Here is a 106389-nt window from a genome sequence, read left to right as displayed (position 1 = left end):
ATTCTATAGTGCTTGAATTACAGTCCTTGCCCATATTCAAGTGTGACCAGAGTAGTACTGATCTAGGATCATCCCAGATAAGCACTTTTAGTCAGACGCTTTATGAGATGCATTGGATTGCTACAGTAATCAGATTCTTCATGTGTTTGATCCAACCCCCCCCCCCCATCTTCCCCTTGGGGACACAAACCTAATTACATCTGAAGACAGGCCCTTAAAGAGATGTTTGGCTACCATGTAAGTATACTTTTTCTTAACACCAGAAGAAATCCACTTTTTTTCGAGCTGAAAGACGATATCCAGAGCTTACCCATGATGTTGCACAATGATTTGTCAATAAGTCATCGGTTTAGTCAAAGTACCAGGTATTTGGGCTTGAAGTGACAAATTCGAACTGCCCACTTCGTGCAAATCCATGTCAATGTTGTGTCTTTTCCTATGAGATGATGTGGAAATTATTTTTAGCCTACGTTTTCTTTCAGGGCTGGGTCTTATTTGAATGTCATCACCCACCAACATGGTATTGTTTATTTATCAGAAACACCTGCAAAGTTGTTGATCTTCGCGAGTCGCAAATGAGCCTAAGCCGATGGTCAAGTCATGCATCATCCAAAACATGAACCACCAAACCGCACTTCTTAACACCCGCCCACTTAACCCAGCTGCACCAATGTGAAGCCAGCTGCACCAATGTGTCAGAGGAAACAACTGGCTACTGAGGTCAGCCTGCAGGCGCCCGGCCCGCCACAAGGAGTCGATAGAGCTCAATGAGCCAAGTAAAGCCCCCCGGCCAAACCCTCCTCTAACCTGGACAACTCTGGGCCAATTGTGCCGCCGCCCTATGGGACTCCCGATCACGGCCGGTTGTGATAGAGCCAGGAATCAAACCCGGGTTTATAGTGACACCTCTAACACTGCAATGCAGTGCCTTAGACCGCTGCAACACTCGGGAGGCCCACACCTCCACTTTCTTTACCTAAAAATGAACAATCCATTTTAAAATGTGTAAATGTTCACAAAATGACAATTTTACAAAAGGTATAATTGCATGATATTATTGTATTTTGCAACCCTGCTCCCCCCGTCGCCCCAAGTGTCTATCATATAATGACCAGGCACACACTAAAGAAAATTCAAGGAACATGTTTATTTATTTTGTTGTACTATTGTTACATTTGCAATGGTGTTTTGTGTCCGATGTGCTCAAGATGTTGTCACATGTCATTTGCGACGTGCATCATAAGCAAAGTCACGAGTGGAGGACAGAGGAGCCTCTTAAAGAAGAAGTTACAGGTATGTGAGAGCCAGAAATCTTGCTTGTTTGTAGGTGACCAAATACTTATTTTCCATCATAATTTGCAAATAAATTAATTAAAAATCCTACAATGTGATTTTCTGGATTTTTTTCTAATTTTGTCTGTCATAGTTGACGTGTACCTATGATGAAAATTTACAGGCCTCTCTCATCTTTTTAAGTGGGAGAACTTGCACAATTGGTGGCTGACTAAATACTTTTTTGCCCCACTGTAGTACATACTCTCATGTTGTGTCGCGCCTGCAATGATGTCCAATAATGTCAGAGGAATTAAAATAGTTTTGTTGTTTGTAGTAACATCTTTGTTGTTGTCATGTCACAAAAACGGCAGTGGCAGGGGGGGTTGATGACTTTTAAACACCAGGCTCTAGGACAGCCAAAAACAGTGTTCCTCTAGGAATCTCCTCCACGCGCTCATAATTTGTTAGCACTGTAGAATGGAGGTTAAATCTAAGAGTAAGCTAGTTGAGGCATTTTGTTCAATTTATTCTACAGAGTCTTCTACTATAGGTTGATACAGTGTCTCTCAGGGGTGTAATTCACAGGTGTGTGTGTGTGTGTGTGTGTGTGTGTGTGTGTGTGTGTGTGTGTGTGTGTGTGTGTGTGTGTGTGTGTGTGTGTGTGTGTGTGTGTGTGTGTGTGTGTGTGTGTGTGTGTGTGTGTGTGTGTGTGTGTGTGTGTGTGCAGTACTAAACCTTTTTTGTCAACCAATATAATTTATATCAACCTTTTACATTTAATCACTCTCTTCCAGAGGCTGAGTGACCTTCCGGGCAAAGGTCAGATGAGCAGAACGATATTTATATGGCTAATAATGGAGGCCTGGAGGAAAAAAAACAAGACCAGAATATTAAAAATGCCTGTGCCAATTTCTGTCCCTGACCTCTTCTCTGAAAGAAACCACAACCAAAGACCCAGGGCTTCAATCTATATTCATTATGTTTGTTTTGTGGTGGGCACATAAACCGAGGACTGAAAACCAACAATTGAACAAGGCTTTTACATGCATATATTCTGCATAAATATGGATTTATGGTCTCTGTGGCCAAACTTTACAACTTAAAATGGAATAAGTATAGATATATTGGAATACTGTACTTTCAACCATGTAATATGGCAATAATACCACGATAAAAAGGTAAGTTAGTTAAAAAAAATATTCGCTAGTAATAACATTTCTTTTTACATTGAGCCATTTATTTAACTAGGCAAGTCAGTTAAGAACACATTTTTATTTTCAATGACAGCAAACCGGGAGTGGGTTAACTGCCTTGATCAGGGGCAGAATGACAGATTTTTTCCTTGTCAGCTCAGGGATTTGATCCAGCTACCTTTCAGCTACCTTTCAGTTACTGGCCCAAATCACTAACCACTAGGCTACCTGCCACCCCAACATTGTTGTTTACCTTTAAGACCTTAAAGAGGCAATCTGTGATTGGTACATGTATATATACATTTTTAATGAATGACATAGTCCTTATTGTTTTGTTGAACCAATTTTTTAAAAATAATTTGTGATTATCTCCAAAGGGTAAAGGACGGAATCAGCTCACATGCGGTAAATACTGACTTATGATTTGGTAATCCTTTAGTAAAACTATATGGAGCATGATATATCGTAACATACATAAAACCTGTCTTACAGAAATATTAATATTTATTACAAGCAAATGTAGATCATATTTGGAGTAAAGTCATTCAGAACTTTGAATATACACTACCGGTCAGAAGTTTTAGAACCCCTATTCATTAAAGGGTTTTTCTTTATTTTTACTATTTTCTAGTTTTAAACAAAATATAAATTTGAAGTCGGAAGTTTACATACACCTTAGCCAAATACATCTAAACTCCGTTTTTCACAATTCCTGACATTTAATCCTAGTAAAAAAATCCCTGTCTTAGGTCAGGATCAACACTTTATTTTAAGAATGTGAAATGTCAGAATAATAGTAGAGATAATTATTTATTTCAGCTTTTATTTCTTTCATCACATTCCCAGTGGGTCAGAAGTTTACATACACTCAATTAGTATTTGGTAGCAGTGCCTATAAATTGTTTAACTTGGGTCAAACATTTTGGATAGCCTTCCACAAGCTTCCCACAATAAGTTTGGTGAATTAAGGCCCAGTCCTCCTGTCAAAGCTGGTGTAACTGAATCAGGTTTGTAGGCTTCCTTGCTGGCACATGCTTTTTCAGTTCTGAGCACAACTGTTGTATAGGATCTATACCTTGACTTTGTTGTCCTTAAGCCATTTTGCCACAACAATTCTCTTGGGGTCATTGCCCATTTGGAAGACCCATTTGCGACCATGCTTTAACTTCCTTACTGATGTCTTAAGATGTTGCTTCAATATATCCACACAATTTTTCTTTCCTCATGATGCCATCTATTTTGTGAAGTGCACCAGTCCCTCCTGCAGCAAAGCACCCCCACAACATGATGCTGCCACCCCCGTGCTTCACGGTTGGGATGGTGTTCTTCGGCTTGCAAGCCTCCCCCTTTTTCCTTCAAACATAATGATGGTCATTATGGCCAAACAGTCCTATTTTTGTTTCATCAAACCAGAGGACATTTCTCCAAAAAGTATGATCTTTGTCCCCATGTGCAGTTGCAAACTGTAGTCTGGCTTTTTTATGGCGGTTTTGGAGCAGTGGCTTCTTCTTTGCTGAACGGCCTTTCAGGTTATGTCGATATAGGACTTATTTTACTGTGGATATAGATACTTTTGTACCCGTTTCCTCCAGCATCTTCACAAGGTCCTTTGCTGTTGTTCTGGGATTGATTTGCACATTTCACACCAAGTACGTCTCTAGGAGAGACGAGCGTGTCTCCTTCCTGAGTGGTATGATGGCTGCATGGTCCCGTGGTGTTTATACTTGCGTACTACTCCTTTGGGAGGTTGGACATTTCTCCAAAGGATGACATTTGGAGGTCTACATTTTTGTCTGAGGTCTTGGCTGTTTTCTTTTGATTTTCCCATGATGTCAAGCAAAGAGGCCCTGAGTTTGAAGGTAGGCCTTGAAATAAATCCACATGTACACCTCCAATTGACTCAAATTATGTAAATTAGCCTTTTTAGAGGTTTCTAAAGCCATGACAACATTTTATGGAATTTTCCAAGCTGTTTAAAAGCACAGTCAACTTCGTGTATGGAAAATGAGTTTTAATGACTCCAACCTAAGAGTATGTAAACTTCCGACTTCAACTGTATTTTATATTTGAGGTTCTTCAAACAGCCACCATTTGCCTTTATGACAGCTTTGCACACTCTTGGCATTCTCTCAACCATCTTCACCTGGAATGCTTTTCCAACAGTCTTGAAGGAGTTCCCACATATGCTGAGCACTTCGTTGGCTGCTTTTCTTTCACTCTGCGATCCGACTCATCCCAAACCATCTCAATTTGATTGAGGTCGAGGGATTGTGGAGGCCAGGTCATCTGATGCAGCACTCCATCACTCTCCTTCTTAGTAAAATAGCCCTAACACAGCCTGGAGGTGTGTTTGGTCATTCTCCATCCTAAATCAGATGAGAAGGCGTATCGTTGCAGAATGCTGTCTTAGCCATGCTGGTGAAGTGTGCCTTGAATTCAAAATAAATCAGTGTCACCAGCAAAGCATCACCACACCATAACACCTCCTCCTCTATGCTTTACGGTGGGAAATACACATGTGGAGATCATCCGTTCACCCACACCTCTCATAAAGATACGCCAGTTGGAACCAAAAACCTCAAATTTGGACTCTAGACCAAAGGACCTCCGGTCTAATGTCCATTGCTAGTGTTCCTTGGCCCAAGCAAGTCTCTTCTTATTATTGATGTTCTTTAGTAGTGGTTTGTTTGCGGCAATTTGACCATGAAGGCCTGATTCACGCAGTCTCCTCTGAACAGTTGATGTTGAGATGTGTCTGTTACATGAACTCTGTGAAGCATTTATTTAGGCTGCAATTTCTGAGGCTTGGAACTCTCCAGTTTCATCATAGCGCTTGATGGTTTTTGTGACTGGGCTTGAAAGTTCTTGACATTTTCCGGATTGACTGACAATTATGTCTTCATGTAATGATGGACTTTAATTTCTCTTTGCTTATTTGAGCCGTTCTTGCCAATATATGGACTTGGTCTTTTACCAAATAGGGCTATCTTCTGTATACCCCCCTACCTTGTCACAACACAGCTGATTGGCTCAAACACATTAAGGAAAGAAATTCCACAAATTAACTTTTAACACGGCACACCTTTTAATTGAAATGCATTCCAGGTGACTGCCTCATGAAGCTGGTTGAGAGAATGCCAAGAATGTGCAAAGATGTCATCAAGCCAAAGGGTGGCTATTTGAAGAATCTCAAATATAATATAATTTTATAACACCTTTTTAGTTACTACATGACTGCATTTGGGTTATTTAATAGTTTTGATGTCTTCACTATTATTCTACAATGTAGAAAATAGTACAAAAAAAGAAAAACCCTTGATTGAGTAGGTGTTCTAAAATGTTTGACCGGTAGTGTATGCAAATGTAGATGCAGTAGTAATGCATTATTCAGCAATTAATGGTAGTAGTAGGCCTCCTACTGTAGCTACACACATGTATCTTATCACATAGAGAGAGCGACAGAGAGAGAGACCGAGTAGGAGAAAGAAAAGACAAGACCAGGTTTCCATCCAACTTTATTCTGCGAGTAAAGTACATTACATTACATTTACATTTAAGTCATTTAGCAGACGCTCTTATCCAGAGCGACTTACAAATTGGTGCATACACCTTATGACATCCAGTGGAACAGCCACTTTACAATAGTGCATCTAAATCTTTTTAGGGGGGGGGGTGAGAAGGATTACTTACCCTATCCTAGGTATTCCTTGAAGAGGTGGGGTTTCAGGTGTCTCCGGAAGGTGGTGATTGACTCCGCTGTCCTGGCGTCGTGAGGGAGTTTGTTCCACCATTGGGGGGCCAGAGCAGCGAACAGTTTTGACTGGGCTGAGCGGGAACTGTACTTCCTCAGTGGTAGGGAGGCGAGCAGGCCAGAGGTGGATGAACGCAGTGCCCTTGTTTGGGTGTAGGGCCTGATCAGAGCCTGGAGGTACTGAGGTGCCGTTCCCCTCACAGCTCCGTAGGCAAGCACCATGGTCTTGTAGCGGATGCGAGCTTCAACTGGAAGCCAGTGGAGAGAGCGGAGGAGCGGGGTACGTCGGATAAAAAGGATGGAAACAGCTAATTAGTCAGTAAACTTTCCAAATGTCGACAAAACAAAATGCAATAGACAAGGTGTGATTTTTTAAAATTTAATTGAATTTTTCTGTAAAATGTATTTTGCGAAAAATGGCAGTGGAAACGCTTTTATGCACAAATGTTGATATAATAACCATCATATCGAAGTGAATTTGAAGTCCCGTGATGACATGCTGTGTGGTCCTCCCACTTCGACTCGGGGAAAGCATGCAGTTTATTAGGCTACAGATTAAATAAATGATGATGAACTTCACAGGGTGGCGAAAGTGCACAGTGATGAGCTTGACGCTTCTTTCCATTAAATATAGAGGGTCTTATTCTGGTGACATGATGATCGATCTCATCATGTAAGCTATATCTGCAGTGTATCTGCGAGCTGTTAGAGTGCACCTGCCAAGACCAGAGTGGGCACATTCGCTATATAACACATTTGTACCGACAAAACCATCAGTAGAGTTGAAAATGCGATGCAAAACCATTTTTTTACGTGCACTACGTCATCAATCACAGGCTTTTATCTGCAACAAGTCAGTTTGATGGAAACACCCCTCTGGTGGGAAAATGCGCATATTGCTTTTATGCAGATTTTAGAATATTCACAATCTGTCGCCTATTAGATGAAAATTTAACTAGTGAAGAGAAAGATAAGGAAAGAAAGATGGTGATAGAGAAAAATTGCGATATTTGAGCCACCCTGGTTTTAAGGTGCTGGGTTTGGTTTTCATCTAGTAAGGCTGTGTTTCCATGACAACTAACCCAGTGAACAATAAGGCCTCTTCCTCTCTGTGCCTCTTGTCCCTGACAGCCAGATGTGGAGGTGAGACTCCACTCCAACCCACACTGGTGTCCATCTTGTCAATACACAGTCCACAGATGCACCAGCTGCTTTCCACAGACTGCCTTTCTAACAGGACTGACAATAACGTCTATACCTGTAATAGTCAATTATGCTGTTCCCAGAAACATTTTTAAATTATATAACTACTAAGTAGACACCTTTTCACAGCCTGGTGAAAAGAGGTGTCTGCTCATATTGTCTCTTTTGTGAGAGAACGTTGGTTGTGATGATTCACAGTCGAGTTGAGAAGATCCTCTGTATGAACTGAGCCACTGATAGAGAATGATCGAATAGAATATGATGTTCGTTTTTTTCTTCCAGATTGGATACAAAGCTGGTTGGGGATGGTAACCATGGAAACTATGTATGCCTCATTCGCCATCACCACTTCAGCTTCAGGTAATGATTAAACTATACTGAAAAAATATATAAACATAACATGGAACAATTTCAATGATTTTCCTGAGTTACAGTTCACATAAGGAAATCAGTCAATTTAAATGAATTCATTAGGCCCTAATCTATGGCTTTCACATGACTGGGCAGAGGCATAGCCATGGCTGGGCATAGGCCCACCCACTGGGGAGCCAGTCACAGCCAATCAGAATGAGTTTTTCCCCACAAAAGGGCTTTACAACAGACAGAAATACTCCTCAGTTTCATAAGCTGTTTGGGTGGCTGGTCTCAGACAATCCTGCAGGTGAAGAAGCCGGATGTGGAGGTCCTGGGTTGGTGTGGTTACATGTGGTCTGCGGTTGTGAGGCCGGTTGGACGTACTGCCAAATGATCTAAAATGACATTGGAGGTGGCTTATGGGAGAGAAATGATCATTATATTCTCTGGCAACTGTTCTGATGGATATTCCTGCAGTCAGCATGCCAATTGAACTCTCTCTCAAAACTTGAGACATCTGTGACAAAACTGCAGTGTGGCCTTTTATTTTCCCCAGCACAAGGTGCACCTTTGTAATGATCGTGCTGTTTAATCGGCTTCTTGATATGCCACACCTGTCAGGTGGATGGATTATCTTCGCAAAGAGAAATGCTCACTAACAGGGATGTAAACAAATTTGTGCACAAAATTGGAGAAATAAGCTTTTTGTGCGTATGAACACCAAAGTCGTGCTGAAGGCACAGCCAAACCTATTCCCCCTCAGGAGACTGAAAATATTTGTCATGGGTCCTCAGATCCTCAAAAGGTTTTACAGCTGCACCATCGAGAGCATCCTGACAGGTTGCATTACTGCCTGGTATGGCAACTGCTCAGCCTCCAACCGCATGGCCAAGTACATCACCGGGGCCAAGCTTCCTGCCATCCAGAACCTCTATACCAGGCGGTGTCAGAGGAAGGCCCTAAAGATTGTCAAAGACTCCTGCCACCCTAGTCATAGACTGTTTTCTCTACCACAGTACTGCATGGCAAGATACCGGAGCGCCAAGTCTAGGTCCAAGAGGCTTCCAAAAAGCTTCTACCCCCAAGCCTAGTGGTTAGTGTTGGGCCAGTAACCAAAAGGTTGCTGGATCAAATCCCAGAGCTGACAAGGTAAAAATCTGTCATTCTGCCCCTGAGAAAGGCAGTTAACCCACTGTTCCCCAGGCTCTGAAGACATGGATGTTGATTATGACAGCCCCCTGCACCTCTCTGATTCATACGGGTTGGGTTAAATTAGTCTGGGTTAAATGACATTTCAGTTGAATGCATTCAGTTGTACAACTGACTAGGGATCCCCCATAAGACTACTGAACATCTAAACATCTAATACCCAGACTAATTGCATTGTCCCCCCCTTCTACAATGCTTCTACTCTGTTATTATTTATACGTAGTCACTTTAAAAACTCTACCTACATGTACATATTACCTCGACACCGGTGCCCCCGCACATTGACTCTGTACCAGTACCCCCTAGATATAGCCTCGCTATTGTTAATTTACTGCTGCTCTTTAATTATTTGTTACTTTTGTCTCTCTTTTTTGTATTTTCTTAACTGCATTGTTGGTTAAGGGCTTAAGCATTTCACTGTAACCTGTTGTATTCAGCGCCTGTGACAAATACAATTTGATTTGAACATTTCTGGAATCTTTTATTTCAGCTAATGAAATATGGGACTAACACTTTAAAATGTTGGGGATACATTTTTGTTCAGTATAGATTTGTGACCTTGGAGCTCGCCAAGGTCTCTGAAAAATTGTTCAATCATTATATGTGGATTAATCGCATTTCTCAATAGACCCTCTATATGTCAAGTGTTCCGGAACAGTCCAAGTAGGCCTATATATACATGCATCATTTACGTATTTTGTGATTGCGGTGATATTGAGTGGATAGTCTGTCATATTATTACAGAGATAACGGAGTTCCAGGGTTCAATCTGATTGTCAGGATATTGTACAGTAGGAAAACATGTTTGAATGTATGTAGCTGTATGTCACACAATAAGCATGATTTTGTTGCGTAGGCAACATGGATCCAAACAATCATTTTTGCAGCTCAAGAGGAATATTGGTGTTGACTTCTCCCTGTGAAACCCAGTACTGTAAATGTATTTATTGTAGATGGGTTTCAGAGTGTTTGATTGATGAATAGGGGCCTTATGAAATAACGTCCATAAGACATATGAATAATACCAATGTTCACATTGTATACTCTTGTTTCAGTGGCAGGCTGGGTCTGGCTGGTGCCTCTGGCCTTCCTGCTTTCCCAGAATCCTTTGCCAGGATACTGTTCTGCTCCGCAAGAACGTAGCCGAGTGCACATGAATGAGTAAAATAGACAGACTGTTTACAGGGTTAAAAAACCTAAATGTTCTCACATTTGGAATGGAAGCCACGATGCGCAAGAGTGGTCATATTTGGGCTTACAGTAGGTGAGACTGGACTTGTGGATGGTGTGTGTGTAGTTAGAATAAATAGTACAACATACATGCATTCAATGGCTTTGTTTTGAACAGGCCTAAAACACTCAGGCCTAGATTCAATCAGTTCAGCTTTAACCCGCGATAACCGTTACCTGCAGATAATGTATTTTATGTAGGCGAGATGACCGAGGTGTAACTACAGTTGGAGGAGGTGTAACTACAGTTGGAGCTGTCAAATCAGTGGGCGGCTGCTCTATGGTCATTGTCACGAAGCCACAGCCTCCACTTCGAGCTAGAAGTTCAGAACGAGAAAGTATGGGCTTCTACCAAATAATGACACTCACATTGAAAATGATTGAACTAAATAACAAGGTATTTCTATCAGCCTAGTAGAGGTTTAGATTACACCAGACATTCCAGTGTTTATGCGACTCCGTGCAGCCAATTGTCTGTAACGCGTGTAACGCCGGGAGTCGCGCGAATATGAATGAATCTAGACTTCACATATGTTATTTACTCAAATGTTGTTAGATATTTTAAACTTCTAGTAATGGTGCAATAATTGATATAATGAACACATTGGGAAGCATATATTGCAGTAATGAATCCAAATAAGTAATTCAATAAAATATCAGTGGACCTCTTTCAGTGTCAGAAAAATACTCGGGCAGGCAAAATAAATCCATAGAACTTCTGTTTTCAAATTTAATCAAATGGAGATGTATGAAGAAAACAGGAGGGTTTGGCCTCACGAATAGAAGCTGCGCTTTAATTAACCATACTGGCACAAAAATAGAAAAGGGAACGGTAACACTTCACTCATATGGCCCCTTTAATGTAGGCAGGTGTACTGCGTTATAATGCATTGTGAGACTTGTCATAAGCACCTATGACCCACCTTTGAGCCCATATACTGTCTTATCTATAAAAAAAAACATGTAAAAAGTTAAAGTGGAACTGACAGCGGCTTAACTACTTTGCAGATGTAACGGATGTGAAACGGCTAGCTTAGTTAGCGGTGTGCGCTAAATAGCGTTTCAATCGGTTACGTCACTTGCTCTGAGACCTTGAAGTACTAGTTCCCCTTGCTCTGCTCTGGCTTTTGTGGAGCGATGGGTAACGATGCTTCGAGGGTGACTGTTGTCGTTGTGTGCAGAAGGTCCCTGGTTCGCGCCCGGGTATGGGCGAGGGGACGGTTTAAAAAGTATACTGTTACACAGATATAAAACAAACACTTGTAATATCAGTCAAAAATATCAAATTCCCAGTTTATGCTACAAAACCAACTACAAAAGAGGTTTTAAAAATAAGTTCTATTTGACTCAACATTCCATGACGTACACCAAGGCATTGTTGGAAGAATAGATGGATGCAGTTCAATGCATGATTTAATATAATTCACCAATACATTTCTTGGTAGTCCAAAACATATTGCTATCAGGTTGTAAATCACAGCTGGCCTGGTACATTGTTTGCTGTCTCCATTCACACTCTTTCATTTTTAATGACTCAATATTTTGGACAAAAACGGACAAATGTAACTAAGACTGGGAATGTCAATATAATCAAACTTGTAAGGGCATTGATCACAAGTCAGTCACAATGTGGCTAATAGACTAGCGTATCTATTTATGTAGCAAGCTAAAAACACAGAGCCTAACGTTAGCTAGCTAGCTGCTCGGAGGATGTCATGTCATTGGAGGAGTGGGTGAGTGACTTATTTTCCTTCCAATATCTCTTTTTGGTGGATATACACAGCAAGAGATGCAGGTGTCATTTGGCTAATAACTAGCACAAACTTGAAAGACTGTTATCCAGTTAGCATATCTCCTGCATTCATAAATTCACTCTGGCTATCTACTCCGATTTCAGAGAACTCTTGTCTGAGTGTAGAATAACTGATCTTTTAAAATGTATTTTTATTTCATCTTTATTTAACTAGACAAGTGAGTTAAGAACACATTCTTATTTACAATGACGGCCTACCAAAAGGCCTCCTGCGGGGACGGGGGGGCTGGGATTAAAATAAAAATACTTTAAATAAAAATATAGAACAAAACACATCAAGACAAGAGAGAAAACACTACATAAAGAGAGACCTAAGACAACAACATAGCAAGGCAGCAACACAGCATGGTAGCAACACAGCATGGTAGCAACACAGCATGGTAGCAACACAGCATGGTAGCAGCACAACATGGCAGCAGCACATGGTAGCAGCACAAAACAGGATACAAACATTATTGGGCACAGACAACAGCACAAAGGGCAAGGAAGAGACAATGACAAACTGGAAACACTTATCTCCCTCACTAGCTTTAAGCACCAACTGTCAGAGCAGCTCACAGATTACTGCACCTGTACATAGCCCACCTATAATTTAGCCCAAACAACTACCTCTTTCCCTACTGTATATATTTTATTTATTTATTTATTATTTTGCTCCTTTGCACCCCATTATTTTTTATTTCTACTTTGTACATTCTTCCACTGCAAATCTACCATTCTAGTGTTTTACTTGCTATATTGTATTTACTTTGCCACCATGGCCTTTTTTTGCCTTCACCTCCCTTATCTCACCTCATTTGCTCACATCATATATAGACTTGTTTATACTGTATTATTGACTGTATGTTTGTTTTACTCCATGTGTAACTCTGTCGTTGTATCTGTCGAACTGCTTTGCTTTATCTTGGCCAGGTCGCAATTGTACATGAGAACTTGTTCTCAACTTGCCTACCTTGTTGAATAAAGGTGAAATAAAAAATAAAATAAAAATAACATGTAAACAGCCTAGCTAACCAGCTCTGCTAGGGTGAGTAAAATGTTCAGAGTGAGGTGTTCTCTCATTCGTCTGGCAGTAGCTAGCTAGCAAGCTAGACAATTTTAGCCAGTTAGCTTGGGTGCAGGCAAGCTGCAGAAGGAGGAGTAGGCTACACTTCCCCACTGTTAATCAGTGTAATTTTGATGGTCAACTTGCTGAAAAGGTTTGAGGGTTTATCTAATGTTCCTTCATTAGATTTTAGCTCATCTTGCTTTGACTGGCATTAGTTGTTGATCTTGTTGTGCGTTACTGAGGGAGAGAGAGCCTACCTTTTCATTGACTGTAAAGTTCCCAAATGTTATTGACATTTTTGCATAAATGTTACTGACATATTTACATAAATCCATTCAGGTGTATTTTGTGGCTTTTGACGAATGCGTTCTAATGATCTGAAGTCGCGCTGTTGCAACTGCCTGTAAACACACAGCCCAGTTCAGTTTCTATTAATTGTCCAAACGCACTGCCGCTTTCCCACTCTATATATTGCTGTAGAATTTTCACAAATGTCTTAGTATACATAATTCCCAAACATTAAGAATTTATGAAAATGACCATATTTAAGCGCTTACTTCCCAGATTTTTTAAAATAAAAAGTGTAATTCTTCCTGGGGGTGTAGTATATGAACAGATTTGAACAAGATTTCATGTTATTAAAATGCTGTCAGTTCTACTTTAAGGTGCATAAAATGTATCATATTAACCTTATTATAAGACATTATAAAGGCTGCTTATAACATGTAATATTGCAGTCCTTTCCCTCCATCCTCTCTGTCCTCCTGGTTTTATCAACACTGTGGTCCCAGGGACCTCAGCGTACCTCCACTTTTCAGCTATGCCCATAAAACTGAAAAGAGGGCATTTTTCCACCCCCTTCTTAATGTTAAAATCCGCTAAAACACTGCTGACATTGGGAAGAAAAGGGGTGATTTGGGGGTAGAAAAGTGTAGCATAACGGGTTGCAGCAGTGCTTCGGAGGGCTAAGATGATGTGGCATGGAACTGGCCCAGGCCTTTGCAGACCTTGCCAAGATGCTGACCCATCCCCACACTGGGAGAGAGAAAGCAAGGCACCGCCACTGCAGCTATACCACTGCTGTGGTTGCCAGGTATTGTGGGAGTCGACTGCGGGTTGCCAGTTAATGTGGGGTTTTGACATTGACGAAGGGGCCGCATCAAGCCACAGAGGTTGACCGGGTCAGGAAAGACTGAGGGGGGTCGTGGACGGGGTGAGGGGTGTGCACATTCAGCAGGAGCGTACAGTGGGGGGTAGGGAGGTGGAGGAGGAACGTAAATAACGATAAACTACTCCCCAAGAGGCAGACCATGACTCAGCAGCTTTGCCTGAATATCCCTTGGGATAGATACTGTAGGTAGGTGTACTGTACACAGCCTAATAAGGAGTATAATAGTGAAGTCCCCAGGTGGATTGTTCAATACCTAAATTGAAAAAGCAAATGATACGGCATCTTCTTTCCCAATTAGGGGGAGTTGTTGTCTCTGACAATGTTTACCTTGGTTACCGGTATTCATGTAGAATATGAAGAATAGTGGATAAAAATTCCTCCGGCATCAGTTTCGCTGGAGATTGACTGTGCAAAAAACATTCAGTTATTTAGCTAACTATTCCCTGTATAGTGCAATTGCTCTGGTCAAAAGTAGTGCACTATATATGGGATAGAGACTGTATATTTGAGACACAGACTGTATATCTTCTAGTATTTCTCGCCAAACTCCGCTACAGAAAGCATTGCCATGCTTTTAAGTACAGCTAGAGAGTATGTTATGCATTATAAACTGGGTGGTTCGGTCCCTGCTGATTGGCTGAAAGCCGTGGTATATCAGACCATGTACCATGTGACAAAACATTTATATTTACTACTCTAATTACGTTGGTAACCAGTTTATAATAGCAATAAGGCACCTTGGGGGTTTGTGATATATGGCCAATATTCCCTGGCTAAGGGCTGTGTCCTAGCACTCCGTGTTGCATCGTGCCTAAGAACAGCCCTTAGCTGTGATATATTGGCCATTTACCACACCCCCTCGGGCCTTATTGCTTAAATATAAGCCACTAAAATTGCAGCTAAAGATGAAAAGATTTAAATCTTACCAATTTAGCTTTGTTCAAATCTTACCTTTGACAGTACCTGCTCAATGTCATTTTGTGCAGCCTCCCTGTCTCTCATCATCTATATTAATCTACAAACACTGTCACATTCTGTCTGTCACATTCCTACCAGCTTTGTTGTATGGCCTTAATGGTAACACTTTACTTTGAGCATACAGTATTAATGCATTGAGCACGAGGCCTTATAACGCTTTATAAATAACTGTGTGGTATAATATGCTACGTCTTTCTATTTGGCGATATTCCAACTGGCTCAGAATTAATGATAAAAAAAAGGAATGTAGTTATTTGAAGGTTACCTGCATAGTTAGCCACCCCCCCCGCTCACACCAATTCTAGGCGTTATGAGCTGCTGTGAGTGTGAATTAACACTCTTGAGCTGCATGGGCTGTGTGTGAAGGCCGCGGGGACCACTTAAAAACCATAGAGAAGAGAAACATGCGTTAGGGGCGTTGTTTGGAGGACAAAGTCGTGTTGTTTAGATACATTGCAGTTATGGTGTCAGCTCACATTTCACTTTACATTATGGTCCTAAAGACAAGGTAAAGTGCCATCAGAAAATATTCACACAAGGGTTGAATGGAGGGAACCCGGTTTCCGAGATCCCCCGGGATATACAGCTCAAAAACAAACCCTTTTAGCCGGATAAATAACTGTGAAAAACTGGTTAATTATAATACATTATTTATATGAACAGCATTGCGTGAAATGTAACTGTTAAATTACATGCAATGTCTAAATCTGGCTTCTCTACGGCCTATGCATGATGAGTCAATGCGCAAGGGTGGAGACATCCAATCTCTGTATGGAGCACTGTTCACAATGCATGTAGACCTACAGTATCATCTCATCATGTTAACTTTTTTTTCTTGTGATAGCCTATGCTACAGTAATATAAAGACCACATTTGAGTGTAATTTATTTATCTCCATCTGGATTTCAGGGGTCACCTTGTTTTTTTAATTGCAAAGATTATATATATATTTTTTATAATAGCTGCAGAGTTTTAAAACAGCCTATCATTGCTTTAAATCAGTGTGCGCATGTTCACTCTCTCGCAGTCTCTGTCAACTCATTCAAATTGCATCCAATATAAATACTCCTGTTCAAGATTGATATATAGCCCTATATATAGATGTTTTAGCCTACCTCTTTCAGGTAATACATTCAATGCAGTATTAGCCTTATATTTGTCTAATTAATGATGGGTTATGCATAATAGGCTTCTAACCTATTGCCTTTGACTCTCCACTGGCCTAACCTTAAAAAATGCTCCTTAGCTCTTGGAGTTCCAGGCAGGAAAAGATAGACTAGAATAACTTGCTGGACATAATTGTTTTAAGCATGTCTTATACCAATAGAACAGTGGTTCCCTAACTTTGTATAGTCTGCGTACCCCCCTCTAGCACCAGGGTCAGTGCACTCTCAAATGTTGTTTTTTTGTCATCATTGTAAGCCTGCCAAACACACACTATACGATACATTTATTAAACTTAAGAATGAGCGGGAGTTTTTGTCACAACCCGGCTCGTGGGAAGTGACAAAGAGCTCTTATAGGACCAGGGCACAAATAATTATTTAACCATCTTACATATAACACGTTATTTGTTCATCTAAAATTGTGAATAACTCACCACAGGTTAATGAGAAGGGTGTTTTGGAAAGGATGCACATATCTCTGCAATGTTGGGTTGTATTGGAGTGAGTCTCGGTCTTAAATCATTTTCCACACACAGTCTGTGCCTGTATTTAGTTTTCATGCTAGTGAGGGCCGAGAATCCACTCTCACATAAACTCAGCAAAAAAATAAATGGACCTTTTTTCAGGACCCTGTCTTTCAAAGATCATTTGTAAAAACTTCACAGATCTTCAATTAATGAACATGCACCTGTGGAATGGTCATTAAGACACTAACAGCTTACAGACGGGTGGCAATTAAGGTCACAGTTATGAAAACGTAGGACACTAAAGAGGCCTTTCTACTGATTCTGATAAACACCCCCCAAAAATATGCCCATCTGGGTGAACGTGCCTTAGGCATGCTGCAAGGAGGCATGAGAACTGCAGACGTGGCCAGGGCAATAAATTGCAATGCCCGTACTGTAAAACGCCTAAGACAGTGCTACAGGGAGACAGGACAGACAGCTGATCATCCTCACAGTGGCAGACCACGTGTAACACCACCTGCACAGGATCGGTACATCCGAACCTCACACCTGCGTGACATCAGTGCTCATCAGTGCTCAGAATGTCCGCAATAGGCAGAGGGGCAGGACTGAGGGCCTTTAGGCCTGTTGTAAGGCAGGTCCTCACCAGACATCACCGGCAACAACGTCGCCTATGGGCACAAACTCACCGTCGCTGGGCCAGACAGGAATGGCAAAAAGTGCTCTTCACTGACGAGTCGCGGGTTTTGTCTCACCAGGGGTGATGGTTGGATTTGCATTTATTGTCGAAGAAATGAGCGTTACACCGAGGCCTGTACTCTGGAGCAGGATCGATTAGAGGTGGAGGGTCCGTCATGGTCTGGGGAAGTATGTCACAGCATCATTGGACTGAGCTTGCTGTCATTGCAGACAATCTCAACGCTGTGCATTAAAGGGAAGACATCCTCCTCCCTCATGTGGTATCCTTCCTGCAGGCTCATCCTGACATGACCCTCCAGCATGACAATGCCACCAGCCATAATGCTAGTTCTGTGTGTGATTTCCTGAAAGGCAGGAATGTCAGTATTCTGCCATGGCCAGCGAAGAGCCCGGATCTCAATCCCATTGAGCACGTCTGGGACATGTTGGATCGGCGAGTGAGGGCTAGGGCCATTCACCCCTGGAAATGTCCAATAACTTGCAGGTGCCTTGGTGGAAGAGTGGGGTAATATCTCACAGGAAGAACTGGCAAATCTGGTGCAGTCCATGAGGAGGAGATGCACTGCAGTACTTAATCCAGCTGATGGCCACACCAAATACTGACTTTTACTTTTGACCCCCCCCTTTGTTCAGGGACACATTATTCAATTTCTGTGAGTCACATGTTTGTGGAACTTGTTCAGTTTGTCTCAGTTGACACATCTTGTTATGTTCATACAAATGTTTACACATTTGTTTTCTGAAAATAAACGCAGTTGACAGTGAGAGGACGTTTCTTTTTTTGCTTAGTTTAGGTACGTGGTTGCAAAAGGCTTCAGTGTCTTAACACCCCGATTTGCCAAGGCAAGAAACTCTGAGCACAGCCCTGTCCAAAATCTGCAGTGGCTTCTGATTAAATACAATTTTTCACAGAACCGCAGGTTGCAATTTTGATGAGGCTCTCTTGTTCAGATATCGGTAAGTGGACTGAAGGCAGGGCATGAAACGGATAGCGAATCCAGTTGTTCGTGTCGTCCCTTTTTGGAAAGTACCTGTGTAATTGCGCACCCAGCTCACTCAGTTGCTTCGCTATATCACAATTGACATTGTCCATAAGCTTGAGTTCATTTGCGCACAAAAGAATCATGCAATGATGTAACGACCTGTGTATTGTCCTTGTTAATGCAGACAGAAAAGTGCTCCAACTTCTTAGTCATAGCCTCAATTGTGTCCCACACATTGGATATAGTTGCAGAGTCCCTGTAATCCTAGATTCAGATCATTCAGGCGAGAAAAAACATCACCCAGATAGGCCAGTCGTGTGAGAAACTTGTCATTATGCAAGCGGTCAGATAAGTGAAAATTATGGTCAGTAAAAAAAACTTTAAGCTTGTCTCTCATTTCAAAAAGCGTGTCAATACCTTGCCCCTTGATAACCAGCGCACTTCTGTATGTTGTAATAGCGATACGTGGTCACTGCCCATATCATTGCATAATGCAGAAAATACACAAGAGTTCAGGGGCCTTGGTTTAACAAAGTTAACCAATTTCACTGTCGTGACCAAAACATGTTTCAAGCTGTCAGGCATTCCCTTGGCAGCAAGAGCCTCTCGGTGGATGTTGCAGCGTGCCCAATTGGCGTCGGGAGCAACTTCTTGCACGCGCGTTACCACTCCACTACGTCTCCCTGTCATGGCTTTTGCGCCATCAGTACAGATACCAACACATCTTGACCACCAAAGTCCATTTTCCTGTTGTCCTGGTTTCCAGTGGTTTGCAGAAGAGGATGTCTTCCTCAATTGACCCCCCATAAATGTAACAGACATATACCAGGAGCTGTGCCAGGCCCGCCACGTCTGTTGACTCATCCAGCTGAAGCAGTAATTGTTTCAAAACATCTCCTGTCATGTCACTGATGCGTCGTGAAGTGTTTGATGAAGATATTGTCTGTGGAGTTTTTTTTTTGCCATTTCCCAGCCATATCTGCGGCAGCAGGAAGAATTAAGTCCTTCACAATGTATGGGGCTTGCCTGTCCTAGCCACTCGGTAGCTCACCATATAAGACGCTTCTAGCCCCTTCTTATTAATGGAATCTGTTGCTTTTATACATGTCTATTGAATAGACTTTTCAAATAACATTTTATTTGTCACATTGACCGAATACAACAGCCTGTAGCCAACAATGCAGATCAAGAAATGGAGTTAAGAAAATATTTTGTAAATAAACTAAAGTAAAAAATAATACAAAGTAAACAATAAAAAAACAAAAATTAGGCTTTATACAGGGGGTACTGGTACATGTGCGGGTGTACAGGTTAGTAAAGGTCATTTGTACATGTAGGTAGGGGTAAAGTGATAAACAGCGAGTAGTTGGGGGGCAATGTAAATGGTCCTGATGGCCATTTGATTAATTGTACGCATTACCCTCTGTAGCGCCTTACGGTCGGATGCCGGTGATGCAACCGGATGCTCTCGATGGTGCAGCAGTATAACTTTTTGAGGATCTGGGTGACCATTTAAAATATTTTCAGTCTCCTGAGGGGAAAAGAGGTTGTGGTGTCCTCTTCACGACTCTCTTGGTGTGTTTGGACCATGATAGTTTGTTGGTGATGTGGACACTAAGGAACTTGAAACTCTCAATGCAAGCTATTTTTTGTTGCCGAGTTTGCCCCGGGTGGCCAGCTCTAGGAAGAGTGTTGGTTGTTCCAAACTTCTTCCATTTAAGATTGATGGAGGCCACTGTGTTCTTGGGGACCTTCAATGCTGCAGATTTTTTTTGGAACCCTTCCCCAGATCTGTGCCTTGACACAATCCTGTCTCGGAGCTCGACAGACAATTCCTTCGACCTTATGGCTTAGTTTTTGTTCTGACATGTACTGTCAACTGTGGGACCTTATATAGACAGGTGTGTTTACCACAGGATGACTCCAATCAAGTTGTAGAACATCTGAAGGATAATCAATGGAAACAGGATACACCCTCATTGCAAAATGTCTGAATACTTATGTAAATAAGGTTTCTGTTTTGTATTTTCAATACATTTGCAAAAATGTCTAAAAACCTGTTTTCATTTTGTCATGATAGGGTAGTGTGTAGATTGATGAGGAAAAAACATAATTTAATCAATTTTAGAATAAGACTGCTCCTGAATGGCGTGGCGGTCTAAGGAACTGCCTCTCAGTGCTAGGCGTCACTACAGACCCTGGTTCGATTCCGGACTGTATCACAACCAGCTGTGATCGGAAGTCCCATAGGGCGGCGCACAATTGGCCCAGCGTCGTCCGGGTTAGGGGAAGGTTTGGCCGTCATTGTGAAAAAAACAATGTTCTTAACTGACTTGCCTAGTTAAACAAAGGTTAAATGAAAAATGTTTGAAGTAACAAACTGTTAGTCAAGGGGTCTGAATACTTTCAGAAAGCACTGTAGCCATGTTATTTTTACTCGTTTTTATTAACTGTGTATTTATTCCTCATCTCACTATTTCTAATTTGTATTTCTATCTTGAAGTGTTGTAAAAGGACCAAAAGTAAGCATTTCAATGTTGTTTACAAAGCATGACCAATACAACTTGATTCTCTGCTGCCCCCCATTGGCTCCAGTCACACAAAGATAGATTGTTGCCTAAGGGGTAACGTTTCCCCTAGGATCAGCTTTTCTCTAGCATTACTAACCTTAATCCTTAGTGGGAAAATGCAAAACTGACCCAGGATCAAGATCAGGACTCTCTCACCCTAGTTTTTGCATACGGGTTTATAATTCCTATCTTTATTTGGAATGGGAGATGAACATAAATTCCAACTGGCCTACGCTTTTATTGGACTATTCATATGAGAACATATAGCCCCATGTGACTATGTATAACAATTACTATAATTACATTTTTTATGGGCGTGACTACCACTAAGTCTGAATAGGGCAGTTCAGGTGAAACACAATTATTCGTTTTGGAAAGGTAAAAAATGTGTTTAAGCGTGGTCGGTCAACTCTCAGGCTGAGGCCACACAGAAAGGTATGAAATAACATGAGTTCATCATTGTCTGTTTTCTGCTCATCCCGTTCTGTTTATTTAAAGTTTGATCATACATAAAAAGTGATAGAAACAGACTATTCTAACTTCAACTGTGTAAGAAGAGAACCACACAGCATAAAAAGTTAATTAAAATCTTTATTCGTTACATTGTGTTACATTCAATATCCAATGTGTTTCTTATGGACACATAATAAAACGCCATAAATACAAACAAGCAGTTTTTGTGCCTTTCGTAATGGAGGGACAGACGACTGAAAAGTACTTCACGCGCTCAGTATGTACATATCTTCCAACTTTATTCAAGTTGATAACTTCAATATTTACAGAACAAATTAGACGTTTACGAAGAACGGGAAAAATCTAGTTCCGTTCCATGTGGCTCCATCGAGTTGGTAGAATTTTTGCAGAGCACAATAGCTGGCTAGAGTATCGATTAATTTGATAATTGATATTAATTGAAGCCATTTGATCAGCAATAGAGTGGACATTCCAGATTTTAAAAACTTGACACTAGGAAATTGACACCAGAATTTATGCCTTATGGGACATTTTACTAGCCTGGTCGCAGATCTGTTTGTGCTGGAAAGCACAAATTCTTATGTTGGAATTAATACAGCACAAACAGATCTGGGACTGGGCTAACATTTTACTGAATTTACATTCTTGTATTTTTTCCCCCTCTTGATCCTCATAAAAACACAGGACAAAAAGCAAATAACCTAAAAAAATGACTAATATTATTCTGGGGGAAAAACATAACTCAAATGAGCTTTTAGCTTCCCCAGATACAGTAAGTCTTTAAATTGGTCAGTCTGTAGTACGATCGAGCTTTTCCTTTAACAGTAAAGAACATGTAAATCTTTTCAAATTAAATGTAACACAATCAGTGATCTATGGAACGAAAGTGGAGGAAATCTTATTTTCAGAAGATCCAAATGTCACAGTGGATCACCACAAATATCATGCAAAAGATCTCGTTATTTTACATATAATAAAAAAAGATTTATACTGAACAAAAATCTAAACGCAACATGTAAAGTTGCAGGAATGTCAACCAGAGCTTTTACCAGAGAATTGAATGTTAATTTCTCTACCATAAGCCGCTTCCAACCTTGTTTTAGAGAATTATTACGTCCAACCGGCCTCACAACCACAGACCACGTGTAACCACACCAGACCAGGATCTGGGCTGCACAAACTCTCAGATACCATCTCAGGGAAGCTGAACTGCGTTGCGTGCTCGTTGTCCTCACCAGGGTCTTGACCCGACTTTAATTCGGCATCGTAAACGACTTCAGTGGGCAAATGCTCACCTTCGATGGCCACTGGCACGCTGGAGAAGTGTACTTTTCACAGATTAATCCCGGTTACTTTACCGGGCAGATGGCAGACAGCATATATGGCGTTGTGTGGGAGAGCGGTTTGCTGATGTCAACGTTGTGAACAGAGTGACCCCTGGCGGCGGTGGGGTCATGGTATGGGCAGGGATATGCTACAGACAATGAACACAATGCATTTTATCGATGGCAATTTGAATGCACAGAGGTACTGTGAAGAGATACTGAGGCCCATTGTTGTGCCATTCATATTTCAGAATGATGCACGGCCCCATGTCGCAAGGATCTGTACACAATCTAAAAACATTTCCAGTTCGTCCATGGCCTGCACTCACCCAACATATCACCCATTGAGCATGTTTGGGATGCACTGGATCAACGTGTATGACAGCGTGTTCCAGTTCCAACCTATATCCAGCAACTTCCATTGAAGAGTAGAACAACATTCCACAGGCCACAATCAACAGCCTGATCAAATCTAAGCAAAGGAGTTGTGTTGCACTGCATGATGCAAATGGTGGTCACACCAGATACTGACTGGTTTTCTGATCCATACCCTATTTACATAAGTATTCAGACCCTTTGCTATGAGACTCAATTGAGCTCCGGTTCATCCTGTTTCCATTGATCATCCTTGAGATGTTTCTACAATTTGATTGGAGTCCACATGTGGTAAATTCAATTGATTGACCTTGATTTGGAAAAGGCACACTCCTGTCTATATAAGGTCCTACAGTTGACAGTGCATGTCAGAGCAAAAACTAAGTCATGAGGTCGAAGGAATTGTCCGTAGAGCTCCAAGACAGGATTGTGTCGAGGCACAGATCTGGAGAAGTGTACCAAAACATTTCTGCTGCATTGAAGGTCCCCAAGAACACAGTGGCCTTCATCTTTCTTCAATGGAAGACGTTTGTTATCACCAAGACTCTTCCTAGAGCTGGCCGCACGGTCAAACTGAGCAATCGGGGGAGAAGGGCCTTGGTCAGGGAGGTGACCAATGGTCACTCTGACAGAGCTCCAGAGTTCCTCTGTGGAGATGGTAGAACCATCTCTGCAGCACTCCACCAATCAGGCCTTTACGGTGGAGTGGCCAGACGGAAGCCACTCCTCAGAAAAAGGAACATGACAGCCCGCTTGGAGTTTGCCAAAAGGTACCTAACAAGATTCTCTGGTCTGATAAAACCACGATTGCACTCTTTGGCCGGAATGAGGCCTGGCACCATCCCTACGGTGAAGCATGGTGGTGACAACATCATGCTGTGGGCTGTTTTTCAATGGCAGGGACTGGGAGACTAGTCTGGATTGAGGGAAGGATGAACGGAGCAAAGTACAGAGATCCTTGATGAAAACCTGCTCCAGAGCACTCAGGACCTCAAACTGGGGTGAACGTTCACCTTCAAACAGGACAAGAACCCTAAGCCCACAGCCAAGACAACACAGGAATGGTTTCGGGACAAGTCTCTGAATGTCCTTGAGTGGCCCAGCCAGAGCCCAGACTTGAACCCGATCTAACATCTCTGGAGAGACCTGAAAATAGCTGTGAAGCAATGCTCCCCAATCAACCTGAAAGAGCTTGAGAGGAGTTGCAGAGAAGAATGGGAGAAACTCCCCAAAAACAGGTGTGCCAAGCTTGTAGAGTCATACCCAAGAAGACTCATGGCTGCAAAAACACTTATTGCTTTGTCAATATGGGGTATTGTGTGTAGATTAATGAGGGAAAAACAATTTAATCCATTGTAGGAGAAGGCTGTAACGTAACAAAATGTGGAAAAAGTCAAGGGGTCTGAATGCACTGTATATGTGACCAACCGCTGCATATCTGTATTCACAGTCATGTGAAATCCATAGATTAGGGCCTAATGAATGTATTTAAATTAACTGATTTCCTTATATGAACTGTAACTAAGTAATATCTTATAATTGTTGCATGTTGAGTTTATATTTTTGTTCAATGTATAAAATCTGTGTCTAGGACAGATCCAGTGGCATACACAGTAGTGAACAGGGCGTCAGTTGCATCCGTCCAACCCTTAACAGAACATTGCAAAAATAACTTGATAAAACTGACGTTTCAGCCCTTAATAGCGATAAGTTATGTTGCCTCGAAGTCGAGCACAAATAAAGACACTAAAAAAGATGAGTACAACCTCTGCAGCTACACATTAGTGACTTAATGCTCTGAATTTGGTTCTAGGCTGGACATATTGGCATGGAAATATTATAGACATAAAATGGCGGTATGTAATCAGCTTCTGAAGTATCACATCTGGAATGGGATGTTATAAACACAGTGCTCGTGACAAATCATTTTTTTCAATCAACCAAGATCATATTTCCAACTGTGAATAACAAACAATCAACTGAAACTCACCTTTTATATCACCAATCAAAATGTATTTTATATGTATACATATTTTGCATTTTTATCTGACACGGGAAGAAACAAACCTATAAAGGATTTCATTTTCAAATCCATACCAAAAAAAAGTAGAATCCATCAGTGATTTTGACTTCCTGAAGTTCCCATATCGAGACGACCATCAGCTTCAGTGAATGTGAAATGCCACACGTTTTAGAGTGCACTAAAAGCCCAAAACAAGGTCAGTTTGTTAGTCTCCAAAACCCGACCCGTGGCGACACAGTGACTAGGGTCTGGTTTTAAATTCCGGAATATTTTGGGATAGAAGAACTACTGTACTTACGTCGATAAGTAAAATAAACCATATCTAGGGACTCCCAAAAAATGACGAGACAGACATGCCAGAATGTTGCAATTCAAAACCAGTTGGCAGGCAACACCTTTGGAGGGGTTTCAATTAAGGTAGTTGATGCAAACTAGCCATTTGCGAAATGCACTCATTAAAAATGACCTCTGTGATCTTCAACTTGCTAGCTACTATTTTGTATTTTATTCAAGCAGATAAAGTAGTGGCGTAGGATGTGGCGTATTTTCTCTATGCCAAAAAAGTCCATTATTGAAACCCGACCCTAGTCACAGTTGGTTGGGAGTGCATTGAGTACATTACCAAGGTCGCATTCATTAGGGAACAGTAGCAAAATGGTTTGCAATGGAAAAACATACAAGTTCCGCTAGTCTCTCCCTATTTTTTTCCCATATTTTTTCATTTTCGTGCCTAAAGAAAACAACCCAGATACCGATGAATATAAAAAGCTCAAACTACCTGAGATTTAAAGTAAAAGCAGAACTATACATTTTCGCTAACTGGTACAATTATGTATGTGGGAAGAGAGAACCAAAAGTAAAAAATGACAATTTACTGAAGTGAGATTTGAGTTTTGTCAATATTAGTTTTTGTAGTGTCGTTGTTTCGTCAATGAAAAAGTTGGATGTTTTGACCTCTCCTTTCCATTCCAGACCAACATAATAAACAAAAAAACTGTTAAATATGGGAAATGGACAGACTGATGCATTTCATAGAAAAGCAAACAGAAGAATCGGACTTGAAAAACCACAGTGAGACGGCTGTGGGAACTAGTCACAGCCACAGAGTGGAAGCCATTTTGAATTGAGCGCCGACAGCAATCACTTTGCCACATGCCGTGTCACAAGTTTATAGTCAGTTGTTTAAGCATATACCCTCTCCTCACAGCTAAAGGTGCTTCCTTTGCCCAAGCCTGACGCCTCGCAGCCAGGTGAGGTTAGTGCCACAACCAGACACCATCAAAGAGTCCTACAAGGCTTGGGTAGAACTAGAGTAAGTTGCAGATGAGCAGTGTTGCAGCGCGGGGTGGGGAGAAACTAAATTGTCGACTTGGAACGTGGCCACCAAGTGCTGATAATATAAATAACAAAGTAAAGAAGAAGAGAAACATTTTATAAATATAAAGAATCTTTGCAGTCCTTGTGGAGAGGGAGGTGAAAGTTCAAAGTTCATCGGGGGTGGGGTCACGGTCGAGGCTGCTCACGCCGACCTCCTGGAAGAGCGCGGTATAGAACTCGGGCTCCAGCTGCTTGTTGCGGTAGCGGTTCACCACCTCGGCGATCTTCTGTTTCCGACGCACGTGTGGAGGGTTGTACGAGTCACTCTCCAGCCGCTTCCGCCGGCAAGCGTTGATCACCGTCTGCCTTACCAGGAACCCTGAGACAGAGGTGGGAGGGAGGAAAAGAGTGAGAGGTGGGAGGGAGGGAGGGGCAGAGAGTGATGGGGGGGAGGGTGATGGGTGAGGGAGAGTTAGTGAGAGGGTTGAGGGAGAGAGTGAGTGAAGGGGAGGGAGAGAGTGAGTGAGGGGGGAGGGAGAGAGTGAGAGGGAAGGGAGAGAGTGAGAGGGAAGGGAGAGAGTGGGGGGAGTGGGAGGGAGAGAGTGGGAGAAAGATACACACACCGTTGATTGTGGTGCTTGCAGAGCCAGGATAGTGGGTTGGTTTCCCGGGACTACCCATATATATGCACACATGACTAAGTCGCTTTGGATAAAAGCATCTGCTAAACAGCATATATTATTACAGTCTGCCTCACCAGGAACTCAGAGCGAGAGAAAAGAGGTAATAGAAGAGAGGGAGAGAGGTGACCGATGGCTCAGCACCGACTTGGAGAGAGACGTGGTGGAGCTAGGCCTGATGCTAGGCATCTGGGATGACTCACACCCACATTTGGCATGTGTGAAGAAGAGAAGCGGGGACTGGGGTCTCTAAGATCACTGCCTGGTAGCAATCTCTCTGTCTCTGGCATAACTCTCATAATTCTTCAACAGTGATACTGTATGTCAGACATCACTGTTGAAGAGTGCAGCATCTCTTGCAGACACTGGCAATTTGTTCTCGCACGCACACACACACAGTTGTACTAGTCAAAAGTCACTGTGATAGCTCACACACACCTTTCACCCTTCCCCTACCTTTACACACACCTCCTGCCCCAAAACACCTCCTCACTCCTCACCTAGTGACCTCCTGCTGACTACCATGCCATCCACCAGGGGGACGACCATGCTGAACTTTCCCAGGGCCCCATGCAGGCGGATCCGGAACAGGCCCGTCTTCAGAGGGTGGATGAAGATCACCTGCACATCTTGACCGGACGTGTTGGGTCTGAGGAAGGGGGGGGTGAAGGAGGAAGAGGGTTGGACAGGCATAGAGAGGTAGAAATTAATTTGCCTCTCTTGCAACGGCTCTATGCACACTCAATGGACGCCACTTACACATATTACACTCCAAAACACACACTTTCACATACACTGCTACTACTCCGTTTATTATCGATCCTGATTGGCTAGTCACTTTTATACCAACATACATGTACATATCACCTCAATTTACCTCGTACCCCTTCACCATGACTCAATACCGGTAGGTACTCCGAGTATATAGTCTCGTTATTGTTATTTTATTGTGTTACTATTTCCATTTTTTGCTAAAGTGTCTTACTTTTTAACTCTGCATTGTTGGGAAAGTGCTCATAAGCAAGCGTTTCACAGTAAAGTCTACACCTGTTGTATTCGGCGCATATGACATAAAATTGATTTGAGAAATAGGGAGAGAGAGGCAGATAGGAAGACGAGGGAGAGAAGAAAGGTGGAGCAGAGCAGATATGAGACACTGTCCCCGCCGCAGAGGCGCTATATGAGCACCTCTTACCATCCTGCCTTCTGTGGTCAGCCACCATCCACATTAGCTAGGCTTTGGTTCTGTACGGCCTCTAGTTCGACACCTTGCGCATGTCTCCTGTTCTATATGCTGACCTGGCAAGGTCCCCTGACCTACACTGCCCTGTCTCTGCAACATAAACACTAGTACTCGTCTGACCCCGTTGGTCCCCCCGCCACCATGCTGAGCCCACATCACGACACCTTGCACTGACTGGTCTTGGTGGTGGTATATACTTGGCATCTACCTAGCATGTCAGAAGAGGATACGTATATTTCTAGGTGTTTTGTCCTTATCATTGTCACCCTCGCTTGCTAAAAATAAATTCAGAACTCTTTTTTTTGTTTGACTGATTGAGAATCCCTCAAATCTGCAATGTTCCATAATTGTTGTAGCAACTGCTTTCTCAGTTCAATTCTCTATCGACTCAACTCTTAAGTATGTCTCAAAAAGTTTCTAGCTGTCATATCCTTGACGATCCAATGGTCCCTCCCTTGACCTTTTTTCCCAATGAGATTTGAGAGGGAGGCGAGGAACAGAAGGAGGAGGAAGCAAGGACTTCACAGCTGGAAAAAATGTCAGACATCGTCTGTGTTGAGTAGTGATGGATGGGAGCCTGTAGTACCTTGTTGAGGTGCTACTGTTGGCCGTGGTTTCCACTCCAGTGCTTGTCTCTACCAGCAGGTCAGCCAGGGGAAAGTTCTCTACAATACAAGAATTCAACATACACTGCGGTTAAAACTTATTAGGTGCACAAAATCTATTAAGATGAACTGAAGTCAGTAATTACCAGAAATAATGACATTCTTTTATCAAATACTTCTCAATAAAATATATAAAATAGTTCTATAGAATAGACTCAACTGTATCCAATAATTTTGATAAAGAACCAAAATGGCTGCCAATAGAGGTCAGTTTCAGCGGGACGCAGGAGGAGGTTAGCCTACCGATATCATCGTAGCGCTCCACCCAGACCACCAGTACTTTGGTCTCTGGTCCCATTGGAGGGATGGTCCTGCCGGGAGGCATCTTCTTAGACTTCACCGTAGGACTCTGAGGGAAAAAAATTGCAAAACGCACACCCCTAATTAACTTTAAAAATTTGAGGGGGAAAAAAAATATCCCAAATATATTTAAGCAATAAGGGGGGTGTTATGTTCTTATGCACAACGCAATGCGGAGTGCCTGGATACAGCCCTTAGCCGTGGTATATTGGCCATATACCACAAGGTGCCTTATTGCTATTATAAATGAATTCGAATTGTAAAATTAAATGTTCTCACACACCTGTGGTATATGGTGTGATATACCACAGCTTTCAGCCAATCAGCATTCAGGGCTCGAAACACGCAGTTTATAATAACCGATCTATAACTGCGCTTTAATCAGCGATGCTTTAGGTTAGAAAGAAGCAATTAAAATCACATTTTATTGGTCACATACACATGGTTAGCAGATGTTATTGCGAGTGTAGCGAAATGCTTGTGCATGTAGTTACGACAGTGCAGCATTTTTTTTTTTTACATTTGATAAAAGTAGAAAGACTCAGAACTACAAAATGGTATATCATACACAGCATTTTTGAGGAACAATGGGAAAGTATACTTTGAAAGTTGATACACTTGTAAAGTCACTTTTGAGAAAATGACCTTTGAATGTTTTGGTACCTACAAGAGAGCTCTCCTTTGTCTACACCCATTGTTCACACCCTCTTAAGCCAGCCCCCCCATCTCTTTAAGGATTCACATGAGGTCATGTGCAAAACAGTGAGTAATGTAGTAAAAATGAAGACAGTGGTAGTAGCCTATAAAAATTCCAAGTAAACAGAAAGTGTCCAGATAAAAATATTTTATAAATATTAGATGACATTTACCCAGATACACTTGTCTAAATGGATGGGTCATCTGAAAGAAATGCTATAACCCCCAGCCAGATCCAGTGGTGGAAAAAGTACAAAATTGTCATACTTGAGTAAAAGTGAGTCATTTAAAATTCCTTAGATTAAAACAGACGGCACAATTGTATTTTTTTTTTACTATATATTTTTTTTATTGACGGATAGCCAGGAGCACAATGTACTTAAGTATCAAAAGTGAAAATATAAACCATTTCTAGTTCCTTATATTAAGCAAACCAGACGACACAATTATTTTTTATTTTTTTGATGGATAGCCAGGGGCACACTCCAACACTCAGACAAAATTTACAAGCAAAGCATTTGTGTTTAATGAGTCCGCCAGATCAGAGGCAGTAGTGATGATCAGGGATGTTCTCTTGATAAGTGTGAATTGGACCATTTTCCTGTCAAAATGCAACAAGTAGTTTTGGGAGTCAAGGAAAATGTATGGAGTAAAAAGTACATTTTTTCTTTACGAATATAGTAAATATAAATAAAGTATATAATATAGTAAATATAAAAGTATATAATAAAAGTATATAATATAGTAAATATAAATAATGTACAGATACCACAAATTACTTAAATAAAAATACTTCAAAGTACTACTTAAGTACTTTACACCACTGCCCAAATGCCTTCACACCAGAACATTTGCATATACTGTTACACGTGCACTTATCACAGTATTGCACATATGTTTATTTATTTTGCACATGTACAGTACATAAACATGCATGCGCCATGTATTTATGTGCTGGACACTTGATACGGTCACATGATATTGTTGTGGTATGTCACAAAATCATGTTACGACCACACATAAATATTAATTTTATATATATCAATATTTTGCTAAGTCTTGCTAAGTGGATGGTCTCTACTGCAGCTGTAAATGGTACAGCCAAATGGTTACTTGCATAGTAGCAATATCAGAAAGTGTCAATATATATCAAATATACAGGATGTGCAAGAACATTATCAATAATGATATCAATGATAGACGAGGTAGTTATACACACACACACACACACACACACACACACACACACACACACACACACACACACACACACACACACACACACACACACACACACACGGGGGTAAAGTGGCTGAGCAGCAGGATAAACCCCAACAATTGTAGCAGCAACGTATGCCGTGTGTGTTAGGAGAGAGTCATTTGAATAGAGGCACTGCAGATAGTGCTGATGACTGGTCCGTCGCAAGACACCCCGATCTTCTCAAAAATATAAGTTTGTCTCGCTGTGTCCAGTCTAGGTGGTGCTTGCATAGGCATGCCATCTATGGGATGTCAGAGTTGCTCAGCAGCTAAAACCTGGTCCCAACTGAGTGCGAACGCTCCTTGGCGTGAACAACACCAAGGCTCCAGAGCATCAAAGCTGTAACAACAACAAATCAAAGACATTACAACCTTGCACAACATCAATTCACCTCCCAAGTTTATATAAGAATAATAACCTCATACAATGCACTGAAAATATTTTCACCTGAAGTGCTGGTACTGCTTGATCTGTGGCAGTACAGAGTCAGCCATAGCTTTCCACCAGCACCATATTATCCTCCAGTCCAACCAGCTGTGGGATGTTGACCCCTGTCACAGTGCTGTCCTTCACAACAGCAGCAATCTCAGACAAAGTGTTCACTCTGGTCTTTCTGAATCACTGCTTGATGAGGCCGAAGCACCTGTCAGGAGCACACTTGGTGTGGCCTGTGATGAGGAAGTGAATGTCCAGATTGTGGTGGAGCTTGTGCATGGTCCACCAGGCACAATACCAGATCACAAACTTGTTCTTGTTTTGGCCACTGCAGTTATCACAATTCAGGTCCACATGAGTTTTTTCATCTCTGTAGTTAGTGAAGAAATGGTGCATGTAGTTGATGACTGCGCTGCAGTCTTTGCTTGCCTGGGCCAGCTCTCTTTTTGATGACTGGCTGGCGGATTAGTCAGGCCGGTTCTACTGATTGATGCTGAAAGACAAATTCCAGATACAAATATTTTAGCATAATTATACAATAGATGCGAAATGGCATTCTGCGATAACATCACTACACACAGTTCATACAGGTAATGTTAGCTACTGTAGCTAGCCTGCCATCTAACGTCAGCTGGCTAGCTAACAGCAAGCTTTAACTGGCAATACAAACCGATTGTCATAGTTAGCTAAAGTTAACCAATAGGTTCAATGTTAGATAGTTAGCTAGCTAACATTAGGCCATAACTAGCAATGCGAAATGGCATTCTGAGAAATCACTAACGTTACACACACCTCATACACATAAGCTAATGTTAGATAGCAATCCAGCCACCTAACCTCTGCTAACATTAGCTAGCTAACAACAAGCGGGGGTCTTCAAAATCAAATCAAATTTTGTTGGCCACATGCAGATGTTAATGCGAGTGTAGCGAAATGCTTGTGCTTCTAGCTCCGACTATGCAGTAAAATCTAACAAGTAATCTAACAAATACACACAAACAACTACCTTATACAAACAAATTGACGCAAATATAACAGGGATGAATAAGAATATGTACATATAAATATATGGATGAGCGATGGCGTTAGCAAGCAAAAAAATTAACTATAATACCAATCCATAGAGTAACGTTACAAGCAATACAAACGGATTGCAAGCCAAAGTTAACTAACATTGAACCTAACGTTGTTTGGTTAACAAGCCAGCCATCGAACTCCAGCTGGCTAGCTAACAGCAAGCTTTAGCTTGCAATGAAAACAACTTTCTGAAAAAATTAGAAATGTATAATCTCTGAAGCTATAGCTAGATTCTTACCTGTATACATGGATGAAAGGTTCAAGGCAGACTGTAACCCCTTTTAAAAGACACCCGGTGTTGTTCCCGTTTAGTTTGCACAGCTGGTTTGGCCCATTGTGTTCCGCTGATTTCAAAATATGTTATTTTCAGAGAGAGTCAGCATTGCATGGCACGATCATCATCCATAAATTAGTCCATCACAACTTTTTCCCACTGTTTTTCCTTTGTTGATAGCGCCTGATAAATTCAGGGCAGAAATGTTATTGAGAGCAGTAGCAAAATATTTGCAGTTCTCCACAGCGAAAGTTTATTTAAAAAAAAACTGCAGTAGAAAGGAGTATCTAATCATTACGAGCAGATCATTTTATCGACACAAGATGCAACACCGCAGACCAATCCAAACTCACCTCTCTGCATGTCCAGTCCACTCATTATCTCAGCCAATCAAGGCTAGCTGGAAGGTTGCAGTCTTTCTCTGTGGCTAAACCAACTAGGCTTGTAATTTAACAATTGTATTCGTATTTACAGATGACATACGTTTGATATTAAGTCACATGAAAGTTCACATGTTCGAGAAGGCATTTCTGCCAAAAAACGCATTTTCATAAAAATAAAAAAAGTATGTTCAAAAGGCTCTCCAGTGAAGTTGTGACTTGCGACATACGCCTAGTTCCCTGAATCGGGTCACATATACATATAAATATATGGATGAACAATGACTAAGCGGCATAGGCAAGATGCAATAGATGGTATAAAATAAAGTATATACACATATGAGATGAGCCATGCAGGATATGTAAACATTATTAAAGTGGCATTAATAAAGTGACTAGTGATCCATTTATTAAAGTGGCCAATGATTTCAAGTCGATGTAAGCAGCAGCCTCTCTGTGTTAGTGATGGCTGTTTAACAGTCTGACGGCCTTGAGACTGAAAAACAGATTCTGTCTCTCGGTCCCATCTTTGATGCACCTGTATTGACCTCACCTTCTGGATGGTAAGCGGGGTGAACAGGCAGTGGCTCGGGTGGTTGTTGTCCTTGATGATCTTTTTGACCTTCCTGTGAAGGCTGTTGGTGTCCTGGAGGGCAGGTAGTTTGCCCCCGGTGATGTGTTGTGCAGACCGCACCACTCTCTGTAGAGCCTTGCGGTTGTGGGCGGTGCAGTTGCCGTACCAGGCGGTGATGCAGCCCGACAGGATGCTCTCAATTGTGCATCTGTAAAAGTTTGTGAGGGTTTCAGGTGACAAGACATGTCTTCAGCCTCCTGAGGTTGAAGAGGCGCTGTTTTGCCTTCTTCACCACACTGTCTGTGTCGGTGGACCATTTCAGTTTGTCCGTGATATGTATGCCGAGGAACTTAAAATGTTCCACCTTCTCCACTGCTGTCCCGTCGATGTGGATAGGGGGTTGCTCCCTCTGCTGTTTCCTTAAGTACACGATCATCTCCTTTGTTTTGTTGACGTTGAGTGAGGTTGTTTTGCTGACACCACACTCCGACTGCCCTCACCTCCTCCCTGTAGGCGGTCTCGTCGTTGTTGGTAATCAAGCCTACTACTGTTGTGTCGACTGCAAACTTGATTGAGTTGGAGGCATGCATGGCCACGGAATCATGGGTGAACAGGGAGTACAGGAGGGGAATGAGCATGCACCCTTGTGGGGCCCCAGTGTTGAGGATCAGTGGGGTGGAGATGGTGTTTCCTACCTTCACCACCTGGGGGCGGCCTGCCAGGAAGTCCAGGACCCAATTGCACAGGGCGGGGTTGAGACCCAGGACCTCTAGCGTAATGATGAGTTTGAAGGGTACTATGGTGTTGAATGCTGAGCTATAGTCAACAGCACTCTTACATAGGTGTTCCTCTTGTCCAGATGGGATAGGGCAGTGTGCAGTGTTATGGCGATTGCATTGTCTGTGAACCTATTGGGGTGGTAAGCAAATTGAAGTGGGTCTAGGGTGATAGGTAAGGTGGAGGTGATATGATCCTTGACTAGTCTCTCAAAGCACTTCATGATACCAGAAGTGAGTGCTACGGGGCGATAGTCATTTAGTTTAATTACCTTTGCCTTCTTGGGTACAGGAACAATGGTGGCCATCTTGACGCATGTGGGGACAGCAGACTGGGATAGGGAGAGATTGAATATGTCCGTAAACACACCAGCCAGCTGGTCTGAGCTTGCTCTGTGGACGTGGCTAGGGATGCCGTCTGGGCCGGCAGCCTTGCGAGAGTTAACATGTTTAAATCTCTTACTCACGTCAATCATGGAGAAGGAGAGCCCACAGTCCTTGGTAGCAGGCTGTGTCGGTGGCACTGTATTATCCTCAAAGTGGGCAAATTTAGTTTGTCTGGAAGCAAGACGTCGTTGTCCGTGATGTGGCTGTTTTTTTGTTGTTGTCTGTGATTGTCTGTAGACCCTGCCACATACATCTTGTGTCTGAGTCGTTGAATTGTGATTCCACCTTGTCCCTGTACTGGCATTTCACTGGTTTGATTTCCTTGCGGAGGGAATAACTACACTGTTTGTATTCGGCCATAATCCCAGTTACCTTTCCATGGTTAAATGTGGTGGTTCGCGCGGTCACTTTTGCGCAAATGCCGCCATCTATCCACGGTTTCTGGTTAGGGTAGGTTTTAATAGTCATAGTGGGTACATCTCCTATGCACTTCTTTATAAACTAATTTACCGAATCAGTGTACAAGTCAATATTATTCTGAGTCTACCCGGAACATGTCCCAGTCCGCGTGATCAAAACAATCTTGAAGCGTGGATCCGATTGGTCAGACCAGCGTTGAATAGTTCTTAACACGGGTACATCCTGTTTGAGTTTCTGCCTATAGGAGGGGAGGAGAAAAATGGAGTCGTGGTCAGATTTGCCAAAAGGAGGGCGGGAGATGGCCTTGGATGATTCGCAAAAGTTAGAGTAGCAGTGGAGTTTTGCCAGCACGAGTACTACAGTCAATATGCTGATAGAATTTAGGTAGCCTTGTTCTCAAATTTGCTTTGTTAAAATCCCCAGCTACAATAAATGCAGCCTCAGGATATATGGTTTCCAGTTTGCATAAAGTCCAGTGAAGTTCCTTGAGGGCCATCGTGGTATTGGTTGAGGGGGGTTATACACGGCTGTGACAATAACTGAGAAGAATTCTCTTGGGAGATAATACGGTCGCATTTGATTGAGGAATTCTAGGTCAGGTGAACAAAAGGACTTGAGTTCCTTTATGTTGTTACAATTACACCATGAGACGTTAATCATGAAACATACACCCCCCCCCCTCCTTCTTCCTGGAGAGATGTTTATTCCTGTCGGTGCGACGTACAAAGAATCCATGTGGCTGTATCAAATCTGACAGCATATCCCGAGAGAGCCATGTTTCAATGAAACAGAGCATGTTTGTTGTTTACCATTCCTGCGAACTCATTTACATTTACATTTAAGTCATTTAGCAGACGCTCTTATCCAGAGCGACTTACAAATTGGTGCATTCACCTTATGACATCCAGTGGAACAGCCACTTTACAATAGTGCATCTAAATCTCATGGCTTGGTTTTTGCTCTGACATGCATAGTCAACTGTGGGACTTATATAGACAGGTGTTTGCCATTCCAAATCATGTCCAACCAATTGAATTTACCACAGGTGGATGCCAATCAAGTTGTAGAAACATCTCAAGGATGATCAATGGAAACAAAATGCACCTCAGCTCAATTTTGAGTCTCATAGCAAAGGTTCTGAATACTTACGTAAATAAGGTAAAAAATAATCAGTTTTTGCTTTTTAATTATGGGGTATTGTGTGTAGATTGATGAGGGAAAAAATGCATTTATTCCATTTAAGAATAAGGCTAACGTAACAAAATGTGTAAAAAGTCAAGGGCTCCGAATACACTGCATGTAGACACTGGTATGGTTGGAGATCATGATAATAATGTAAAAGAAAATGAACAAGTAAGTGTCCCTTATAATGGTTTGTAGTGCGTCTTACCCTCTGTGCGGGTGCCACGTTGTCAGAGTGGTTGGGGAAGAGCTCCAGTGTGAGGTTGGACTGTTTCAGCAGGTTGGGTAGCAGTTCCATCTGAGAGTCAGAATCCACTGTGGGGAAACTGCTTTCCGATGACTCAGCTATAGGAACAAAACAAGTGAGAAAACAGTCTGCGCCCCAAACGGCACCCTATTCCCTAGATAGTGCACTACTTTTAACCAGGGTTTTGGTCAAAAGTAGTGCACTATATAGGCAATAGGGTGACATTTGAGATACACACACATAGATGAACCCACGCAACTTCATCAGTCACGGCATAATGTGGCTAAATGTTTTACAACAGAAAAAAAGATGAGTCCATTTTCTTCTGTTTAGTGCCTAATGAATACACCCCTGCTCAATGACTTACTAATACAATTATAAAGCTCTAAAAGAACAATTTTTGATCAAATTAGAGAAAATCAAATTAATTTCAACTTATGTAAAATTCTCCCCACAAAAATAACACTCAAAACATGGGGGATTAAACAGTCAGCCCTGTGCAGACTCTGCAATGAAGAAACAGAATCAATAGATCATCTCTTTTGGTACTGTCCTTCAGTAGCTCGCTTTGGGAGTCAGGTCCAGAGTGGCTGTTGAGTCATAATGTCTGTGTTCAGATGGACCTACAAACAGTACTGTTAGGAGATCTGAAAAACCACAATCAATCAATGTGAAATATGATTATATTCATCGGTAAATTATTTATTTTTAGGGCAAACTCAATAGAAATAGTACAAATGAAGAGGTTCAAGACCCTCGTAAGACACCACAGTAATATAGAAGGATGTATTGCAAAAGGAAATAGTGAAATGGCAATACTGGGAAAGATGGGTTAGTCTGTGGACATCTGAGGGACGGAATTAAGATTAGAGGGATTGGTTGATTTGGCGATGCACTTGGGAGTTCAGTAGAAATAGAAGGCTTCATGTGTATATATATTGAATTGGAATGTTTTCCACCAGGTCCTCCAACCAGGGGATGGGGTGGTAGGAGTAAAAAAGAAAAAGAAAAAAGGGGATAAGAAATGATGCATGTTATTTTATAGACTAATCTGTCTGCTAGTTTCATAGCTGATCTCCCCCCCAAACAACAAAATCCAGATGAAGAGTGGAGGAGAGAAAATAAGATGTGATGATGGATGAGGAGTACAGGAGGGAAAGTAATAGAGGAAGATGGGAGAAAGGGATGAGGCCCACCGGAGGAGTCTGTGAGCGAGGGAACGACAAAGGCGATCTCGGTCAGGGCGTCGGCGTAGTACAGCACCCGCTTCTCTCCATTGAACACGCCCCCGCCCGTGTCTCCCAGGGTGATAGTATCATCTGTGGGGACAGAAAGGAACTCCCTTACTACTAGGTTTGGGCATTTAAAATTTTTATCACTATTCAAATAATCTCATTACATTTTTCCGGATATCCTGACAGTCGAAATACACGTGTGCGAAAAAGAAATATTGTTTGCTGCGCGACATGGTAGAGAGGGTGCTGCTCAGCTTGAGCAGCAGGGCGCCATACTTGCGCTAGTTAGGCAAACTGGTTGCGGCCATAACATCTGGTTGTGCCCGTCTTGACTGCATCAAGAATGTCATGAAGCTGGTTGAGAGAATGCCAAGAGTGTGCAAAGCTGTCATCAAGGCAAAGGGTGGCGACTTTGAAGAATCCCAAATATAAAATAGAATTTAGATTTGTTTACCACTTTTTTGATTATTACATGGATTCCATATGTGTTATTTCATAGTTTTGATGTCTTCACTATTATTCTACAATGTAGGGAAAGTGTCCAAACATTTGACCGGTACTGTATAAGGAGCCTGGAGGTGGAACCTAAACAAGTATTTATGCTCTAAGGCAGGAAATGCGTCAGAATAGGGGTGGCATTACTGCCTTACTTCATTCAATTAGCAACAAAATCCATAGTTTGCAAGCGACTGTTTACTGGAAGATGTGCAGCGCCATTTTGAGTACTGCAAGCTTGCCCCATAACAACTCGAGTTCCAGGCAAGGAGCTCCAGTCCTTTGCCATTTGAGTGAAAACTAGCATGATGCACATTGACGAGTTTGATTTTGATTTGTTTAACACTTTTTCAGTTACTACATGATTCCGTATGTGTTATTTCATAGTTTTGATGTCTCACTATTATATATATATATATTTTTGAAAATAGTAAATATAAAGAAAAACCCTTGAATGAGTAAGTGTCCAAACCTTTGACTGGTACTGTATATTCTCAGGTTGGCATGATAACGCTCCCTCCCTCACCTGGTTGGATGCTGTCTCCATTGTTGTTGTGGTTGTTGATGGACCAGCTAGTGTAGACGCTGCCTGTCCAGCCCGGGTGCTGCCCCACCTCCACGGGCCAGCCCAGCGACATCAGGAACTCCAGAAAGTGATGCTGCACGTTGGCGCTCGACTCCACATTTCTCAGGATCTGGCATTGGACCATAGAGTTAGTTAGAGGCCTCATCATGGATATAACCCATTTTTGCATGGACATTGCCATTGAGAGAATCAACAGGGCAGATTTTCCTATGGGTTGGGAGTGATCAGCCAATGATTAGAGCATTGTCTTATACAAATTGGTTGCTATGGTTTGTAAATGTGACCCGTTTCAGGAAACTAGGTGTAGGTCGCAAGTCACGACTTCACATGAGCGCCATTTGAAGGTTTCATTTTTTTTAAATCAAAATGCGTTTTTTTGGCAGAAATGCCTCTTAAACATGTGAACGTTCATGTCCCTTATCCTCTTAAGACTCTAGGGGCAGTATTGCATTTTTGGATAAAAAGACGTGCCCGTTTTAAGCGTGATATTTTGTCACGAAAAGATGCTCGACTATGCATGGAATTGATAGCTTTGGAAAGAAAACACTGACGTTTCCAGAACTGCAAAGATTTTCACTGTGAGTGCCCTAGAACACAAGCTTTAGGCAAAACCAAGATGTTACTGCAACCAGGAAATGAACAGGATATCTGCTATGTAACTGAGAGTCTCCTCATTGAAACATCTGAAGTTCTTCAAAGGTAAATTATTTTATTTGATTGCTTTGCTGGTTTTTGTGAATATGTTGCGTGCAACACTCTTACACAAATTATTGATTTTCTATGGTTCAAAAGCATATTTTGAAAATCTGAGATGACAGTGTTGTTAAGAAAAGGCTAAGCTTGAGAACAGGCATATTTATTTCATTTGCGATTTTCAGAAATCATTAACGTTGCGTTATGGTAATGAGCTTGAGCAGTAGTCACGATCCCGGATGAGGGGTTCTATGAGGTTAATAACAAAATTGTATGCTGTAAATATGAAAACAACTTAAATTACGAGCCTTGCTGGTAAACCACAGAAAATGTCACCAACCTTCCCATTAGCCATGATTGGCTGAGATAATGAGTGGGCTGGACATGCTGAGAGAGGAGTCTATTTGAGCTCAGTCTGTGTTGGTAATCCTGTCAAATGTGGATTTAAAAAAAAAATGTAGCTGTTGCTCTCCACTTTCTGGAGGATCGAGTTTTGGAATTAGAGTATGATAGCTAAAGAAAACACATGTTTCGGGATTACGTCTTCAAACAAAGGGCATTTTTGGCATGGATTCGTGACCATCATGCGTGATGATGTAAGATAGTCTAGCTAGCTACATTTTCTGATATAACACGTTTCTAATTTTTACAAAGTATTTTGTTTAATATGCTTATGTTGTTATTATTCACTGTTGTTTAACTAGCTAACGTTAGCTTGCCGGCTCGCGATGTGTGATATTCCACGTTGTTTACCTAGCTAGGTTAATTGTTTACCTAGCTACATGTCTTGAGCTAACGTGTACTGTTAGCTAGGGTTAGCTGGCTGGCTCCCTAGCTAACTTTAAGCGGCTGGCTCGTTAGCTAACGTGATGTAATGTGTGTGATCTTACATGTTGTTTACCTAGCTTGGTTAATATTTTACCTAGGTAGCTAGCTAGCTACATGTCTTAAGCTAAAGTGTACAACACCCGTTGAATACAGCCGGTGTCAGTAAAGTTGGCAGAAAAGCATAATGAAATTGTTGCCAACAGAGCTGGTTAGGCTGTTTTCATGTTATCCAGAGGTAAACAAATCATCGGCCAGAGCTTCAAGTGTGCGCTCTGAGCGCTTCGAAGAACAAAGCGAGATGGGTGGGGCAAAAGCTTAAGAGGGTGTGAATGATACTGAATGGGTGGAGACAAAGAAGAGCTCTCTCACCAAAACACTAAAATACAATTTTCTCAAAAGTGAGTTTACAAGTTTAGAAACTTTCAAAGCAGGATCACTTTCCCATTGTTCCTAAAATACAGTGTATGATATACCATTTTGTAGTTCTGAGTTTCGGCTTTTATCCAATGTAAAAAACAGAAATTCTAATTTTGCTACAAAAGACAGAATCCAGGTTGTGAGTCACAAATGGCTTGAAACTATATCACCGCCATCTAGTGGCCATAATGAATGAATTACAAGATTTTTGTTCAGGACTATTAGCACAAATATTAGCTTTACAACTTCTTTCAAACAAAAAAAGAATAAGAAAATGTACTACTTTAAAATGGAGATAAAACTCATGGCACGGCCTGTGCTCTCACAGAAGCCATAATGGGGCAGGTACAAAGATGAGTCCTCTAACTAATTCTATGCATGGGACACAGGGACAGACAGTCCATTAACAGAGACGTGAACATTAAATATTTCATTGTCTGTAAATGGTTTTAGATTGTAAAAGTTTTTGGTCAAAATTGCAGTTGTATTTAGCTAGTTTTATGAACAAATAGGTTCGAAATGAGAGAGGGAGTCTGCAGATCCACCAATAGACCAGACTCTGGCAACTGTTTTTTTCTTCAACCATTTTAGAATAGTTTAGCGTGACCGTCTAGAAGGATTTTCAGAGAAAGTAGACTAATATCAGGGCATGAAAATAGTTCAATCGAGGCTTTTGCACTGGTCCGTAACTCTTGGGCCGTGTTCATAAGGGCACACGGTAGCAAAAAGTTAAAACGTTTTAACAATGGAAAACCAGTTTGACCTTTTTCCTTCTGTTCGTTCCTACTGAACACAACCCTGTTGACACCCTCCTCTTTAACCTCTCACCTCCTGGCTGCTCTTCTGGCCGGCCTTCATGTAGAAGAGGAAGACTGTGTCGCAGGGCCGGCAGGGCAGCAGGTCCAGGTAGCTCATGTCGTCAAAGAAGCCCGGCAACCCAGAGTCCAGTGCAATCAGGTGTGGAGGTAGGCGACTGTTGCCGGGCTCCTGGAAGTCAGGAAACATCAAGTTAAATGTCATTGGCTGGTTCATCAAGCTATACAATAGGCTTTTCTTGGCTGCTTAATATTGCTGCTGTAACATTGCTGCCACCAGATATGTGTACCATTTTTGGCTAGCCCTCCACCTGTTTGGTGATAATCTGTAATTAATTTAGAAGTTTTTACAGAGGATGTTTCAGTTACGCAAATGTTCATCTAACTAAGGTGTTTTGTGCAGTATTGCGCGACGTGTTGTATTATGTAAACAGTTGGCGCTCCTAAGCAGGTCTGTCACACTGTCTATGCTATTGGATAGAGAGCAATCACCGCAGCTGTTCACCCCATGCTAGTGGGCAGATGGACATCGTCAAATCAAAACCCAACCTTCGTTTACCTGTTGTGGAGCATGGACTTTCCAAAATTAGTTTTAGATGAGACTGACTTTATGACCAGAATGATCCTATTTACACATTGCAATCAATTTTGCCACTAGAATAACTGTTTGACTCATATCGATGCCACATAGGCTGTTTTCAAACCTCTCCTGTCCCCCTCCTCCCATCGCTTTCCCCAGTACCTTGAGTGCCTCCAGTGACAGGAAGCCAAAGTGCGACAGGAAGAGGCGGGCCGTCTGGAACTCCTGCGAGGGAGTCGGGGGCTTGCAGTCCGTCAGCACGTCTGGGAAGCTCTTGCTGCTCCAGCGCTCCTCGCTCCCGTGCTCCAGCATCGTCTCGTACTCGATCTGCTTGGCCATCACACCTCGCAGCTTGTCGTGCTGCATCTCCAGCTGAGAGTGAGGAATGGATGATGGTATCGCCCCTTGACACTTATCCAAGGTCAGTTTGACATTTTTCACCCTCTAAAAATGATTATGATTAGAAGTGGCTGGTCCTAGATCTGTGCCAAAGGTCAATGGGAGAGGATCCTATGGCTGTTGCTCATTCTGATCTTCATCTTATAGTAGTAAGGACAAATAGTAGTCATTATTGTAGATACCCCCCAAAAAGAGTGCCGTGTCATTGCATACATCCACCGAAATGCACCCATACACAGAAAATCCCCTCCTCAAAGCACCTCACAAAACATCAAACACCCACAACCACTCACCTGACATGAATGAACCATCAACGCAGACAAACCTTCTAATAACACCCAATAAACTCACAAAATCAATACAGTACGCACCCAATCCCAACACCTTTTCACTCCCAAGGTCATAGTCAAACTGGAAAATACCGAGGAGTAACCAATATCAGCTGGCTCTGATAAAGAGCAAAAGGTTTGGTGGTATGTGATGTTAGTGAATCATGTCACGTTTTGTGTGTGAGGACAACTCGTGTCCGGATCACTGTACATCAGTGTAGTAGCTATGTGTCATGAAGTGTTTGGCTTGTCAGTTGAGAATATTTTTTTTTCTTCTTTCAGGCAGACACTTGTTCATTGAAGTAGACAAGTTCACAGAGAATGATAGCCTACATTTTGTTGAACATTAAATGAGCTAGTTGTCCTAGTTGTGCAAAGTGGATTCAGGTGTCCCATCACTCCTATGGGGCCAAAGCAGTGCTGATCAGTTTTGACTAAATAATAAATAACAGGGGGGACGTTGAATCTAGATACGCACTCCTATTTTGAGTCACTTTGTAAATACAGGAAATGGCTGATGCAAACACCACCTCCACGCTACAATACAATTCTCATTAGGGCAATGGAGACATTATTCTAATAAGGATGGACAAACAATGCCAGCCTACCTCCTTATCTACGATATCGTGTAGGTCCGGAATGCTCAGGTCTGCTTTCACAAATGGAATTTTATCCACTTCTTCTGGGAAGGGTCTGTGTTTGACGTTCAACCGGATCCCCACATCATTTTTGGGAGTGGGCCGACTCTCTGGGATAAACACCTGCTACAGAGAGGAGCGAGAGAGACAGAGAAGGGGGGGATACTTCTGATGAGATACAGACCCCTGGGAAAGGAACTGGGAAAACTCAGCATGAAACATGGACTGCCATGTGATCATTTAGCATTGTTAAAGATCTACGATAAGAATCTGATGAATATCAATTCCCTGATGCAGACATTTTTCCCCAAATAGATCTGGAACCAGCAATCATAGTTAACATTGAATGAGATTAGAGATCATTTGTTCATTACAGCAATGTGAAAACCTGGTTCCTAACAATGGAGTTGCTAGTTAATAAGACATCAATGTGAACCTTGACTCTAATAGAAATGTGCTAAAACATACTAACATAATTGATATAAAGGGTTAACTGCGGTGTGTGTTACCTTGTGACTGGCGAGTAATAGAAATGTACGGAAACGTATCAAGATAACAAATCTAAAGGGTTAACTAAAGTGTGCGTGTTACCTTCTGGCTGGCACGGGCCCCCCTGGGTTGGTGGAAGAGCTGCATGGTCCAGGCGTGTCTCCCAGACATCCCCCTTATCAACATGGTCACGGATGGACAGGGATCTGCTGACACACACACACACACACACACACACACACACACACACACACACACACACACACACACACACACACACACACACACACACACACACACACACACACACACACACACACACACACACACACACACACACACACACACACACACACACAGCAACCAGGTCAACAAGGTTGTGTTCATTAGGCACAAAACAGAAGACATTGGACATGTCCAATGAGAAACTCCAATTTTCGTTCTATAGTGCAAAACCTCTTTTAAACGTTTAAAATGTTAATAAACATGAGGATGATGGAAAACATGTGGTTGATGACTGATAACATGCGGATGACGACTGTCAAAATGGTTCTGGGATAACACGTGAAGGGTTGCCAATAATATGTCAAATATATTTGTTGAAGTGGATTTGGGATAACATAACTGACTCTGTTCGTTGCCCAGCGGCTGCTCCAGCATGGCCAGGATGACAGAGTTGTCTAGGACAAAGTAGCGGAAGTTCTTGCGGCTGGTAGAGGTCAGCCTGGAGTACTTTATCAGGGTGTCCTCGTTCAGCAGGCTGCAAGGGGAGGCGGGGCCACTGGGCGACGGGAACGCCCCCAGGACCTGCATTATGCTGACAGGGACAGAGATGCTGTGCATTCAAAATATATACGAGGCAGGAATCGCCGCTATAAAACATTCCAAAAGCAGAATTGTATGAGTATGAATAAAAATAGCAACCCTGAACGAAGGGGATAAGAATACAGGTTTGGTCAAATAAAAAAATATGAATGGTTGAAAAGAACTTAAAAGCTACAGTATGCATTTGGTACATACATTTTTTTTAAACGTTTAAATTAATAATATATAGCCATAGATTCTTGAAAAAATATAACTTATAATTGCCTCATGAGCTTAGTTCAACTGTCTTACCCAAACAGAACCCAAAATACACTGCTCAAAAAAATAAAGGGAACACTTAAACAACACAATGTAACTCCAAGTCAATTACACTTCTGTGAAATCAAACTGTCCATTTAAGAAGCAACACTGACAATACATTTCACATGCTGTTGTGCAAATGGAATAGACAACAGGTGGAAATTATAGGCAATTAGGACTCCCAATAAAGGAGTGGTTCTGCAGGTGGTGACCACAGACCACTTCTCAGTTCCTATGCTTCCTGGCTGATGTTTTTATCACTTCTGAATGCTGGCAGTGCTTTCACTCTAGTGGTAGCATGAGACGGAGTCTACAACGCACACAAGTGGCTCAGGTAGTACAGCTCATCCAGGATGGCACATCAATGCGAGCTGTGGCAAGAAGGTTTGCTGTGTCTGTCAGCGTAGTGTCCAGAGCATGGAGGCGCTACCAGGAGACAGGCCAGTACATCAGGAGACGTGGAGGAGGCCGTAGGAGGGCAACAACCCAGCAGCAGGACCGCTACCTCCACCTTTGTGCAAGGAGGAGCACTGCCAGAGCCCTGCAAAATTACCTCCAGAAGGCCACAAATATGCACGTGTCTGCTCAAACAGTCAGAAACAGACTCCATGAGGGTGGTATGAGGGCCCGACGTCCACAGGTGGGGATTGTACTTTACAGCCCAAGACCGTGCAGGACGTTTGGCATTTGCCAGAGAACACCAAGATTGGCAAATTCGCCACTGGAGCCCTGTACTCTTCACAGATGAAAGCAGGTTCACACTGAGCACATGTGACAGAGTCTGGAGACGCTGTGGAGAACGTTCTGCTGCCTGCAACATCCTCCAGCATGACCGGTTTGGGGGTGGGTCAGTCATGGGGCCGCACAGCCCTCAATGTGCTCGCCAGAGGTAGCCTGACTGCCATTAGGTACAGAGATGAGATCCTCAGACCCCTTGTGAGACCATATGCTGGTGCGGTTGGCCCTGGGTTCCTCCTAATGCAAGACAATGCTAGACCTCATGTGGCTGGAGAGTGTCAGCAGTTCCTGCAAGAGGAAGGCGTTGATGCTATGGACTGGCCCGCCCGTTCCCAAGACCTGAATCCAATTGAGCACATCTGGGACATCATGTCTCGCTCCATCCACCACAGACTGTCCAGGAGTTGGCAGATGCTTTAGTCCAGGTCTGGGAGGAGATCCCTCAGGAGACCATCCGCCACCTCATCAGGAGCATGCCCAGGCGTTGTAGGGAGGTCATACAGGCACGTGGAGGCGACACACACTACTGAGCCTCATTTAGACTTGTTTTAAGGACATTACATCAAAGTTGGATCAGCCTGTAGTGTGTGGTTTTCCACTTTAATTTTGAGTGTGACTCCAAATCCAGACCTCCATGGGTTGATAAATTTGATTTCCATTGATAATTTGTGTGATTTTGTCGTGAGCACATTCAACTATGTAAAGAAAAAAGTATTTAATAAGAATATTTATTATTATTATTATTATTAATATTTCATTCATTCAGATCTAGGATGTGTTATTTTAGTGTTCCCTTTATTTTTTTTGAGCAGTGTATATGCTTGTTCTAATTCATTGTTTGCAAAGAGTGTAATTGTAAACCAAGACTTGATAGCTTTAAAACATGGCCTTTGCATCCATAGCTCAGTCTATGAATTTGAGTGGTTACATTCCTACAGCCACCTAGCGGTTTCCCAAAACAAGTGACCGAATACCAAATTGCTGCCCGTTTAAGGAGAAAAAGAGAGACTTTAAACTGAGTTACAGGTTTGATTGTCTCATGTCCTTAAAACACCTCATATCTTTAATCTGTGTTGTGTTACATCACACATCGTTCTTGGTAATGTTCTCAAAATGCTCCACTGATATCACCTGTTAAAGTTCCCATGTATTGGTTCACCAAGACCAGTTTGTATATAAACGACAGGGCCTGAGCTCAGTTGACTACATCACTTCTGATGAGGCATTGCTTCAGAATGAGGGGTTCTGTAGCTTTGCTGGTGATGCTGTTCTGTCTGCCTGGGGGCATGGGCTCAGGGAGAGAGAGTGATATCCCTCAACAGGGTAACAGTGACGGGGGAGAGAGCAGGGAGAATGATGTTCAACAGTTGACCACCCAGCCTGACATCTGGACTGAGCTGAAGGAGCTCAGATACATGGTGGTGGAACAGAGAGTGGAGCTGAGGTACATGGGAAACAGACTGACAGCCAGTGAGAGCCAGGTGGAGACGCTGAAGAGACAGAACGCAGGTAATGACCGGACATGATCAAATAAAAGACGATTTTGTTGATCATTTGGTTAGTATCAGAACAATGCTCAAGACATGTTTCCTATATTTGTATTTCCAACGCAAGCCACAGAAATTCAGCCACGGGTGTCAGACTGACAGCTAGTGAGGATCAGAGTGGAGGATCAGAGTGGAGTTGAGCGTTAATAAGAATGTAATACAGGTCCACAAGAACAAGTTGGGAGGAGTTAGAGAGAAAGAACGCAGGTCAAGTGAGGCAGCTTTGTTTAACGGACTTCTGTAATTACGATTAGGGAAACAGTGGTGTGTTGAATTCATTAACAATTCATTTGTATTTTTTTGACATATTCTAGCTCTGGAGGCCAGACTGACAGCCAGTGAGAGGGAGGTGGAGGAGCTGGAGAGAGAATGCAGGTAAGAAAAACAATCTTTTAACGTCCTACATGGTCATTCTAGTAGTGACACTAGGGATGTAATGTGTTGTTTCTACTTAGAGAAATGGGATCGTCTAATTTTAATTTCCCCAATGTAGCGTATTTAAACAATGCTTAATGTGGTTCTTAATCTTTTAGCCCTAGGATTAAGGTGCAGTCAGTCAATCAAACAAGTGTATATTGTGCTCTACATAAAGACATCTGCATCCCTTCCCTGTGTTCACAGAGTGGCCAAGGTGGCATTCTCTGCTGCTTTAGATAGAACAGTGGGACCCTTCAATACTGAAACCACGTTGGTCTACTCCAATGTCATTACAAACATCGGCCAAGCATACAGCCCAATTACAGGTACTGCTTCTCACACACCAATCAACCCAATACAACACACCAGACATTTCCACAAGGGTCCAGGGGATTAACACTTCAGCTCCACTATAAGCATTGCATTGCATTTCCATCAACGTTGTCAATGTGACGTTCTACCTGCTGCACAGAGCTCATTGTTCTGAGTACTTGTTTTTCGCAAGTACTCAGTGAATTGTTGCTAGTGGTTGTACTAAATTATCCTCTAATTGCACAAGTTGCTTTTGCTTACATTGTGAACCTAGCTACTCAATATAGCTAGCTAGTAGTAGTAACAGCTTGACTTTATAAATCTTAGTAAGATAACCAGCGGTGTATAGTCGAGGGCATATGCAAACAAAATAGACTTTATTTGTCATTATTTAAATTCACAAGATAGAATGAACGATCATGTCAGCCATCAAGAATTGAACCTCGACGATTTGTCCAAGTCCAACCTCTGTCTGGACTTGGACGCTGCCATTGGACGTGATGCAATGCGAGCACAACACGGGCAGTGAAGCAGCTTTCATTGATTTCAAAGCAAGCATTTCCTTAATGGTTGACGGCAATGCCAGACGCACAATGGCTATAGTGTATCAGGGCCATCAGGCAGTGTTTACACAGGCAGGCCTTTTCAGATCTTTTGCCAATTCTTTCCATATTTGAAAGCCATATGACCTTCCCCTAATGTGTAAACAGTAAAGAAAACATGGAATCTGATCTTTTGACTTCCAATTTATACCACCTCCATATGTGGATCTGAATCCGGATACAAACCCGATCCTCCATATTCAACCGCTGTCGGGACTCGGCTTGCAAAGTTACTTCTTCTAAATAAATGTTTTATATCTGTGTTCATATTGTCCATGAGTTCCTAGTGGATAGACCATATGGTTGTAACTAGAAATAGCCAAATTAATGAAAAAAAGTTAATATTTTCAATTAACTCTGCAACTCTTCACGTTTTTCACAGCTGCCAACAGTTTAATGTAAAAACATTGATAACAAATACATAATAAAACAACCCCCCTGCCACCTCTGGATATTTCATGCTGAAACCATCATATTAAAACACTAAATGCTATTCACTAAGTTGGTTTATATTTAGGATAATGTTTCACAGCTTTGTCATTCAATTTTTGTTTATACATGTGATAAGGCCACACAGAGGCCTTGTGATAAATTACATACGATTCTTGAAAGTTAACAAAATTCTGGCAGAATACTGGTAAAAGAAACGGAATGGAGCTAAGCACAGGCAAAATCCAAGACGAAAACCTGGTTCAGTCTGCTTTCTACCAGACAATGGGAGATTAATTTACCTTTCAGCAGGACGATAACATGAAACACAAGGCCAAATCTAGACTTACCCAGCAAGACTCAACGCGTTAATCGCTACCAAAGGTGCTTCTACAAAGTATTGACTCAGGGGTGTGAATACTTATGTAAATGACATATTTCTGTATTTGAAAAGATTTGGCATGAGCCCTCAGATCCTCAAAAAGTTTACAGCTGTACCATTGAGAGCATCTTGACTGGCTGCATCACCGCTTGGTATGGCAATTGGTATGGCTTGGCGCTACAGAGGGTAGTACGTACGGCACAGTACATCACTGGGGTCAAACTCCCAAACATCCAGGACCTCTACCAGACGGTGTCAGAGGGAGGACCTAAAAATTGTCAAAGACTCCAGCCACCCAAGTCATAGACCTTTTTATCTGCAACAGCACAGTAAACGTTACCAAAAGTTTTACCCCCAAGCCATAAGACTGCTAAATAGTTAACTAAATAGCTACCCGGAATATCTGCATTGACCCCCCCTCTTTGCATTAACTCTAGACTTTTTTCTGCTACTGCTACATTTAATTAGCTCCAGCGTCTATGAGAGACACGGTGTTGATCTCTCTCCTCTTTTCCTCTGATGCAGGTGTCTTCACAGCACCAGTGAGAGGAGTCTACTACTTGAGATTCACTGCACAGGATATGCGTAGTCCTGTTAACCTGGGCGTACTCTTGTTCAAGAATGACCAGGGTATTATGAAGACATATCAGTGGAATGGTCAAGGAGGCCATGAGAATGTATCCAATGGAGTGACTCTAGAGCTGGACATTGGAGACTTGGTTTACTTGCGCCTACCCTATAACTATAGGCTCTTTGAGCAAGATGGCAATAATTACAACATATTCAGTGGTTTCCTGCTCTTCCCTATGTGAGTGGGAACACCACAAACACTGTATTAAGCCAAAACTATATTTAGACATGGGTACTCAGAGCCAATTGTTCCCGAATTAATTGTACATGATCATTTGTATTATTTAGTATCACTGTTTAATCTTATTGATGAACATACCCAGGATGTGAATTGTATGTCTGTAATGGTACTGATAAGGATCCGTCCCCTTTTTTCACCGAAAATGACATACCCAAATCTAACTGCCTGTAGCTCAGGCCCTGAAGCAAGGATATGCATATTACTGGTACCATATGAAAGGAAACACTTCGACCTTTGTGGAAATGTGAAAGGAATGTAGGAGAATATAACACAATAGATCTGGTAAAAGAAAATACAAAGACAACTGTTCTTTTGTAAAAATAAATTGTACCATCATCTTTGAAATTCAAGAAAAGCCATAATGTATTATTCCAGCCCAGGTCCAATTTTGATTCTGGCCACTAGATGGTAGCAGTGAACGTGCAAAGTTTCAGACTGCACCAATTGCATTTCTGTTCAATTTCTTTTTATCAAGACTGCTCAAATGTGCCTACTTTGTTGATTATTAACTTTATATTCAAAATTGTGCACTCTCCTCAAAAGAATAGCATGGTATTCTTTCACTATAATAGCTACTGTAAATTGGACAGTGCAGTTAGATTAACAAGAATTTAAGCTTTCTGCCAATATCAGATATGTCTATGTTCTTGTTACTTACAACCTCATGCTAATCGCATTAGCCAATGTTAGCGCAACTGTCCCGTGGATCCCGAAGATGTTTTAAAGGTAGGGTTGAGGTTGTACTTTAATTACATGCATTTTCCACATTTTGTTACATTATAGCCTTATTCTTTTTTTTTACAATTCCCCTCAAATCTACACACAATACCCCATAATGACAAAGCAAAAACAGGTTTTTAGACATTTTTGCAAACGTATATATAAAGAAACATCACATTTACATAAGTTTTCAGACACTTTACTCAGTACTTCGTGGAAGCACCTTTGGCAGTGATTACAGCCTCGAGTCTTCTTGGGTTTGACCCTACAAGCTTGGCACACCGGTATATGGGGAGTTTCTCCCATTCTTCATCTACAGATCCTCTCAAGCTTTGTAACTCACTGCCTGGAGCAGCAAACCATTTTCATTAACTGGTAGGTGTACCTAATAAACTGAACACTGTATATGTTACATGTGTTTTACGATAAAGTGCACATCAAAGTTGTATTTATTATTATCCATTAACATCTCATCTTTCAAAATACATAGTCCTCTTAATTTACAGCATATTTCCCTCAAAAACTATTTAAGAAGTTGGCCAATTAGCAGGAGGGATGCGGGCAACTTCTTGTCCCGCGCAGGTGCTCAAGTTCCCGAACGGCTGTCAGTCAAAACCTATACAGCGCTGTGAAGCAGAGACAGCGAGCTCTGACGTCATAGCATGTTACTGTGCAGCCACTGCGTTCCAATTTAGGCACTTATCAGTGTCCAAATCTGCTATTTTCAACCCATATATGGGAACAAGTGTAAAGGGCTACGGGGCAATCAGCAACAATGGGGCTGGAGAAATGTAACCTCAAATTCATAGACAGCGCTATGGATGCAAGGAGTGGTGAACAATGAGATCAAAATTATAGTTTAAAAGATGTTTTGGGCTATACCTGCTGTAAAGATGTAGTGTCCCCAAGACACATCTTTGTACTATGGGGGACTGAGGCTTCTGCTCCCTTGCCTATGGAATGCTCTATCTGACCACCAATCTGAACTTCAAAACACATTTCTATAGACTCCCTTTCTTATTGTCCTAATATGGACAGTCCTTTTAGCACATAGCCTACAAATGTTTTAAATACAAGTGCATCGGTCCGCAGATCCCGAACCGATCCGAATGTATCATGCATCAGCCAGAAAATCGATTCAAACATTATGAATCACCGGTTCACTAAAAGGTTTTGTTCATATTACATTCTACCTTCTGAAATTACCTTATTTTGTGACAACTGATACGTCCTGTCAAACTGCATGTAACTGTGTGGTGTCAGGAAAATAACCTCACACTCAACGTCAACAAAACTAAGGAGATGATTGTGGACTTCAGGAAACAGCAGAGGGAACACCCCCCTATCCACATCGATGGAACAGTAGTGGAGAGGGTAGTAAGTTTTAAGTTCCTCGGCATACACATCACAGACAAACTGAATTGGTCCACCCACACAGACAGCATTGTGAAGAAGGCGCAGCAGCGCCTCTTCAACCTCAGGAGGCTGAAGAAATTCGGCACTCACAAACTTCTACAGATGCACAATCGAGAGCATCCTGGCGGGCTGTATCACCGCCTGGTACGGCAACTGCTCCGCCCACAACCATAAGGCTCTCCAGAGGGTAGTGAGGTCTGCACAACGCATCACCGGGGGCAAACTACCCGCCCTCCAGGACACCTACACCACCCGATGTTACAGGAAGTCCATAAAGATCATCAAGGACAACAACCACCCGAGCCACTGCCTGTTCACCCCGCTATCATCCAGAAGGCGAGGTCAGTACAGGTGCATCAAAGCTGGGACCGAGAGACTGAAAAACAGCTTCTATCTCAAGGCTATCAGACTGTTAAACAGCCACCACTAACATTGAGTGGCTGCTGCCAACACACTGACTCAACTCCAGCCACTTTAATAATGGGAATTGATGGGAAATGATGTAAAATATATCACTAGCCACTTTAAACAATGCTACCTAATATAATGTTTACATACCCTACATTATTCATCTCATATGTATACGTATATACTGTACTCTATATCATCTACTGCATCTTTATGTAATACATGTGTCACTAGCCACTTTAACTATGCCACTTTTACATACTCATCTCATATGTATATACTGTACTCGATACCATCTACTGTATCTTGCCTATGCCGCTCTGTACCATTACTCATTCATATATCTTTATGTACATATTCTTTATCCCCCTACACTTGTGTGTATAAGACAGTAGTTTTGGAATTGTTAGTTAGATTACTTGTTGGTTATTACTGCATTGTCGGAACTAGAAGCACAAGCATTTCGCTACACTCGCATTAACATCTGCTAACCATGTGTATGTGACAAATAACATTTGATTTGATTTGTGTTGACAGTCATTGATCTACAAGTCATTTTGCATGCCAAACGACCCCACGCACGATCAGTAACTTCGTCAAACTATGCACTGTGCCCTGTCTTACGCGCTGACCAACCCGAGATAGGCGGCTTGCTTCTAATCTTGCACATCTGCGCTGCACCTTCAGCATTCAAATGCTAAAATGGCTTGCATGATATTAGGCTTTATTATCTATGCACTGTTGAAAACTGTGTTTTACCGGAATAAAAGTAAGCTACAAGAGACAACTCTCACCTGGCTATACCTGGTGAACGGGGCTTACAATACATTTCATTTTGATCAGGTTCACCATCAGCAATAGTTTTAGTAGTTTCTCTTTAAACAATCAGTGTACACTGAGTATATAAAACATTAATAACACCTTCTCTTTCCATGACAGACTGAGCAGGTGAATCCAGGTGAAAGCTATGATCCCTTATTGATGTCACTTGTTAAATCCATTTCAAAATCAGTGTAGATGAAGGGGAGGAGACAGGTTAAAGAATGATTTTTAAGCCTTGAGACAAGGATTGTGTATTGTGCCATTCAGAGGATGAATGGGCAAGACAAAATATTCAAGTGCCCTTAAAATGGGGTATGGTAGTAGGTGCCAGGCTCATCGGTCTGTATCAAGAACTGCAACGCTGCTGGGTAAAAAAAAAAAAAAAAAAAAAAAAAAGAAGGTTTTGCATCACATCGATTCTTTCTCTAATCAAAACAAATCGTTTCAAACTAAAACAAACTAAAACTAGATGTGTATCGAATCTTCTTGAAAGGAGAAGATGCACATCACTACTAGTAGGGCCCTATAAAATCCATCACATTTTTCCCAATTGCTGTTTTCTACTCTCTCTCTCAAAAATGTGTTTTATAGAGAATTGTAAACTAGTTGTTTTTCAAAACAATGCTTGAGCCCACTTTTGAGGTCAGGGAGAAATCAAATTAAAATACTATCATTCTTGGGTGTAAGTAACCTTTTAATTCCAGTGTGCACCAACAAGAGTGTTTTTTGGCAGTGTTTTGCATACATGTGAGGGTAGAGTTTGCAAAACAAATACCCACTGGATTGATATGTAACTTTCAAAATACAGAATACGGGGTTGATTTCTGTATTTTGAGAAAACCTTTCCATCTACCAGAAGACTTTTCATTAGCATCATCGCTAATGACTACACAGTGGTAGATCCGCACATACACAGACAAGGAATTCTCATCGTCTCTTCAGATATTTGCAGGAAATACGAATCACTGATGCATTCTGTTCATGTCTTATGATAAACTGTTACTAAATTCAATCCCCTGCTCAGTTCAATGGGTAAAAATAAATATGTGAAATCCATTTTAATATCTGGGTTCAGTGATTCCGTCCACGTTCTCCATATTGTAGAATTCATAGGGCAATATACTAGCTTAAAGGACAACTTCTAAATGTTATGCAATGAAATCAGCTAAATATATCCACATTTGCACTTTAGTAACCACATTGTGGGGCTGTAATTACAATACATAAATCATGATGGATTATTACGAATATCAAACTTGTTGAATGTGTGCCAATGAAAGCGTCCTGCGTTCCATGGATAAGTTATATTCTTCAAGAATCAATGGCTTTAAATCATTAAAAGTAAAAACAAAATTGGATATACCAACCACAGATTGCCCCTTTAAGAGAGAGCAAAAGACAATGAACCTTTCCCTATGAAACGTAACTGTATATTCCCATTACTCCTGTCAGGTGGCACTCACCATGACAGGGTGGCCTCGGCAGCATCTTTCACCCTCATGGAGGCCGGATTGTGCTCCTTGTCCCCTTTGTACCGCACTTCCTGGTCACTGGTCTTAGACTTGCTGCCCGATATTCCCAGCTCCACGATCTCCAGCACCTCTATCAAACAGTCCTGCAACAAAACACTATGTAATTGCATGGCACAAAAGTCAGGAGGTGAGTTTAGTCTTTAGAGAGCTCAGCTCATAAGGCAGAGAATAATGATGATAAAATAGTAAATCATGACATTATGTCAATGGAGGATATATGACCATTTGAATGATGAATGATTCAAAGGGAAGATTTGACCCACACCTCAAAGGTCGATATTTGCATCCATAGTCATTTAGTAGCAGCAGCGTAGTCCATGGGGTGAATCTTAACTTCCCTTTAAGTCTAATTTCCACCGTCATACATTGAAATCAATGAGAGACTAAGTGAAAAATCGACATAAATGGAAGTTAAGATTCACCACCACATGCTTAGATGGACAGAACAGTAAGACGAGCAGGCAGTTCTGTAGGTAGAAAGCAGGTGGTGTTGTTGTTCCCCTACCTTTTCATTGAGCATGTCGGGGTGCTCTGTCAGCCACACACACAGGCACTGGAAGGCCGCCACGATCATAGAGTGCAGGTCTCGGGAGTGGAGGGGGGCCGGCCGGCTGCACTGATACACGATATAACTGCACACCGAGCTGACTGCACGTTTACGGTCCGCAGACTCCACACTCGCCCTCACCTGAGGAAGAGGGAGATACAGCAGGGATCAGTGAACTACGACTGGTTCTTATTCACTTTATTGCCTACTCCTTCACTTTATTGCCTACTCCTTCATATTCATTGCAGCACTTGTGTTCATTTTCGTAGCCTTTCCATATGTCCCACCACCCTATAGGAAATAGAAATTCCTTTGGTCTCCACCGAGTTAGATAAAGCTTTTAGTGTTTTTTGCATCTTATTTGTGGAACAATCTTCAAAATGTTCTTAAATATGACATTTTGGTGCCTCGAGGGCAATTCAAAAAGCAGATTGAGGACCTTACTACTGAATGTCTTAATTTTTTGACTGCTTTTCTTTCTGCTTGAGATTTGTAATTATATTGATGTGTGTATTTCCTGTAATTTATGTAATTCTGTAAAAGAGACCCTGGTTCAAATGTTGCAAACCCTAAAGGAAATATGCATGTCCACCTACCTGTAACACTCATTCTTGATCCCGTGGCAAGACGTTTTAAAATGTTGCGTGCCTTAATGAACAAGACCCTGGGGGCTCTTACCTTGGCTAGGCCGGCCAGCAGCTCCAGAGCGGCCAGGGAGATGCTCATGTCGGGCCTCCACTGGGAGTTGAGCCTCTGGGTGACCAGGTGGATGCTGCGGATCAGTAGGCCGGCGGCTGTATCTGTGTGGAGAGCTAGGGATATGACACCCCCAGATGACGACACCATACCACGTCACGCCACAAGCAGAGAAGGAGAGCTGGGGTTAGTAACTACCGGACCAGGCAGAGCACGTCTAATAAGCATCAGATACACAGCAATCGGCAGGTCGAGCAGTACTGTATGAGGACAAACAGGTACACTCAAACCATTGGTAATTGAAGTAATGGCTTTTTTTGTTCGGTATGAGGTTAGATATTGTGGTTGGATAAACCAGGATTGGGGGTCAAATTCAGTTTTCAACTCATTGAAATCTAAAAATCCTCATTACAGATGTTAAATTTGTGAATTCACACCAACACTGGTATAAAGCATGTCCAACCGTGCATGTTGCCAATAAAGTGGTAGCCAACACTTGGACAATTTTATCGACCAAGAACATGCATCTTTACAAAAAATAAATAATAATAATCAAAGAATCAACAAATAGTGTTGCATGTAAGTGTTTCAATTGTCTTTCAGACGCGTCGGTGTTAAAATGAAGATGGACAAACACTTAACATTTCAACAAAGTTTGTAGAAGATTCTGTTTGAAATGAACTTGTCAGAGAACACAAGAAATTGCAGTACAACTGCTGCACACAAGAGAGAGCCTGCATTTAGTGGATTGTCAGCATTTTTGCCCATTATCTACTTATTTTATAATATATTTGCAGCCAGTCAGTGGGAATAACATGGGATGAATCTCAATTGTATATGTGCTTGATTCCTCGTGTCCTCACCACCTACTCAAAATGCATTGGAGGAGAAGATCCTAGGGATGGAACCTCAGATCTTCTGCTCCAATGTGCTTTGAGAAGGAAACAAGCCAGGATTATGTGAGGAATCAAATAAATACTTAAACATTCAACTCCAGGTCTTGGTTCATAGTCCAACTCCCATAAAACGACATGCATATGCTGAATACCATAACGCATGCAGTTAAAGACGACGTTAATGAACAAGTTTCACACACTGTATAGGGAGGAAATCTAGCAAGTGACAATACACGCAACTGTCTCCATTCTGATAACAGTAGTATAGTATCATTCAAATGACACGGCATCACTGCAAATATGAGAATAATAATGCGTTTTTGGTTCATCATGGAATCACCTTTAGTCAACGTCATATATGTCCACTATACAATTAAAGCATGGCTGACCGGAATGAAAAAGGTGAAAACACAGTGTCAACATTCAAAACTACAAAAACATTTCTGATTTTACATTGCGCACGTCTAGCTTGTTACACTCGTCAAGAAAGGCCTCGTCTTCAGAGCTACTAACAAGGAAGGGCTGACGGTTGGTTGATTTTTGGCACACCTCGGTCCAAATATAATTGGTTTCCTTTTAAGATTCTTCAGGTGCGCATGATTGAACTTCCCTGGGACAATTTTGCCAATTAACCCAGGTCAGGATTTTGGAAAAAGGGCTCATGAGTGCGTCCTCGAAGGGGCTCACCGTAGTCTCTGAGGAGGGCCTGGGCGGGCCTCTCGCTGTCAGGGGTGGTGGCCTCAGAGCTGCCCCCGCTGGCGTTGCTGATGCCACTGTTGTTCCTGCTGTGGCTTTTAGCCAGAGCATGGCTGCCATCCACACTGCCCTATTGGGGTGGCATTAGAATGTTCAGGGGTCATAGTCTGCTCAGATGATTAAAAGGGAGATTTTCATCAAAAAGCATTTTGTTCATAAGTCCACTATTAATATGGTCCCCTAAACCTTTTTGGGGATAAACAGTGGACTAATGAACAAAATAAATGTTAAAATGTTTGAGTAAAATATCCTTTAAATACTGATTTATTGATGACCTCTTGCCAGGTTGCCCCCATAAGAGGTTTCTAACCTCAAGGGTCTTCCATTGTTCAATAAAGGTCACATCAAAGGTCACATCTCTTTTTTTAAGGATCTCTCTTAGCTACACGTGTTGTTAAGTTTACTGTATTTACACATTTCTTTCTAGTTGAGTGAGCGCTTCTACAGCGTGGAGTACAAAATTATTAGTTCTTACCACCTCCGCTTGGGCACCGATGGACTCCAGGAGAGCAGAGTCTTGGACAATGTTGAGCATGGCACCTGTACAGAAAAAAGGCCTTTAGTCATTCCATTGTAGTTAGGGAATAGTTATTACAATTCATTGATTCTGTATTACTTAAGAGAAAGATGCCAAATTACAAAATAACACATTTAATGTATAACACAGTTTTCAGTGTAAACAATCAAAGTAAAAGAAATTGCTGCAGATAAAATTGAGATCAACTTCACCCAGGATCATCTGCGTATTGGTGGGGTCCGTCTCCGTCTGTAGCGCTCCTATTAGGATGTTGACCAATCGCAGCTTGAAGGAGAGGAAGGTGACGGCCTTGTCGTGCAGCGAGTTGTCATCATTGCTAAACTTGCCCTCCAAGAGCACCTGGAACATACAAATAATACACAAGGGTTACTTTGCATTTAGGCGACCTCAGAACGACAGGGCATTGCAAATGATCAACTAAAACAGAGTCAGAACAGTCCACGTCCATCTACACGCCTCAATCGAAATTGAATGTTAAATATAAAAGCTATATAATTTCTTCATTTTTATGCTATTATTGTCCATGTATTTAGGGTTGATATGAAGCATATTAGAGGTCTCTACACAACCGATGGTGTGATTCTAATTTAAATTTTGAAGTGTGATGTCCATTTAAACTCTCTTATAATTAACAGGTTTACCTCTGACTTGACCTTGCCAAAGTGGTGTGGCAGAGGCAGCATGGACAACAGGATGTTAATGGAGGCTCTCCTCAGGTCAGTGGGGTTCACGTATGTCTTAAACTTTGACAGCTCTCTGGGGGAGAACAAGTTAACTTAACTCAAATGTCAAACATTCAAAAGATACAGCAGTCAGATACTATGTTTAACCAACACCAAGCGTACACTGATAAAACTCCTCAAACAAATGCTTACATTAACATTTGAGCTTGCTTTAAGCATATACCGTTTTTTTAATGTTAATTTCTGGGCATTTCCCTTGCGTGACACTAAGAGACAAACATACAAGAGGCGGCATACTTCACCCTAAGGGCTAAAAAAGTCCATTCTGGTCAAAACCGCATTCCTTATGCATGCAGATGTCCTTAACACAGAAATAGAAAGACCATTTGACTTGAACTGTCTTTCAAACATCATAAGACTAATTAGACAAGGTACATTTCTGTGTGCTTGCGTCAGCTGTACAAGCAGCAGTGATGCCACGATACCAGAATTGTGCTTCAATACTGATACCAGGTTAAGTATCATGATACTCGATAACAAAACTACACCACGGCAAAAATAAATGCTTATTAGCCAAAGGTTGGCATGCTGTCTCTCTATATGTAGCTATTAATTGGCTACATTTGGTCATTATGGTGTGTATTAAACATCTGTGTAATATTCAGCATTACTATATTCTTTAGAATTGTATTAATTACATACATTTTTGTGTCAAATTACAAAGAATATCGTTGCCCTTTAATAAGATATTTTAAAGGGAAATATATAAAAAAAAATGTCAACTTTATATTCATCATCTCCGGCACCACCCTAACATCAACATATGTGAAAATAGAACATTTATGTTTTGTAGTAAAGATTGTAGGTAAGTGATTCCAATGACATCAACCAATTAGTAGGCAATGCCTACTCAAAATTGGTTCAAATCACACGATGCACACCAATGATGTCAACGGAAACATTTTTGCTCTGTCAAAATAAGGCACCAGAATTATCTGAATATTTTGTTCAACAGATATGAATTTGCTTATATATCTTTATGGGCACCGATATCATAGGCTAATTTATTTGGGGCCAATTCACCACGAGTAAGTGGAAACTCAAAACACATTAACGGTATCGCTAACGCTAAACATAATACCCACTGCTGGTAGCCATGTATTAATCTAACAGAAAATGAAAGGTCTTAAAACTTTTCAGTTGTAGCCTACTACCCAATGAGTCCTATGGACTATTTCGAAGCCATATCAAATATCTTGGTTGTAAAATAGTTGCTATAGAGCTAAATACAGTGACAAAAGTAGTTGCTTCCAAAGCTGTATTTTCTTCCTCCAAAAGGATTTTGAACAGTCATAGCCTACAAATGCAGTGGGGGGAGAAGAAGAGAGTGGCACTCATCACAGCAGCAGGCCTGAGTGAAACAGCCAGCCGCAGGGCAGAGACTTTCATTACAGGAATCATAAGGATAACGCACATTACTGTTTGACCAAATCATGGTTTTAGCCTCCTAAAATAATAGAACGTTTGAAGTGAGGTGACCATGTAGAATGTGCAGCTCGCGCCGATGCGACCAATTATAAAACATTTCACTCGCACAGCCAAGTTAATGGGTCGCAAAATACAACTTTATTGTCACTGTCTGGAGCCCAGCCTCCTGATGACATGGAATCATGTGATCCTTCCTTAACCCATACGGGTTTCAGCCCATTCTAAAAATATATTTTGGGAACTAGAGTCCTCTGTCCATCTCTATGATCTGGCTACAGTAGCCAAGACGAATGCTAAGCGTCTTTCTGGAGCCTATTCCTAAGTTGCTAATATATTAATAATTGAAAGTGTTGCTAGTCTGGACAGATCATGTGTGCTGTGTTGAATGCATCAACTCATGTACAGCTTATTAAATTGTGACTCGCGTGATGGTGTTTGAATGAATGGCCAATCATATTGCTCAATTATAGCTTTTTCCAAGTGTAATCTAAACAATGCAGTGCTGACCAGGAAGCGACACTAGCAGTTTTCTATGGCAGATTGTGACAGAGCACATAAATGTCTAACTAGAACACCAAATGTGCTGAAACATTACTGGCCTGGTCGACAAATTACGAGACAGACTTGATCCTGTCATTCAGTGTATGGCGTGAGACATTTAATAGAAGAACCGAAAGTAACAAATCTTGTACCGAACCGTTTGTTGTAATATCGTTTCTTGCAAGCAGTACAAGTGGTGTCAGCGCAGGAGAGTGCAGAATAATGAGAAGTATGGGGAATAAGTGTTCTTTCAGCAAGCACACCAAATATAGACGGTGCATTCCTCACCGGTCAGGGAGGACGTTCTCCAGGGCTGAGATGAAGTAGGGGACCACCACATTAATGCCCTTAATATCGGAGCAGAAGAGGGCTGAGGAGTTGAGGATGATGCTGGCCAGCACCGGTCGGCAGATGTAGTCGGAGATCTGGAGGCCCTGGATCAGAACCATGTAGAACCTGGGGGAGGAAAGAGACTGGAGGAGTCAGTCTGAAGCTAGAACACGTGCTTGGAAAAGCTGTGGAAAAGGGGAACACATATTTAGAAACGTTATAGTAGTCTGGTTAGCCATTTGCAAGTAGTCTGGGTAGCCATTTGATTAGATGTTCCGTAGTCTTATGGCTTGGGGGTAGAAGCTGTTTAGAAGCCTCTTGGACTTAGACTTGGCTCGCCGGTACCACCTCCCGTGCGGGAGCAGAGAGAAAGGTTTATGACTAAGGTGGCTGGAGTCTGACATTTTTAGGGCCTTCCTCTGACACCGCCTGATATAGAGGTCCTGGAAGGCAGGAAGCTTGGCCCCAGTGATGTACTGAGCTGTACGCACAACCCTTTGTAGTGCCTTGCAGTCAGAGGCTGAACAGTTGCCATACCAGGTAGTGATACAATCAGTCAGGATGCTCTCGATGGTGCAGCTGTATAACCTTTTGAGGATCTGAGGACCCATGACAAATCTTTTCAGTCTCCCGTAGGGGAAATAGGTTTTGTTGTGCCCTCTTCACGACTGTCTTGGTGTGCTTGGACAATGTTAGTTTGTTGGTGATGTGGACACCAAGGAACTTGAAGCTCTCAACCTGCTCCACTACAGCCCCGTCGATGAGAATGGGTCATGCTCGGTCCTCATTTTCCTGTAGTCCACAATCCTCCTTAGTCTTAATTCATTTGAGGGAGAGGTTGTTGTCCTGTCACCACACGGCCAGGTCTCTGACCTCCTCCCTATATGCTGTCTCGTCGTTGGTGATCAGGCCTACCACTGTTGTGTCATCGGAAAACTTAATGATGGTGTTGGAGTCATGCCTGGCCTTGCAGTCATGAGTGAACAGGGAGTACAGGAGGGGACTGAGCACGCACCCCTTAGTGGCCCTCATGCTAAGGATCAGCTTGGCGGATGTGTTGTTACCTACCCTTACCACCTGGGGGCGGTCCGTCAGGAAGTCCAGGCTCCAGTTGCAGAGGGAGGTGTTTAGTCCCAGGGTCCTTAGCTTTGTGATGAGCTTTGAGGGCACTATTTAATTTAATTTTACCTTTATTTAACCAGGCAAGTCAGTTAAGAACATATTCTTATTTTCAATGACGGCCTGGGAACAGTGGGTTAACTGCCTGTTCAGGGGCAGAACGACAGATTTGTACCTTGTCAGCTCGGGGGTTTTGAACTCACAACCTTCCGGTCCAACGCTCTAACCACTAGGCTACGCTGCCGCCCCAGTGGTGTTGAATGCTGAGCTGTAGTCAATGAATAGCATTCTCACATAGGTGTTCCTTTTGTCCAGGTGTGAAAGGGCAGTGTGGAGTGCAATAGAGATTTCGTAATATGTGGATCTGTTGGGGCGGAATGCAAATTGGAGTGGGTCTAGCGTTTCTGGGATAATGATAATGGATAGAGACGTGAGTGCCATGAGTCGGTAGTCATTTAGGGTCAGTTACCTTCGTTTTCTTGGGCACATGGAATATGGTGGTCTGCTTGAAACATGTTAGTATTGCAGACTCAGACAGGGAGAGTCTGTACTGTCTTCACTGAAAATGTCAGTGAAGACATTTGCCAGTTGGTCAGCGCATGCTTGGAGTACACGTCCTGGTAATCTGTTTGGCCCTGCGGCCTTGTGAATGTTAACCTGTTTAAAGGTCTTACTCACATCGGCTGCGGAGAGCGTGATCACACGGTCGTCCAGAAGAGCTGATGCTCTCATGCATGTTCCAGTGTTACTTGTCTCGAAGCGAACATAGAAGTAATTTAGCTCGTCTGGTAGGCTTGTGTCAATGGGAAGCTCTCGGCTGTGCTTCCCTTTGTGGTCTAATAGTTTGCAAGCCCAGCCACATACTACAACGGCTCCGACGCTCATCCAATCTTAGTCTTGATGTTTTGCCTGTTTGATGGTTCGCCGGAGGGCATAGCGGAATATCTTAAAGCTACTTGAAAGCGGCAGCTCTACCCTTTAGCTCAGTGGTGTACTCCTCAATGCCATCGGAAGAATCCCAGAACATATTCCAGTCTGTGCTAGCAAAACAGTCCTGTAGCTTAGCATCTGCTTCTTCTGACCACTTTTTTATTGACCAAGTCACTAGTGCTTCCTGCTTTAATTTTTACTTGTAAGCAGGAATCAGGAGGATATAATTATGGTCAGATTTGCCAAATGGCGGGCGAGGGAGAGCTTTGTACACATCTCTGTGTGTGGAGTAAAGGTGGTCTAGAGTTTTTTCCCCCTCTGGTTGCACATTTAACTTGCTGATAGAAATTAGGTAAAACAGACTTAAGTTTCCCTGCATTAAAATCCCCGGCCACTAGGAGTGCCGCCTCTGGATGAGTGTTTTCCTGTTTGCTTATGGCGATTTACAGCTCATTGAGTGCTGTCTTAGTGCCAGCATCGGTCTGTGGTGGTGTGTTGACAGCTACAAAAAATACAGATAAACTCTGTAGATCGAGTATCTCATGATAAGCTGTAGACCACACTACCTCAGGCAAGCAAAATCTTGAGACTTCCTTAGATATCGTGCACCAGCTGAGGTATACAAATATACATAGTATGCCAACCCCTTGTCTTACCAGAGGCTGCTGTTCTATCCTGCGAATGCAGTGTGTAACCCACCTGCTTTATGCTAATAATGTAATCTTTCAGCCACGACTCAGTGAAACAAGATATTACAATTTTTTATGTCCCGTTGGTAGGATATACGTGCTTTTAACATTTTAGCATGGTAACTATGTTACTACACTGAACTAAAATATAAATGCAACATGCAACAATTTCCCAGATTTTACTGAGTTACAGTTCATTGTAAGGAAATTGAAATAAATAAATGAATCTATGGATTTCACATGACTGGGAATACAGATATGCATATGTTGGATGAATGGCACGACAACGGGCCTCAGGGTTTTGTCACGGTACCTCCGTGCATTCAAGTGGGGCTCCCGAGTGGTGCAGTGGTCTAAGATAAGACACTGCATCTCAGCGCTAGAGGCATCACTACAGACACCCTGGTTCGAATCCAGGCTGTATCACAACCGTCCATGATTGGGAGTCCCATAGGGCGGCGCACAATTGACCCAGCGTAGTCCGAGATTGGTCGGTGTAGACCGTCATTGTAAATAAGAATTTGTTCTTAACTGACTTACTTAGTTAAATAAATAGTTAAACAAAATAAAAATTGCCTTCGATAAAATGCAATTGTGTTAGTTGTCAATAGCTTATGCCTGCCCATACTATAAACCTTCCACAGGACACTCTGTTCACAACGTTGATGTCAGCAAACCGCTTGCCCATACAACACCATACACAGTCTGCCATCTGCCCGGTACAGTTGAAACCGGGATTCATCGGTGAAGAGCACACTTCTCCAGTGTGCCAGTGGCCATCGAAGGTGAGCATTTGCCCACTAAAGTAAATTACAACGCCAAACTGCAGTCAGGTCAAGACCCTGGTGAGGACGATAAGCACGCAGATGAGCTTCCCTGAGACGGTTTCTGAGAGTTTGTGCAGAAATTCTTCAGTTATGCAAACCCAGTTTCATCAGCTATCCGGGTGGCTGGTCTCAGACCATCCCGCAGGTGAAGAAGCTGGATGTGGAGATCCTGGGCTGGCGTGGTTAGTTGTGAGGCCAGTTGGCCGTACTGCCAAATTCTCTAAAACAACATATGAGGCGGCTTATGGTAGAGATATTAACATAAAATTATCTGGCAACAGCTCTGCTGGATATTCCTGCAGTCAACATGCCAACTGAACACTCCCTCAACTTGAGACATCTGTGGCATTGTGTTGTGTGACAAATCTGCACATTTTAGAGTGGCCTTTTATTGTCCCCAGCACAAGGTGTACCTGAGTAATGATCATGCTATTTAATCAGTTTCTGAATATGCCACACCTGTCAGGTGGATGGATTATCTTGCAAAGGAGAAATACTAACAGGGAAGTAAACAAATTTGTTCACAAAATTTGAGAGAAATAGGCTTTTTGTGAGTATGGAACATTTGTGGGATGTTTTATTTCAGATCATGAAACATGGTACCAACACGTTCCATGTTGCTTTTATATTTTTGTTCAGTATACTTACAAAAATAAAACGCGTAATCTGTGGAGATTTGGGCACTCATTTAAAAATAATATTTATATAATACTACTATATTGCCTTTCTGCTTTGACTGTATCACGGTAAAACATGTAGGTACCTGGAGAGATAAACGGGCAGTATCTCTCGCCAGTCTTCTTGCTGCAGAAGATCCTACAGAGGGTTCCACAGGCCTCGGCCCGGCCCGACTCGTAGTTGTCCGGGAACTCGTTGGCGTCGAACATGGGATTGGACACCATGGTATCTGTGGACATCTGGGAGCCCTTCCTCCTCAGCTCCACACCTGTCTGAGTGGCCAGGGCTGGCGAGAGAGAGAGAGAGCGAGAGTGAGAAGGGGGTTCATAGGAAGAGGGGGGAGTAGAAATAAGGGAGAGAGGACACGAATGGAGGGGGTGAAGGAGGGTGGGGGTAGAAAAGAGGACAGAGAGAGCCCCAGTCAAAAATAGTGCACTTAATAAGGAACAGGGTGCCATTTGGAATGCACCCCACACGATTTGAAAGGGAGCATTTACAATACTTCTGCCTGGGCATTTTGCTCTGCCGACAATAACCGATTTGGATTACGCAAAGTTTCATTATGTTTTCTGAGCCAAAAATAGATGTAAAACACACAGCAGCCTCTTTGTGAGCTCTGCGTAGCAGCCCACAAAGAGCTGATACAGGTGAATATATTTTCTCATCAATGGCAAAATTCAGTTTGCAATGTCTACTTATTAGCTCCTTGGAAATTCACACGAGGCACGATATATAGCACAAATATATGGAACAGACATCCACCACATACATGTGTAACATACAGTACACACAAATTCAAGATCATCAACTGAGGAGCAAAGAAAGCTATGGCAGAAAAACTTTTTTTTTTTTTTTTTAAATAAGTATTAGTGTGCGAGATCCTTTGGGGAGGAGATTACATGGGTATGATCCAGGTGTAGCAGGTCAGTTTGATTCCAGGCAGAATGGGGGGTGGTTTGGGGCCGGAAAGTTCAGGGTCGTATTCATTAGAGCATAGAAAATGTTTTGCTACGGAATACGAAAACAAGTGTTTCTTATCAGACCGGTTCTGGTATTCCCTCTCCTTGTTTCCATCTGTTTTCTTCCTGCCTAATGAATACATCCCCTGGCAACCTAATAACGACTCAGTGGTGATGACAATGGGCACAAACAAAAAATGCCAATCAAATACAGGAAAACTGCAAGTTAAAAAAAAAAAAAAGGTACGGGAAGCTTGTATTCCTACTTACAAGAAAGAAGAATTTGAACAAATGTAGCTGCAAAATAGAAATATAAAAAATGGGAAACAAATCAAAGAACAGCAGTGATATGATGAAGTCTTATTTGTGGTTCAATTTCTCAAATGGTTCTTTGTTTTGTTTTCAGGACTTTCATAGTGATATTTCTAAGTGCTCTAAACATCAGTGTCAACAAAGATAGATTAGTCGAAACAACCATCATGACAAATAACCAACATGCAAAAAACTAAACTTAAAACTAAAACCAGAAGATAATGAAATCTAACGAAAAACTGCAACAGCCTAGATTAGGGGTCGGCAACTTTTATGACTGGAAAAGCCAAGTGTTCAGGGAGCCGCACAACACATTCAAGCCCTTTTCATGTGCAAAGGAGGCAATCGCACCACAGACACCAGTCAGATCAAATTACCACTAAATCTGACATTCAGGGTCACAGAGCAGAGCACAGCGGCTGTCTGGTGAAGTTAGAGAGAATCGAATCTTGTGAACATACAATAACATAGCGATAATACTTTTTTTATTTAAAAATCTACCAACAAAAGGAATTAATTGAAATACCCACATCAAGCCCAGCAAGAAATGTAATAATCAAACACAGATACACAAGTATTATTATGAAAAAATAATTTTGATGGTAATCAATATACAGTACCAGACAAGTTTGGACACAAATCAAAATCAAATTTTAATTTGTCACATCACACGTGTTTAACAGATGTTATTGCGGGTGTAGCGAAATTCAAGGTTTTTTAAATGTATTTTCTACATTGTTGAATAACAGTGAAGACATTAAAACTAGGTATGAAATGACACATATAATACAGTGCCTTTCAAAAGTATTCACCCCCCCCCCATGGCATTTTTCCTATTTTGTTGCCTTACAACCTGGAATTAAAATGTATTTTTATTTGGATTTCATGAAATGGACATACACAAAATATCCGAAATTGGTGAAGTGAAATGAAAAAAGTAACTTGTTTCAAAAAACTGCAGACTGCAGACCATTTTCAGCACCTACGGTCTCGACAGTGACCATACTGTTTTGGAGAAAGTGATCTCTCGTGGAGCTGCCTATTTTGATTGCAATGATTTGTTAATAATTCTTTCTTTACATGGGCTATAATAAAACATGAAATATTTTTAAAATACAGCCTTATTCTAAAAATGATTAAATTGCAATAATAATGACAAAGCAAAAACAGGTTTTTAGAATAAATAAAAAATAATAAGAAGAAACCTGAAATATTTTATCTACATAAAGTATTTAGACCCTTTACTCGGTACTTGGTTGAAGCACCTATGGGAGTTTTTAAAGCCTTGAGTTTTCTGGGGTACAACGCTACAAGCTTGGCACATCTGTATTTGGGGAGTTTCTCCCATTCTTCTCTGCAGATCCTCTCAAGCTCTGTAAGGTTGGATGGGGAGCGTTGCTGCACAGCCTCTTAAAGAAGAAGTTACAGGTCTGTGAGAGCCAGAAATCTTGCTTGTTTGTAGTTGACCAAATACTTGTTTTCCACCATAATTTTCAAATAAATTCATTAAAAATCCTACAATATGATTTTCTGGATTTTTTTCTCTCATTTTGTCAGTCATAGTTGAAGTGTACCTATGATAAATTACAGACCTCTCTCATCTTTTTAAGTGGGAGAACTTGCGCAATTGGTGGTTGGCTAAATACTTTTTTGCCCCACTGTATTGAAATAAGGTTATTTTTTATTTTTTTTATACATTTACAAAAATGTCTAAACAACAGTTTTTGGTTTGTCATAATGGGGTATCGTGTGCAGATGGAGGATTTTTAGTTTTTAATCCATTTTAGAATAAGGATGTAACGTAACAAAATGTGGAAAAAGTCAAGGGGTCTGTCAAAAAAAGTCAAAAGTCAAGTACTTTCTGAAGGCATAGGGTAGCCTAGTGGTTAGAGCGTTGGACTAGTAACCGGAAGGTTGCAAGTTCAAATCCCCGAGCTGACAAGGTACAAATCGGTCGTTCTGCCCCTGAACAGGCAGTTAAGTAAAGGTTAAAGTTAAATAAAGGTTAAAAAATAATAATAATAAAAAATATAAAAAATATGAATGTTCGATGCTGAACACATTTGTCAAAGCTAAAGAAGAGGCGACAATAAAGGAGAGGAAGACTCTTTAGACTATGGAGTACAGTACACCACAATTCTAGTCAAACCAATTATTGACCCTTAACCTCTGACCCTTGCCTTACCAGTCATGCTGTTGTCCCGGCTCAGGCCTGCGTGGAGCTTGCAGTGCACCAGCGCGGCGTCAAAAAGCCACTGGCCAAAAAGGTTGAGGACACTGTTGACCTTGGGCCTGGTGGGGGCAGGCAGCGGCCGGGGCTCCGAGCTGGTCTGGTTGGGGCTGGACAGGGGGGAGGTGGAGGACGGCTGGTGGGACACTTTGGGTTGGTGTGTTATGCTTGCCTGGGTGGGTAGGGGAGGGGGGTGGTAGATAACCAGGAATTTATTAAATTAACTATCAAACTGACACAGTAAAAATAGGAATATTCAGTCACATTAACATTTGCTAATTTTTTTAAACATTGGAAAAAACATTATTTGCAAAGGTATGAAGTCTACCGTTGAGGTTTTACTGGCCGTCTTTGTGACCCCTGTGGGTTTGTGGCGACGGTTGTGAGGGGGCGTGGTGTTGGTGGTGGGCGGCGGCATGCTCAGTCTGTTGACAGGGGTGGGCGGGGCACTGTCCAACCGGGGACGGGAGACACCTGAGGGAGAGAGAGAAGGAACGAGGCAGAGGACATTCAAGTGTTTGAAGTGAAAACAGTAACAACCAATCACAGCCTGTTTCCCGACGTGTAATTTTTGTGTTTCTCCTTTCCTCCAGACAGAAAAAAAAACTGCCTAAAATGCACAAGCCATCTCACATGGATGGATGTCTTCATTGTTGCAAGATACTCACCACAGATAAAGGAACATTAAAACTAAAAATCTACAGAGAAAAAGATTCACATTTACAATTCATTGCCTTGACGACCAATTTTGATTGACAACAGTTCACTTATTCAGAAGCTTGGCATAGCCTATCAAACATATACAGTTGAAGTCGGAAGTTTACATGCACTTAGGTTGGAGTCATTAAAACAATTTTTTCAACCACTCCACAAATTTCTTGTTAACGAACTATAGTTTTGGCAAGTCGGTTAGGACATCTACTTTGTGCATGACACAAGTAATTTTTTCCAACAATTGTTTAGACATACTATTTCACTTCTAATTCACTGTGTCACAATTCCAGTTGGTCAGAAGTTTCCATACGCTAAGTTGACTGTGCCTTTAAACAGCTTGGAAAATTCCAGAAAATGATATCACGGCTTTAGAAGCTTCTGATAGGCTAATTGACATCAGTTGAGTCAATTGGAGGTGTACCCGTGGATGCATTTCAAGGCCTACCTTCAAACTCAGTGCCTCTTTGCTTGACATCATGGGAAAATCAAAAGAAATCAGCCTCAGAAATGTAGACCTCCATAAGTCTGGTTCGTCCTTGGGAGCAATTTCCAAACGCCTGAAGGTACCACGTTCATCTGTATAAACAATAGTACGCAAGTATAAACACCATGGGACCACGCAGCCTTCATACCGCTAAGGAAGGAGACGAGTTCTGTCTCCTAGAGATGAACGTACTTTTGGTGCGAAAAGTGCAAAGTAAAACGAGTCCTATGTCGACATAACCTGAAATGCCGCTCAGCAAGGAAGAAGGCACTGCTCCAAAACCGCCATAGAAAAGCCAGACTACGGTTTTCAACTGCACATGTTGACAAAGATTGTACTTTTTGGAGAAATGTCCTCTAGTCTGATGAAACAAAAATATAACTGTTTGGCCATAATGACCATCGTTATGTTTGGAGAAAAAAGGGGGATTCTTGCAAGCCGAAGAACACCATCCCAACCGTGAAGAACAGAGGTGGCAGTATCATGTTGTGGGGTGCTTTGCTGCAGGAGGGACTGGAGCACTTCACAAAATAAATGGCATCATTTGGAAAGAAAATGTGGATATATTGAAAGCAACATCTCAAGGCATCAGTCAGGAAGCTAAAGCTTGGTCGCAAATGGGTCTTCCAAATGGACAATGATCCCAAGCATACTTCCAAAGTTGTGGCAGAATGGCTTAAGGACAACAAAGCCCTGAGCTCAATCCCATAGAAAATTTGTGGGCAGAACTGAAAAGCATGTGTGAGCAAGGAGGCCTACAAACCTGACTCAATTACACCAGCTCTGTCAGGAGGAATGGGCCAAAATTCACCCAACTTATTGTGGGAAGCTTGTGGAAGGCTACCCGAAACGTTTGACCCAAGTTAAACAATTGAAAGGCAATGCTACCAAATACTAATTTAATGTACGTAATCTTATGACCCACTGGGAATGTGATGAAAGAAATAAAAGCTGAAATAATTCTCTACTATTATACTGACATTTCACATTCTTAAAATAAAGTGGTGATCCTAACTGACCTAAGACAAATAATTTTTATTAGGATTCAATGTCAGGAATTGTGAAAAACTGAGTTTAAAAGTATTTGACTAAGGTGTATGTAAACTTCCGACTTCAACTGTTCTTACTGTTACCTTACTGTCCACACTGATAACACATTACCGAGTACCACTCCATATTTTCAAGCATGGCGGTGGCTGCATCATGTTATGGGTATGCTCGTTCTCGTTAAGGACCGAGGAGTTTCAGGATAAAAAAGAAACGGAATGGCGCTAAGCATAGGCAAAATCCTAGAGGCAAACCAGGTTCAGTCTGCTTTCCACCAGACACTGGGAGATGACTTCACCTTTCAGTAGGACAATAACCTAAAACAAGTCCAAATCTACACACGAGTTGCTTACAAGACAGCGAATATTCTTGAGTGGCCAAGTTAGTTTTGACTTAAATCTGCTTCAAAATAAATGCAAGACATGAAAATGGTTGTACGGCAATGATCAACAACCAATTTGACAGAGCTTGAAGAATAAATGGTCAAATGTTGCACAATTCAGGTGTGGAAAGTGTTTAGAGATTTCCCCAGAAAGATTCACAACTGTAATTGCTGCCAAAAGATGATTCTAACATGTATTGGAGGTTGAATACGATAGTTTTTTTCATACATTTGAGACGTTTTTTTTCCAATTCGACATTTGTATTGTGTAGCTCGTTGACTAGAAATGACAATTAAATCAATTTTAATCCAACATTTTAACACAACAAATGTGGAAAAAGTTGAATGGTGTGAATACTTTCTGAAGGCACTGTATGTAAAAAATAACAAGAAATACAGGGGTAAAGAAGAGAGGTTTTCAGGATTGAGACCGTTTATCACTGCTGTCCTGATAGTGATTATGGATTCAATTGATTTGGACACAGCCACTAAGTGCACGCACCAGCTAGCTTCACCACAGTCAGATTTTTGCAAGCCCCAGCAAATCCAACAAAATGCTTCAGCTCCCTTTATGATTGGTTGGGAGCACACTACTATGGAGTACAATAGGAGGGCATGGAGGGAAGCCTTTCTCTGAAGTTGTTCCTAGACACAGTGAAACCTGAAGGAAAGACAGTGGTCAAAGCACAGCCTGGAAAATCACAACACAGACCGACCAACCAACCAACCAAGACGAAATTGACCAATTATTTTGGCAGCTGACACGGCCATCGATCAAAATTAAGAATCAAAACAGCTTCACAGCTTGTCCCTCTGACACAGTGAACAATATGTTTTTCCTAGATGTGTATGAATAGGTTATTTTTGTGACTGTAGAAGTGTGGCACCACACTATAGGGAATCTTGTTTGGTATATACATAATGTTAGTGATTGGATTTCATTGGGTTAGATCTGGTTTAATAGTGTACCTAGAGGGGGAAGTTTGTCACGTATATTGGTCCTAGGAGACACCACTAGTGGTGTTTCTGGGAAAGAAGAAAGAAAAATAACAAAAGGGTTATTTATTGGGCTAAATGACTGTTCAACAACTCAAGCCATGTTAGGTATTTATTAGAGACATTCTGTGTGTTTGGACACCGTAGAACACAATTGGCCACATAGCTAATACTAGTTTGTGATTTACAAAATGAAAACCGATACATTAACCAAAATAAAAATCAAAGTGGCATTGCGCTGCCGTTTCATCAAACAGGGGGATGTCAAGAGGTTTAGGGAGGTATATAGCCTTCCACTGTGACAGTGCTTAGATAAAGTATAGGGGGCAAAAATGCAGGGAGGTCTGCTTGATGGTTTTTCTTTTCTTCACATTATCAATGTCCACAAAATCTAAACCCTTTGACGCCTGAATTGAATGCTGAAGTTTGAGTACCATAAGGCAGTTTCTCTCTAATCTCTCTCTTTGCGAGTCCGACACCTAGCCAGAAGGAAACATATACGTGGCCTCTTAGTCAGATGTGATCCAGCAAAACATGAGGATATGAAAGTATTGGATATGTTCAAGCAACAGGGCAAAATCTCCAGCCTCTTATGGAAGGAGGAACCACTACCATACCTATCCAATTTTCTCAGGGCCCGTATTCAAAAAGAGTCTCATAGTAGGAGTGCTGATCTACGATCAGGTCCCCCTGTCCATGTAATCTTATTCATTACAATCTATGAGGCTAAACTGACCCTAGATCAGCACTCCTACTCTGAACAGTTTCTTGAATACAGGACCAGATCTACATGAAGTGCCTAGGGGAAAGTGCTGGGGGTTGTCTCTGGACAGGGCCAAAGTCAAATGTAACATTATATGCAATGGAGAGAAAACAAATGATAAAGTGAGATAGTCTTACCCAGGAAGGCATCCACCAGGCAGCTGACCCCCCGCATGGCCCTGAAGAAGATCTGGGGCAGCTGATTGAGACAAGGATGCTGCTGGATCACCTCCTGGGGCACGCCGCTCACCCCCAGCAGCTGCTCCTGGAACTTTGGCGTAGAGCTGACCGTCAGCGGGTTGCTAAGGTCCACCGGGTTACTGCAAGAGGAAGAGAGGTAGAGGGGACTGTTAGCATAGGGGTGCAAAAACATTGGTACTGGGCTGGATTTGCCAAAGTCTTTAGATAAAGTCATATGTTATTTCTCTCCACAACCTAGCCAAAAACAACTGCTAGAGAGTAACAGTTAAATTGATGTAGCCTAAGATCTTTGGGTTACAATTCTGGAGATCCATTAAGAGTCTAGAATCATTTTCAGATCAATTTCTTTGATTTTATGTATTTTTTTGTATGTTCTTCATCAAAAAGACCCAATAAGTTACTTCCAGGATACGTTTCTTAAATGATGATTGAAGAAAGTTATACTATTTCATCGGGGAGCAATTACACAGAATACAGTATAGATTTGAACAGCAATACCTCCTATAATGTGCCACACATATACATATAGCTAGCTCCGTGGGACTCACCTCAGCATGTGAAGAAAACGGAACCAGGTCTGAGCCACACAGTCGTTGTCCATCTCAGTAGGGATCATGTTGGCGTCCTCATCTGGGACTTTGAACGGAGGGAAGGATGGACCGTAGGTGAACCGCAACAGTCTGTGCCAAAACAGAACATTTAATGAATCTTATGAATACATTTACATAATTAATGCTTGATATTAATTTGTGTGTATAATCAGCTAATAATCCATTATCAAATACTTTAGTTTATAAATATTCCTGCATGTACGTGTACAGTGCCTTCAGAAACTATTCACAGCCCTCGACTTATTCCACATTTTGTTGTGTTACAAGCCTGAATTCAAAAGGGATTAAATCCATTTTTTCTACACAAAATACCCCATGACAAAGTGAAAACATGATTTTAGAAATGTTTACAAATGTCTTGAAAGTGAAACACAGAAATATCTCATTTATTTAAGTCGATACTTTGTAGAAGCACCTTTGCTGGTGATTACAGCTTTGAGTCATGTTGGGTGTGTATCAGTTTTGCACATCTGGATTTGGGGATTTTCTCCAATTCTTCCTTGCAGATTTTCTCAAGCTCTGTTAAATTAGATGGGGAACGGCAGTGAACAGCAATCTTCAAGTCTTTCCACATATGTTCAATGGGATTCAAGTCTGGGCTTTGGCTGGGTCACTCAAGGAGTTTCACATTCTTGTTCTGAAGCCATTTCAGTGTTGCTTTGGCAGTATGCTTGGGGTTATTGTCCTGTTGGAACGTAAATCTTCGCCCCAGTCGGAGGTCATTTGCACTCTGAAGAAGGTTATCAAGGATTTGCCTGTATTTGGCTCCATTCATTGTTCCCTCTATCCTTACCAGTCTCTCAGTGCCTGCCACTGAAAATCATCCCCATAGTATGATGTGCCACCACCATGCTTTACGGTAGGAAAGGCGTTCGATGGGTGATTAATTGTCCCTGGTTTTCTCCAGACAACATTTACATTGCATTTAGGCCAAAGAGTTCAATTTTTATCTCATCAGACCACAGAATCTTTTCCATTGTGCTCGAAGTCATTCACATGCCTTTTTGCAAACTCCAGGTATGCTGGCATGTGCCTTTTTCTCAAGAGTTGCTTCTGTCTGGCCACTCTCCCAAAAAGGCCAGATTGAGTTAGTGCTGTAGATGCGGTTGTACTTGAATGAACTCTGTGGTTCTGTCAGAGTGGTCATTGGGGTCTTGGTCACCTCCCTGACCAAGGTCCTTATTGCTCAGTTTGGTCGGACGGCCAGCTCAAGGCAGTCTGTGTAGTTTCATATTTTTTCCATTTCCCAATTATGGAGACCACTGTGCTCTTGGAAACGTACAACACTCTAGAAATGGGTTTTATACCCTTTCCCAGATAGAATTGTGACGAGCCATCTGTCTCCGAGATCTACGGACAGAGTTCCTTAGACTTATATAGACAGGTGTGTTTCCTTCTAAATCATGTCCAAACAATTGAATTGGCCACATGTGGACTCCAATCAAGTTTTAGTTACATCTCAAGGATGATCAAAGTAAATTGGATGCACCTGATCTCAATTTGGTGTGTCATAGCATAGGGTTTTGACTACTTAGTGTGTAAATTAGATCATTCTAATCAAGAGAAAACAGGTTAAAGGTAAAAAATGTAAAAACATCAAGAAAATTGTCCTGATCATACAGTATAGGCCTAAACAATATCCAAAACAACAAACAATACACTGAATTCATACAACTCATTTTTCCAATCTGGGAGGTAAAACCAGTAAACCCAATTCAATCATTTCACTGTGTATTTCGTTTGGAATCAAGGCATTAGAATGTACCAGTGGCTTGTCTTAACCACCTGAGGGGATTCTGGCTGGCTGATTTTCTATTTGGCTGGATACTCCATGTGCTTGTAGAAAACACAGGTTAGTGGTTGACAGGAAAAAATCCTACAGCCTGGTATCCAATTAATTTGGTATTGCCTGAAGGTGTCCAATAAGTCCACTCACATTGTTTAAAAAAGCTAATCATATGTTTAGCGACTGAGCTTAAACAAAAGCCTGCAATCCCAGGGTTGGCAACCACTGTTCTTGTTGGCGTGTGGCTACCTGGAGGTGAGGGCGGCGATGACCTTGCTCCACTGCTCCACCACGGGGGGGTGGTGCCTCCAGTTGGCCAGCATCTCCCTGGCCGTCTTCCAGTAGGGCGGTGTGGGGAAGCAGCGCATGCAGGCCAGGAACCACACCTCAAACAGCACGCTGATCAGCTTCTCAGCCAGCTTCTCCGCTATCCCACCTGAGCGAGTTGGGGGATGGGGGACAGGGTGGAGTAAGGATGAATATGCATCATCCAAAATGTCTAGGTGGGGAAAAATGCTCCCACACTACATCGTCATTTGCATCTAAAAAGATTATGCGGCGAATCCTAATGTCCACATATTGGTCATGGTATGATATCAATGGAAGACTAAAATGTCACCGAAGTGGATGTGAGGAATTGCCCCACAACACTACAGAAAGTACTCTAATTGCGTCTGTTCCAGTTGGCTGACCTCCAACTGTGGGCGGGGCCAGCAGGGTGTCGTTGATTCGCAGCAGGAAGAGCAGCAGCACCTCCCAGGTCTCCCGGGCCATGCCGCCGCCCGATTCCCTGGCCAGCTTTTGCACAGCCGTCAGCACCTGTTGGCACAGCCGGAAGTGCATGGGGCTGTAATGCTCCGGCCTGACAGAGGGAGGTAAAGAAAGAGACAGTAATGGACCACATTTGTAAAAGGAAGCGGAAATATACACTCCATTCCCTCTTCAATGCTCCGTTCCCCTAATCCTTGTGATTTAGTTTGATGAACTAATGGAGGGTATCTGTCCCTATTTAGAATTATCATGTTATTTAAGCAATATAGGTTCAAATCAAATATTATTAATCGCATACACATTTTTAGCAGATATTGTTGGTAAGGCTTTAAAACAGATAATTCCTCTACCTTACAAAATAAACAACAAAATAACAGATTGTTTAGCTAACAAAAAAAAAGTCTGATTTGTTTATGCTGTGCGAAATATGCTAATTTAAGTACAATGACTTGCATGGGATTTGTGCAACAAATGCAAAGAGCCTGAATCTGTTGCCCGAGCTCTCCTACAATCCAATTAGATTCGAACCGCACATACTGGACAACGACGACATTCAAGGGAAGGCAACAGGCTCCATGGTGCGACAATGGGAAAAAGTCGGCCTGAGCCAAAGACAGGGTTAGGTAAATAAACCTGAACACCCCCTGGGAAGACTGCAGGTGCAAACAGTAGCTGATAGGGCACATTCCACATGTGACCCGTTTCAAGAAACTAAGTCACGACTTCACAGGAGAGCCGTTTGAATGTACTTTTTGTTTTTTATGTAAAAAAAAAAATTCAATCAAATTGCGTTTTTGGGCGGAAATGCCTACTCGAACATGTGAACTTTCCTGTGCCTTAATAACAAACGTTTATGCCATCTGCGAATAAAATAAAATGGTTAAATTATGAGCCTAGTTGGTTAAGCCACAGAAAAAGTAGGCAACCTTCCCGCTAGCCATGATTGGCTGAGATAATGAGTGTGCTGGACACTACTGTCCATTTGAGCTGGTCAGTATGTGTAGGGTGGGTTATCCTGTCTAATGCAGTTTAAAAAACAAACATATGTATCACGTATTAAAACTTTAAAAAAGACTCCAGTACGCAAATATCCATATTATACTGTAGTTCATTGTTCAGCTAACTAACGTCTAAACAAAAGACCAAGTTATAAACCCTACATTACTCATCTCATATGCATATACTGTACTCTATGCCATCTACTGCATCTTGCCTATGCCGTTCTGTACCATCACTCATTCATACATCTTTATGTACATATTCTTTATCCCTTTACACTTGTGTGTTTAAGGTAGTAGTTGTGGAATTGTTAGGTTAGATTACCTGTTGGTTATTACTGCATTGTCGGAACTAGAAGCACAAGCATTTCGCTACACTCGCATTAACATCTGCTAACCATGTGTATGTGACAAATAAAATTTGATTTGATTTAAAGCTTGCTGTTAGCTGAGGTTAGATGGCTGGCTTGCTAGCTAACATTAACTTAAGTGTATAAATTGTTTGCAATGCAATTTTGCATAGCTTTTGTTATAGCCAAATGTTAGCTAGCTAACATTGAACCTAATTTGTTAACTTTAGCTATGACAATCGGTTTGTATTGCTAGTACTCTATGGTTTGGAATTATGGTTAATTGTTTAGCTGGCTAGCTAACTACATGTCTAAACAAAAGACCAAGTTAAAAATAGGGATAGGGTCTAGTTTCCTGCATTTCCACTTGACTGACCCAAAGTAAACTGCCTGTTTCTCAGGCCCAGAAGCCAGGATATGCATATAATTGGTAGCATTGTACCTGAGGATTAAATAGAAACGTCATTTGACTTGTTTGAACGAAGTTTAGCAGTAGCTTTTTGAATTACTGAAATCGATGGTGCCAACAAAACAGACTTTTTGGGATATAAAGAAGGATTTTATCTAACAAAACAACCATTCATGTTGTAGCTGAGACCCTTGGGATTGCAAACAGGGGAAGATTTTCAAAAGTAAGTGATTTATTTAATCGCCATGTGTGATTTTTGAAGCCTGTGCTGGTTGAAAAATGTTGATTTGGGGCACCGTCCTCAGACAATCACATGATATGCTTTCGCCGTAAAGCCTTTTAGAAATCGGACAACACAGTTCGATTAACAAGAATTTAAGCTTTTAAATGATATATGATACTTGTATGTTCATGCATGTTTAATATTAAGATTATTTATTTGAATTGTGCGCCCTCAAATTTCACCGGATGTTGTAGGCTGGTGTCCCGCTAGCGGGACTTCTATCCCTAATAAGCTTGCTGTTACGTAGCTAACATGACGTGTATGAACTGTGTGTCGTGGTTCTCTCAGAATGCCACTTCGCATCTATTGTATCAGTAGAACATGCTTAACTGCCCTCCACCAGTCATACAAAGAGAATGGTTTAATGCCTCTCATCAAAAAGAGAGCTGGCTCAAGCAAGCACAGGTTACACCTGAAGCATGAGGACTTGCAGCGAGTGGTGAACTTCAATAACTACGCAGAGGATAATGCAATAGTATTACCAGGACACCACCCAGGACACAAACACGTCGGTGGAAAGCTGCTGCCATCCCATGTGACAAAAGCAGCAGTGTGGCGTCTCTACAAGGAATCGATGACAACACTTGGTATGTAAAGCAAACACATTTTGATTATTTAATTGACCTCCAACATGATTGGCACTAATTTTATTGATCTCACATTACTTCTGTATTTTCCAGAAGCTGTTAAGTCAGCCAAGCTGAAGAAGCAAGAGCAGCTGACTGCAAAACCACCTGTCAAGACCTGCAGTTGTCTCTGGGGGCCCCTGCTGAACCAGCAAGCAAAGACATCAGGATGCATTAGAGCTTTGATTTTGCTCAACAAGTAAGCAACATTCCATATATATGGGAGGGAGGCAAATACCTTTCACTGAACTGTGTGAAGACAGACTGACAGGGGTGAGACAATTCATTGTAATTTCTCTTATGGTTATTTTGTTGTTTTCACATGCACTACTGTTTCCAGGTCCCATCTACTTTTTAACTCGTCGCAAGTGTGGCTTGTTGTGACGGAATACAACAAGTCAACTACTTGATTGATGAAGGCACGTCATCCAGCAAAGGCAACAGCGCAGTCAAACTACATGCACCATTTCTTCACCAACTACGGCGTTGCGGAAACACGTGTGGACCTGAATTGTGATAACTGCAACGCCATGCACAATCTCCAGCACAGTCTGGACCTTCACTTCCTGATCACAGGCCACACCAAGTTTGCCCCCGACTGGTGTGTCGGCCTCATCAAGCAGCGCTTCCGAAAGACCAGAGTGAACACTTTGTCTGAGATTGCTGGTGTTGTGAAGGGGTCAACTGTGACAGGGGTCAACATCCCACAGCTGGTTGGACTGGAGGATAATACAGTGCTGGTGGAAAGCTATGGCTGACTCCGTACTTCAGGCCGCTGCCACAGATCAAGCAGTACCAGCACTTCAGGTGAAAAATCATTTTTCATTGAATTGTATGAGGTTATTCTTCTGATATAAACTTGGGAGGTGAATTGATGCTGTGCAAGGTTGTAATGTCTTCAGACTTTTTGTTATTATTCCCTGTTTTACAGTTTCGATTCTCTGGAGCCTGGTGCTGTCACCAAGGAGCTTTCGAACTCAGTCGGGACCAGATTTCAGCTGCTGCGCAACGCTGACATCCTTCCTCCCCATAGATGGTCTGTCTATACAAGCACCGCCTGGACTGGACACAACGTATCTTTTTGAGAAGATCAGGTAGTTTTGTGACGGACCAGTCATCAGCACTATCGGCAGTGCCTCTATTCAAATGACTCTCTCCTATCACACAAGCCATAGGTTCCTGCTACTATTTTTTTTGTTAATCCTGCTGCTCAGCCACTTTACCCCTGATTGTATGCATAACTACCTTGTCTATCACTGATATTGATAATGTTCTTCTACATTCTGTATATTTATATTGACAGGATCTATTTCTGATATTGCTACTATGCAAGTAACTATTTGGCTGTACTGTTGACACCTTCTGTAGAGAAACATCCACTTAGAAAAATATTGATATATACAATTAAATAATTGATACATGTGGTCATAACATGATTTTGTGACATACCATAACAATATCATGTGACCGTATCAAGTGTCCACCACATAAATATATGGTACATGCATCTGTTTATGTACTTTACATGTGCACCTCACTCAGGTTTCATCTCAGATTGCACGGCCTTAACTTATATATGGAATACTATGTGATAAGTGCATTTGTAACAGTATATGCGTTGTGTGAAGGCATTTGGGCAGTGGTGTAAAGTACTTTAGTAAAAATAGTTTGGGGGGGGGGGGCAATCTCTATTTTACTAATTTATATTTTTGGCAACTTTTACTTCACTACATTCCGAAATAAAATTTACTTTTTACTCCATACAATTTCCCTGACACCCAAAAGTACATGTTACATTTTGACAGGAAAATTGTCATATTCAGACACTTATCAAGTGAACATCCCTGGTCATCCCTACTGCATTTGATCTGGCAGACTCAATTTACAAACAAAGCATTTGTGTTTAGTATGTCTGAGTGTGCCCCTGGCTATCCGTCAATAACAGAAAGAAAAATTGGTCAGTCTTGTTTAACAACGAATTTGAAATGATTTATACATTTAAGTTTCTCAAAAGTGAGTATACAAGTTTATCAACTTTCAAAGCAGAATTACTTTCCCATGGTTCCTAAAAAATGCAGTGTATGATATACCATTTTGTAGCTCAGTCTACGGTTTAGCAACAAAAAAAAACTATTTCAAATTTTGCTACATAAGACCGAATCCAGGTGGTGAGTCACATATGTGACCGACCGGCTCGATCTTAAGTAGCAAAATTTGAAATTGTGTTTTTTACATTGGATAAAAGTAGAGACTCAGAGCTAGAAAATGGTATATCATACTTTCCAATTGTTCATCAACTGTAATGTAAGTCTGCTTTGAAAGTTGATAAACTTGTAACCTCACTTGAGAAAATGGCCCTTGAATGTTTTGGTACCTTCTTTGTCTACACCCATTCAGCATCGTTCACATCCTTTTAAGCTTTAGGATTCACGTGAGGCTAAGATTTCAAGACTAAAGGCTGGCTTATACTATAGGTGTGTTTGTAAATTTAATCTGGAGTGCCAGAGTGTGCTCTGGGCATTCGTAAACTGAAGAGGGTTGTCAGATTGTCTGTTTGTAAATTCAGAGTGTTCCGCTCTCGGAGCGTTCAGAGTGCACACTGGACACTCTGGCCGAGGAGTAGCGTTGATCCAAGCGTTCTGACCTAACAGCAGCAGTCAAGCACCCAGGCTAACTGGCTAACTTTGGCTAGCTTGCTAGCTACTTCCAGACACAAATGAGAGAACAGCTCACTCTTACCATTTTACTTGCCCTAGCAGAACTGGTTAGGCTGTTATGTTATCCAGACCGTTGGGGACTGCAAATGTGCTGCTGGCAAAAATATAATTACACTTTTTTGCCAATGTTTACTGACACCGGCCATATTCAACGGGTGTTGAGCGTTCGTAAATTGGTCAGTTGTTCTGCACTCTAACCCAATCAGACAAGAGTGCTCTGAAATCGGGAGTAGATAGCCAGAGCGAATTTACCAGCTAGGTCTATTGACAGTTTTCGCAGTGACATCATAAACATTCTACTGAAATAGTTACTTGCATTGTAGAGTCTTTTGTTAAGGCATGTAGCTAGCTAGCTAAACAACGAATCATAATCCCAACTCATAACGTTACTACCCTGTATGAATCAGTAGGTAGCTAACCAACCAGGTTCAATGTCAGCTAGCTAAGATTAGGATAACTAGCAATGCAAATGGATCTGAGACATGAATATTGCTACACAGATTATACACGTAACGCTAGCCAGGCAGATAATATTAGCTAGCTAACAGTACACGAACTTGAAATGAAAATGAATGACAAAATTGGTAATATCTGAAAATGTAGCTAGCTAGACTCTTACCCTTATACATGGAAGGACGCTTCTCCCTCTCTGTCACGGATGCCATGGCTGCCTTAGTTGGAAGATGTAATCCAGATACAGGTGTTTCATAAAAACACCAGCCTTATGTGTGTTTTCTTTTAGACTCAGTCTGCATATTTGCAATCTAATGCCATAATTTTCTCCATCTCCTTATCTATCATACTCTAATTCCACTGATTTCAAAACTCGGTCCTCCAGAAAGTGGAGAGCAACACTTACGCAGTTCTACTACATAATATCTTTTTTTTTAAAGTTAGGATTACCAACACATACTGACCAGCTCATATTATTGAGATAAGCGTGCTACATGGCAGACTAATCCGAACACATATCATCTCTCGGCATGTCCAGCCCACTCATTATCTCAGCCAATCATGACTAACAGGAAGGTTGCTCACTTTTTCTATGGCTAAACCAACTAGGCTCATAATTTAACAATTGTATTGGTATTTACAGATGGCAAACAAGTTTGTTATTAAGGCACATGAAAGTTCACATGTTCAAAAAGGGATTTCTGCCAATAAAGACATTTTGATTAAAAAAAAACAAAAGTTTAGGTTCAAATGGCACTCCTGTGAAGTTGTGACAGGCGACATACGCCTAGTTTCCTGAAATGAGTCACATACTACTGTCCTTGGCATCCCTGATTTGTAAAGCGAAAGACGGAGGCATATTACATTACACACTTTTCAGCAGATAAAAGCTGCTATGAAAATGATTCTTAAGCACAATAGACAGGTACCAGCATGAGATAAAAGAGACTGTGCGTAAGTGACGTCCTCCCCCTTAGAGATGGCATAACAGTCCTGGTAAACTGTATAAATGTAGCGGCCTTGGCAGGCCGAGAAAGCGGCAAGGGGACCAAACAATTAAATCGGAATGGCCGATTAATTTGGGCCGATTTCAAGTTCAATTTTTGGACACCGACTTTGCCGATTTTTTAAATATATTTATATTTTTTCACCTTTATTCAATCTTTATTTAACTAGGCAAGTCGGTTAAGAACACATTCTTATTTTCAATGACGGCCTAGGAACGGTGGGTTAACTGCCTCGTTCAGGGGCAGAATTTTATCTTATCAGCTCGGGGGATACAATCTTGCAACCTTACAGTTAACTAGTCCTTGTGCACTCCACAAGGAGACTGCCTGTTACACGAATGCAGTAAGCCATGGTAAGTTGCTAGCTAGCATTAAACTTATCTTATAAAAAAATAATCATAATCACTAGTTAACTACACATGGTTTATGATATTACCAGATATTATCTAGCGTGTCCTGCGTTGCATATAATCTGACTGAGCATACAAGCGTCTAAGTATCTGACTGAGCGGTGGTAGGCAGAAGCAGGCGCGTAAACATTCATTCAAACAACACTTTCGTGCGTTTTGCCAGCAGCTCTTCGTTGTGCGTCAAGCATTGCGCTGTTTATGACTTCAAGCCTATCAACTCCCGAGATGAGGCTGGTGTAACCGAAGTGAAATGGCTAGCTAGTTAGCGTGCGCTAATAGCGTTTCAAACATCACTCGCTCTGAGCCTTGGGGTGGTTGTTCCCCTTGCTCTGCATGGGTAACGCTGCTTCGAGGGTGGCTTTTGTCGTTGTGTTCCTGGTTCGAGCCCAGGGAATACTGTTACACTGGCAATACTAAAGTGCCTATAAGAACATCCAATAGTCAAATATGAATGAAATTCAAATGGTATAGAGGGAAATAGTCCTATAATTCCTATAATAACTACACCCTAAAACTTATTTTCTGGGAATATTGAAGACTCATGTTAAAAGGAACCACCAGCTTTCATATGTTCTCATGTTCTGAGCAAGGAACTTAAACGTTAGCTTTCTTACATGGCACATATTGCACTTTTACTTTCTTCTCCAACACTTTGTTTTTGCATTATTTAAACCAAATGGTACACGTTTCATTATTTATTTGAGGCTAAATTGATTTTATTGATGTATTATATTAAGTTAAAATAAGTGTTCATTCAGTATTGTTGTAATTGTCATTATTACAAATAAATAACTAAAAATTGTCAGATTAATCGGTATTGGCTTTTTTGGTCCTCCAATAATCGGTATCGGTGTTGAAAAATCATAAATCGGTCGACCTCTAATTATGACCCTTCTCTTCATCCAAAAGATCCTACAAGGAGCATAGGACCATGGAAAACAGAATGTAGGGAGGAACAATCTGTATAGACACACCATTTCGCCACAAAAAAAAACTGCCCAAATATAAAAAAAGAGAACGTGCATGGTACTATGGGGGCCGGTACTCTTTTCCAAGAGTCATGGGTCTGTCTCTTTCCTTGCTTCGTTCACTAGGGTATGACGATAGCTGCAAGGATTGTAATGGCCAACCGGAAAAACACTGTTGTTTTGGGGTGGAAACTAGGAGAGGGGTAGGAGTAGCAACCGATAAACCCAAATAGAGAGGGTAGGGCAGAGGCACTGCACACCATCCTCCTCAACCGCAAGGGATCCACCCTAGGTTGGCCAACCCCTCTTACCTCCCCTTAAGAGTATTAGAGGGGCAGATCCTAGCTGTGGCGCAAAACTGCTTCCCTACAGGTTTGGCCTGGTTCAAGGGCTTAACCTGAGTCTTGGTAGACAACTGCGTCGCCGGGGACCTCAGTGCCCCAAGGCCAGTCTGTTGCCCCCTCCCAGCTGTGAGGCTGGGGCGAGATGCAGGAACCAACGGAATGCCACAGGGCCGGCAGTAGTTTAAAGCGTCGCCTTCTTTCTTACGCATGTTGGTGACTTTTGTCGAGTCGCCGTTGGCTATTGAACTGGTTTCTGTGTCACTGCAACCCTACTATCTGCCCCGTGAGATTATTTATTATCCGTCACAGAAACTGGAATCCATCTCCCTGACACACCCCAAAACAATTAGGGGATTTTAACAACTGTACTTTGGTCCTGAGCATGTAACACCAGTATGTGAAATGTCACACTAGGAAAAATAATACTCTTGATTTGTGTTATGGGGCAATACCAAATGTTTTCTCTGACACCACCAGACCTCCCCTGGGGACATCAGACCACAATATTGTCCTCCGGCCAACCTACTGTCAGCTCCTGGAGAGGGAGAAACCTACAGTTAAAACTGTCCAGATCTGGAACGACAATAGTATCACTCGTCTCCAAGGGTGTTTTGACTGTACTATGGTGGGAGGTATTCGAGGACAGCAGCTCTGATCACAGATGTTTTTTCAGACTATGTAAACTTGTGTTGTGTCAGTTGTACCTACTAAAATCTGTAAAATCTTCCCTAACAATAACCCTTCGGTATCAGAAAAATCTAAAATCACTACTTAATAGGAAGAAGGCAGTTTCTGTTGAGGGTAATAGACTAATGAACTGACTTTTCGTCTCAAGATTTGAATCCGATGACTGCGTCAGAGGTAAAACAAATAGAAGCATCATTACAAAATGTTTGAGAGGGTTGTTGTTAAACAGGCTGATGTTTTGAAGTTGTTTAAGGAAAGTGACGCACACAAAATCCCAGGCTCAGACAAAATAAGTGGACATGTGTTAAAGCACTGTGCTGAACAATTGGCTGGTGTTTTTAACCGACATTTTCCAATCCTCTCTCGACCAACAACATGCCAGTTTTGTGGAAAAACTCAATAGTTAAACCCATTCCTAAAGCATCTAATCCATCTGTGGTGAATGACTACCGGCCTGTCACTTTGACATCCTTAGTAATGAAATGCTTTGAGAAAATTGCGCCACCCAGAATCTCCTCGACCCGTTTCATTTTGCTCATCCGAAGACTTGATGATGCCATTCTTACTCTCCTCGACATGGTCTATAAACATCTAGAGGGTCAGGGTTCTGTTTGTTGACTTTTCTTCTGCATTGAACACAATCCAGCCTTACATTCTGACACAGAGAATCATACGGGACTTCTCCTTAGATAGGGGCTGTTTTTGTGGGTGTTGGACTTTATGAGCCAGAGGTCACAGTGGGTCAAAGTAGGTCCCCACGTGCCAGACATACGCACCATCAACACAGGCTCTCCTAAAGGATGTGTTTTGTCCCCACTCCTGTACACTAATAGTTGTACTAGTTCCTGTCCTGACAAACACCTCGTTACGTTTGCTGATGAAACTGCTTAGATCAGCCTGTTGCATGATAATGAGGAACACTATGGCCTGGTCCTAAATTACGACTTTGTAGAGTGGTGTGACGAATCACACTTGGTTCTCAATAACAACAAGACAAAAAAGATGTAGGTGCTTTACACTTCCTATGCACCTCTGATAGATGTTGCAGGTCAGAACATTGAGATTGTAAAGAAATAGAAATATCTGGGTGTCCTCTTGGACAATAAGCTTCAGTGGATGTACAGACCTGATCTTCAAAAAGAGTCAACAGAGAATCTACTTTCTCAAAAAGCTGGGATCTTTTAATGTTGACTGTACTTTACTGACTCTGTTTAACAAATCTTTCATTGAGAGTATTAACTTTTTGTATTGTTTGTTGGTATGGCAAAGCCACTGTCAGCCTGAGAAATATGCTGAGAAGGATTATCACCAAGGCAAGCAAGGTACATAGAGTCAAACAGATAGGCAGGCCTGGACGAGATCTTTAAGGTCAGGGCCCTCCGCAAGGCTCACTAAATAATTTTAGACCCAAGCAAATACTCCCCTCTGGGTGCAGAGTATAGGGCACCCCTCGGCAGGAAAAACAGAACTAGACAATCATTTGTGCCATGTGTCACATCCCTCCTAAATAGCTCAGGCTAAATGTTCCTATCGACCCAGTAGGCTAGTCTCATTTTATTGGTATGTAACTGTTATGAAAGTTGTATTGTCAATTTGTTTTGTATTTAAAACGCCACTTTAAACATGTACATGACACTGCAACAACATTTCCCCAATGGGGACAATAAAGTCAGTAAAGTACGAAATGAAATAGAACCCAGTAGAAAATGGGTAATTTCATAGCGAACTGAAGCTTTGTATCCCGTCGTAATAGTAGACAGCCCTTAGGGAGTAACTGTGCTTGCGTGTCGATTCTCCGCTATGAGAAAGAGCTGTCCACAAGCCTGATGACTCGCACTCAACCGATGTAGTGGGGTTGCACCCCCTATTGGCGTCAAAGAGAGACACTTTGATCGAAATATCATGGCCCTGTGCCCTTGCATTTCTGGAGACACAGTGCTGTTAGGCATGGAGTGGGGACATGCTTGTTGGCTTATCACAAGCCGGTACTCTGTAAAACTTAACACTCGCGGGGCTTGTTGGAGACCTGCATGAGCAAGTTAGATTCCCATTGCAGGGCCATAATACCTCAGAGGGACAAGCATTGCTTAACCGAGTTATGCGTGTGCTTGTCGACACTTAGCTGTGAGGCATTTGGTGTTAGTCTTCACTAGGGATGCAACGGTACTTTAATTTAAGAAAAGTGTGCGTTTGTATGACTGTCATCACCAACTACTTTGCAGACAGAGTTCAGTGTGTCAAATGGGAGGGCCTGTTGTCCGGACCTCTGGCAGTCTCTATGGGGGTACCACCGGGTTCAATTCTCAGGCCGACTCTTTTCTCTGTATATATATCAATGATGTCGCTCTTGCTGCGGGTGATTCCCTGATCCACCTCTACGCAGACGACACCATTCTGTATCTGGCCCTTCTTAGGACACTGTGTGAACTAACTTCCAAACAAGCTTCAATGCCATACAACACTCCTTCCGTTGCCTCCAACTGCTCTTAAACGCTAGTAAAAACCAAACGCATGCTTTTCAACCGTTCGCTGCCGGCACGACTAGCATCACTACCCTGGACGGTTCTGACCTATAACATGTGGACAACGACAAATACCTACCTCTCCTTCCAGACTCATATTAAACATCTCCAATCCAAAATCAAATCTAGAATCAGCTTTCTATTTCCCGACAAAGCCTCCTTCCCTCACGCCGCCAAAAACCTACCCTAGTAAAACTTACTATCCTACCGATCCTCGACTTCGGCAATGTCATCAACAAAATAGCTTTCAATACTCTACTCAGCAACTGGATGCAGTATATCACAGTGCCATCCGTTTTGTTACCAAAGCCCCTTATGTCACCCACCACTGCGACCTGTAGCTCTAGTCGGCTGGCCCTCACTCCATATTCGTCGCCAGACCCACTGGCTCCAGGTCATCTATAAATCTATGCTAGGTAAAGCTCTGCCTTATCTCAGCTCACTGGTCACGATAATACCCACCCGTAGCACGCGCTCCAGCAGGTATATCTCACTTGTCATCCCCAAAGCAAACACCTCTTTGGCCGCCTTTCCTTCCAGTTCTCTGCTGCCAGTGACTGGAACGAATTGCAAAAATCGCTAAAGCTGGAGAATTAAATTTCCCTCACCAACTTTAAATATCAGCTATCTGAGCAGCTAACCGATTGCTGCAGCTGTACATAGCCCATCTGTAAATAGTCTACCCAATCTACCTACCTCATCCCCATATTGTTTTTATTTACTTTTCTGCTCTTTTGCACACCAGTATCTCTACTTGCACATAATCATCTGCTCATTTATCACTCCAGTGTTAATCTGCTAAATTGTAATCACCTCACTACTATGGCCTATTTATTGCTTACCTCCTCACACCATTTGCACACACTGTATATAGACTTTTTTCTATTGTGTTATTGACTGTACGCTTGTTTATTCCATGTGTAACTCTGCACTGTTGTTTGTGTCACACTACTTTGCTTTATCTTGGCCAGGTCGCAGTTGCAAATGAGAACTTGTTCTCAACTAGCCTACCTGTTTAAATAAAGGTCAAATAAAAATAAAATGAGAGAAGCAAGCTGGCCAGTAATAGCTGGCTTTTCAGCATTGCTACGAATTAGCCTTGACAGGCGTGAGCTTGCTCATTAGATGCCTTCCGGCTAATGCCTAGCTGAATTGAGCACTGTGTATGAATATTATAGCTGTGCGGCTAGGAAAGGCGTTAGCTAGCTAGAAACGACCTTGAGGCTTAGGGTAAGCTATAGCTTGCACAGTGCTCGCCAAAGGGAACAGCATGGGTGCGTTGTTAGAATTCATGATGAAAATCTCCCAATGACCATAATGCCGCAAGCCCAAACCGTTAAGTCTTGTCAACACAAACGAGTGAACGTAAGTTGCACTAAACAAGAGAAGGGAGCTAGTAATACTACAGTCTGGGCAGGCAGGGAACTTCTTCCGGTTACTACTCAACCTCTCAACAGGGTCTGAAGACCTATGCTCAGCAGCGAGATTCTTCACGGTTCATTTGTGGGCAGGAAAACAGGTATCCAGTCTAAATGAGGAGAGCTAGAATAGCAATACTCTTTGTGAGGAAGATGCACACAATTACAATTAGCACACAATTAGCGTCTAGCCAGAGCGTAGGCACACAGTTAGCTTGTACCTGGGCAGGAAGAGGTTGTGGAGGTGTTTGAGGATGGTCTGCACGTAGAGGTTGGGCTCCTTGGCGATTGGCTGGGGGATGGAGTCGCGCGGAGCAACCAGCGCCATGATCCAGTCCGTGTAGACGTCCACGCACAGCTTAACCGTGTCCCCGTCCAAAGGCAGGGTTAGGCCGTAGCACAGCACCTCCATTGTCCACTTCACCTGTCAATCACATCACACCAAGAACTCTGCCGTTAGAAAGAGATATTCCGCATTGGACTGCTGCAAGCTAGACAGTCAGATATCAGTCATTGTCAGAATACTTGGGGAAAGGGTGAATGACTTAACACTTGAAAGATGAGCACAATATGATGAACTATTGCTGCATTGAGGTAAACAATTTTCTTTAGGCTGAATTATGCTGATTGTAGTGAAATTAACTTAATTTCAAACACAGTGATGGTTCATCCACATGAGTGACCGTGACTATATGTAGTATTCTAAACCTAGAGTGTGGATCAAGGCTACTTTCAAAAATGAATTCAAATCATTCAGAAATGTAGGTGAACTAGGCCTATTGCCTGGTGGAACCAGCCTGATTGCAGTGTTCACCATTCTGTCATGTCATGTCTCAAAACACAGCAATCAGGGTGGTTCTGCCAAGCTAGGTGACCTACCCCTTTATAAACTGCAGTGTTCTACACTAACTGTTTCAGTTAGTGGCACCAGCAGATGATTTGGTCACACTAAAAATTGATAATGACCTGGCCTTTATTCCCATAATGGGCCTGCATTCCATACAGAACCAGGAGAATAATGACTAGCCATCTTTTAAATTAGCATGTCCTTGTGTTCTTACATTGATTTGGAAAGATTTACTGTAACAGCAAAAGAAGAGACATAAATAAAGTGTGAAATGCAAAATCCGCTAGAGTGCAGAATCTAAACGATACTTGATACCAAAACTAAATCAAAGCAAAAAAAAAAAAAGAATTTTTTTAGGTTTTCGCTTTCAAAAACATACTAATAGAAAAACAACCAAATTGGATGTTCTAAGTTCACAACAATGCTTAAAACCACACAAAAAAAAGGGGACCATTTAAAAATTTTACCAACTACAGTGAATGATGCGTGCATAATTACAATAGCAGGTGATTTTCATCTTTCATTTACGGGCCAGGCAAGTAGCCTATGCGGGGTTCATACTCACAAGTCAAATTCGAGGACTTAACTGTAATTTTCAAGGACCTACTTTCTATATTTAAATTGTTGTCATAGCCTATAGAAGACATATTTTAAAAAATAATTTTAAAAATAAAATACACATTTAAAAGTTAAATTTAAATTGCAGAAAATCTACAGTGGTTCCTCCTTTAAAAGTTGTGTCATACTGCATCACACCTTGCGGGCTGCAACAGCTTTCTGTGGCACGCTATTTATTTGTCAGCCATTTCTTCTGTTAGTGCTAGTTTGACCACTAGAGGGCATCTTTGAGAAGCATTTGTCTTCCATATTGGCATTACCAGAGAATTTAAAACCTTTTTTGTAATAATGATTTTATGAAATTTGTCTTAATTCATTTGATTAATATATTATGGTGTTTCTATTCTGAGAAAAACTCAAAATGAAATGGAAAATACGGCGCTGTACAACGTGACTATAAGGGGTAGGATACAGCATAAGAGGATTGGAAGATTCTAAATTAATATCTAAGGGGCATTACATTTCCAAACCCTAATTGTAGTGTAGCTGAACCTTCAGTTGAACGTACTTGGTCATTGACTTCTACTTCTCCACCGGAAGTTGATGCTGTTGCTATGCAACCTCTTGCTAGCATAACACATTTCTATTGGGTGTGTTCTTAAATTCAAATCGGGAGTGCCTGCGCTCACAAACTCAGAGCGTTTTCAGATTGCTCTCGGAGCACACACCGGACAATCGGGCAGAGGAGTAGGGTTGATTTGAGCGTTCTGGCCTTACAATGGCAGTCAAGCACAAAAACTAACGTTGGCTAGCTTGCTAGCTACTTCCAGGCACAAATGAGACCACTCGCCCTAGCAGAGCTGGTTAGGCAGTTTGTGTTCACAATTAGTCACCTACGCTCTAGTTCTGCTGGAAACAATTTAATTTGGGTTTTTTTGCAGGACGTTTACTGACACCAGCCATATTCAACCGGTGTCGAGCGCTCATAAATTCATTTTTCTGCGCTCTGATACACTCAGACGAGAGTAGTCTGAAATCGGTGTAGATAGCCAGAGCGAACTTAAGAAAGCATCCGCTTGTCCATTGAGAACGCACAACGACTATACCATTTACAGTTGAAGTCAGAAGTTTACATACCATTTAGGTTGGAGTCAAAAACTCGTTTTTCAACAACTCGACAAATTTCTTGTTAACAAACTATATATTTGGCAAGTCGGTTAGGACCACTACTTTGTTTATGACACATGTAATTTTGCCAACAATTGTTTACAGACAGATTATTTCACTGTATCAGAAGATTACATACACTAAGTTGACTGTGCCTTTAAACAGTTTGGAAAATTCCAGAAAATTATGTCATGGCCTGAGAAGCTTCTGATAGGCTACTTGACATCCTTTGAGGCTACTTGAAATCCTTTGAGTCAATTGGAGGTGCACCTGTGGATGCATTTCAAGGCCTTCAACCTAGTGCCTCTTTTCTGGAGGAAACAGGTACAAAAGTATCTATATCCACAGTAAAACAAGTCCTATATCAACATAACCTGAAAAGCCACTCAGCAAGGAATAAGCCTCTGCTCCAAAACCGCCATAAAAAAAATCCAGACAACGGTTTGCAACTGCACAAGGGAACAAAGATTTAACTTTTTGGAGAAATATCCTCTGGTTTGATGAAACAAAAATATAACTGTTTGGCCATAATGACCATCTTTATATTTTGAGGAACAGGGGGTGATGCTTGCAAACCGAAGAACACCATCCCAACCGTGAAGCACAGGGATGCAGCATCCTGATGTGGGTGTGCTTTGCTGCAGGAGGGACTTGTGGACTTCACAAAATAGATGGCATCAATGAGAGAGGAAAATTACGTTAATATATTGAAGCAACATCTCAAGACATCAGTCGGGAAAGTAAAGCTTGGTTGCAAATGGGTCTTCCAAATGGACAATGACCCCAAGCATACTTCCAAAGTTGTGGCAAAATTGGAGTGGCCATCACAAAGACCTGACCTCAAGCCCATAGAGCATTTGTGGGCAGAACTGAAAAAGCGTGTGCGAGCAAGGAGGCCTCCAAACCTGACTCAGTTACACCAGCTCTGTCAGGTGGAATGGGCCAAAATTCACCCAAATTATTGTGGGAAGCTTGTGGAAGGCTACCCGAAACATTTGACCCAAGTTAAACAATTTAAAGGCAATATTACCAAATACTAATTGAATTTGTAAACTTCTGACCCACTGAGAATGTGATGAAAGAAAATAAAATCTGAAATTAATTCTCTACTATTATTCTGACATTTTACATTCTTAAAATAAAGTGCTGATCCTAACTGACCTAAGACAGGGAAATGTTACTCACATTTACATTTACATTTAAGTCATTTAGCAGACGCTCTTATCCAGAGCGACTTACAAATTGGTGCATTACCTTATGACATCCAGTGGAACTACTGTCTATACACACCATCCTATATAACTACTGTCTATACTGTCTATACACACCATCCTATATAACTACTGTCTATACACACCATCCTATATAACTACTGTCTATACACACCATCCTATATAACTACTGTCTATACACACCATCCTATATAACTACTGTCTATACACACCATCCTATATAACTACTGTCTATACACACCATCCTATATAACTACTGTCCATACACACCGTCCTATATAACTACTGTATATACACACCATCCATATAACTTGTCTATACACACCATCCTATATAACTACTGTCTATACACACCATCCTATATAACTACTGTCCATACACACCATCCTATATAACTACTGTCTATACACACCATCCTATATAACTACTGTCTATACACACCATCCTATATAACTACTGTCTATACACACCATCCTATATAACTACTGTCCATACACACCATCCTATATAACTACTGTCTATACACACCATCCTATATAACTACTGTCTATACACACCATCCTATATAACTACTGTCTATACACACCATCCTATATAACTTGTCTATACACACCATCCATATAACTTGTCTATACACACCATCCTATATAACTACTGTCTATACACACCGTCCTATATAACTACTGTCTATACACACCATCCTATATAACTACTGTCCATACACACCATCCTATATAACTACTGTCTATACACACCATCCTATATAACTACTGTCTATACACACCATCCTATATAACTACTGTCTATACACACCATCCTATATAACTACTGCTGTACACACCTTTTCTATTCATATACTGTCTATACACATCATTATACACAGAGTGAAAATAACAGACTGACCAGGTGAAAGCTATGAACCCTTATTAAAGTCACTTGCAACAATCTCCCTTCACTTAGAGTTGAATATAATTGCCGGCATGGTATAACAACATACCAGTGAACATTAAATGTCAGGAATTGTGAAAATGTATTTGGCTAAGGTGTATGTAAACTTCCGACTTCAACTGTGTGTGTGTATATATACACAGTGGGGCAAAAAAGTATTTAGTCAGCCACCAATTGTGCAAGTTCTCCCACTTTAAAATATGAGAGAGGCCTGTAATTTATCATAGGTACATTTCAACTATGACAGACAAAATGATGAAAAAAATACAGAAAATCACATTTATGAATTTATTTGCAAATTATGGTGGAAAATAAATATTTGGTCAATAACAAAAGTTTGTCAATACTTTGTTATATACCCTTTGTTGGCAATGACAGAGGTCAAATGTTTTCTGTAAGTCTTCACAAGGTTTTCACACACTGTTGCTGGTATTTTGCCCCATTCCTCCATGCAGATCTCCTCAAGAGCAGTGATGTTCTGGGGCTGTTGCTGGGCAACACGGACTTTCAACTCCCTCCAAAGATTTTCTATGGGGTTGAGATCTGGAGACTGGCTCGGCCATTCCAGGACCTTAAAATGCTTCTTACAAAGCCACTCCTTCGCTGCCCGGGCGGTGTGTTTGGGATCATTATTATGCTGAAAGACCCAGCCACGTTTCATCTTCAATGCCCTTGCTGATGGAAGGAGGTTTTCACTCAAAATCTCACAATACATGGCCCCATTCATTCTTTCCTTTACACGGATCAGTCGTCCTGCTCCCTTTGCAGAAAAACAGCCCCAAAGCATGATGTTTCCACCCCCATGCTTCATAGTAGGTATGGTGTTCTTTGGATGCAACACAGAATTCTTTGTCCTCCAAACACGACGAGTTGAGTTTTTACCAAAAAGTTATATTTTGGTTTCATCTGACATTCTCCCAATCTTCTTCTGGATCATCCAAATGCTCTCTAGCAAACTTCAGACGGGTCTGGACATGTACTGGCTTAAGCAGGGGGACACGTCTGGCACTGCAGGATTTGAGTCCCTGGCGGCGTAGTGTGTTACTGATGGCTTTGTTACTTTGGTCACAGCTCTCTGCAGGTCATTCACTAGGTCCCCCCCGTGTGGCTCTGGGATTTTTGCTCACCGTTCTTGTGATAATTGACCCCACGGGGTAAGATCTTGCCCCAGACCGAGGGAAATTATCAGTGGTCTTGTATGTCTTCCATTTCCTAATAATTGCTCCCACAGTTGATTTCTTCAAACCAAGCTGCTTACCTATTGCAGATTCAGTCTTCCCAGCCTGGTGCAGGTCTACAATTTTGTTTCTGGTGTCCTTTGACAGCTCTTTGGTCTTGGCCATAGTGGAGTTTGGAGTGTGACTGTTTGAGGTTGTGGACAGGTGTCTTTTATACTGATAACAAGTTCAAACATGTGCCATTAATACAGGTAACGAGTGGAGGACAGAGGAGCCTCTTAAAGAAGGTCTGTGAGAGCCAGAAATCTTGCTTGTTTGTAGGTGACAAATACTTATTTTCCACCATAATTTGCAAATAAATTCATTAAAAATCCTACAATGTGATTTTCTGGATTTTTTTTCTCATTTAGTCTGTCATAGTTGAAGTGTACCTATGATGAAAATTACAGGCCTCTCATCTTTTTAAGTGGAAGAACTTGCACAGTTGGTGGCTGACTAAAAACTTTTTTGCCCCACTGTATATATCTGGTCAAAAGTTTTAGAACAACTACTCATTCAAGGGTTTTTCTTTATTTTTATTATTTCCTACATTGTGGAATAATCGTGAAGATGTCAAAACTATTAAATAACACATATGGAATTCTGTAGTAACAAAGTGTTAAACAAATCAAAATATATTTTATATTCTTCAAAATAGCGACCCTTTGACTTGATGACAGCTTTGTACACTCTTGGCAAACAGCTTCAACCACTACTCATGAGGAGGTCACCTGGAATGCATTTCAATTAACAGGCGGGCCTTGTTAAGTTCATTTGTGGAATTTCTTTCCTTCTTAAAGTGTTTGAGCCAATTGGGTTGTATCAAGGTAGGGGTGGTATACAGAAGATAGGGCTATTTGGTAAAAGACCAAGTCCATATTATGCAGGAACAGCTCAAATAAGCAAAGATAAACGACTGTCAATCATTACTTTAAGACATGAAGGTCAGTCAATACAGAACATTAAGAACTTTTAAAGTTTCTTCAAGTGCAGTCACAAAAACCATCAAGCGCTATGATGAAACTGGCTCTCATGAGGACCACAACAGGAAAGGAAGACCCAGAGTTACCTCTGCTGCAGAGGAGAAGTTTATTAGAGTTACCTCAGAAATTGCAGCCTAAATAAATGCTTCAGAGTTCAAGTAACAGACATCTCAAGATCAACTATTCAGAGGAAACTGCGTGAATCAGGCCTTCATGGTAAAATTGCTGCAAGAAACCACTACTGACAAGGACACCAATAAGAAGTGACTTGCTTGGCCAAGAAACATGAGCAATGGATGAGCAATGGACATTAGGCCGGGGAACATCTGTCCTTTGGTCTGATGAGTCCAAATTTGAGATTTTTGGTTCCACCGCTGTCTTTGTGAGACGCAGAGTAGGTGAACGGAGGATCTCCGCATGTGTGGTTCCCACCGTGAAGCATGGAAGAGGAGGTGTGATGGTGACACCGTCTGACATATTTTGAATTCAAGATACACTTAACCAGCATGGCTACCACAGCATTCTGTAGCGATACACCATCCCATCTGCTTTGCACTTAGAGGGACGATCATTTGTTTTTCACCAGGACAATGACCCAAAACACACCTCCAGGCTGTATAAGGGCTATTTGACCAAAGGGAGTAATGGAGTGCTGCATCAGATGACCTGGACTCCACAATCATCAGACCTCAACCCAATTAAGATTGTTTGAGATGAGTTGGACCGCAGAGTAAAGGAAAAGCAGCAAACAAGTGCTCAGCATGTGGGAACTCTTTCAAGACTGTTGGAAAAGCATTCCAGGTAAAGCTGATTGAGAGAATGCAAAGAATATGCAAAGCTGTCATCAAGGCAAAGGGTGGCTATATATTTTTGATTTGTAAAACAATTTTTTGGTATCTACATTCCATGTGTCATTTCATTGTTGATGACTTCACTATTATTGTAAAATGTAGAAAATTGTCAAAATAAAGAAAAACCCTTGAATGAGTGTCAACTTTTGAATGGTACTATATAAATAAGTGCATGACGAGACTTATCTGGCAAACTAAAATTAGCAGGAAAGAGAAGGGAATTAAGGCCATGCGTACATTCTTTGGCAGATGGCTTACATTTTCCTTTGCCTATTACAAACAGGCCTGATCTGGCTGCTGAGACTGGACAGGGGGTGAGCTCAAAGAGACGTTTTCCACTGGGGTGGAGAAACACTGTCACTATAAAGCAGCAGGGGGTCGAATGCCCCGGGGATATACTCAGGAAATCCTGTTATGTTATCAAGCAAGCCCAGAGGCCTGGGGGTATCCGAGCTACAAGGCAAACATGATGGGGAAGTGAGCAGCACATTTTCCACAGACAAAAGGGGGTGAAAAATGCTATTTTTCACCCAGCAGCAATCAGAGAGAAGAGATTTGAAAACACAACATAATTTAGAGAGGGAGGTGGTGGTGTGTTTTTCAATCAAACACAGTAGAAAAAATATATAATAATATTTCAATTTCCAGGATGTAGCCTTAGTCCAAATGTTAAGGTGACCATTCAGCATCCTTGGTTTTCTAAAAACAAGGGACTGACAAAGCCTAGTCTGTGAAAGGTGTGTTGGATGTATCATGTAGCCTATGTTTTTGAGGAAATTATGCAGAACAATGTCAGAAGAACTTGGAGCTAAAGAGGGAAGAAACTTGTACTTCTCCATTCTAATGAGTGGCAATGAAGTGGAGCTTGACATTAGTATACCCTCCCCATACCTACAGCAAAGAATCAAGTAGGCCTAGTTGGGGAACTACCCTAGAAATCCAACATTCCAACTTCACTTTCAACCGACAGCTGTAGCTAGCTTATTCCCCTTGAACATAAAATGCGAGTTGGAATGTTGGATTTCTAGGGTAGTTCCCCCTAGATGGGCAAAGTCAAAAAAGTATTCACCCCGTATGGCTTACACATGCATCTACATATACACATCTGATTCAGCTATGCAAAATAATCTGGGTTGTTTTCAGCACAGTCTTGCCTACCTCTTTGTCGGTCTTGAGCATGCTATCGGTGGACGGGGTGCCCAGGGTCACCCCCAGAGGTCTAACCACTGCATTGGCCACGTCACGCCCCACCACCGGAGGGTACGAGTGAAGGACACTCAGGTGGCCTAGGTCGCTCTGCACCACCAGGTGCAGAGACCTCCATTCCGAATACATGGCAGTGGCTTTTGCTTCTACTGGGTCCAATTGTTACCTGTGTGTACAGAGGAGTGGAGTCAGCATATGCGTAAACAGAGTAGATGCATAGAGCCAGCCTGAAGTAGACTTATTCAAGTAACAACAAATGCCCATTACATATAAGGTGGACCCTGATGCTTGATATTCCCATAAGTTCATATTCAGTTTAACCTTTTCATGTAGCTTCAAAAGGCAAAATGTGAGAAAAGGCACATTTGAAGTAGACCCACGCTGTGAATACGACATTGAACAGAGAGAGAGAGCCTTGTCGTGTTATCGCCAGAATTATCTAAAAGGAATGCTAATATTAACAGAAAGGGCTTCACTGAGAGTGCCAAATGTACATTGCAAGTGCCAAATAGTGGACTGGGGACAGATACTGTTCAGGTGTACAACCGTAAAAGGTCATCTTGAAAAGCATAGAAGACATGCACAGCAACAACTTAGTGCACAGTTCTTTCTAGAGATAAGTTAGCTAGCTGAGCCTAACAACAAAATACAAGTAACATATTAGCTAGCCAGCCAAGTTGACTAAAGATTTTTTGACTCAAGGTTAGGCAAAACCAAATTATTGCTGGGTAACGTTAAATAAAAAAGGCAACCCTAAACCCATTGACAACTGCATGATAAACAGACAACAGGCCAGGATTCCATGAGCAACAGACACTTGCTGTTTTGCTATACTAGCTACACTAAAAATAAATAAAAATGCAAGAATTTCTAAGATTTTACTGAGTTGCAGTTCATAAAAGGAAATCAGTCAATTTAAATAAATTCAATAGGCCCTAATCTAAGATTTCACATGACTGGGCAGGGAGATGATCATGCTGTTTAATCAGTTTATTGATAGACCTTCCACCTGAGAGGTGTGGCATATCTTGGCAAAGGAGAAATGCTCACTAACAGGGATGTAAACAACTTTGTGCATCGTGAAATTATTCAGACCCCTTGACTTATTCCACATTTTTTTTACGTTACAGCATTATTCTAAAACGGATAAAATAATTGTTTTCCCCTCAATCTACACACAATACCCCATTATGAAGTGAAAACAGGTTTACGAAAATATTGCACACTTATAAAAATGTTAAAAGACTAATAACTTATTTACATAAGTATTCAGACCCTTTGCTATGAGACTTGAGCACAGGTGCATTCTGTTTCCATTGATCATCCTTGAGATGTTTCTACAAATGGATTCCAGTCCACCTGTGGAAAATTCAATTGATTGGACTTGATTTGAAAAAGGAACACACCTATCTATATAAGGTCCCATAGAGCATATAAGAGTAAACAATTGTAATCAGAAGATACTTTTAACATAAATATTGGCAGACACGAGGGGTATGTGGCAGGGTCTACAGTCAATCACGGACTAAAAAAGGAAAACCAGCACCGTCGCGGACCACGATGTCTTGCTCCCAGACAAACTAAACAAGATATTTTCTCGCTTTGAATACAACACAGTGCCACTGACACGGCCTGCTACCAAAACCTGCGGGCTCTCCTTCACTGCAACCAACGTGAGTAAAACATTAAACGTGTTAACCCTCGCAAGGCTGCCGGCCCAGACGGCATCCCCAGCCGCGTCCTCAGAGCATGCGCAGACCAGCTGGCTGGTGTGTTTACAGACATAGTCAATCAATCCTTATCCCAGTCTGCTGTTCCCACATGCTTCAAGAGGGCCACCATTGTTACTGTTCCCAAGAAAGCTAAGGTAACGGAGCTAAATGACTTCCGTCTCACTTCCGTCATCATGAAGTGCTTTGAGAGACTAGTCAAGGACCATATCACCTCCACCCTACCTGACACCCTAGACCCACTCCAATTTGCTTACCGCCCAAATAGGTCCACAGACGATGCAATCTCAACCACACTGCCCAAACCCATCTGGACAAGAGGAATACCTATGTGAGAAAGCTGTTCGACTACAGCTCGGCATTTAACACCATAGTGCCCTCCAAGCTCGACATCAAGCTCGAGACCCTGGGTCTCGACCCCGCCCTGTGCAACTGGGTACTGGACTTCCTGACGGGCCGCCCCCAGGTGGTGAGTGTAGGCAACAACATCTCCACCCCACTGATCCTCAACACTGGGGCCCCACAAGGGTGCGTTCTGAGCCCTCTCCTGTACTCCCTGTTCACCCACGACTGCGTGGCCATGCACGCCTCCAACTCAATCATCAAGTTTGCGGACGACACAACAGTGGTAGGTTTGATTACCAACAACGACGAGACGGCCTACAGGGAGGAGGTGAGGGCCCTCGGAGTGTGGTGTCAGGAAAATAACCTCACACTCAACATCAACAAAACTAAGGAGATGATTGTGGACTTCAGGAAACAGCAGAGGGAACACTCCCCTATCCACAGATGGAACAGTAGTGGAGAGGGTAGTAAGTTAAGTTCCTCGGCGTACACATCACAGACAAACTGAATTGGTCCACCCACACAGACAGCATCGTGAAGAAGGTGCAGCAGCGCCTCTTCAACCTCAGGAGGCTGAAGAAATTTGGCTTGTCACCAAAAGCACTCACAAACTTCTACAGATGCACAATCGAGAGCATCCTGTCGGGCTGTATCACCGCCTGGTACGGCAACTGCTCCGCCCACAACCGTAAGGCTCTCCAGAGGGTAGTGAGGTCTGCACAACGCATCACCGGGGACAAACTACCTGCCCTCCACGACACCTACACCACCCGATGTCACAGGAAGGCCATAAAGATCATCAAGGACAACAACCACACGAGCCACTGCCTGTTCACCCCGCTATCATCCAGAAGGCGAGGTCAGTACAGGTGCATCAAAGCGGGCACCGAGAGACTGAAAAACAGCTTCTATCTCAAGGCCATCACTGTTAAACAGCCATCACTGGGTCCCCCGTGTGGCGCAGTGGTCTTGGGCACTGGATCACGGCGCGACCGGGAGGTCCGTGGGGCGACGCAAAATTGGCCTAGCATCGTCTGGGTTAGGGAGGGTTTGACCGGTACGGCTATCATTTACATTACATTTAAGTCATTTAGCAGACGCTCTTATCCAGAGCGACTTACAAATTGGTGCATTCACCTTATGACATCCAGTGGAACAGCCACTTTACAATAGTGCATCTAAATCTTTTAAGGGGGGGGGTGAGAAGGATTACTTTATCCTATCCTAGGTATTCCTTAAAGAGGTGGGGTTTCAGGTGTCTCCGGAAGGTGGTGATTGACTCCGCTGTCCTGGCGTCGTGAGGGAGTGTGTTCCACCATTGGGGAGCCAGAGCAGCGAGCAGTTTTGACTGGGCTGAGCGGGAACTGTACTTCCTCAGTGGTAGGGAGGCGAGCAGGCCAGAGGTGGATGAACGCAGTGCCCTTGTTTGGGTGTAGGGCCTGATATCGTTGTTTCATCGCACACCTGTGACTCCCGTGGCTGGCCGGGCACAGTGCGCGCTAACCAAAGTAGCACGGTATTTCCTCCGTTGGAGTCGCGCTGTGTTGAGAAGCAGTGCGGCTTGGTTGGGTTGTGTTGTTTCGGAGAACGCATGGCTTTCGACCTTCGTCTCTCCCGAGCCCGTACGGGAGTTGTAGCGATGAGACAAGATAGTAATTACTAACAATTGGATACCACGAAATTGGGGCTAAATTATTTTTCTTTTTTTGAATAAATAAAAAACAGCCATCACTAACATTGAGTGGCTACTGACTCATCTCTGGCCACTTTAATAATGAAAAAAATGATTAAATAAATGTATCACTAGCCACTTTAAACAATGCCACTTTATATCGTGTTTACATACCCTACATTACTCATCTCATATGTATATACTGTACTCTATACCATCTACTGCATCTTGCCTATGCCGTTCGGCCATCGCTCATTCATATTTTTTATGTACATATTCTTATTCATTCCTTTACACTTGTGTGTTTAAGGTAGTTGTTGTGAAATTGTTAGGTTAGATGACTTGTTAGATATTACTGCATGGTCGGAAATAGGAGCACAAGAATTTCACTACACTCGCATTAACATCTGCTAACCATGTGTATGTGACAAATAAAATGTCATTTGATTTGAAGAATAAATGCTAATTAAATAATGCTGTCATTGAAAATGGTACACCCAATGTAGGCTACTGCCCATTTAAGAGCTAGAATTCATTTGGTACCCATGTTGTGATTCTCACCAATTATGTGTTTGTCCACTCACACTATTCATACTCCACAATCTAATAAACAGTTTAGGAAGCTCTCTTAGCCTATAGGAGATCCTGTGTAGCTCCATTGGTAGACCATGGAGCATGTGACGCCAGGGTTATAGGTTCATTTCCCACGGGGATCAGTTCGAAACTGTATGCACTCACTACTGTAATTTGATCTAGATTAGTCTGCTAAATTACTCATGGTTTTTAAAAACGTATAGATTACATATTGCAAACAAATAATCAGAACTAAAAACTCCACACATTGACAATCGCTAATCAATATCCAAAAACAGCAGACATTTTTTTCTACGAACCCGCACATCATCTTCTGTCTTGTGGCACCATCTAGTGCAGGGTTTCTCAAACTCAGTCCCCCCCCTGGATACAAGTTGATTGTTGCCCTAGCACTACACAGTTGATTTCAAATAATCAAAGCTTGATGATGAGTTGGTTATTTTGAATCAGCTGTGTAGTGCTAGAGCAACAACTAAGACGTGTACCCAGGGGGGGGCCTAGGACCGAGTTTGGGAAAATCCTGGTCTGGTGTGTGGTGCGGGATTAATGACAAGCGAACCTGGTGGGCTTTGTGTTCACAATGCCCAAAAAAAGGGAACTGGACCGCGGAATTGAAGCGAACCGAACTCAGTCCAACTTTCGGAATGGTCTCAGTTCGGTTCGCTTCGGGTGCTCTTAAAGGGTCGGAGTTCCGTTGCAGTGTTCATACTGAACAAAACATTAAGAGAACCGCACAGAGTTCACCAAATTTGTCTGAAAGGAATAACATGTGAAAACACCCTTAACCCGAACTAAGGGGAGGGACCTACCTGAATTTGTCTAATAGAAACTCGTTCTCTCTGCAAAACCCACATGTTTGGACTAATGATTAACGTTAGTTACACCCAAGTTAGCTAGCTGATGACATCTTCAACAGACGCGAGCTAGCTATATCTTCAATGGTACCAATGCATTTGGACATTTAGCTAAGTAGCCAAATTAGCGTTATGGCAGGTAAATAACAGTCGAAAATGAACATAATGCATGGCTAGCAATAGGCAAGTTACGCTGTCACAACCTGTACAACCAGCAAAGCGGGCTAGCAAGCAAGTTTCAGCCAGCGTTGTGTGAAGCAGTGTCTCACTGTTATTGAAGGCCGCACGGGCTAGCTGGAGCTAACTAACGGTAGCTAGTTGGCTAAGCTAATGAAAACAATAACACAACAGATCAACCGCAGCTGGCTGTGTGTTGGTATTTATTTACCTGTGTCGGAAGGAAATACTGTCATATCAACCTTCCGTTTCTCAGCAAACTGTAAACTAACGAGGATATTACAGAACCATCTTTGAAGAAAATTAATATCCAATGACAAGCATACATTCGACGTCAATCGTCGAATCGTCATCCGGTTGACGGCTAGCCTCAGTAGCTACTGGCAACTGAACATAGAGATAGATAGATAGAGGAATCATCCTTGGATATAACACATTTTAGCATGAAAATTGCCATTGCGGAATTCAATCATTTTAAAGTAATCAACTGGGTGGGGATTCCTAAGAGTTGGGAGCAGAGATAGTCTCAATGGCACTGCCCGTGCTGTCACAGACGCTATAATGCCACAGATACAAAGATACGTCCTCTATCTATTTCTATGCAACTGAACCAGAGATAGAATAAAAAGCGAGACATTTCACTGGCTCCTTTTTTCTGGTTCATATAGACAGGTTATATGATTCCATGTGTTTTGACTCATGTCATATCTATGCTAATATGGCAAAAAGAATCCCTAGCTAGCTAACCAACAACGGTAACGATGTATTTGAGCGACAACAAGTGCTCATTGTACAAAT

General features: G+C 42.0%; 2 protein-coding genes across 2 annotated transcripts; one reads left to right on the top strand and one right to left on the bottom strand.

Moving 5' to 3' along the window:
• Positions 1 to 21683: 21683 nt before the first annotated feature.
• Positions 21684 to 105968, bottom strand: LOC118388950 (ral GTPase-activating protein subunit beta). Its single transcript, XM_052527267.1, is given in 31 exon segments — positions 21684 to 27003; positions 27805 to 27953; positions 29134 to 29212; positions 29456 to 29561; positions 37183 to 37319; positions 38418 to 38540; positions 39478 to 39646; positions 42304 to 42462; positions 43033 to 43242; positions 44207 to 44359; positions 44828 to 44931; positions 45355 to 45542; positions 55978 to 56129; positions 56552 to 56734; positions 57272 to 57405; positions 58873 to 59011; positions 59417 to 59481; positions 59671 to 59818; positions 60121 to 60235; positions 62479 to 62646; positions 66849 to 66876; positions 66879 to 67049; positions 70220 to 70436; positions 70593 to 70738; positions 74788 to 74969; positions 75399 to 75530; positions 77497 to 77683; positions 77940 to 78109; positions 91432 to 91634; positions 100172 to 100385; positions 105803 to 105968. Coding segments are annotated over 30 exon segments (4509 nt in total). The 5' UTR covers positions 100349 to 100385; positions 105803 to 105968; the 3' UTR covers positions 21684 to 26788.
• LOC118388949 (cerebellin-2-like) lies at positions 47781 to 52303 on the top strand. Its single transcript, XM_035778585.2, has 4 exons — positions 47781 to 48097; positions 48450 to 48510; positions 48757 to 48878; positions 50803 to 52303. The coding sequence occupies exons 1-4, from the start codon at positions 47806 to 47808 to the stop codon at positions 51087 to 51089; spliced, it is 762 nt and encodes a 253-aa protein (XP_035634478.1). The 5' UTR covers positions 47781 to 47805; the 3' UTR covers positions 51090 to 52303.
• Positions 105969 to 106389: the final 421 nt, after the last annotated feature.

The sequence above is a fragment of the Oncorhynchus keta genome, chromosome 10 (genome assembly GCF_023373465.1).
Source record: "Oncorhynchus keta strain PuntledgeMale-10-30-2019 chromosome 10, Oket_V2, whole genome shotgun sequence".
NCBI classification, from domain to species: domain Eukaryota; kingdom Metazoa; phylum Chordata; class Actinopteri; order Salmoniformes; family Salmonidae; genus Oncorhynchus; species Oncorhynchus keta.
The sequence above is the reverse complement of the archived record's forward strand: the minus strand, read 5'-3'. Positions and strand labels throughout refer to the sequence as shown.

What these genes read in the sequence shown, in the direction of transcription:
- LOC118388949 (XM_035778585.2), top strand. Translation starts at nt 47,806, where the DNA reads ATGAGGCATTGCTTCAGAATGAGGGGTTCTGTAGCTTTGCTGGTGATG. An exon ending in GCTGAAGAGACAGAACGCAG is followed by an intron (nt 48,098 to 48,449) that starts GTAATGACCGGA and finishes GACATATTCTAG; the next exon opens with CTCTGGAGGCCAGACTGACA. An exon ending in GAGCTGGAGAGAGAATGCAG is followed by an intron (nt 48,511 to 48,756) that starts GTAAGAAAAACA and finishes CTGTGTTCACAG; the next exon opens with AGTGGCCAAGGTGGCATTCT.